The sequence below is a fragment of the Alligator mississippiensis genome, chromosome 6 (assembly GCF_030867095.1).
Source record: "Alligator mississippiensis isolate rAllMis1 chromosome 6, rAllMis1, whole genome shotgun sequence".
NCBI lineage: Eukaryota > Metazoa > Chordata > Crocodylia > Alligatoridae > Alligator > Alligator mississippiensis.
Window position 1 is genome coordinate 61,599,919 of NC_081829.1, and position 144,179 is coordinate 61,744,097.

A 144,179-nucleotide genomic window follows, 5' to 3' on the forward strand; every position below is an offset into this window, starting at 1 on the left:
TATTCACTTAGGCTAGGGGAGAGTTATATTTAAATCCCAGAATTATATTCTAGATATGAAACCGCAGTAATTCTTTATGTGGTAACTGGGTGGTTCTTTAAAAAGTGTGATCTGTCTCTCTGGAGGGGTGCCTTTGTTGAATGAAATCCCTTTTGAGATTTGTGAGGTAATGATTGTGAGTATTCTCCTCAGTGCAAATTTGGTGGTATTGGAGAGCTTGGCTGTAAATTACCACTTCTCACAAGACAATCACTCCCTCTCTGATTTCTCAGTTTTAATCCTCAAAGGGAATTTACAAAACATCTTTCATAGACAAGCCTACAAACTTCACTTCATAAATATAATGGATACAAAAAGTCATGAACTTAATATAGACATTGGATTTATGACACATTACAACCTACCTGACATCTGACATACCAGGTAGCCTATCTCAAGCTGGCCACTTGCATTCCTTCACACAGTTCCCTCTCTCTTCCTTCTCTCATATCTCTACCCATTGTCTTCCAAACTTGGAGACCACAGAACAGCAGCATTGTCTCACAATGCTTGAAGAAGGATGTTTGTGCCCAACGGCTTGCATAGAACTTTTTTTCCAATTATGCAGTTGGTCTAATAAAATATATCACATCTACACAAAGATATTTCTTCTTTGCCAAAGGTGCCCAGTGGTTGTCTGGGACATAAGAGTTTATATATATCACATATACATTTTAATGCTATCAGTCAATGTAACCATATTTACAACAAGATTAATTGTATTTTTTTTTTTGTCCATCCATACATTATACTGAGATGCTGGTCAGGCATATAACCAGCTATCAGTGATACCTGCTGGCAGCAGATGTTATTACTGCTTCCCATGGCAAGGTAGTCAAGGAAAGAGAGAAGTCCCTATTTTAGGATTAATGAAGGTGACCCCTGTACTACTGTCATTTACATATATTTGTTTTCCTTACAGATTTTTCCTTGGGTAACTTTATCCTGGATTTGATTACAACACTGAAAAGATATGATGTATTTAAACCCTCAATGCCTAACTGTCTTTGAAATCCCACTAAACTCTTGACCTCTCTGTTCCCTTGTTTCAATGAGCTTTACAGGTTAATTGGGTAAAGAAAACATTTTTTTTCCCCATTTTAATGCTGCCACTTTTTACTTTTATTGCATGTCCCACTATATTTGGATTATACAGTCTGATGGAAGGCTACACAGAAGTATTTGCCCAATTTACTTTCTCTTTAGTTTAGCTCATGACCAGAATGTCAATATGGGGGGTTACACACTGTTTTGGAAGGACAGAGTTGGAAGAAAAGTGGAGGTGGTAGTGTATTTTATAGCAAAAAAAATATACTTGTTTCCTAGTTCAAGGGGAAGAAGACAAAGCAGAAAGCATTTGGATGAAGATGAAAGGTGAAAGATGCAGCACCAATATAATAGTGGGAATTTGTTATAGGCCACCAAATCAGGAAGAGGAGGTGGATGAGGCATTCTTCAAGCAAGGGACAAACCTTTCCAAAAGCTATGGCATTGTACTGATGGGAGACTTCACTTTTCTGGACATCTGCTGGAAGAACAATGCAGCCAAACAAAATGCCAAGGCAGTTCCTAACTTATGTAGAGGGCAACTTTCTGTTCTAGAAATTGGAGGATACAACTGGGGATCATTTATCTTGGATCTTGCCCTGATGAGCAGGGAAAAAATGATGGAGGATGTGGAGGTGATGGGTAACTTTTGAGGAAGCAATCACAATACAATAGAATTCCAGATCCTGACACAAGGAAAGCATGAGGCCAGCAACATTAGGACACTAGCTTGCAAACAGGCAGATTTCATCTGACTCAAGGAACTAATAGGCATCATGGAGGTATAGATTAACATTAAAGGTGCCCAAGAGGACTAGGAGCTTCTATGGAGCACAGAATTGGAAGCCCAACAAGAAACTGTCCTGATAATATAGAAGCACAAGAAGAATGGCAATAGATGAATGTGGCTGTACAAGGAGCTTCTAAAATGCTTCAAATGAAAAAGGTCATTGGAGGAACAGGCAGGTCACCAAGGAAGAATGGGCTGGTAACCAAGGAAGCGTACCAGGAAACAGCAAAAACTAAAGTATCAAAATCAGGAAAGCAAGATAAAAGAATGAGTTGCAAATGGCAAGGGAGGCCAAGGACAACAAGAACAGGTTCTTTAAGAAAAAAAGGACCAAGGAAACAGTGGGTCCTCTGTAAACATGCCAGGGGAGCTCTTAACCAAAGATGCAAAGAAAGCAGAGCTACTTGACCTCAGTCTTCAAAAAAAAATTAAGCTGCAGCCAGACACCTGATTAGGATTATCTGGATAAGGACACTGGCAAGCTGAGGGAGGAAATAAGAGATGGTCAAAGAACTTTTTTTAGGTCTTAATGAATTTAAGTCAGCAGAGCCAGATGAACCAGGTCCCAGGGAATTATAGACTGGTTAGCCTTATCTGAATACCTAGGAAGTTACTGGAGCATATCCTAAGGAAAGCCATTTGCAAGTATTTGGAGGAAGAAAGGCTGATCACAAGCAGCCAGAATGGATTGATGAAAAACAAATTATAATAGGGCCTGGCCCTATTACTAGGGGTGCAGAGGAGACTGAATGGCCCCACATCCTAGAAACAATCCCCACCCCAGACCTGAAGGGACTCACCTGAGGCTGAGGATCCATGTCTGGGAGCACAATGAGCTTCCCAGCAAGGAAGCTTACCCAGGTGTAGGGAATGAGGAGGAGTCAGCCCATGTGAACTGGGTGGGGGGGAATAAAAAGGTACCGGAACTACACCAGCAGTATGGCAGAGAATGCAGTGGCTCTGCGCCTGGGGCCAGCCAAGGTCAAATGGTCACCAGGACCGGCCATGAACCAAGTTTCTCTTTTGTTTGGTTTTGTTTGTTTGTTTTGTTTTCATGGAAGCCATGCAGGCTTTCTTCAAAGTTTCTGAAAGATAAGACTGAGAAAACCTAGTAAGCTACAGACCTGAAGCTAGCAAGAAACCACTCTGAAAGATAGTGGCAGTTTGTTTGTTGAACTTTGTCTGTTTCTTTTGCATTTCCTATACACCTCATGGTGGCCTAGTAGCACTATGGACTAATACAGGCAAGGACCCTGAGCTATGAGTCCTTAGAGAAAGCCAGCAGGGAAAGCAAAAGTGGTCAGCTCGAGGTCCCTGACCAGACATACCTGCCCAAAAGATACTAGTAACAGAATATATAAATTCTGTCGAACAAACTTGATCTCTTTTGACAAAGTAACTACTTGTGTAGATGAGAGGAAGGCTGTGGATATAGTGCATCTGGACTTCAGCAAGGCTCTTTACAAGGTCTTGCATGGCCTTCTCTTGGGCACATACACACATGCAAGCATGTGCATTGGCCATGCCTCTTTCTGTCCCAGGCTGCTGCTGTTGCTGCTGCTGCTGCTGCTGCTGGTTGCTGCTAGTTTGGTCTCAGGAGCTTCTGGGGAGAAGGTGACCAGGCCCTTTCCTGCCTCTGGTTATTATTAGCTGCTGGCTTGGTTTCAGAGCTTTTGGAATAAGTTGGACACACCCCTTCCTGCCTTGGGCTGCCACTGTTACTGCTGTTGCTGCCCCCTCCCTGGGGGGGAGGGGGTCCTCTGCTGCAAGCTGCTGTCCCCTCTCAGGGAGGGGCCCACTGCACTGCCCCCCAGCTTCTGCACCCCTTTTCCAGCCTGCTGCCCAGCCTGTTGCCAAGCCATGGTTGGGGGACAGCCTGGGGAAGGAGCCTGCACTGCCTGTGGGACCCTCCTCCACCATCACTGCTGGAGCCTAAAGGAACCTTACCTACCCTAGCTGCTTTGGCAGGCCAACCCCCACCTTTACCTCCACTTTCACCAGAAGCACACCCTGAGTGGCTGAACTGGACGGCTCCTACCATCACTGCTGCTGTTGCTGTTGCTGCTGCTGCTGCTGCTACTGACGTTGTTTCTGCTGCTGCCCCTTCTCAGGAGAGAGGGAGATTTCCTGTTGCGCCACTTCACACCACACCTGCACTAGATTACTTCCTAACTGATTTACTGCTCCTACGCTCCCCGACAGCTACCTCACCACATCTGACCCCGATTTGTCCTCTTGATGACTGGTCTGCTGCTGAGTGACTGGCTGCAGGCGTGAGCGGCTTCTGAGCAGATCTTCCAAAAACAAAGTCCCTCCACTGCCACAACCATCTTTTACACCTGCCTCAGCAGCCTTCCCTGTCTGTTTTTTGCCCTTGTGTATTAAGTTCTGTGGTCCACTCCCCCTGACCTGTTGTTTGTTGTGTGGCTGAGTAAGCAAGCTCAAGTTTCCCCAGGCCTTGTGTGTGTGTTTTCCCCCTGCCTGCCACATTCTCAAAGCATAGACCTCCTGTCTTTGTCCTGTGAGGCTGTGGGGGTGGGGGGCATATGCCCCCACAGAGCTTCCTGCAGTCTCCACTATGGGGGTGGATCCCAGCCAAGCAACCAAGGGTATGCATGCCCCTGCAGCCTCCACTGTGGAGGCAGAGTCCACTCCTGGAGGAGGTTGGTTGGAGAAACTTGGAACCTCCATTGCAGGGGCAGGTGGGATTCTGGTAGGGAGCCAACAGGACCAAGGGGGTGCCCCTGGCCAGGCCTCACCTGGAGGGGTTCCCAAGACCCCTCTGCTGTCATTTGGGACCAAGGGCAAGGGAAGTGGGAAGGGCTCCTCTTCAGGCTCCTCCACAGCTGGGAGTGGGAAGGGCAAGGGCCCTGCCCCAAAGCCTAGACCACCAGCACCAGGGGACCAGGTTCACTACACCAGCCAGCACACCCACTCATACTGTCCCTGGCCCTAGCTCAGGCTGCACCAATGTGGCCCACTGGGGCGGGGGGGGGGGGGAGGGGGATTTCAGCTATGCACAGGCAGCTGTGGGGAGGCTCAAAGCCAGGGGGTCTTGGCATTCCACTGCCTGCCCTTCCAGTTCTGGCAGTGAGGCCCCCTTTCTGGCACTCACCCACAGGCATGGGGTGAAGTGCCAACTGCCCAACCAGGAGAACATGCACTTTGCGATTGAGACGTAGGTGTAGGCCCTGGCTCAGGTAGTGTGGGCACCCAAGATCATGGCAGCCTCCCGCTTTCATAGCAAGGGGATCTTTTTCCTTGCCTCAGAGCCTGCTGTACAAAATGTGGTGGAGAGGGTGCTCATGGTGGAGGGTGAATATGTTCCCCTCAAGCCTCTAGAAGATCTGAGGACCTGGGTGGTCCTCAGCTCCATCCCTCCCTAAATCTGTAATTGTGCCCTGCTCCCTCAGCTCCAAACCCTGGGGAGAGTTATTTTCCCAGTGGTGGCCCTCTCACTGGGGTGCTAAGACCCTGGCCTACACCACTTCATTGCCAGGTCATGATCCAGCTGATGCCAGGAGTGAAGCCGGGGTGATGTTAGATCACGGGGCCAGGAGTCTAGGGTCCTGGGACAGTGGACCCTGAGGGGATGGGCCAGGCCATAGCAAAGTGGACTAAGACCAGAGAACCTCAGTCCAAACAAGGAACTAAGGCCTGAAGCAAAACCCCTCTGCCCTCTAGGAGTAGCCTCCCTGTCCAATTATAACACCAAGCTGTGGCAGGGTGGGACCCTGAGAGGCCAGAGGGGATAAGCAAGGCAGGATCCAGGTGGCTTTTAAGGGGTGACTATGCTGCCCCAGGATAGGATGTGTTACATAGATAGATTTACCAGATTCTGTAAGATTAACTGGGAACTAAGGACAAACTCAATTACAGGCATATTACTAAGCTATCCTCTCTTCCCACCCCATGATAATTGGGCTATCAGTTAATGAACAGACCCTCCTTTGGGGAAGGTAAGGCCTAGTCAGTGGACTATATCCCATTTGAGTTGATGAAAGGACATGACTTCTGCATGGTAAGGAAGAAATCAAATATAAGGTATTGTCTCTTTCAAGAGTCAAATTTTTTACTATAGGGATGCACCATGCCTAAATGCAAAGTAGTACCTTGAGGATGGTCCTGGTCTAGGAAGGGCAATTAGTTAAAAATTTTAAAAAGATAGAGGTTGCCCTCTCCTGGGAAGCTGTCTCACAATCTGCAATATTTCTCTAGCACTCAGATAAAGGAAGGGGACAAAGGAAGAGGAAACCATGCCATGCAGTCTAGGTAGCAAACTTAGACATTGTTGTCCATCTTCAGTAATAACAAGTATTGGGTAGTCCACAGGCATGCATTTCCTACTTAGTCAGGATTATTTCCACAGTAATTCTGCCAAAGTAAGCAAAACAGGCCTGGACCTTAGTATGTTAAAATCTTGGGGACTGAAGTTAATTAGAGAATTTTTGTTTTTGTTTCTATTTTGTTTAAATCCTTTCCATTTGAGAATGGATTTTGAACAATATTTATTACCTCAAAAAAAAAAAAATCCCTCAGCAGCTAACCTCATTTTCTGGTTATTGTTCCATTAAGTTTAATGGAAGTAGCTGGGAAATTCTGTACCAGTATTTTAGGCATACTGTTTTTAGGCTTTAGAAATAGCAGCCTTAACACATTTGAAAATTATTTCACTGCTTCAAAGCAATGGGCACCCTTCAAAAGAGTCTTCATGCCTTCATGATTTCATTCATTTAGCATACTTACACATGCCATGGTTAATCCCCAAAGCTCTTTCATCAGGTGTTCTCTCTGAGACTAAATAATCACCTAGGTATCCAACATATAGAATAATAGGGCTGGAAGGGACATCTGGAGGTCATCTAATCCAGCTCCCTGCCTGAGGAAGAATTATTCCTATCCAAACCACCTAAGCAAATCCTTGTTTAACTCATTACTATAAGTGCACAGGTAACTGTATCGTGTAACCACAAAACATACTACCCTAACCTGCCACACATAAAGCAGGGGGAAAATGGTGATCAGCATCCTGCTACTGCAAGACAGGATCCCCTACTATAGAGTAAGGCAAAAGACCCCATAATCCATACCAATCTGACCATAGGGTAAAATTCTGTTCTGACCCTAAATGTGGTGATTGTTCAAAGCCTGAGCAGAGGAGCAAGACCCTTTATCCAGACACCTCTGAGTTTTCATCCCAGCAGGAGCACTGGCACACCCCAATCAAAATCCCCAGCCTTGGTTGCAGTCTACACCCAATGCTGCAACTTTAAGTCATTGATCCACATCTGGATCTCTGTAGGTAGAGAAAACAGATGTTCACCCTCATCGTTATGGTAGTTCTTCAGGCATTTGAAGATTGCTATGTGTCCCATCTTAAGTGCCCTTTCTGTAAGTTGAACATACTTATTTCCTTCAACCTCTCCTTCTATAGCTTGTCTTCCAAGACTTTTATCATTTTTGTCACCTGCCTCTGGACCCTATCTATCTTCTCCATGCCCCTTTTCAAATGTGGAGCCCAAAACTGCACACAGTATTAAATGATGCCTAACTAGTGCTGAGTAAAGAGACATTTGTATCTTGCACCTAATGCTTCTATTGATGTAGCCCAAAACTGCATTTACCTTTTGTGCAGCTGCATCACACTGTATACTTATACTGCATCTGTTGATCCACCAACACTCCTAGGTCTTTTTCCCTAGTGCTGCCATCCACCCAGTTGTCATCCATTTTGTATGTGTGTTTTTTAATTATTCTTTCCAAGGTGTGTAATGTCTCACATCTTTCAGCACTGAACATGTGAGCCCTTGAGTACTCAAACAGCCATGGCACTCAGGACAGGTCTCAGAGGACTGGAAAAGGGACAATGTGGTCCCTATTTTCAAGAAAGGGAGGAAGGAGGATCTGGGTAGCTATACACCAATTACTCTCACCTCTATGCTTGACTAATTTGTTTCTTTTTATGACCAGGTCACAAAATTCTTAGATGTAGGAGTCAAGCTTGATGTCATTTATTTGAATTTTAAAAAGGCCTTCGATATGGTGTCTCATCCCATTCTCATAAATAAACTAAGCAGCTGTGATGGAGATGCTTACAAGGTCAGGTGGGTGGTGAATTGGCTTAAGAGATGCACCCAGAGAGTGGTGGTGGATGGGTTGTGTGAAGGAGTAAACATGGATGCAGCGAAACCCCCCTAGAGAATGCCGCTTCTGGAGCCATTACCATATTAGGATGGAAGCTCTGGGATCGGAAAGAGAAGCAGAGATGGGAGCTGCAGCGAGAAAGAGAGTGGTGCAAAAAGAGAAAAAGAGGGAGAAAGAGGATTCCCAGGGGGTAAAAAAAACTTGCCCAAAGACTTCTCACAGCATCGGAGGGAGCTGAGCTCCAAGGAAGAGGGGTGGATTCCTGAGGAGACAAACCACAGGACACGTCTGACCACCGACCTGCATAGTAAACAAAGAAGAGAAGAAAGTGTATTTTGACCCACTCTCTCAGGCTTGGAGATGGCGTTTGATTGTCCTCCAAGAGAATTTGAGGCTTCACTCGCACTCAGGATAAAAGGTAAACCTTCATAGCAACTGAAAAAAAGGGGAGTATACAGCGGAGTTGAAGATAAAAGCTTGCAACAAAGAGAAAACAGATGAACAAGATAGAAAGAGACTTTGTTTACTGATACTAAGTTCTGTTCTGCCAAATTGATAGTTGTTGCATTAGAACATTATATAGGTAGAGTTACAAAGTTGATATTACTGATAAGGTTAAAGAAAGAAAAGAAAAAGGATACAAAAGGCAGCTTCTGCCTAAAAGTTAAGAAAAATTGTATAGAGTGATAAAAGATAAAAATAAAGATAAGTGTTACTCTGAATCAGACTGTGAATATATATGTTTGTGAGTGTGTGTGGATATTTCAGAAGGCGAGCAAAGTATTTCCACATAATAGCAGAACCCTTAATAGAGGAATAAAAAAACAAAAAAAGCCCCCAACCCTCCCCGCCCAAACCAGCAAAAAAACCAAACTATATATAATAACCCTCCCAACTAGTGACATTATAAATTAGAACATATAATAATAACATCATCCAAGATGTGGCAGGAGGGAAAGTCAGGGTAGCTACAGTTTGTTGGGAGATCATAAGAGGGTATGAAGAGGCATCTTAAGCGCAACCACCACAGGTTGGTATTGACCTGGAAAGATGTGGGCAGTGGGGTCCCCCAAGGTTCAGTCCTTGAACCAGTGCTGTTCAATATCTTCATCAGTGACCTGGATGAAAGCGAGGAGAGCACTCTTTCCAAATTCACGGACGATACCAAATAATGGGGCAAAACAAACATACTAGTGGTCAGGGAATGGATTTGGACAGGTTGGGAGAGTGTGCAGAGCAGAATAGGATGCAGTTTAACAAAGATAAGTGCAAGGTACTGTAGCAGAAAGCCCCCTTTTCCTCTTGCCTGCATTTGCTCTCCCCTCTTTGGATATGTTTCTCTTTTTCTACCTTTTCTTCCTTCTTCTCTCTTTCACTCTAAGATAAGGAATTGTGTTTTAAAATTTGTATCTGTGCATTTGTATCTCCCCTTGTAGTTTGGTATTTTTATCTATTTGTGTGCCATGGCATTTGTAGCTTATATTTTATACTCCTCACCTTTCAACTTTCAACTGAATATGTTTAGTTTCATAAGTAAATTATACATTGTAAGAATGTTAACAAGGGCAGGAATCAAACTGCCCTTCCCTGTATCAGGCTGGCCTCTGAAAGAGTGAGTGAATCAGTGATTGAATGTGTAACACAGTAGCAGGCAGCAATTATCACCTGGAAGCTGCAGATCAACCAACAGAAGAACTCAATAGAAGACAATGTAACAACCGGGAAATCTCTAAACGTCACTGATCAAGGGCTAGAAGCCCTGGCCTGAGTTAATCAAAGCCAGAGACCAACTTTTGGGCTGAATATCTCCAGATCGACCACTCCCAGAGCCCTATTCTAAATTCATCAACGGACTCCCAAACCTGCACGTACATGCGGACGACCCCTGGGGCTGACAGATGCTGTCCAGTAGCCACCAAGGGGGGGGGGGGAAAGTCCCACGAGGGTCAATGACCCCTGGATTGGGCAAACCTGAAAACTGGGGAGTCACCAAAGTCTGCCAGGGACAGATAAAAGGCAGTGAAAAGTGACCCTCAGTGGCGCCCTCTTGATCTCCAACTCGACCAGACCTGTGCAGCCAGAAGGACCAGCCGGTGACCCCCTTCTGGAAGATAACAGCACACTGAAAGAAGCCTCAACGACAGACTCCAGCGCTTGTAGGATAGGTATACCTGACTCTGTAGCCTGCTACTGTGTGTGTGTGTATGTGTGTACATGTGTGCATGTGTGTGTGGGGACCAGCCCCAAGGTTTATGATTACAGTGTTTCAATCCACCTAATAAACTAGAATTTTAAGGATCCCGAGTTGGACATCTGTAGCCAACAGTACTGCACATAGGGAGAAGGCATCTCCAACATACTTACAGACTAGGATATGACTTTCTAAGCAGCACAGCAGTAGAAAGGGATCTCGGAGTCATAGTTGACTTCAAGATGAACATGAGTCATCAATGTGATGAAGTGATCAGTAAAGCTAACTGCACTCTATCATGCATTAGCAGGTGTATCATGAACAGGTCTAGGGAGATGATACTTCCCCTCTATTTGCCATTGGTTGGTAAGGCCACAGCTCAAATACTGTGTTACTTTTGGGTGCTGCACTTCAGGAGGCATGTGGAAAACCTTGAGGGCCCAGAGGAGGGTTACTCGGATGGTTAGAGGACTGCAGGTAAGGTCCTATGAGGAGAGATTGAGGGACCTGGATCTCTTCTGCCTCCACAAGAGAAAACTGAGAGGCATGGGTGATGCATGGGGGGGGGGGCACGTGCCCTCCCTGAGAGCATGGGTGCCCCACCAACAGTGAGTGCTCCAGCTGGTAGGGGAGCATGGAGAGCACTAGTGCCCCCCCACCCTGAAATAGGCTCCGCCAGTGACACGTTGGTGGCCAAAGTGCGGCTCAGAAGTGCAGCTCAGCTCAGGGACTGGTTGCTGCCCCCCCCTCCCCCCCCCCCCCCGCTCTGATCATCAGCTGGGCCTCCCCCACCCAGACTTGGGTTTTAATTTGATAAGTCTAGCCTTAAGAAAACTATTCTGTTACTTCACTTCTGAACAGTGATTTTGCTTCTGTTAAACTTACTACAATTTACTAAAAAATGTTTGTATAGGTTTCTGGGGAGGGAGGGAAGAGGAAACCCAGCATTTTCAGGATCACTCCTGAAATTATTACTTTGTTGTTACTGAGGTGTCACTGCACTGGTAGCTAGTAATTAAACTAGAAACCATCATTTCCTTTTTATTTTTCACTTTTAGAAAGATTGTCTTTTAAAGTCCCAGATGTTAAACTTGTCAAGAATGATAAAAGCACAGGTCAAAAATATATAGTAAATGCAATTATTGTACCTGCCTTATTAAATTTTTTAGCTATATAGTACATTGTTTGTTTATAAGGCTAAATATCATTATTTCAGTCAACTGCATTTTTATTACTTTCTCCCTTGGTAACAGCTTAATTTACCATTGGACCAAACTGTCTTTTCCATGTTCATTCAAGATAAAGTAATATCTATTGTGCAGAATACATTAAAGGATATTAATTCCCATGGAAAGTTGACACTCTTCTTACCTTTGTTTAAACCACAGTCTGAATATACCTGTTTATCTGACTTAAAAAGTCAAAGCTGCTAAGAGAATGTTGATGTCCAAAGAACATTTCAAAATATGCTAATATATTATTGATTAGTTTATTATATGTGATATTTTGGCCTGTGTTTTCTTTTTGACAACCTTTATTTCACCTAAGCAGCACTGCGGTCCTCTGTAAAATTCTATCCAATGATCAACCATAACATTTTAGCTTCCCTTGTGTGCATGTGTATATATTGAAAGTGACTGTCAGTTGTGGTATGATGTTATTTTTATTACATTTTATTCAAGTATATAAGTTGATGTTAACATGTAATATAAATGTTTGGTGAAGCCATTAGTAAGAGCAGACCACTGAGTCGACATGGAGTTAATTTCTCTTTTTTTTTAACAGGATGCAACATAGCAATTTGACATTAATGGTATGCCAAGTTAGTGTTTAGATTTAAGTGTTAGTTAAAACTAGTGTTTTGAAGAATAAAAACCAATATTTGCAACATATATAATCTCAAATACCACAATCCCCAACAAGGGCAAGGCTTTAAACAAAGCTACTGTCAGTTTGGCAGCAGCTGAAAGAATGTTAAAATTCTCTCTCTGAAACTCAAGAGTAGATTCTTCAGTGTTCAGTGCTGGATGGAGAGAAGGACAGCCACTGGCAGCCATTACAACATCCCCCATTCTAGTGCAGAAATTATCATCCACTCTTAAGACATGTATCCTAGTTTTGGAGTGCTATTTTTTGGGGAATGGGTCTTCATATGATATGAACAAATATGGTATTGCATTTTTCTAGAAGGAAGATCTCTCTTTAGATCTATAAAAAAATATGTTTTTAATAGATTTAGCGCTTCCATAGCAGGTCCATATAATGGTGAGTGGTCTGTTATCCCTAGTGTACATGTAGTAAGATGGCTGAGTCCCAAAGAGATCCAATTATTTCCCTTCTGTGGGTGCAGACCTAGATATGGTGCACACCTGTGGCTGCCAAGACACTAGGGCTGTGTGAAACAGCATTGTTCCACTTTGACTTGCGTTTCAATGTTTTGACAGCACAGTGTTTCATTTCAAGTTTTGTGTCATTTTGAAAGAAATATTCTGTTTCATTTAATCAAACTTCTTTTGCTGTTTGGATGCCGGGTTGATGTTTTACCCATAGGCTATTGTGCAGCCGGCGCCGGGAAGATCAGTGCTGCCACTGGCCCCAGCCAGCAGCACCAGCCTCCTGTCATCCAGCAGGCATATTGGGGCCTTACACCCCCAGGAGCAGCCCAGCACAGCCCCCACAGACCTCCCAGGGGTGCGGGGGAGCCCCTAATCTGTCTGCTGGATGACAGGAGGCTGGTGCTGCTGGCTGGGGCCAGCAGCAACACTGATCTTCCCAGCACTGTGTTCAGCCAGTAACACCAGCCTCCTGTCATTCAGCAGGCAGATAAGGGGCTTTCCTGCACAACCAGGAGGGCTGTAGGGGCTTTGCCAGACTGCTTCCAGGGGTGTGGGCCCCTAATACGCCTTCCTCGGAGCACGCACCCAGTGCTGGGAAGATCGGTGCTGCTGCTGGCCCCAGCCGGCAGCACCAGCCTCCTGTCATCCGGCAGGCAGATCAGGGGTTCACCCCCACCCCAGAATGACTGCAGGAGCTATGCCAGACTGCTCCCAGGGGTGCAGGCCTCTGGTCTGCCTCCTGGATCACAGGAGGCTGGTGCTGCCACCTGGGAGCCTGTACCCAGCACTGGAAAGATTGTGGGTCCCCACACAAACTGATTTTCCCCAGGCCCCACACCAGAGCTGATTAGAGGAGGGTGCAGGGCAAGGGGAAAATCAGCTCGTGTGGGGACCTGCCCCTGGCCCGGGATCAGGGTGGTGGTGGGTCCCCATACAAGCTGATTTTCCCCAGGCCCTGCACCAGAGCTGATCGCAGGGTGGTGGTGGGTTCCCACAGAAGCTGATTTGCCCTGGGCCCAGCATTTTCCTCCAATTGCCTCTGGAGCGGGGCCTGGGGAAAATCAGCTCCCAGTGGCTCACAGCCCCATGGAACTGAGTCCGGTGGGGGGAATCAGAGAGCAGCACCAGGGCTGTTGGTATGCAAGGGGTGCGCTCCCTGCTTGGCTGAGCCACATGGGGCTGTGCAGGTACTTGGAGTGCAGCTCTGACTTTCCCCTGCCTCCCACCACTGGGCTGCTTCAAGATTCAAAGTGTTTCAAAACTTTCAAAATGTTTTGACTTGCCTAGTTTCGTTTTGAGGCTGTTTCAAAGCTGTTTGTTTCCTTTTGATTTCGCTGTTTTGAGTTTGAAACTAGTCGAAACAGCGTCAAAATGACACAGATGGTGAAGCTTTGCACAGCCCTACAAGACAGATGTTATAGAGTAAAAGTTTATTTGGAAGAAGGGCATGTTCCATTTTAGCTTGCATTTTCTGTTAAGAAGGATACCTTTTTCGTCACTGCTGTCAACCATGGTTTTGGAAATCTGAGAAGCTTCCTATAAACTCACTTCGTATAATACTACTGTATTCTCCTAGTCAGTAATCTATAGAAAATCTAGTTAAGTTATTGGATTTAGTTCTGCTATGCCAGCAAGCAACTATGTTCTGTAATAAAATAAAATTGTGTTTCTGCTACACAGTATACTATTATTGATCTGCCATCTCTCTTTAAGAGGATATTAAGCGTTTGTTTAAAATGGTAAAAGTGATCAATTAATCTGTGTATATGATATAAAAATATTATATTAAATCAGGAAATTCACAATTAGCTGATGGCTCAGGCCTGTGAGTCCTCTTGGAGGCTCCTTGAAGGACCAGTCATTTTTTTAAAGCACAGTGAGATTTGAAACTAAATACTTGGCATCTACACAAAACTAAAGCTAACTTTACTACATATTTGAACATAGTGCTTTTCTAATTGGATAACCATTCCTTTTCTTCCCTTTATACAGTCCTCAAAAATGGTGAAAGGAATGTGTGATGCCCAAGTATTTAAACTGAGCAAATAGTTAATATTTAAGGGGACTTTTCTAAATGTCATTTCATGTTATAGGCTAAATTGAGGATGCAGCTTGCAGAGTCAAATGGGGAAAGATCAGTGTTTATGGCTCCAGCTACTGGTGAGAGCAACAAGCAATAAAAGGAGGCAGAGAACTGGCATGGATCAACTATACACAAAATCCTTAGAAAGGCCTTTAAGATTCATGGGATTCCCTAGGAAGGCTCTTGTTTTGTTTCCCTTACACATTTGAAAGGCTCAGGTTATGAATTGCCCTCTCTATGACAATGTAAACCCATTCCCACCCCTATGGTTTAATACACAAGGGTAATCCTGTGATAGTAATCTATGCCGAAAATAAGGATGGGATGAACTGAGGAATCTATCGAACTGTTCATTAATCTCAATTTTGGCTGCTATCATAGTTAATTTATGCTAGGAGGAACAACAAATGGTTTCTTCTGAGAGTGATGGACCTAAGTAAATTCTGCTTTTATTTTAGTCAGTACACATTAAGGAGACTGCAAAAGACAATAAAACTCAAAAAAGCCTATAGTTTTAGGCTTGAATAACTGGAAACCCAAATTGTTCTAATTTTCAATTACTTATTTGTGTTTATAAATTTATCAAGGGAAAGAAGAGTGCACGTTGAACAAACCTGGTAAAACATAGGACTTACAGTCAGAAATCTGTGTTAAATGATAGTGTTATAGAATTGTAGAATACCAGCCTAAAGCTGATCTTTTCTATCCTGTTCTGTTTCAATTATGAATTTTAGTAGATGCAAGTGACGATTTCTCCAGGACTTCGAGTTTTTTTTTTATTTGAATTTCAAAAGAATGGCAGCTGGGCTCCTCTGTATCTTATCTCAGCCGCATATATCCTTTTCTCTAGAAAACTGTGGCTTCCTGTGTTCGATCCATGGTACCTTTCTGTTTCAAGTCTGTTTGTACTATGAAAATAACTTGTGCTAGCAAGAGGTGTCGATTACATGTTCTGTTGTATCTCTACTGAATAATGTTTAGCTTCAAGCAAAGACAAGGAGACACTGCATTCTGCACTGTTTGCAGGCAGGTTTTAAATCACCATCTCCCACTCTAAAATTATTGTAGCTGTCTGGTTCTGTCAAGGAAATCTTAGATTTTTTTATACTAATATTAAGTGAAAACAGAAGTCTTGATTTTTCTCTAGATGAATATGGGATGGCTGCGATCCTTTTGCTGTGTAGAGAGGGATATAGTTCTCAGTCCTTGACTCTCCATTTAAATTGCGTAGTGCTTTTCCTTCTCTTGTAGTGTGTTAATGGCCCAGAATAATGAAGAGCCAAGAGTGAGAGATACACTAATGCAATACAAACTTCAAGGTAGTAATTCCATCCAGGAAGAGCACACACCAACTGCTGAAACTTCCTTAGCCTGACAAAGGGTTTTTGAACTCGAAAACTTGCTTAATAACTATTCTCCAACTATTTGGGTTGGTCTAATAAAAGATATCAAATTTACCCAAGGAACCTTGTCTGCCTAAGGTAGTAATTAAACATAGGTTCACAAAACTTTTTAGTGAGAAAAGAGACAGAAGATTTCCTTATGTAGAAGTCTAGTTTGAAATCACTTTCCCAGATTAAAAGGGTAAAGTTCATCACATCATAGCTCTTGGCTGAGAAGTAGCAAATGGTGATATGGTCATGCATGTATTCTTTGAGCACTGTCTGGTAGAAGGGACACCAGAGAAATGTGGTTCTATCAAAATTGAAAATAGTTAGTGCTAAACAGGTGACAAGCAACTTCCTCAGCCTATGCCTATAAACCATTATGTTCTTTGCAGCAATTCATATTAGCCAGGCAGAAAAAAGGCCCAGGAGAGTTACTTTGGTAGAAGGATCACTAAATGAAAATTCTATGAGAGTTGTTATAACGCATGTCAAAAATTAATGAATATTTAGCTTTTTTACTAAAAAAAAACTACACAGGACGCATCTACACAAGACACTAACTATACAGTTGTTACTGTGCAGTCATTTACTACTTGTTTACACTTTAAATAAATACTAAATAACTGTGCAGTAACCCGAGTTACTATGCAGTAGCACCAATTAACTTCTTTTTTGTGATGCTACTCTGCAGTAGTGTTGCGTCATGGTCTTTGCCATACAATGCTAATGTGCAGTAGTAATGGACTACTGCACAGTCAGCATCTCATGTAGATGTGACCAGGCTGTCCAAAATCAACTAATTCACCCATACCCTTGTGTGAAGCAGGTGGGTATTTTCTTAGTGTGTAGTTGAGGCACAGAGTAGTCGTTTCAAGTTCGTTTTATAACTGAGTTTGGAATTTGGAACTTCCAGATTTTAGTTCTGTAGTCATCCCTCTATTAAGCTTTCTCAGACTAAAAAGCCTAGAAGTACAGGCCAAGGGAATAGAAAAGTTTGTAGATGATAGAAAAGACTCTGGGGAAAGTGATGACACAGGTATACCATGTTGCACATATTAAGAGCAAGACTCTGACTATTGCATGCAATAGTAAAGCTTGTATGATGGTCTCCATTAACATCCTGGATTTAAATTAATCTTAATTTGCAGAAGCTTTCTAGATTATTTTCTGTACAGATGCACTTTTTCTTAAGATAAAGTATTTCAGTATAACCGGAGGAAATATTTCTTTTCTAAAGGAGAAAGTATTTTAATAGATGGAGTTTCACATAAAAAGATAAAATTGGACATGGAAGACTCAAATGGATAACCAATTGTATAGTGTTCAAAACATTCAGTATGGAGGGAGACAAAGTATTTAATATGATTTTCACTTTGAGGTACTGTACTAAACAGTAGCTGCTTTTCAATTTGATTGCTTTTTAGACGTGTTGTAGGACTCTTGCAAGTAAATTATTTTGAAAAAGTATGTATCCTGTAAAAAGCGTAATTTTTTCTGAAGGATTGGTGGGAATTAAAATTTGGGGGGCTTTATATGTTTTGTAAATGTATTTATTTATGTATCTCTTAAGTTTCAGAAACAAGTGGGAGAGAATGTATCAAAAATCAAGTATTAAAAATACGTTTACTCCATTTCTAGTATCCAAGCTTTAGTGATTGTTTCCACCATTAGTTTAGCCTCAGTGCAGACTCATGAAGTGAAGACAAATATGCTCAAAGAAAAATGGAAAGCGAGTTGTTCCACTATAGTATCTGCCTAGTAGAACATTTTGTTAATCTTCAGTGTAAATAACTGCTGTACCTATGCGTCAGGCAGACAATGTAAGCTGTTGCTTATATAAGATGTCTTTGTGAATCAGTCAGTCTCCATGGTGTTATCCTGCCCCTTTTGACAGGCAGATACTTGTGTTTCTTAAATTTTTTAAGGCTTGATTCTTCCCTCATTCTTCCCACATGAATTCCATTGGCACCAATGAAGTTACTGCTTATTGATACTCCTGTAAATGAGATTTACAGCACAGAATTTTGAATCTCTGATCTTCTGAATGTATATGATGCTGCTTGATAAGAGATGAGACATGTATATGTGTTCGTAGCTTTCATGCATTCGCTTGAATTTTTATTTTTCATTTAATTAGAGTCATCAAAAAAACATTAAGCTAGGAATGAAAAGGATCAAACATTACCCATGTCATTTGACACTTCAAGAATCAATGGCTTCCAGTTACTAGAGATGAATACATGATGACCTCCAAAACTGATTTGGAAATACTGGAATAAAACTTTTAACAAAGTCACCATCTTACTTTCCCAATTCTTTTTCTTTCCATTGGTATACTGATTGTAGCAAAGTGCTGACAGTGCTGTTTCTTATTTGAGTATCTGACAATATTTGTAGAAATACAAAGTTTCCTAAGGTGGGGGTTAATGAACAGGGTAAAGGAAAAAGTCTGGAAGAATCAGTACTCTGTCTAACTGTAAAGCATCCACTTGTATATTCTCATTCATCTTGAGATTTATCACCTTTAAACATCTTTTCTGTTCTGTATTAGAGTTATTTTTATTTACATGCCCTGGATCTTGATGGTGGGTCCGATCCTCATTTACACTGCCCCTTAATTATTGGACTCTGTACAAACCCCATAGGACTCCACATGCTGTAAATATGGTGCACCTGCTCTAATGTTTTTGTGTTGCAAAGATTCTAGCATTAGATTTTTTTTTTTCCCCAAGGAGACTTGATTAATCTATCAAAACTTATGAGACTGAAAGAAAGTCTGTATGTCATAAATTATAATGCATGTCTCTAATCCCCAGACAGTTTATGACTCATTCCTTAGAATTTGCTAGTTTGCATGGTATTTGTTCACTTTGTGTTAACAGCATCCTTTCATATCTTGCACATTATTTTTTTTCTTCCCTTGCATACTTCACTAAGTTGACTCTCACAGTTGTCACTGATATGACATCTCTGCTTTCTAACTGGCATTTCACAAACCCCTAATAAACTCCCTGAATGCATCTGTCAAAGCAACATTCTTTGGACAATGACTTACTGCTCAAATTGTTACTAAATTAGCTCCTTTGTGCATTACCTCCTTCTTGCTATATCTCTTCTCTTTTCCCCCATGGCTTAATCAAAATCATTAGAGGGTAGTAAGGCTAGCAGTTATTTTTCAGTGAGACTAGTTGACTTGAAAAAATTGCCTTTCTTTGCAATGTGGTATTAAAGACTCCCTTTCTAGTGAGACTTGTTAAGCTTGCTTCACACCATGGACAGTCAAGTACAAGTTACCATGACCTCATCACTTTCTCTCCTGCCTGCCTTCCCTAGCAGTCAAGGTTCTTTGGGTAGATGTAATATCTTTTATTAGACCAACTGAGTAGTTGGAACAAAGTTCTTTGCAAGGTTTTGGGTACAAGCATCCTTCTTCAGGCATAGAGAGACTCTCTTATTTTTCTGAGATCTCCAGAGGAATGAAAGAAGCTAAAAGTGTAACAGGAGGTCAGTCAGAATGCAAATAGGTGGAAATTAGGAAAACAGTGGGTAGAGAAAGTGGGGGGAGGGAAGGTGGGGAAATGGGTGAAGGAGTACTAAAGGTAAGCAAGGGAGACTCAAAGTAAAAAGCTGGAAATTAGGAAAACAAAAGGGTAGTGAGGGAGGGGATGGGAGGAAGTGGAGCGTGGAATGTAAATGCTAAGTTCAGGAAGGTACCTGGTGAATCAGATGTCAGGCAGGTTGTAAAGTGTCATAAATCCAATGTCTATATTGAATCCATGATTTTTTGTATCCAGTAGATTTATGAAGTGAAGTTTTTAGGCTCATCTACGAAAGGTGATTTGTAAATTCCCTTTGAGGATTAGAACTGAGAGGTCAGAGAGGGAGTGATTGCCTTGTGTAAAGTGTGCACCCACAGATAATTGGATATTTTTGTCTTTGGATTTTTGGTGTGTTTTCATTCTGGTATGCAGTTGTTGTTTGGTTTCTCCTGAATATTTTCCATCGGGGCATTTAGTGCACTGGGTGAGATATAATACATTTCTGGAGGTGCAGCCGCAAGATCCAAGAATGGCATAGGCAGTGAGAACTTTTTTGGGGGGGGAGGGGCTGAGCATGCATGTGCATGCCCCCCCCCCCCCACCCCACAGGAAAATCTGCAGGGGAAAGGGCAGAGGGAGGGGGTAGGGCCATGGTGGGAAGTGGGGCTGGGGCTGTACTGAGCTGTTCCCAGTGGGGGAGGGGAGTGGTGGGTTGTGCATGGGCCGGGGTGGGTCATGGGGAAATCGGAGTCTGGTGTCTTCTTCAGGGGTGTGGGCAGGTGGTTCCCACTAATGCGTGCACCATGGGTGAGCCGGGGGGAAGGGAAGGTATGTTCCCCTCCAGCCTCCCTGACACTGCACTCCTGGATGAGACACTGGGCTCTGATTGTCCCATGACCTGGTCCAGCTGGGGTCCCATTCACAGTGAATGGGCCCTGGCTGGGCCGGCTTGTGGAACAAACAGAGCCCAGCAGCTCTTCCAGAGGCACAGCACTAGGGAGCCAAGGATGGGTACATGGATCCCTGAGCTTTGCATGGGGCAAGGGCAGACTGCAGCTGTGGGCTGGGTTCAGCCTCTGCTCCCTGCCTCTGTGCCTCACTGCTGCTGCTTTGAAAGTGATGTGGCATAGCACCATGTGCCAGACACACATGGCACAATACCATGCTGCTTCAAAGCAGCAGCAGTGAGGCATGGAGGCAGGGAGTAGGGGCTGAGCATAGCTTACAGCTGTAGCCCACCCTTGTACTGTGCAAAGATTGGTGGGCTATGTGCCTCCCATTGGCTCCCCAGTGCTTCACCTCTGGAGGAACTGCTGAGCTCCAACTGTCCCATGACCTGGCCCAGCCAGGGCCCTGGCTGGGCTGGGTCATGGGACAATCTCCACAGTGAAGGAGGTAGTGGGGGACAGTCTCAGGAAAAAAAGAAACTAGATTGAAATAAACTTACATGCCTTGTGGGCTGTCTGTGATCCTAGCTATGCAGGGTATCTCAGTGTGTGTTCCTCCCCTGCCCCTTCCACCCTGCTACAGCAGCCTGAGGCTGGGCTGCCCTGGGGCCATACGTGCTGCCTGTGTTTTGGGGGGCTGAGCCCTATTAGCCCCCCCCCTTCTACCGCCTATGAGGAATGATGGTGGTTTTGTTGTGGGGTGTGGTTATTGTGGGAGTGGTGGAGATGTATTAGCAGGTTTTGCATTTCTTGTCCTGGCATGGCCTGGATTCATTTGATGTGGTCTGGGTCATGGTGATTTTGCTTCTGGTGATTAGGTTAGACAGGTTTGGTGTTTGTTTAAAAGCTAGAATGGGTGGTTCTGAAAATATCTCTTTAAGAACTGTGTCTTCTTCTAGTATGGGTTACAATTGTTTGAGGATTTTCCATGTAGGTTCCAGGAAGGGATGGTATGTCATAACTAATGGTGTGTGAGTCATAAGGATTTTCTTTTTGTACTGCAGCAAATCTTTGCGTGGTATCCGGGTGGCTCTTTCAAAAGTACAATCTCTCTGTCTTGAGGAGTGCCCTTGGTGGGTGAAGGCTGTTTTGAGACTTGTAAAGTGGTGATCATGGGTATGTAAATTCAGTGGTATCAGAGAGCTTGGCTGTAAATTACAGCTTTCTTGGTGTGTTTAGGGTGATTGCTTGTTCTGTGTAGATATGTATGTTGGTCCATGGGTTTCTTGTATATGGTGGTTTGTATTGTACCATTTTGGATATTGATCATGGTGTCCAAAAAGGAAATGTTGGTGTTGGAGTAGTCAAGAGAGAGTCTGATGGAGGGGTGATGATTGATTTCCACCAAAAAATCAACAATCAGAGACTGCAGGGTTTTGGTCCAAATGAAGATGTCATCTATGTATCTCAGGTATAGCACGGGTTGGTGGTGTAGTACTTGAGAAATTCTTCTTCTAGGTGGGCCATAAAATGTTGGCATAATGTTGGGCCATTTTGGTGCTCATAGCTATGCTTGTTCTCTGGAGGAAGTATTGGTTGTTGAAACTGAAGTTGCATGTGAGGATGAAGTATATGAGTTTAGTGATATCCTGAGGTCTGTACTAGCAGTGACTCTTCATTTCAGAAAGAAAGTTTTTGTTGACATTAAGGAACCTTGAAGCCTGCTTTTACAGAGACTCAGTTTTATGCTAAAGATACTGTAGGCAATATTTATTCACCGACATGAGGGTCTGTTACTAAATGCATGGAAAAAATTAATCACCAGAATACTTTTTTGTCTTGTCACTGTTGTCTTGTCACTGTTGAACACCTTACTTGAGGAAGGCAGGGTAGAGTTGTGGCCTACAGACTAACTCAGAGTTGTCCAACTGGCAGACCATGGGCTGCACATGGCCCATAATGGGTTAATGTGCAGGCCCTAGGTCCTTATTCCTGGTGTTGCACTAACTTCAATAGTACCATCCTTCCCCTGGCTGCCAGAGGGGGCAGGGAAGTATGGCAGCATGGAGAACTGATGGTAGGTTCAGGACTGCCTTGGAATGAGACAGGGTCAGAGCTGTGTCCAGGACTGGTGATAGCTGTGTAATGCAGCAGTGGGGAAGAATGCCTGTTAGGGTTTGTTGGTGGGGGGAACTGTCCATGAGTTGTGTGCCTGGTGTGGTCCATGTAATCCTCACCAGTATGAGGCCCCTGCTGGTGTCACACTTGGGGACTTAAAAAATGGACTAACTGAATCTATGATACCTGGTGAAATGAAATTTAGCCCATGAAAACTTACACATCTTTGATTTAGTTGGTATATAAGGTGCAACTGTATCCTGCCTTCTTCCTGACTTCAGACTAACACAACTAACTACCTCTCTCACCCTACTTGCAGTGAAAGAATTCCTATATATTTTGTCCTTCAGATCTTAAAAGCTATATGTATACAGCTTTCCTGTAGTTATGTTAGCTCATAGTAATACCTCTATGCTTTTATAAATGTCTAAAATATTCTTGCTAACCAATCTCTAAGTTATTTTTCTAAAGTGTGTCCAAGGCTTTCAAAATCCTATAATTTGTAATGATAATCCAAGAAATTCAATATATATTGTATTTAACCAAATCTAAGAATACTTTGAATTTAAAGATGACCTCCACCAATAATTAGATTATATCTGTGAAACATTACAAATAGTTATAACATTATAATTGTAACAGGGTGCTACTAAATCCATTGAAGAAATGGCAAGGGAGACCTGTGCCAAGAGTAAAGAAGTGCTGGCCACTTGATGACATAATCAAATGGCATTTTTGCTTTGTGAGTCAATACACCTGTGAAGAATTAGGAATCTGACCCATGGCAGGTGATTACCTGTGAGCATAAAAATGGAGCTCCATGAGGTAACAACCCCTGGAAGGGGAGCCGTGAAAAAAGTGAGAGACTTGGTATTAGAAATGGGAGTCTCCCTGTGTGGAGGTACAGGCTTAGAGCAAACTCCATCATAGCAGGCAAAGAGGCTGCAGTGAAAGCACTGATTGCATACTTACCCATCTGGTTAGCTGGGACGATGCTGAATCGGTGAGCAGGGAGCAGCAACGCTGTAGAAAGAAAGAGAAAAGAGGCACATAAACAGGTGGGTCTGGCCGATCTAAAGACTGGTTAACTACATATGCTGCAAAGAGAGTGGCAGCTAGCCAAAGGCATGGCAGGATAGAGCCCAAACGGGGCAGGGAGCTCACTAGCAATGCCCATAACAATAATTATTAGAGGGTTTTCTTAAATTCTACCCCCAACTACTACTATGGCAGGGGTAAACCCTGCACCTTGCCTCCCTACCATTTATTCCCACCTGCACTCCCTGGTGCCTGCCCCCACCCCCTGCCACCATTTGCTCCCTGCTTGCTCCAGCCACAGTCTAGGCCAGTCTAGGTCCAGCCTCAGCTTAGCAGCACAATGATGGCAGCAGCAGGAACTCTGGCCCGGTCCCAACCCTGGGCCCACAATGAGGCTGCAGCCAGATCTGTAGCAGCTCCCTTTTTCCTGTGCAGTGTCCCCTTCACTCCCCCTGGGCTGCATGCCTCTCACTCTCCCTTATAACCCGCTCCCCAACACAACAAAGTCTCCTCCATGCTCCCTCTACTAAATGCCTCTTCTCCCATTGCATGAGCCACCGTGAACCATCCTGAGGCAGCAGTTCTGGCTTCAGCCTTGAGTCCTATTTGGGCTTGGAGCCAGAGCCACCTGCTTCAGGCCAGTACTCAAATCCAAAACAAGACTTCCCCCTCTACCCCATGTTGAATATGGAAAAAAAACCTCATCTTGGATTTGAGGAAATATGATAAATTGATCTTTTAAAACCAATTAGGGAGGGGGCACTTGGGGTGCTTAGACAGTAACACATAAGTATATTACAAATCAATAGTATCTCTTTAACAAAACATTTCACTGTCTTCTCTCTCTTGGATACCATTTACTGTCCCATTTTAATTACCAAGTACAGTCACTTCATTAGAAAAAAAAAAAAAAGAGAGTTCGAAAGTGATTTTACATATGGCTCTCTGGCATATTTAAAGGATATAAATTTAGCACCAAAAAAGCTTTTATATTTTATGACCATCGTGCTTCTTTTTTATTTAAAAAAACAAAAAACTTACACTCCTGGCTCAAATTAGCTCTAACGTTCTCAGCTCTAAAGCTTTTTCATTTGTGGATAGAATCAAGCATTGTCAGAGACTTGAATTAGAAATAGCAATGTTCAAAGTCAAAAACAGCAATTAGAAACAACATTTCTAACAACATGGAGGATGGGAGTCACCTCCAAGGAGGATTATTCTGCACTGGTCCGGTCCTGCAGGGAGCATACCAGGAAGGCCAAGGCTGCAACTGAACTCCAAGTAGGTTTGAGCAAAAAGGACAATAAAAAGTCCTTTTTCAGATATGTGGGGAGCCAGAGGAAAAACAGGGGCAACATTGGACCCCTGCTGAACCAGATGGGGCAACTGACAACTGACGCCCAGGAAAAAGCCAACCTATTAAATAGGTACTTTGTGTCGGTCTTTCATCAGTCCCATGGGACGCCCATGCCCGCTACGGGACAGGGAAGTCCGGGTGAGGGTGATCCCCTGCTCTCCATTAATGCTGACTTTCTGAAGGAACATCTTGAGAAGCTGGATACCTTCAAGTCAGCCAGCCCTGACAATCTTCACCCCAGGGTACTCAAGGAGCTGGCGAGCATCATAACCCAGCCTCTAGCACGGATCTTTGAAAACTCTTGGCGCTCTGGTGTAGTGCCTGAAGACTGGAAGAAGGCCAATGTGGTGCCTATCTTCAAGAAAGGGAGGAAAGTGGATCCAGCTAACTATAGGCCCATTAGCCTGACTTCTATCCCAGGGAAGATCTTAGAAATTTTATTAAAGAGGCCATCCTTAATGGACTGGCTGACGCCAACATCTTAAGGGATAGCCAGCATGAGTTTGTTGCGGGTAGGTCTTGCTTGACCAATCTCATTTCCTTCTACGACCAGGTGACCTATCACCTGGACAAGGGAGAAGAGATTGATGTCATATATCTTGACTTCAAAAAAGCCTTCAATCTGGTTTCCCATGATCACCTCTTGGAGAAACTGGCCAATTGTCACCTTGGGTCCTCCACGATCCACTGGCTGGAAAATTGGCTCCATGGTCGGACCCAGAGGGTAGTAATTGATGGAAGTCACTCATCATGGTGTCCTGTGGCCAGTGGGGTCCCCCAGGGATCTGTCCTTGGACCCATACTGTTCAACATCTTCGTTAATGATGTGGACACTGGAGTCAGAAGCGGACTGGCCAAGTTCGCTGATGACACCAAACTTTGGGGCAAAGCATCCACACCAGAAGACAGGCAGGTGATCCAGGCTGATCGGGACAGGCTCAGCAAGTGGGCGGACAAGAATCTGATGGTGTTCAACGCCGATAAATGCAAGGTTCTCCACCTTGGGAAAAAAACCCTGCAGCATCCTTATAGGCTCGGCAGTGCTATGTTGGCTAACACTATGGAAGAAAGAGACTTGGGGGTCATCATTGACCACAAGATGAACATGAGCCTGCAGTGCAATGCTGCAGCTAGTAAAGTGACCAAAACACTGGTTTGCATCCATAGATGCTTCTCAAGCAAATCCTGGGACGTCATTCTCCCCTTGTACTTGGCCTTAGTGAGGCTGCAGCTGGAGTACTGCATCCAGTTTTGGGCTCCACAATTCAAAAAGGATGTGGAGAAGCTTGAGAGAGTCCAGAGAAGAGCCACACGCATGATCAGAGGTCAGGGAAGCAGACCCTACGATGACAGGCTGAGAGCCCTGGGGCTCTTTAGCCTGGAAAAGCGTAGGTTCAGGGGTGATCTGATGGCCACCTATAAGTTTATCAGGGGTGACCACCAGTATCTGGGGGAACGTTTGTTCACCAGAGCGCCCCAAGGGATGACAACTAGGTCAAATGGTCATAAACTACTACAAGACCATTTCAGGCTGGACATAAGGAAGAATTTCTTTACTGTCCGAGCCCCCAAGGTCTGGAACAGCCTGCCACCGGAGGTGGTTCAAGCGCCTACATTGAATACCTTCAAGAGCAAACTGGATGCTCATCTTGCTGGGATCCTATGACCCCAGCTGACTTTCTGCCCTTTGGGCGGGGGGCTGGACTCGATGATCTTCCGAGGTCCCTTCCAGCCCTAATGTCTATGAAATGTATGAAATTTCATTTTGTCATAATATGGCCATGGATGGCAAAAATAAAAAGTTTGATTTGTCCAGTGCAGCAAGAGCTAAGTACACGTTTGAAAGCCATGTTATATAGTGTATAGCTGTTTTCTGAAATAAATTAATGTTCTTTTGGCAATAAGCAGAAGTTGGGGCTAGGAGTTAGAGGTATTTGTTCCTAGCCTACATTGTTGTACATGTATTGACTTGCAAACTACTTCAATTTTAAATCTTCCTGGCATATACAGTATACCATTCAAAAGAATAAAATAATAGAGAACTGAATTTTGTTTACCAATGTTTATCTAGTAACTTATCTTTTGCTGATTTTTTTTATTATCATCTTTAAAGTTATACCTCTAAGAGAGCATGTCCATATCGAATAGTCCTGTAATCTTCAATAATATCTGGCATGTCCTTTTTCACTGTGCCTTTGGTTTCTCAGTAAGTAGAACAAGCCTGGCTGTAAAATAAAACTTCCTTCCATTGATTAAGTCTGCATACTCCTTTAACAATATGCATATGTTTATGAATGACTTGAAGATTAGCAGAACTAACACACTGTTTAACTTAATACAGAAGTATCCAAAACAAAAACAGGCAAACAACAATATAATAAACGTCTATCCTGGAGTGCATATAGTTTTACACATTTCTCCCTCCATTGACAGGCAGCGGTGCCTGTCCGACTACCTGCCTAGTGCGCTGTGCTGCTCCACACTGCTCCACCTCCCCACTGATTTGCACCCTGTGCCCCTGCATTTCTGGGATGCTCATTTTAATTCTCACCAGCTGCCTGGGATTGGCCTCCAAAATCTGGGACTGTGGACATGCCTACACATGTCACTATGGTGACATTGTTACTGTGCCCTGATTTAATACTTCCTTTAGGAAGTCCTTTATAGAAGCTACTTTGTTGGGGTGTGCAAAGTAGGCCCTGTTCGATTTGGATTCAGTCTGAATCAGGGACAGTGATTTGATTAATTGATTTGGATCACTGTCCCTGATTCGATTCAGCCAATTCCAAATCTGAAGATTTGATGCCAATTCAGAGAATCAGTGATTCGGACACAGACACAGCTTTAAAAGTTTTTTTCTACATACCTCAAGGTAGCAGGCATGGCTTGTGAATGCTGCGATGCTGGGGTGGATGGAGGATCCCACAGGAGTGTGTGGGGGCCCTCCACATGCTCAGCAGCAAACCTGGAAGTGGACCAGAAGTACCCCTTCCATGCCTCCCCAGCTCAGTAATCAGCCACAGGGGGACCCCGGGTGCCCCCCACAGACACAGGAGGCACCAGTCACCGAGCCAGGAATCATGTGGGGGTGGGGGCCACCACATACTCCCTGGTGGACCCAGAAGTGGATTGGAAATGCTTCTGGTCCACTTCTGGGTCTGCTGCCAAGTGCTCTGGGGAGCCCCCTGTACTTCTGTGGGATGCTCCATGATCCCCAGAATTACAGCACTCACAAGCCCCTGCTACCTAGAGGTATGTAAACAAAATGTTTAAAGCTGCCTCTATGTCTGAATCACTGAATCTTTCTGAATCTCTCTGAATTGATTAGGAGGGTTCTGATTTTATTGAGAGAGATTAAACGGTCCTCTGATTCAATTCGGATTTGGAGATTCAGCCACTGAATTGGCCCGGATCTCTGCTGAATTGAGTCATGGACCGAAGCTGCACACAGCCCTGCTACTTTGACATAGCAGTGTGCTATACCAGGGGAGTACATAGCTATGACAAAGTTACGTAGCTGCTGGTCACGTATAGATACCCACAGATGCTACATTGCCATAGCTCACTGCTACAGTGATGTAGTATTAAATGTAGATGTGCCCTGTGTCAGCTAAACCAGGACATATGGTCACTCTACTTAGGCATATGAATTTCATTGCCATAAGCTTTTGCAATGTAGCTGTTGGCTACAAAGGGCCATCTCATGGGATCATAATAAATTCTAGTTTATTGGATGGGATATAAAGTTACCAATACAATCATAAATGCAAACTTTGAGTTATGCATGTTACTGGTCACCTTAGCACACACACACACACACACACATATGCACTCACTTATTCAAACCCATGTAGTATAGTGTGTAGTGGCTGCTGTAGTGATTGTGAGCATTGGTGTCAGTAAATCTACCTATCCAAGGCCCTGGAGTCTGCTGTTGATGTTCAGCGTCCTTCAAGGTGATGTCTTCTCCATAAGGGGGTCGCCTGCTTGTCCTTCTGTCTCAGTAGGTCAGGTGCTGGATGAGAGGGCGCCACTGAGGGTCATACTCCACTGCCTTTTATTCCTTTCTGGCAGACTTGTGTGATCCCCCAGCATGATCTTGGCTACCCAATCTGGAGGTTGCTGTCCCACATGGGTCTTGAGTAGTACCTGACAGCTGTTAGTCATAGGGGTCTCTGCCTGTTGGTACCTGAAGTTTCAAGAGGCCACCCTTGACTTATTGACTTAATGGCTGTATTGTCATGGGTTACAGGAATAGTCCATAGGTGAGTGCTCAGTTCCAGGAATCAGTTCTTTAGATTGATTAGCCTAAAATGGAGTTCCTTTGGCTAGCCTATTGTCAACTGGTGATCATCATTAACTCACAATCACTCAACAGATTTTATCACTTTACAATTACAATTTCAATGCAGTTTTAACAATGGTCCAGGGTGTAACTTCATTCTATAGGAAGTACATTCCTTAAGAATTTAAAAGTATAACATATATAAAATACAAAATGCTATGGTAAAGATGAGACAGATGAAATATGAAAATGCCTTGTGAGAAATATATAAAAATGCAATGTGAGGTAGTGAGGATCAAAGGCTACTGGGAACAGTAAGTGAGTTAGGTTAGCACAGGATAAATTTATAGACTTTACAGTGGATATTTTAGTTCTTTTGTTTTATTTAGTGACACTGAGCTTAATTGATAGGTAGAGGTAGTTTCTAGGTTTCTCATACAAACACTTCAGCTTTCTGGCTTGCTCTGAGTCTTGCCACACTCATGCAATGAGTGCGCTAGGTCTTTGCCAATACTGAGAAGGAAAAGAAATGCCCAGAAGGAGGAGGAGATTGGGAAACTAGCAGAGAGGGTGGGGACTGGAGCTGAGAGAGAGAGAGAGAGAGAGAATGAGGCTGGAATTTAAGATAGGGACAAGACTGGGATTCAGTAAAACATGACCCAACTCGGGGTTGCAAATGACAGTGGTTTTATTGAACAAGGGAGATGGTGACACAATATCAAATTGGTTCCCTTGTGCACGCACACATGCACGCACACGCATGCACACACACACACACACACACACACACACACACACACACGTACTCTGGCAGCAGGGGTTAGAGAGGCAAGGTGCAGGGAATAAAGTCCACTGAAGTCCAGGAGGAGAGAGAGAGAGAGAGAGAGATTCTAAATTGTAGGAGGAGGTGTGCAGGTAATATCTACCTATCCAGGCTGGAAAGGGGTCCTTGTCCAGTAGGTGTTGTCCAGAGAGGGGTCGCCGGCAGGGCCTCTGGGATGGATAGGTGGTGTGGCATGGTGCTGGTCCAGATGGAGAGGGCGTCCCACTGGGTCTGTCTTCACTGCCCCTTTTTATAGGGGCAGACCTTGTGTGACGCTAGTGACAGGAGGCATGCCCAGGCAAATATCAGCCCTTGGCATACTGAGCATGTGTGCTCCATGCAGGAATGTGCAGTTTCTGGTGTATGTAATGGTGAGAGTTGCTGATTCTGCAGGGTCTTTTGTCTTTCAAATGCTGGTCTTGTCTCTGTTCCTGGGTGAGGTCTGTGGTTCCTGGGTCAATCAATGAGAGGTGATGGCCCAGTCATTACAGGCCATTCAGTAGAGGCCTGCTACCATTGTATTTCAATCATTCCCAATCACACTCATTCATCTGGGAACCAATTTACATGGGAGGAATACGTGACTCATACAGTTGCAACACGGGATGCCCAGGCAGAGGACAGAAGATGGAGGCTTGACATATAAAATGGAAACTTGACATTACTTTGGTTCACTTACAAACACAGGCCTAAACCATACAATATCCATATGAAACAATAAAAATCAATATGGAAACAATAGTACAATATACAACAGTAAAAATCAATACAAACCTAATAATAATACAATATAAAACAGTGGATTTCCAAAACCAAAAACTTGCCACCAAAATAAAAATGTTTAAAGCTTATCCTATGTCTGAGCTCACTTATACTTATCTATAGAGAATAGAGAGTTAGAAATGGTTGGGGAAGGGGAGGGAATGCATTTTAAAATAAAAAAAAGAAAAAGAAAAAAACTGGGGGTTTTGCTACAGTTCACTTCCAATTTATTACTTAGTCTGTGCATGAGTAATCCTCAGTCATGGAGGATATTCTTTTGTCCTATAGATGAAGACTGTTAGGGTAATGATATGGATTTTGGATGTTGGGGTAATGATCTAGATTCTGGGGAGTGCTGCGTGTGCAGCTGAATAAAAGTTTTTTTCTTGCATCTCAGCAAAAGCTGCTGGTCACAAGGCTGGATATATATTAAAAGCAACTAACTTGGCTAATGCTTAGGTAAGTAGATTTTTAATAAAAGGAAAGGGTGCAAAGTGCATGATGTGTTGAGTAAAAATAGAATAGCCCACCAGGTAGTGTCAGGAGACACTATTTGGCCTTAGAGATGGTGTTGAAGTCAACAAGAAAACCAGAAAGAACCAGCGAGAAACAGCAAGTGACCGAAAGAAGATGGGGGTCAAAGTCTTACGCATGCATTCTTAGCACACAGGTATGTAAGTAAATTAAATGCATAGGCAATACCATGCTAAGAAAGCAAACAGTAAACAGAGGTGGAGCTTGAGATGGGAGGAACCGAAGAAGGGACATAGGCGGTGTGAATGTTAAATATGTATGAACCAAGGTGTATAAAATGTGAAAAGAACTAACGTTCAGGGCTGCTCCCCTGGTTTCATGGGCTGTGTGTCTGTGAGGGAGCTCGCCTGAAGCTGTCTCCATCCTGAGTAAAGCTGTTGCGAGCAATGTGTGCTGGTGTTTGCTCCATGCTTGCTCTGGCTAATGAGTACCAGGATCCATGAGCAATTGGACCGTCGTCTCCCTAGTCATTTGGCGTCTCATGGAATTGGGGTCTAACAAAGACAATTAAAGGTTTTTCTATATGAAGGAAAGTGCTCAGGTATGGGGGATAAAATCACGCTCAGCTTTTTTTTTTTTGATAATATCTAGAAACACTATTTTCCCATTTCAGTTTGTATTTTATTCACGTAGATCCTCTGTTGCAGTCTTGGAAGATTCAGAAATTTGCATAAAAGAACATGTTATAGCCAGACCAGAGAGAACACCAGTGTGAGCAAGGAGAAGGTCAAAACTAAGAGACTTGTATTTAGTTTGAGATGGTAGCAGGAGAGAAAGAATATTAGAAATAAAGAAAATTGGGAGAGAAAGAAAAGGTGTTAAAGAGGAAAATGGATCTCTGTTGTTTAGAAAACACTCAAGTGAATTCATTCATAAGCTCTGAAGACTGGCTTTGAAAGTTTGACTTCAAATCTGTTCAGTTCATTTTCAGAAAAGACTGTCAGAGCAGAAGGAAAAATACCATGTTAGAAGAAGAGGAAGATGAACTGAGTGGGGGGAAAAAAGATATCTAGAAGTTAGAAAAAGGATTTGTTTGTGGAAAATACTCCAAAAAATATAATAGAAGATTATCCAGTTATTCTGGAATACTTGATATGTGAAAAAGGACGGTAAAACTCAAAAGCAAATCTCTCAGATTCTCCAAAATAACAGCAACAATGAAAATGGGTTGTAAAGTAATTTGGAGAAGAAGAAAACACTAAAATGATAAACTTGTGTTATTCATATGCCTAATTGTGCACTACTATACTTCTGCATGTTAATAGTTGAATATTTACTACCAAATTGCATTCTGAAAGTTCATAAATATAAAATGAGGCAGAACTCAAAAGTCACTAGGCATTTCTGGTAATAAGCACTTGCTTAGCTTCAAGATTCCTCACCTTAGAAATTCACTCATAGACAGATAAGATTTTTATTGTCTTTCACTTTGTATTAGCAAGTACAGTGCATTGCATGAAATTATTGTGTGCCATGGTGATCTCCTTGTTAAAAATAGCACTATTTTAGTGCCTGTACTCTACAGCCAATCAGTTTTTGACTAAATTCAATCTTTACTCTTTGGTAGTACATGACATCCATTTGCCATTAAATCCAATGGATGCTTCTCTCTCCCTGCTGTTTTCCCTTTGTTGTTATGCCTGTGAAGACATTTGTTTCTGTTCATTAACAGCATACTTAAACATACAGTGTGTGGCATTGCTAGTTGTGACTGATTACATTTTACCTTGCCATAAATCAGTGATAGACTTTGTGACTGTGTGGACTTTAAATCAACATTGCCAAATCTATAGCTCATTGTGAATTATTAAAAAATATTCATTCTTTCAGATCATGTTCCATTACTGGTGCTATACTGTAAAGTAGTAGTTTAGGCTTTAAATAATTACTTTGTAATACACTTGTGTTTCTTCTTGCTTGAGGAAAGCATATGAAGTTTGCAAGCAAAAACAAGAGGAATCAGTTTTTACAATTAAATATTATGAAATTTTAATAGAACTGCAAAGTAGCATTGTGTATCTCCTCTGCATTTCATATGAACATTTGGGAAGTGCTTGAAGACCTTAAAGCCTTAAAATACTTCATTGATGCATATAAGTATTGGTATAGTAATATGGTTTTATAGAAAGTGTGCTGACCTGTGGGTACTTGATATTAGGCTGTGCGAAGCTTCACCGGCTGTTTTGTTTCAACACTGTTTCAAAATGAAACAGAGGTCTTCAAAACAGCCTCAAAACAGAATGAAGGCAGTTGAAATGTTTCAAAAGTTTTGAAAAATTTTGAATTTTGAAGCTGAAGCTGGGCTTTCCTGCAGGGAAACAGAAAGAAAGGAGAGGGAGGAGGAAGAGCAGGGAAGAGGGGGAAGGACTGCTCTTATATTGACTGTGTAGCTGGCCAGTGACTGTCATCCTTCCCTGAGGACTCTTCTGTGACATTCTGTACCTAGGAGGCTGATGAAGTGAAGGTCACAGGCCCAGCTATGAAAAGTGGTTTATAAATTCCCTCCCAGGTTCAGGCCTGAGAGACTGGAGACAGAGTGTATTTTTTGTGAGAAATGTGCCCCCACAGGTAGTTGAGTATTGTTGTCTTTGATAGATTCTGGTGTGCAGTTTGTGGGGGTACTGGAGATTGTTGGCAGGTTTTGTGTTTTTAGCTGTAGGAAGTTGGCTTCAGTTTTGGTGATGAGGTTAGGTTAGCAAGGTTCGGTGCTTGTTTGAATTTACAAACCACTTTTCAGAGCTGGGCCTATGAACTTCACTTCATCAACCTCCTAGGGCACTTGTCCATGTGACACCTCTCCTGTTTCACATTATACTTTTCCTGTGTCCACGTGACAAAAATTGCCATTAAGCTAGCTAAATAGCATCTGTGTATCCATGTTATCAGCTGATTTTATTGTTTTAGATTTTTTTTATCACGGTACTTTACAACACCTCCATCATGTTTTAGTTTTAGCTACTGAATTACTTCCATGAGGGTTATTTTTATAGTTTTAAATTTTTAACTTATGCCTCAAAACATGATTTTCCCTGCTTTCTAACTATTGCACCACCAGGTGGTGCTTGGGGGAGCTTTTGGGGGGCAGGGTTTCCCAAAATATGAGAAGCAGATCCCACAAAATTTGATGCATAGGCACTCACCCCAGTGGGGTGCGATAAGCGAGGTGAACGGAACCCACTCCCAAGTAAGGATTCCCTTTTGCAGTCAGTTCAACCCTCTGGTGCCCTGGGCAGTGGGCATGGGGGGACTGTCAGTTGACAGCCTTGCATAAACAGATCGGGCTTTGTGCCGGGCAAGACTCTGGTCAGAGATGTCCAGAAGAGTCCTACAGTGCCACAGAGGCATGGTGTGGGGTGGCCCAAGAAGGATTTCCAGCCATAATCCCAGCCCCAAACTGGTTCCTTATATGAGCCCACATACTTAGTAGAGTGGGCATGGTGGGGCTGTTAGTTGGCAGCCTGGCATGCACAAAACATGCTTTGGGCCAGGCAGGACTGTGGTCAGGGTTCTTTGAGACAGTCCTGCAGTGGCATGGACAAGAAGTTGAGGGTGAATCCTGCCCTGGCTGGCTACCAAACCATTGCCAAGCCTGGTCTTGCTCCAGTCTTTCTTGCTTTCCCCCCATCCCCCCTTTGCCACCATGCAGTCCATCAGGCTTTCCAATGGGGGTATTCACCAGGGGCTTCATGCCTCATTTGTCAGCTTTCCTGGGGTCTTGGTTTTAGGGTGACCTCACTGGTCACCCAGGCATTTCCCTCATGGCCAGGACAGCTCTTCTGGACACTGACCACAATAGCAGACCACGGTACTGTCTCCTCATCTCTCTAAACAAAACCATGTTGACCCAGGACTGACCCAGTTGCACCCAGCTCTTGAGTATAATGCACAGTGCATGGTGAGGGCTGTGATGACATGTTATATGTGGCCCTTGCACCCAGCTCTGGAGTGTCTCTCAGCCTTTCCCATACACTGTTATATGTAGTGGTGTAACAGGTCGCCCTCCCCAGCGCCTTCTTCTGGGTCATCCGTGCCTTACGTGGGGTGCCCTTGGAGTCCTCTTGGAACTCTGCTGTCCCACCCTAATCTCCTGCCATGTCTTGATGGAAATTAGTATGTAAGCAGGAGACTGATGATTATATTGGGTATGTTAGGGTCTCTCCTAGGATGATCTGACCCCTTTTTCTCTAGCTAGGTCTCTCCGTCCAAACCCACCAAACAGGGTTCGATTCTGAGGCTCTAGCTCTTCCTTCCAGTGCCTGGAGGCTCTTGGCCCCCTTTTCTGCTCCTTTATAAAGCACAGCACTCCCTGGCCCAGAGGCATATATGCTGGCCCCACAGCCAGGGGGGCCGTATGTTCAAAACCTGGGTGCAACCCCACCCATCCAAACAATAGAAAAAAATATATATATACTTGCATCCCGCAGGTGCTCCAGACCTCCCTGGCCTTTTTAAGATCATCCCAAAACTATGCCCTCACTGGCCCTCGGGCTCTCCGCAGCCCCGTCTCTTTCTGTGCCTCACTGGGGCCGGGGCTGTGCCCTTACTGGCACCACGGTCTGTGCCCCCAAAAGTTGCACCCTTACTGGTGAGGGGTCTGTGCCCCCAAAAAGCTGCGCCCTCACTGGTGCTGGGGATCCCACTCTGGAGTGGGTCCCCAAAAATGAGGCCTCCTCCGTCCCCTAACAGCCTCACCCAAACCTCCGGTCAGCTGACCATCTGTCCCAGTTCAGCAGTTAACCCCTTCCTCACCAGCCCTCTGTGCCCAGAAGGTTCTGGCCTTATAGGGGTGCACCTTCTTCCTTGTCACAGGGTTAGGGTTCCCTGTCACAAGCAGTTACACCCCAAGCTGGGTGCATCTCTGTCCTCTGCATGCACTGTTATATGTAGGCATTACACCCTAGAACTAGGGCCACCCCATACCATGCCTCTGGCACTGGTGACTTTCCTGGACACTCCTGGCCATGTGAGCTTGCCCAAAAAGAATTTTGAGGGCCACAGCCAAAAAGCTGTTAATGCAGACAAAGCAATTCAAAGGGGGTCTGGGTTTTTTGGTTGTAGAGTGTTAGTCTAAGGACATAGGCAGGTAAGGTTCTTTGAGTAGATGTGATATCCTTTAATAGAACAACTGAGTTGCTGGAAAAAAAGTTCTTGGCAAGCTTTTGGGCGTAGTCACCCTTCTTCAGGCATAGGGAGTCTCTGCTGTTCTGGGACTTCAAGAAATGAAAGAAGCTAAAAAGTGTGGCAGGATGTCAGTGAAAATGTAAATAGGGTTGGCAGAGAGTCATTAAAATGTAAATGGGGTTGGCCAGAGTCATTCAACTGGTTTTACAGGTTCAGTTGAGGAATCTTAAGGTAATGGTCTGAGGGAGGATGGTAAATGGTCCTCTCCAGTCCTACAGGAGGCACCCAGCTCTGGGGTATAACAGCTCCATATAACAGTGTATGGGGAGGACTGAGATACACCCCAGGGCTGGGTGCAACGGCCACATACAACAGTTTAGCACAGTCCACACAATACACTGTTATACGTGGCCATTACAACCCAGAGCTGGGTACACCACAGGACCCAAGCCTCTCCAAGAGTGAATGACTCTCCTTTCTCTGCAGTGGCCTGAGAGTTGTTGTATAAGCAACTGGGGTGGGGGGGACATAGGTGGTGCTCCCTGCCCTACCAGCCCTGCCTGTGTCCCTCAGTCTGAACCTGAAGCCCCCCTGCCCCACAACCTTGGTGGGGGTATTAGATCATGCTGGCCATTTGTGTTTTCTTCTCAGGGGGGAGGGGGAGTTGGAGTAGGCTAATCATGGGCCCCCAACACCGCATTGGGGCAGCTGTCCTGGGCAAGGGGATCCCTGGTAACCAAGGAATCTTGATGATCCTTGATAACAAGTGTTGACACTGGATTTGGATCCAGCACCTATACCTTTGTTCTGGGCAGGCACAACCCTCAGACTGACCACAACACCTACCAGTAGATAATAGGCAAATTTATTGATACAGATTAAGAACAGAAAAACAACAATACAATAAATCAAACAATTTTATATCTACCAATTCTAGGGCTGTCATCAGAGTCAAAGTACATCTGGTTAGGATACAGGCTCCACTCTGAGACTCTCCCTTAGGTGTCAGCAGTCTGGAGGTGAGATGCTGAGGCTCACAGGCCCCCTCCATTGGGGAGTGTAAGATGGGCTGCTGGTATGCCCTCAGTCCATGGTGACCTCAGGGACCCTTTCCAGGTGACAGGGGTGGTAGTGGGGACCCCTCTCAGGGAGCAAAACAGAGAGAGACAGGGAGGGACAGGATAAAGGGAGAGATGAGAGAGACCGAAAAGACAAAGGGAGGGATGGGAAGGACCCTTTGTTAATCTTAAGTCTCTGCTTTTGTATGCTCCTTCCCCCTTGATGACTCCAGATGACTTCATCTGTGGCTATCTCTGGTTGACTGTCTTTCTGGTCACACATCCACGTAGCCTTCTGGTCCTTGTCCTAATTTGGTCTGTTCCCCCAAAACTGGGACTTAGCCCCTCCCTTTTCTCTGAGGCCTTGTTGCTGGTATCACTTATCTTGTGTTATGGGACATACTTCTTTTGCTTCCCAGGCTGTGTGTCCTCGTTGTTCCAGACAACTTGTCTGCCTTGAAGGCCTATGGTTTCATGTTATGGCATGACCCCCTTCATTCTCAGGCTGTGTCCATCCATTGACCTTGTTGTGATAGACAGCCCATCTACTTTCAGGGCTATGAAAAGCTGTGTGTGTTTCCCAAGCTCTTTGAAAATCCAGTCAATCCTTGCTGCCTATCTTGACCCCTTCTAATGCATATTTCTATACCTATAAGCCAATTCCCAAAAAACCAGACCATTAAATACCATTTCTAAGCCAACAACAGCCACTGCCCAGCCACTGCAAAAATTCCTTACAGTTTGATATGATACAAAGGAAAAAAAGACACAGGATTCCTTCTGTGCTAACAGAGAGCCCCCTTCCCCCCAGCCATGGGGGAAGAAGTTGGCTGCAAAACTTTTTTTTATTTGTGAAGAGAATAATATTATATCACAAAGCTGTTATAGCTATCTAGCTATGTCTATGTCTATAACAATTTTGTGATATAATATTATTCTCTTCACAAATAAGATATAGATATTTCTATATCACAAAGTTCTTATATTATATCACAAATAAACCCCAGAGGAGGGTTTTTTGCCCCAGACAGAGCCCCAGAGAGGAAGCAAGAGGCAGAAAAACATTACATCACAACGTTTACTTTCAACCAACACTGGTTCAAACCTGCATGTAATCTTGGTCTAGATTTTTAGGGAAAGCCCTTTTTTTAGATTCCCCCCCCCCCCCTCCCCCAAGGAAGCTGCTCTATGCAGTGAAAGAACTGAGGGGTTTTACCACCCATTTTGCATCAGCATGAAGCAGGGTGGGGTGTGTGTGTTTTCAGATTTTGCAGGAGGAAGACATTAAGTCATATTTTCATTACAGCAGAAAGTAAGAAGCATAGGCAAGATGAAAGGAGGGAGGCTAGGCATCTATCCTATTCCCACCCACCACACTGGCAGACAGCAGACACCTTTTCATCCTGGACATTGAAACTGACTCCATTAAATTATATTTTAATTACAGCAGGAAGTGTGCTATGCTAGATGCAATGAAATATGAAAGCATGGATGTTGTAATGCTAAAGTCTGAAACCCTTAGCTGTGCACCTTCAGGGAAGGTGGAGGAAATACTATTTTGCTCCAGAATCCCCCCCCCCCCCCCCCCCCCCCCCCCCAGCCATGGGGAAGGTGTGTGGAAGGACTACTTTGCCTGAAAAGCCCAAAAGGGAAGAATACTACAACCAAGAAGCTTCCCAGTTTGAAATCCTACATCAACAGGACTGGCTGGTTTTATCAAGCCTTTTGCAAAAAAAAAACGTGGGTTCTATCTAAAAAGCCACCATGCCACAGGAAAGAAGCAGGGAGAGATGGAGGGCAGGTGGCAGTGTATGTGGATGTAGACGACACAAGTAAAGTTAAAAAAAATGGGGCTACATGAACAAAAACAAAGAAAAAGGGTGCTCATTCTGTGTGTGTGTGTGTGTGTGTGTGTGTGTGTGTGATGCCCTTGGTAGTGAAAAGCTGGCTGAAAAACGTTTTTGTGTGTAAAAAGAATAACATTATATCACAAATACTTTCAACCAACACTGTTCAAAACTGCATGTAGTCTTGGCCTTGGTTTTTAGGGAAAACCATTTTTTTTAACCCAAGAAAACAGGCTAGAAAAGGTGTTCTTAAAGAAGCTGCACTATAGTGAAGGGAGGCATGCGGGCCACCACCAACCAAGGGTGCTGAGAGGGAGCCACCAGTCATGGGGAAAGCATAATTACTTGGGATAATTACCTGGGCTACATTAAAAGACAAACAAAGAAAAAGGAACATTACATACATGATCCTTGAATGAGCTAATGAAGCATATTTCAGTAAGTAGCTGCTTGGACTAGGTTGACCAAGCTTTAGTTGCTGATGTATTTACAGAATATGAGGACTTGTCTACATCATGGCAGAGAGAGGTTAATGGTGAATTCCCACACACTTTTTTCAGTAAAAGGATATTAAGAGTAGTGAAGAGGCACCTGGCAGTGACATTGTCAGGATTTTTACTGGAGATGGAAGTGGTGTCAGGTGAGTGTCTGAGTCTTCTTTTCTGCCTGCTGTGCACAGCGGGAGCAGCATATAAAACATAGCATTCGGGAATTAGAAATAGGAGGGAGGGGGAAGTTAAGAACATAAGACTTTGTATTGTAAAACCACCGTCCAGTCATTCCAGCCCTGAAATGGTGGTACCCCTCCTGTATGCAAGTGAGGCTGGGGGCACGACGGGCAAGAAGCGGGGAAGGGTGTATCCCCCACCCCACCTCACCTCAAAACCTTGCCCTGTCACTTGAGGACTTCATGCTGTGGGATAGCATGCACCAACAGTCATGACAGTTAAACCCTATTTACATGAAAATTTTAGTAAACAATGCAAGCCACCCTCCCTCAGGGCACAGCCAAGTGTCTTATCTTTGCCTTGCTTGGGTGTCCTGTTTCAAGTGTCATAAAAGCGGTCTCATTCTGCAGGAGAATGCTGCACTGGCATCAGCAGCCAGCACTGCTCACAGGTCTTGAGGGGCCAAGTGTCCCACTGGGCTGAGTCCCATCCACCTCAAAAGTCTCTTCTTCATAGATATGCTGCACTGCACCAAATAGCAGCAGCAAGCATAGAACTGATCAAACTGGTTCCTGGTGGGCTGAGCCCCATTCTCAGTTCGTGGATACAGCATATGCACCCTGATCCTTGCTCCACTAATTTATAGACCCTCAGTGGGCAGCCCCTCCCCAGCCTCATTCTGGTGTCAACTCCCCCCCCCCCGGGCGCCCCGACAGTCTTGTGCCAGCGTGGAAAGCACAATGGGCTGCAAAAGCACATGAAAAGCACAGCTCCAAAAAAATGCCAAAGCAGAATTCTTCCCTGTGCAAAAAGTAGTGGGAAAAATATTGCTAGAGGCAGCTTTGTAATTGGGTACATGAGAGATGCAATGCTTGTGTACACTTGGGGAGCCCTGCAGGACTTTGCATGGAAAGTTTTGGAGCCAAAAAAAAAAAAAGTGCCTGAATGCCCCATGCTTGGGGGTTGCCTTTACAAAGAAAGAATTAATGCCTCAGTTCCCCGAGTGCCCCATGCAACTTGTATCCAGGAAAAGAGAGTGGCAGAAGTGCTGCAGCTGGGCGTTTCACATCCTATAGCTCCACCTGGCAGGAAGGTAGGACTGAAATGGCATGAGGGTAAAGTAGTTCTGACATGCACTCTAGCGCTTTTTACTAGTCATACCATAATAAGCCCTTACATTGTAAATCACATCCACATGACTCATTTAGCCACTTTAAACTAAGACAGAAAAATTAAACCAGGAAGATTTTTAGCAACTAAATGCTAAATACGTGTACAAGGGCCCTTAGGTAGTAGGTACAGAAACTCATGGACTCAATATAGACACTGACCATGGAATTCTGACACTACAACCTGCCAGACATCTGACTCCCCAGTTACCTCTTCACTTTTACCTGCACTGCTACATCCCCCTCCCCTCCATCCCTGTGTGTCCCACACCCTCTGATGACTCCATTTCCATTTTCATTGACTGGCTTTCTTGCCTGAATTGCATGCCAGCCTATGGCTTCTTTACTCTTCCTTCCATCCAGGAACAGATGCAGAAACACCAACTGCAGGTGCTTACTTAGACTGACAAGGGGTTTTTCAACCCAAAAGCTTGCTAAGATATATTTATCTATTAAGGGTTCTTTTTTTAATAATAAACATAAAAACAAAACTTAACCCATCATACACAAGTAACACATCATTTATAAATCCAACACAGAATCTGTACTTCTTCTATTCAATTCTTTATAAAAAAAAAAAGGCTCTGTAACAATTTGGTAGCCTGAGATGCTGCTGGCACTACTGTGTTGCTGCTCACTACGTTATTATTTTACCTGTTATCATCTAAAGTGGTGTACCAGGATGAGGCTGTAGGGGAGGAGACCTTATTGGGAAACACTACCATGTTGTGTAGATACTCCAGCACCAATGAGGGTGCCCTCTTAACACACACACACACACACACACACACACACACACACACACACACACAAATGAGGGCCTGCCTTAACATGCATGCTGGAGAAGAAGCTCCTGCAGGGCAGGACAGGAAAGAAAGGTTCTGTCATAGTTTGGCTGCCTGAGATGCTGCTTGCTCTTGCTACTGTGCTAGTGCTCACTGTTCACTAAGTTATTTTATACCTGTTGTCATTTAAAGTGGTGGACTGGGATAAGCCTCTAAGGGAAGAGGAGGCCTCATTGGGACACACTATCATGTCGTGTAGATGCCCTAGCACCAGTGAGGGTTCACCTTAACAGAGACACAGTCACCCATATCATGAGGTTTGCCCATCAGCGGCCTGAGGGGCAGTTTCCTAGAATTCCCTGCATCTATCTGCTTTAAAGCTGGTAGGCTTCCTGTTCTCATCAGGGGCTACCATCCCAGCAGTTTTCAACCCCCACCCCCTGTGCCTTTATACTTACAAGTGACACGAGTCTTGCTTTAAAAAAATGAGGTGCAGTTTTCCAGAACCCCCTCCACCTATCTCCTTGAATCTTGTCAAGCTTCATGGCCTAAGAAGGGGCTACCATCTCTGCAAGTTTGATCTGAATCAAGCAAGAAATGTCAAAATTACAGCCATTTTTGTGCTTCCCAGTTATAGCCTATGGGTGAAATGTTGAAACACCATTGAAACAACGAAACAGTTTCGATGAAATGAAATGGAACAGCAGTTTCAAAATGAAATGAAATGAAACTTGAAATGAAATATTGTTCCACTGAAATGTTGAAATGGAAGTCAAAACAGAACGGTGCCGTTTCGCACAGCCCTACTTGATATATGTACAAGCATAAGAGAGATCTAGGGTGGGAACCCAGGGCTCCATACTTCTTGGTTCCCTGCTTTTATCATTAGATTGCTGTCTCAGTTAAAAAGACATAGTTAACACATCAAAGAAAATGTACCTTGTTAATTAAATATGTATATTCATGATAGTTTATTAATTTAGAATAAACCTCCACAACCGCCGGTTATTTTTATCACTCGTACCACTTTTATATTCTTTTATACTCACTTTATATATTAAAATATAAATAAGGAGGATGAATGTATGACTAATTACCTTCTGTTTTAAATCCCAGCTCCTTCTGGCCTCTACCCACTGAACCCATTTTCAATGTTTTCACAGGTTGAAATAGCTGAATACTGTATACGTGTTTCATAAATAAGAATATTATGTATCACATAATAGAATTATTCTTTCTATTCCTGCAGGTTATTACAGTGGAAATTACTGTATCAGAATAATACATTTTCATATACTTGAGTTCCCTGAATATTAACATCCTGTTGAAGATCAGTATGTTGTATTTTCTTTTGAATACAAGCCATTAATTTTTAATTCCAACTTCTAAGGCTAATATTGCTTTGAGGTACTGTTGTTCCTTTGGCCATAATCACAAAAAGTCTTAAAGGAATGTACTTTTCAAAGTGTTCTTTGTTTAACTTTGTTATAATGGTTCTCAGATAATTGTCTGAAGTGAAGAATTAATGATTAGTTACATTTATAAAATCTCACTAATTAGAGTGAAAGAAATTCAGTAAAAGTTTGAACTCTTAAATAATCATTCCCACTGGGAACATGAAACTGCTAAGGAAGTAATGCATTTCACTTTCATACTTTTTGATATAGATCTTCATTTATAATACTTATTCTCACCATCTTTTAATTCCTATTCAGTTTATATGCACTCATTAAGTGTATTACATTGGTCTCTCCCAATGTAGTTTCATCTATAAGCAGATATTGCTTTGTAATAGTTCAAGGGTCATACTTTTCTTTTACCTATCCTCTGCTCTTCTTAGTGGACCTGTGCATACTGCAAGAGAAGCTATAGCTATATATGATGAGTTCAAAACTTCTGACATGGGATTTACTGTTTGATAGTTGTCTCTCCTGAACAGGTTTTTACTTAGGAAAGAAGTCCAATTTCTCTTGCAACACATTGAAGAAGGGCCTCATTACATATTGCAGTGCAAGCTGCTCATATAACGATTGGTATTAGTGCTAGCTCAAGTTTGGAGCAATCATACTTTAAGGCTAAAAACCTTTTCTGACTGCCCCCAACCTGTACAAATGTGACTTACCACTAGAGGGTGGGTGAGCCAGGGCAAGTTTCTATCCCAGCTCTAGGTAGGCATGTGTGAGATGGGTCATGGAGGAGAGAGAGGGGCAGTGGGAACATGAAGCCAGGAGGCAGAAAGTTAATAGGATAGGGGTGACTAATGAAATCGGAGGTGAAAGGAAATAGGGGTGAAGGAGAGTGGTGTAAAGAAGTTAGCTAGTGATTGAAAGATAAAAGGAAAAAATAAAAAGAAATAAAAAGGAAGTAAAATAAATTCTGGAATTATGGAGAACTGCAACTTAGGCAGGTCATCTGTGGGGAGTGGACACACAATAATGAAACAGGAGAAGGTTTGTACATATCAGAGATAAACCTGGCTGGGAGTGCCATAATTTAAAGCCACCTAAAATGTGGGTCCATTGTCTTTGGTCCTTGTGAGAGCCACTGTGGGTAAATGCTCTCAGAGGGACTTTGTGCCTCCACCTACTTTGAGCATGTTTTCTTTCTGCATTTTCAGCAGCTGGAGCATCAGGGGGAGTGGTTCCTGGACAAGGAAACGGGCTCACAAGTTTACCCCTTGAGGGCTAGATGTGGCCTGGAATTGCCAGTTTAACAGACCTGATATAGAGTATTAAGTGGACCGGTCCAATAGGCATGTCTTCCAACCTTAATCAGACAGCTCTAAAAAGAAATGAGTTGTGCTTTACCTTTTCCCCATGTTTCTGTTTCTTCATTGCAAGTCCAAGATCGGCCCTCATAAGGATTACTGAAACTAAGGAAATTGCAATATGTGCACTGCATAATTACCCAAGCAATCAAAGTGCTTGTGCAATGTCACAGTCTCAATCCTCAGAATAGGTGCTATTGATTTCTGTATCTGAAGAGGTCAAACTGGAAAAGGAATGTGCTACTCCGGCCTCCAGAGATGTTAGAAAACTTTAGCAAAAGGATGACAAAATGAAAGAGGCAGAAGCATGAGAAAATCAATTTGGTGGAGTTCTTGTTCTCACTTAGCCCATACAATGGACTGTATATGGATTTTAGCTGTATTATTTCAATTAACACTGAAAGTTGCTGTCCTTTCATATCTAAAGCTATTTGATTTGTCTGTAATAAGAGTGAACATTCACAAACCAGATTCTGCTTGCAGAATATGCCCAATACTATGTCAGTTGCTTTTCTAAGAGTATATTGATAGAATGTTCTTAGTACAGTAAGTCAACATATTAAGTGGAGGGGAAAAATAAATTAACAATAGTTTCAAAAATAGCATATTGTAAGGAAAAAGGTATAAAAAATGATTGCATACTTTCCAGTTCTATGGATTGTAATGATGTAAGATTGGATTGTAAGTTGCTGGTTAATGATTTCATTTTGCCTCTTGAATAGTAAGTAAATTCATTAATTGGTGCCATGCTTGCAGCAGATATATTCCTAGAAACTAGGGCTAGGTACATACATTACACTCAACATGCCTTAAATGCACAGAGAACACTTTATCACTGTAAAAAAAAAGATGTTCATGGTACTTACAGCACTTTTAAAAAAACGGCAGATCATTCTTTAAGGATGCAGACAGAAGTGACAATCTTTGTCCAGTCTGGCCACAGAAAGCAGCTTATACCTGTGACCACTAGCAAGTGCATGGCTGCAACCAGCTTAAAAAGTGGCCAATTGGGTGAAAATCTGACCCCTAGTTGCATGAGGTATCAGATGAAGATTTTTCAAAATGTAGCATCTTCTGTAATTTGTGTCTGTGGAGCTCCCACCTTGTTGACATTTTCAAAACAGGAAGGGAGGAAAAGAATGCAGGGAGGTCAGTCTTGTTTTTTTTTCAGCCTCTCCTGATGGGATGGGTGTATTGGATCCCTCCTGTGGTGGGGGGGCTCCAATTCACCCACCCCACCCTTCAGCACCATCTGGGGAGCCCCAAGAATGCATTCCTTCCACTGCCTTCCCCTGCTCCCATTTTGAAAACAGCAAGCGCTGGCAGAGAGCCTGGCTGTTGCTACAGGAACCCGGCTGCAGGCTCCCACCTGACAGTTAGATTTCTCTTCCTCCTGGAACCAAGAGTGAGCTTCTGTTTCGTCTGGAGTAATATTGTAACTCAGAATGCTTTGCAAAAATTATTCTGAGTTACAGTTGGGAGCTGCACTTCTGTCTGTACCTTAAGTTAACCCTCAATGTTGTGCTATCAGACTAAAGCGCTTTAGGTGAGAGCACTTTTTTGAATGTCTGTGCTACATCCATCAGACATTAAGCTAGGTTACATTTATAGACATCCCAGGGAACCCTCACAGAGCAGCATGCTTACTTCAGGCACAGCTTGTCTGCTCTCCTCATACTAGGCCGGCTCCACCCCTTTGGCTGTCACTGACCCTAGTCAGTGACAGGTTCAGATCCCGGCCAGTTGTGGGCCACAGACAGGCCAGGTAGAGGGTGAGGGGTGGGAAGGGGGGTTTCTGTCTCTACAGGTGCCCTGACCCAGTGGTGCACCACAGCCCAGCTGAGGAGCTGCTTTCCCTCAGTTGCAGCTAACAACAGTATCATGAGTTCCCTGCAAAGCTTTTCGCTGTGCTGAGTGCTCTGGCAAGAGGGCAGAAAAGGAAACCCCCCTGCCATGAAAAAACCTGGTCCAGCCCCCCCAAGACCTCATCAGGGGGGTCTGCATGGAAGGGGGGCTCTTGTTCCATCCCCTGCCACCAGAGTTCCCCATGCAGTGAAAGTTGGCACAGGGAACTCATGCTGCCACTTATGGCGGCAGCTACTGAAAAAGAGCCTCTCCCTTGGTTGGGTGGTCTGTATTAGACCCCACACCATTAAGTCCCTTTTCCCATGACTCCCCTGTATTCTGACCCAAAGCACTTCAGTCTGCCCCTCCTCTGACTCAATCCTCTTAGTTGAGGACATGTATCGCTCTTTGTTGTAGAGTGCCACACCCCTGCCTTTCCTCCCCATTCTATCTTGCCTGTATAGTCTGTAGCCCCTAATGTTTACTGCCCAGTCGTGGGATGAATCCCACCAGGTTTCTGTGAGCCCTACTATGTCCCAGTTTGTACTAGCTATCTGAAGGGCGAGTTCCTCCTACTTATTCCCCATAACATGAGCATTAGTGTAGAGGCATTTAAGGCCTTGTATTGGTGCATGCACCACCCCCTGGTTCTTAGGACTATCCAGACCCCTGTCACTTGCCTGTGTACTCATTGTGCACGTCACCTCTCTTGGCTGTCCTCATGTCCTCCTATGGCCCCACCCCCGGCAAAGCTAGTTTAAAGCACACCATACAAGATTAGCCAACCTGGAAGAAAAGACATGCTTGCCTTTAGGGGAGAGATGTAGCCTATCCCTCCCAAGCATCCCCCCTGCACGAAAGTGTGGGTTGTTGTCCAGGAACCTGATGCCTGCCTGGTAGCACCCACTCCATAGCCACCGGTTAATTTCCCAGCCTGTGTGTCTGCTTGCTGCTTTCCTGTGTCAGACACAGTGGGCCTTGAAATAACTGTCAAAAAACAGGCTTTTAGAAATCAATTAACCCTTGCTGTTGCCGTGGACCATTGTTCTAATGCATATCTACTTTATATACAAGCCAGTTCCCCAAAGAAAATCTCTAAATACCAGTTTCTAGCTATCACGGAGAGCCACCTGGCATGGAGGTTCGTTTTCCACCATCCCCAACAAGAGTTCCTAGTGCTGAGAAAAGTGGCACAGGGAACTGATCTTACTGCTGATGGCTGCATGTGGGGATCTCTGTGAGGGACCTCAAAACTTGTTGGCTAGGTCCTTGGGAGTCTTTGCCCTCACAGAGGCAGAGGAAGCTTTCTTCCCCCTTCCACCCCTCCCCTCCCAGCCACTGCTGACAGTCCCAGGCTCATAGGGCTGTGGGAGGCTTCTCTAGCAGCCTTCTTGAAGGTGTATTTGGCATGCCCCTCTGGCTGCTGGCTTTGCCTAGTGCAACATACATTTGTTCAGTTGGAATGCACTCTAACTTATAACACTTTACTTAAAGTGCTATAGACTCTTTCCATCAGGGGCTTTTTGAAGGGATGTTCTTAGCCTAGATGTCTCTAAAGAGAGCTTCATGTAAGGGAGAATAATAATTAACTAGTGAGAGAAAAAATTCTACCATAGGTAACATTTCAAACTATTTGGAACTACTCTACTTGAGACAAAGCAGATGACCTGAAATTTGACATTTACCTTTTTGCCCCCCTTGTTTGCAAATTGTTCAAAGAATCTGGATAATACTCCAACTAGTTTTAATTAGAAACTATTTGTACAAGTACTCCAAAAACAATTCTTGGTGTACAGATAATTGAGATGCCAGTTTTAAGCAACTCAGGCCATAGGGACTTATATGGTAAACATGCTTTATTAGGCACTCAAACCTGCAAACAGTACACACTGCTTTGCTCAGACTGCCTGAGCAGCAGCCTGGCCACCTCCATACCCTGCTGCAGGTGGGTTAATTGTTGCTGCTGAGTGACAACATAGAAGGACTAATTGGCATTATTGTCCTGCAATACTAATTAGGCCACCTATAGCACTACCTGGATGCTACTACTTTGCTTTAAGCTTAAGAAGCCAACTGTGTGGAACAGCACAGCATGTAGAAGGGTGCCATTGCTTGGTAGAGTAAGTTTGTGTGCACCTGGATTCTGTAGCACAGTATGAATTTGAGATTTTGTTTCTGTTACAGACCTGCTGTGCAAATTGTGAGTAAATCTAGGGCCCTATTCAGTCTGTAAGAAACAGGGATACAATTCTGAGCTCTGCGTTAAGGGTTATTAAATTCCACAGAATTTTGAAATTATGTAAGGGGATGGTGTATTTAAATTGAACAAGCAAACAAAACCCCTTAGTATCTGAATTGATTAGTTATTCTTCCACCAAGGTGGTTTAATCCAGACTTTTTGCATGGCATGGGGTGGGGATAAGTGACAGATCCACTGAGTTTGAACAGCATTTTGCTCTAGCATGATTAAGCTTCTACAGCCAGCATCATGCAGCTTCTGGAGCCAACAGGAGTGATGTGGTTAGTTGCTCTGTGTATCTTGGTTTATTACACCCTCTGCTGAGCCAGTAAAACTGCATGTTTTGATATCTGCCCAGATGTGGGAATTGAATTCCCCTGTGTTTTCCAGTTATAGAAACATTTGTGCTTTGTAAGTTTCTGCTGATGCACTGGGAGCACTGTGTGTTTTGTGGCCTTTATTTTCTTATATGCTACTTGTGGTGAGGTTTTGGGGAGAAAATCTCAAAATCTATGAATTTTAGCTTTATATAACCTTTAAGTTTGCCTGTTTTTTGTTCTAAGTGTTCTATCCTAAGGAGATGAGGATTCAAAATTGATACCTATGGGGAAAAGAAACAGATAAGGGACTGTGGTGGGGGAGGGGGGGGTGACTGATTGGGGGAAAGAGTCAGGAGGCCTGCTAATAACTCAGTCAGGATTGGGGTTGGAGGGGATAGCATAGCCCTGGGGATGGGGTGAATGGCAGGGCAGGTCCAGGACTGTGCTGCAAATACACGCAAGTATTTTCAAGATCAGATTAACCCCTTCATAGATCTTGATCTAAATTAATGTACCCACTCAGGTGAACTAACCTAGGTCAGGCACACCATTTTGGAGGTGATTTAAGCCAGTGGTTCTCAACCTTTTTTTTGTACCAGAACACATTTGTAAACATTAATGACCAGCATGGGCCCGGTGTCCCCTGCTCCCAGGTCCCAGTCCTCCAGGCTGTGGAGCAGGAGGGTGGGTATGTGGGGCGGGGGCAAGCAGCCTCTCACAATCTGGAATTCTGTAAGCCTGCAAGGGAAAACCATGGTTTCACATGTTTTCCTCCTTTAAAAGGGAATCCATTTTTAAAGGTTGATACATTTTTTAAGTTTGTTCATGACTCTTTCATATATTCTTGAGACCCACTTTTGGGTCACAACCCAAAGCTTGAGAAACACTGATTTTAAGCTGTCTGCACATCATACAATTGGACATTTAGACTGACCTAACCAGGTTTGGGTATCCCAAAAGAACAAAGAATTCTCTGCATTTTCTTTCTCTTCTCAACTCTTTTTAAAAGAAAAGCATATATTAATTCATCCTGCTCCAAGACATACTTGGAAATATATGTTAATATTTGATGATGCCATCTTTAAAACAGTGGGTCATAATACAAACCTTATCCCACTCTGCCAATATGCTAGTATAAACTACACCTTCTTGTCTGATGGTTAAAACTCAGGAGTTGAAAAAGCAATAAAAATGATGATAAAATACTATTAAACATATTGCACAAAGGGTTGGGTGGGGTGGGAAGAAAGAGATCACAATTAAAATCTAACCTCAGTCTCCCTGATATGTATTTCATATTTTCTGTTTCATATTCTGAACTATGTTCAGGAAAAGCCCTTTCATCAACATTGACTGTAGCAATCAATAGCTATAATTACACTGATATTAGCTGAAGCACAAGCTGAAGCGGTTGATGACCATTTGCATTTTCAGGTACAGAACAATATTATAATACTATTTATTAGTGCTGTGTGAAACAGCACCATTTTGTTTCGACTTTCATTTTGCCATTTCAAAGGGACAATGTTTTGTTTCATCATTTAGTTTCATGTCAAAGCACCGTTCCATTTAATTTCATCACAAATTGTTTCACTGTTTCGATAAGTTTCAATGTTTTGCCAATAGGCTATAATGGGGAATAATGAAAATGCCTATAACTTTGTCATTTCTTGCCTAATTAGGATGAAAATCACAGGGATGGTAGCCCCTTCTGAGGGCATGCATTCTGCCAAGTTTAGAAGATAACTGCAGAGGTTTCTGCTCAAGGTGCTAAGAGCAAAACTCATATCACTTGCCAGCAGTGGTAGCCTGCTCTCATCCTATGCACAGATCTGGGGGCCCACACCCCTAAAAGGGCGGTGGAGCTGTGCCAGGCTCCTCCTAGGGTTGTGGGCCCCTGAATTTGCATGCAGGATGACAGGAAGCTGCTGCTGCCGCCACCTGAGACCAGTGCTGGAAATAGCCCGTGCCCAACGCTGGGAAAACTGCTGCTGCCACTGGCCCCAGGCAGCAACAGCTACCTCCTGTCATCCTGTGCACAAATCTGGGGGCCCACGGTGTGCATTATGTCTCAGATAAGCTGGTGTGAAATATATTTCAGATAAGTGATAAGCCTCCATCTGAGACATGGGTAATTATTGCATCTATATTTTAGATCCAAAATGACCCTCACAAGTCTGTAATGTCATAAATTTTCATATTAACTGTTTAATCATTGAAAAATGTTACCTGGATCTCAACTTCAGGATGGTTTCCTAGGATTTCAAAAATGGCTTTGAAGCTTGCAAAAAGAAGATTATAGAAAAATCATTGTTAACCATATTTTTCCTTCTGTCACTTCATGCAAAAGTACTGTGCTTCAAGGATCTGGAGCAGGAGTTTGTTATGCCCATTTAAAAAAAAATCACCATAATTAATTGAATAGCAGTGGTAACATTACAAGAATTGGCCATTAGTGTGTATTTTTTTTTCAGATTTTTTAAAAGTTTGTTCCTAACTTATTTTGACCAACATTTTGGACCACAGTTCTATTCACTTTGCTCAAATCTCTGAGAAAACATTCACTCCTTTATATTTACAATGTGCCTTCCTCTTTGTTTTAATACTAAGTTACAGAAAGCAGTAAGGGCCTACCCATCATTTACACTAGATATGCTGGATCGGTCCCCTTCCAGACCCCTGCGTTGATATGGCGTCATGGAGGGCCACCTGGGCCCCTGCTGCCACGGCCCGGACAGCGCTCCAGCTCACCTGGGCCTGGCAAGGTGGCTTCTCTGGACACCACGTCAACCCCAGCATTGGAATAGCAGGCCGCATACATGTGCTGGTACATCCCCCTTCCCCCCACCCCCAACACCAGCCTGTACCTCACCCCCTGAAGCCAGGAAAAGAGAATGGCAGAAGTGCTGCAGCTGGATGTTTTACATCCTATAGCTCCACCTGGCAGGAAGGTAGGACTGAAATGGCATGAGGGTAAAAAAGTTCTGACATGCCCTCTAGTGCTTTTTACTAGTCATAGCATAATAAGCCCTTAAACTGTAAATCACATCCACATGACTCATTTAGCCAATTTAAACTAAGACAGAAAAATTAAACCAGGAAGATTTTTAGCAACTAAATGCTAAATACGTGTACAAGGGCCCTTAGGTAGTAGGTACAGAAACTCATAGACTCAATATAGACATTGACAGTGGCATTCTGATACTACAACCTGCCAGACATCTGACTCCCCAGTTACCTCTTCACTTTTACCTGCACTGCTTCATCCCCCCCTACACACACACCTAGCGTATCCCACTCCCCCTGATGACTCCATTTCCATTTTCACTGACTGGCTTTCTTGCCAACATTGCATGCCAGGCCAGCCTCTTGTTTCTTTACTATTCCTTCCATCCAGGACCAGAAGACACACCAACTGCAGGTACTTCTTCAGCCTGACAAAGGGTTTTTCAGTGCAAAAGCTGGCATCCCAGGCAGCTAACCTCAGCTTATTGGGAGCCTCACAACTGCACTGCAACCAGCAAGTCTCAGGACTGTCAAAGGCATGACAGGTCTGGGCTTTTCCTAGCCAGGACTCCGTGTGTGTGTGTGTGTGTGTGTGTGTGTGTGTGTGCGTGCGCGCGCATTAGCTGGATGTTATGGCGCCTCCTACCTGCCTTTCACCAGGGGATCATTGGTCCTGGCATTTACAGGGCTGCTGCACCACCAGCAATCCCACCAGGCCTCCCTACGCTGGCAGGGTGCAGTTTTAGTGGTCATGTCCAGGACCTGGGGCCTCCTCCTTCCCCACAGCCCCAGGCCATACCTTCAAGTATGTCTTGGCAGGGAGAGTGAGCTCAGCAGGGACATGTTCTTTCCCTGCTGGCTGGTGATGCAGTGAGTGCCCCCCTATCCCCTCTAGCCCCTCTCCCTCTCCTGCCAGAAGACCTGGGACCTGTCTTTCCAGCATGCTTCATATTAATGTTTTTTGTGCTGGAAAAGGTGTGTGTGTATTGTGTTCTTCTTCAGTCTGGTCTTGTTGTGAATCTGAATATTTGGCAGGCTGTCAGCGGCAAGTTCTTCTGTTCATGAGCACTGTTGATTTGTTGATTGTTCTGATTGATTATTGATTATTAATACCTAGCGATGTATATGTGGTAAGTTTGTGTTACTGTTGTGTTCTTGGGCTGTCAGTGACAAGTTCTTCTATTCGTGAGTGCTGTGTGATTTGTTGACTGTGGTATGATTGATTATTGATTATTAATACCTATATATATATATATCTATATATGATGTGTTCTGTTCTTATTTGATCTGGTCTGAATCTGAATGTCTGGCTGGCTGACTAGTTCTTTTGTTATTCTGTGTTATCTCTAGTCTGTATGTAAACTATTAAAACTAACTATAATAATGTTAATAACTAATGTAATAACTATACAATCTCTTCTATGAATATGTGATTTTTCTTCTTCTGTGTGTGTGAGTGTGTGTGTGCAATGTGTGCTTCCCTGCACACTGATGGATCACACTGCCAGGGAAAACACTGAGCCTTTTTTTTTTTTTTTTTTTTTTAAGTATTGCAGTAAAAAAAAGAGAACAAATATAAATTGAAAGAAATTACCTGGATAGGTATTAAGTAAAGAGATTCTAAGCTAAGCTAAGCTAAATCCTATCCAATCCTTTCTAAGATCAAAAAGGAGCAGGCAACTGACTGACTTTGAAGCAAGCCAGGCAGTCCAGTAACTTTCTGACACCATTGCTCACTCAGAATCAGCTCACAAAAGGCACAACAAGCCTGCAGACAGAGGCTTTTATGCTGTTTCTATGTTCCTCCCTGTAACAGGTAGCCACTCTGAGCCGACCTTAATGTGGCCCGCACACCTGTTCCTGGGGCAACCGCCCACCTACTCTCCTGCCACACCTTGTTCTTACTTGATTAACTGGTGTTAATTAGCGGGAGGCTGCCCTTGTACTGCCCCGCTGCTAGGGGGCTCTATCTGTGGCTCCGTTTCTTCCCCTACACCGCAGTCCACACCTCGCCGATGGAAAAGCCATTGTCTCAATTTTATCACTATTTGGCCCCTTCCCATTCTCCGTGGGCCTTCCTTCCTTTGACACACGCTCCCTCCCATGCTAGGGCTCCCCCCGGCCCTATCTCACTCTGTGCCCTCTTCTCCAGGGCCTTATCCACAATGCTGCCCCCTCTCTAGGGCCTTCTCAATGATGCTGCACCCTCTCTGGGCTCATCATGCCCACACTGGGCTTCCCAATAGTGTCGCCCTCTCCTGGGGCTCTCTGTGCCCACACTGGGGCTCCTTAATAATGCTTCCCCCTATCTGGGGCTCACTGTGCCCAACTTGGGCTTCCCAATAATGCTGCCCCCTATCTGGGGCTCACCGTGCCCACACTGGGGCTCCTTAATAATGCTGCCCCCTATCTGGAGCTCATCGTGCCCAACTTGGGCTTCCCGTTAATGCTGCCCCCTATCTGGAGCTCACCGTGCCCAACTTGGGCTTCCCGTTAATGCTGCCTCCTATCTGGGGTTCTCTGTGCCCACACTGGGGCTCCTTAGTAAGGCTGCCCCCTATCTGGGGTTCTCCACACCCGCTCTGGGGTTTCTCAACAGTGCCCCCTCTCTGGGGCTCGCCACGCCTGCACTGGGGCTTCTCAAATGCTCCTCTCTGGGGCTGGGGTCTATGTACCCCGTATGCTGCGCCCCTACTGGCACTGGGGTCCCCACGCTACTGTGGGTCCCCTATGAGGCTTCCTCCAACCCCTAATAGCCTTTCCCAAACCACCGGTGTAACAAACAACAAAACACAAGCCCCTGGGCTGTAACATAAATTGAAGCTGCCTGGCTAAAACATCAGTCTGGCCTACCAGGGAACACACCTTCCCTCAGCAGTGTCAAAACGCTGCTCCTGTAGTCAGGCCTCACCCTCCTTCCCTGAGAGAGTTCCTTCCCCTTGGACCACTGGCAGGGAACTCCCTCTGGCCTCCTGTCTGTGCTTTATATAGGAGTCAGGCCCTGCCCCTTTCCGTCAGCTGACCTGGTTTCCCTGGCAACCCACAGCTGGGCTCCTTAGTCATTGCTAGGGCTCCATCCCTAGCAGTTTCCCCTCTTCAGAAGCAGTGCACCTCAGTGCTCTATGACACTCCCCCAGACACTGTGATTGGAAGGGCAGTCAGAGACAAATCACCCTCACTGGCCAGCTAGAGATGTCAGTCCTTTCCCCCTTGCTCCCTCTCTCCCCTGTGCTCCCCCTCCCTCTTCTAAGTTTCTGTTTCCCCAAAAAGACTGCCCTCTGAATCACTGAATCTTTTCTGAATCTTTTCTGAATCAATTCAGAGGCTCTGAATCAATTCAGCAAGTTTTAAGCTTCTAGTGATTCAATTCAGATTTGGAGATTTGGCCTCCGAATTGGGCCAAATCTTCTCTGAATTGAATTGTGAACCAAAGCTTTGCACATCCCTAATAGCAGTCCCCTTTCTGTGGAGTCAGTTGGGATACCACATCATAGATTATGCTATCCAATTCCCAGAGGTCGTCCTGCTATGGTCCATGACAGGGCCCAAGATAGTCAAAGCACTGGTGAAGTGGGTATCCTGGATAGGGATTCCCCAGGAAATCCTAACATACCAGGGAAAAAGGTTCAAGTCTGTGGTCCTATGGGGGGGGGAGGGGGGCTGTAAGACACTGCAGACCAGACAACTTCGAATGATGGCGTACCATCCACAAACAGATGGCCTTGTGGAGCACTTTAATCCATGGAAAGTCTGAGCGGCTTCATTTCAAAGGTTGATGGACAGGGTCCTGACCCCCCACCAGGAATATGCATCTGCCTACATCGATAATGTACTCATCTTTTCAGAAGAATGGGGACAACACTGCCAACATTTGTGGGCTGTCCTGTCAGAACTACGCAAGGCGGGTCTGATGGCAAACCCAAAGAAATGCTCTCTTGGGAAAATCGAAACCCAGTACTTGGGGTTCATTGTGGGTCAAGGCAGAATATAGCCAGTAACCAATAAGGTTGATGCTCTGCAGAAATACATGCTTCCCAAGACCTTGAAACAACTGAGATCCTTCCTGGGGTTTGCCAACTACTGCCACCGGTTCATAAGAGATTTCACTCACCTAGCAAGCCCACTTATAGACCTAGCCAGGGAGAAGAAAAATCTGGTCAGATGGAATGACCAAGTAGTTCAGGCCTTTGAAGACATCAAATGTGCCTTATGCCAGGCACTGGTATTGTATACCCCAAGGTTGTTTCAGAAAACAACACTGGGGTATACACTGGTCTTCCTCCCCATTTACCTACAGACGATGCTTCAGGCACAGCCTTATTCCAAAAGAGCATGGGGAGGAAGGACCAGTGTCTTATGCAAGCAAGACGCTATCACCTGTAAAAACCCATTATTCCACTATTGAGCATGAGTGTTTAGCTATTCACTAGACGGTGGGACTATTTAGTATTATTTGCTGGGAAAATTATTTGTTTTAATAATTGATCGTGCCCCTCTCAAGTGGCTTCAGTCAGCTAAAACTGACAATGCATATTTAACAAGATGGTCTTTAGCCTTACAGCCTTTTGATTTTTCAGTGGAGCACTGAGCCAGCAGGGCTAATGTAGCTGCTGATTTCCTGTCATGACCTGAGGGATGAGGTGCTGCCACTCCTGACTTGACCCTGACAAATGCAACACAAAAAGGAATGCTCATCGTAGTTCTGTTCTTTATTTTCAGACCAGAGTGGGAAGATGAGTAACAGGGCAAGAACTGCCCTAGTCCTTTGATGTTACAAAGTTGCAAGTATGGGGAGAGTCAGGTCAGGGACAGAGCAAAGTTAATTACTGGAACAGCTTGCTGATAAGACCAGCTGATTGGGTGGAGGTAACCACGGCGACCAGTGAAGCAAGGAGGTGAGGAAGAGAGGGAAAACTCACCGGCTGAAAGAAGGTCCCATGGAGAAAGGATTCATTAGTTCTAGCAAGAAAGAAAAGACAGTGGGACTGGAGCAGAGATGACTGGCTCAGGGGAGTGGGCTGCACAGTGGTGGAGGGTGAAAGGAAGACCGCAAGCTGTGAGAATAGTTGGGGTTCTCCACAGCCTGTGGGGAATTTAATAATAAATCAATTTTCTTTTATCCTGTTTCTGGGGTGATTTACTACACCCTCTCTCACTGGGGAATTAACTTCTTATTCTTCCATCTTTCCAAAGCATGGCAAGAGAGCCCAAAGAAGAGAGATTTTGTTATTTACCCCCACCCGGTCACAGTCTGGATGGAACAATGTTGTTGTAGCAACAGCTCCAAAAATGCCATTCCTTTGCTCTACCTGAAATTATACTGTGCTGGAAGGCAGTATTAAAGTGACCTATGCTATTGAATTTGTTGGCCTTGTGCTTATATAATGTTTTCAAAGACTGTGAATTTTCCAACTATCATGATGAGTGAGTGCATCTACAAGAAACATTGACTGTGGAGTCACCTATTTAGCTCCACAGTAAACATCTTGGTGTCTACACATGCAGGACAGTTAGACTGGAGTAAACTAATAAACTTCACAGCAGGTTAGTACTTGTAAGTACAAGTCTTATCCTGCTCTGGAGTTTTTTTTTACTTTGCACCACCACACATGTAGATGGTAACCTAACTGGCTAGGGCATGAGTATGCTTTAGTGCAGGGGCTGCCTGCTGAATAACCCTGAACTGCAGCACCCTGGTACCCCAGCCAGCCCCTCTACAGCATACTGAGCTAGGTCGGAGCAGTCCCAGGCTGACAAGCTGACCACCCCCACTCCCCACACTCCTTGCCAGCCGGGACTACTCTGACACAGCTCAATGTGCTGCTATCCTGGGCACACATGTAAATGCAGTGCCCGGGAGCAATAAACTCTTGTGCAAAATGTGCCAGAGTTTATTGTATCACATTATTATGCATGTGTAGATGTGCCCAGTGTCAGAGTAATCATATGATCTAGAGTACAGTTAGAGCAGTCATATGAACAGATAAGCAAATGAACAGACATTCATTTCTGATTCCAGAAATGCAGCCACATGCCTGCAGGGGCCCAGGCCAGAAGGTGGGGGTGCTGGAGCATGCCTCCCTCTTCATCTGGAGGAGACAGCTTGGGCCAAGGCTAGCTCGCCCACCCTGCAAGGTGTGAGTTTGTGGGGAGAGGTGAAAAGCATTCTGGGATGCTGGGGGACTGTGAGTTAACTTGAATCTGGAGGGGATATGGGATATAAGTTTAATAAACTGATTTAACCTAAATCAGTTAGGTTTGGATGCTTGTACATGCCACAGCATTTAAGCATTTAATCCTCATTAACTTAATGAGCATTAACATTTTTTAACTTGTTTATTTTGGAGTGTTGGGTTTGTGTTTTCATGCACTGGGTTTTCAAATGAATTAAGCCTGATGTGCAATTCCCCATATTCCAGCAGGGGGAGCAAAATACCTACCTGGTTCAGATCACTTTTCCCCTGCTCCCAGCAGCTGAGTAAAGTAAAATCCCTGACATTTGGTCAGGGCATGGGGGGTGGGGGCAGAGGCTAGGGCTGTGACAGGGCAAGGGGTGGGTTCCGTCTGAGGGCAGCAGAGAACTCTGTGGCCAGCCAGGCAGCACAGGGGCCAGTGCCCATTCTCACAGGGGCTGAATGGCCAGGAGATCCTGCCCAGAGGGAAGGAGGGGGGAAGGGGGCTGTGGTCAGACTACCTAGTGCAGCACAGCAGCCCCAGCCTAGGGTGGGGGGTGCCACAAGCCTCCTCTACTCTTCCCTCCAGCCTGAGCTGGGGCCAGACACACTCTGCCACTACACTCCGGCTGGGTCAGGATGAGAACATTTGGGGCTCCTCTGGCAGGGATGGGGGGTGGGAGGCAGGGGGCTGTGGGGCAAGAGTGAGGGACACTGGCAGGGCTGGAGGGGCAGGGGCTGCAGATCAGGAGTAAGGGGCACCAGGGGTGAGCAGGGGGATGTGGGATAGGAGTACAAGGTACTGGCAGCACTAGGGGGCTGTGGGTCAGGAATGAGGGGCACCATCATGGACCAGGGGGGCAGGACACTGTAGTTTGAGAGTGAGGGGCAATGGCATGGTTGGGGTCAGTGGGTTGGGAGTGAGGTGCAGCAGCAGGGATGGGCAGGGGCTGTGGCTTGACACTGAGGGGCAACAGAATGGGCAAAGGCAGGGCACCAGCATGATACTGCCATCCCCACCATCGTTGTCCCCCCGAGTGACAGGACTACAGTTCCCACCATCTCCCAGCTGTCCAGGCTTGGTACAGGTTCCGTGGGGACCCCGATAGACCCACAGATCACTGCCTTATCTTGGGGACTCTGGGTGCATAGTGCCCTTTCTCCATCAATAAAGCTGCATGTTCCCTTTTCTGTCGGTCTGCCTGCTTGGTTAGAAAGGAGCAAAAGTGCCTGCCTCTGTGTGGAATGGGGGTGGAGGAAAGGGAAGAAAACCCCTCGGATTCTCTTGCTCCCAGGAGAACAAAGAGGAAGCTGGGCCTGAGAAAGTGTTAATTGCCCTCTTTGAAATGTAAAGGGTGCCCTCCCTGCTTTTCTTATCTTTTTCACTGCTTTCCCCTCCATGGCCACAGAAGTGAGGGGCTCCTGTTGCATTCTTTGCATTCTTTCTACATCTTCAAGGCCCATACTTAGAAGAATTCATAAAAAAATATTTTCTCTTATCATAAACAGGTTGTGACATTAGCCAGGTATTTGTTAAACCTAATACACAGTCTTTATCAAGGGCATATTCTCATTTACACAGTGCTATTAAACTGAAGTCATTGTTATACTGGTGTTTATAGTCATTTTATCTTCCTCTTTCCCATTGTTCAGGACAAGCATTTTGGGCCTGGAAGTTTGCCTAACATTTTCCCCAACTATAAGACTAATCCAGTAAGAGATATTACCAAACAAAGCTTTGCTTCAGATGTGCAAAAGGCAACTATGCATTTGACATTCCAATATTGTCACATTGAGAAATGGGTATTACCTGGCTATAGATAAAGTTAAGCTGAGGATTGGAAGAAATATTTGATCAAGATAGTGAGGTTCTGGAGAAGACTCCAGTAGAAGGGGCAAAAAATACAAATTCTTTTAGGGTACAATTTGATCCATTTATAATAGGGATCACCTGAAATTGTTTCTTACTTTAGGAACAGACTGGATTTGATGGCCAGACATTCCCTTCCTGTGTTGGACAAATAATTCTCCAGTCTTTAATGTCAATGCGGACTGAATCATACAGTAGCGGGCCTGCCTTGTGGCTGAATGCAGAGAGGAACTCTGTTGTACACCATGCCTATCAAATATTTGTGACTGTTCATGGGATCCAACCTTGTAAAAGGATTGAATTCTACATGTGGAATCAAAATCTGCTCAAATGCTTTACAACTGTTGTGAAGTTTTAGCTCTTCAATAGAAAGGTTATGTTGTTTTGCATCTGCAGTGCTCTGTGGTATGGTATTATTTCATTGTATGACCAATGTGATTTTCAACTTCCTAAAGGGGAGGAGGGAGAAATGATGAGCTCAGCTGGTCCAATTGGCCTGATATTTTTTTCAAGTTTCTGCAGTGCACCTACCTTGGAAAAGAGGAAGATGAAAATGTGGTACTACTTCAAGGTAGCATTACTCCCAGTGCCAGATTATGACATGCTGAGGCCCTACACTATGTCCAGTTTAAGAGGCCCCATATGATAAAAAATAATACTTTATTATTCACACGGAAAAGATACTGAAAATATATATATGAAAGCTTTATATTTGTATATATATAACTGTGGAGCCATATATACATACATTTTTGTCATATTAGAACAAAAATGTCCATATTTAGAGAATCATTTCCCCATATCTCCTTTATTTACCAACTGATTATTATATAATTTGATATTGAGTCCATTTTTTTCTTAGTTACAGGCCCCAAGCTATAGCTTAAGTAGTTTAAGCCTAAATCTGGCATTGATTGTAATATAGTACTAGTTTTAATCTAATGGCAGGAGAAAGGGTTGGTTCAGACAAGCAAAAGTTTGGATGGTCAGGAAAGACAGGATGGAACTCTGGGAACAGGTTTCTCCTGAAAGTTCTTGTGCTATTTGAACACATTCTTGCTTTTACTTATATCTGTCAAGCTAGAAATGTCATTAAGAAGAGTTTTTCTTTGATTTGTCTGCAGTTAATCTTCTGACTGTAAACAGTTGGATTTTATTAAGCAGAACTACATTTTGAGTGAAAATTGCATCTCTTAAAATTATGCTGTGACTTTTCCATACTCCTTCTTTTCAAGGGAGAGAGTCTGAAATAATCCAACATGGACATTTCCAGACTCTTAAGGTAACCCCCCCAAACTTAACTTTTACTTTTCTACAGCCACGATCAGAAGTGAGTCAACCACTTCTGATTGCCAGTCAGGAGCCCCTCACTTCTGTGGCCATGGAGGAGAGAGCAGTGAAAAAGCTAAGAAAATCAGGAAGGGCACCCTTTACATTTCAAAGAGGGCAATTAAAACCTTCTCAGGCTCAGCTCCCTCTTTGTTTTCCTGGGATCAAGAGAAGCTCAGGGGTTTTCTTTCCCTCTCCTTCCCTCCCCCTCCCCCCCAATTCTACACAGAAGCAGGCACTTTTGCTCCTTGCTAACCAAGCAGGCAGACTGACAGAAAAGGGAACATGCAGCTTTATTGATGGAGAAAGGGCACTATGCACTCAGAGTCCCCGATACAAGACAGTGATCCATGGGTCTGTCAGGGTCCCCATGGAAACTGTCCCAAGCAGGACAGCTGGGGGATTCTGGGAATTGTAGTCTTGGCACTCAGGGAGACAATGATGGTGGGGAGGGATCAGTGACATGCTGGTGCCCTGCCTTTGCCCATTCTGCTGACCTTCAATGCCAAGCCACAGCCCTCCCCACCCATCTCTGGTGCTGTGCCTCACTCCCAACCCACTGACCCCAGCCCTGCCAGTGCCCCTTACTCCCAAATCACAGTGCTCTGTCAGGCCATGATGGTGCCTCTTTCTCCTGACCCACAGCCCACTGGTGCTGGCAGTGCCTTGCACTCCCAACCCACAGCCCCCCACTCCCTCCCAGTGCCCCTCACTCCTGATCTGCTTCCCTGCCTCCAGCCCTGCTGATGGCCTGTACTCCAAACACACAGCTTCCTGCCCCCACCAGTCCTGCCAGAGAGGCCCCAGCTGTCCCTATCCTGACTGGGCTGGAGCGTGGTGGCTCTGTCTCAGGCAGGAGGCAGCATGTGTATGGCCCCAAGGCAGGCTGGAGTGAAGAGGAGGAGAGGCTTGTGGTGCTCCCCACCCTGGAATGGGGCTGCCCCATTGTACCAATTGAAAGTGCCATCTGGTGGACAAGGGGTGAAATACAAAAAGCCACAGCTCCATCTGGTGGGAAAAGAGGCTCATGATACATTTTTGTGTTTGCCCGCAATGAGTCCATAGATGCTCTGAGGTAATTGATGATGATGAGACTAAACCACATCCCAGGACCCTTACTTTAATGTGCTGAAAAGACTTTTAAAGTGGCAGGAAATCCCACTCATGCAAACAGAAATGCAGTTCCAGCGCCTATACATGCAGCCTCTGATACTACATCTATCCAGATGTATCTTAAACCATTTTTGGCAATTTTGAAAGCAATTTAAATTAAATCAGTTAAGTCTGGTGCAACACCCATCCAGATTTATCTTAAATAATTTTTTGCCATTTTGAAAGCAGTTTATGTGCACTGAATTTTATTTGCATTACCAATTTGAACTACTTTCTGATCACTTAAACTGGTTGTAATTTCTGTCCCTAGCCTAATAGAAGTGACCTGATTCATATTTGAGGAGAGTTGGGGATTTTAGGTGTTTGTTTGGCTAAGGGTATCTTTTAGGGGGGAAAAGATGCGCATAAAAGGCAAATCAAACATACACATCATTTCTAAATCTAACTTGCTGTTTCAATGTTCATATACACCTCCAGAGGAATGAAGAGCCACAGCATGGGTAATTGCAGTGATGAAAATGATTTTGATGAGTGTCTATTTCATCTCTTGATGTTCGTATTCCAAGGGTCCAACCCTTTTAGTGGCCTCTTGCTTTGTCAAGCAAAAATTATATTCTAGCACTTTGCTGTCATTTTGATAAATTAAATTTTAACTTTTGTGAGACTGGATGTGTGTCTTAATTTTGGAAAGAATATCAAAACTGAGTAGTTGCTTGGAGGTCTCAGAAAGGGTTCTGTTTGAGGAGTTTTACATCATTGACACCTTAAAGCTAAGGTCTGTCATCAGGAAGTAATAGCATTTGGTTTGGGACTTTTAAAAACGTAATTGGGCCTTGTTCAAGCACAGGGAGAGTGTCTTTTTCACACATACTGACTTGGCTAATGGGAGCCTGTCCCAGATTTTAAATTAATTTTGGAGGGCACTTTGCATTTGCTCCTAAACCTACTGAGGTTCTTACAAATAAAACAGGAATATGATCTAGATCTTGTACTATCTACTTACATAGTGGGTGCTTGCTCATGGGACTGGCTGCATAAGGAATTAGTTGGTAAACCTGGGTCAATACCTTTTTGGTGCCCACTAATTCATGTAGAGTTAATTAACAGTTTAAGAACATCAGGGTTCTGTTTGCTGATGAGTTCCAAATTTAAAAATAAAAACAGTTAACTGCCCTGCCCCTGCTTTCATTCAGTGTTTGTTCTGTAACTGTTTCTCAACATGGAACTTCCAGGACACACAAGTTACATTCAAGCTACTACACAGAAAAGAGACCCTAACTTTGGGCAATGATTTTGTGCTGTTTATGAGGAAATTAAAAGGGAGGAACAGATGCCCAGTTTTTGTAGTGATTCCAGGCAATACTCACATTACCAAAGTGAGATCTTTCTGTATGCAGGCTGAATAGAAACTGAGGTCTGACTTCTTATCCCTGGGGTAGAAACAGACATTGCCTTCTTGCCACCAGGAAATTTGTTATCGTGTCACAACATGAACAAATAGATGTTCAGACCTTATGTCATGCCACAATGTTATTTTATTGTGGTGAACATCTATTTGCTTTGTGGTGGGAGTCTGTGGATATGCCAGAGTCACTGCATTCACCAGCTGCCCTGTGCAGATGATCTGGGGGATTGAGGGATCCTATGCACCCTGAAAATTCCCAGACAGGATGAGATCCCTTAAGTCCCAGGAGAACACTTTGCACATTTTCCTGCCCATTGATGCTGAGGAACCACAAGTGATGTATGTTTCACACAATGAAATGGATCAGCTGTGCCGGGGCACATCCTAGCACAGTTGATCTGCTTCATTTAGTGATTTCTTTCTACCCTGTTAAAGCAATCTGAATCTGAAGTTGCCAACTACTTCAAGTCAGCAGAGTTACAGGAAACTTGTAGTGGTTTAATGGAGGGTAAAATTTAGCACTGACTGCAGGATATGTCTCCTGATGTCAACAAACGTTTTGCCAGCCTAGACCATAAATAGTTTTAGTTTAGAACTGAAGGATAAAATACTACACGTGTTTACTGAGGAAAAACTTTGTTGCTGTATGAAAAGAAAACTTTAATTTTGTGGTTTTACAATACCAAGTTGCCGAATTGTTTGTAGGTGTGGAATGCAATCTTAATGAGTACATCTTGCTCTGAATGACTGGCAAGTAACTTTGAAATAAGGAAGAGGTATGAGGAGCAAAATTACTATTCTGAATGACATCCTATCGTATGAGTTGAGCACATATTCAAATGTTCTGCATTAAAGGTGTCAAGAAGAAATTGGATGAATGTCAAGGTGTCTATGGGATTGCCAGATTCTTATTCTACTTATTTCAAATTTGGGAAGGATTTTCAAAAACAAAAAGGTGGAAGAGGGGGTGTTTGAAAATGATCATAGCTTTATTGGAAGGGGATCAAACAAATGAAAACAGACAGAAGTCTATCTCTCAGACTGCCTATTTATTTATAACTGCTTCCTTAATACAAGCTGTGAAAAGAACAAAACAGAATACAGCATTTTGGTATGAAGTGATGGGCCAATTGGACTTTAAGTAAGCATACCACTGACCACAGTGTACTGGTAGTGACTGGGAGCAGAGTCCATTTAGAATTTCCAAATATTCTATATGTTAGATTGTTCTAGTTTGCCACTATTTTCTTGATTCTGATCTTGCATCAGTGAAACTCCATTGATTTCAGCTGACCTCTTAGGGTGTGTGTAGATGAAACGGGGGCCCTAAATTGAAGCCGTGGGTTTTTAAACCCACGGCTTCAATTTAGTGCCCTTTAAACCCCCGTGTTGTGCATACACCCCACGCTTACCTGCCTCTCTGATGGTGGGGAGGGGAGGGCAAGCTGCTGGTGGGCAGAGCAGTCCCTGGGCTGCAGCGGGGAGCCTGGAACTTCCCCCCAGGGCAGTGGAGGCCTCCCCCCCCAGGTGACACCCATCCACAGGAACCCAGCTTGGGTGGTCCTAGGGGGCACCACAGCCATGGAGGGAAGCACCGGGACCCCACACAGCTCAGGCAGGCAGGCAGGCTCCGGGTGGGGACGAATATATCAGGCTCACCACTTTTCTTGGGTGGAGCTTGCCTTCCTGGGCAGCTGCCAGACTGCCTTCAGGGCTTCCTGCAGAGCCCCTGAGCTGCATGGAGCCCAGTACATCACTCCATTGATGTAGGGGTAGCAAACTAAAAGTTCTTGGAGGAGTTTTAGTTTGCTGCACCCCAAGTCATTTAAGGTCCATTACGACGCTGAATTTCCTACAGCAGCTGGAATTAATATGCAATATGCCGCCGATGCATGCAAACACTGACACCATTAAAGTGGTCCAAAAGCATTTAGCATGCTTTAAAGTGTCATTTGGTCCCTCGTTTGGTCTACACATGACCTTATAATCTGCTCTACATTTATGTGACCTTGCAACTGAGTCTGTCATTGATACAAAATCACACAACAGAAAATACCTTTAGGAACTAATATTTAAAAATACAAAAAAATGATTATTTATTAAAAGCAGTTTATATTGTGCTAATTATTCTTTTTTTTAATGGAACTAATATTTTATTTATGTATATTAGCAGTGAGGCATAAAAAGATTAGGAAAATGAAAAGAGACTAGTAAAGAATCCTTTTGTATGTAGGTGCTAAGGGTTCTATGAAAGCCTTACTACATACCTTTTGATAATAATAGATTGCTGTTCTCTTGGTTTCTAATTAGTTTAAAAAAAAAGACTGAGTATGCCCTCACAAACACTTCTAAAATTGTTTTCTGATTTTGAAATGTGCTATAAGGCTGTATCACTTTATAAAGAAACCACAGGCCCATCTGATCATATTTTATTTTAAATATACAATAGTAGAAAATTATTGATCCAGTTAATATTTACTAGTTTAGTTCTGCATTATTTCTTTGTCTGCTAAAAAATATTTTACATGTAAAGTGAAGCAATCCAGGGGGAAAAAAGTACAAAGGAATATGTTACCTAGTAAACATCTTCCTTCTAAAGATCAAAACGAGTGCTTCCTTATGTGTTTGTTCCCCCCCGCTCCATTTCTTCCTTTTCCTACTACAGCTAACAGAAAAACCTTCCATTATAAAAATATAGAAGAATATCTTCCCTCAAAAACTAGACTGACAGAAATACATGACCTGTGTACAATGCATCTAATGACTCCAATTTCTCTTGCATCATTAAACTGGTTCATTTCCACAAATGTCACCAGAGTTACTCCTGACTTAAAAATAAACTATCTGCTTTCCATTAGGCTTTCTTCCTCTTTCTTACGCCTCTCCCTACCCCCATCTTTCTGTATTAGTATCTCATTTTACCTGTGTTTTGCTCAATTTTTCTTTGAATTTTCAGTCTCACCATGTTGCACTTGAGAGGGTCAGATTTCTGGCATCCATACTATTCAAGTCACTTTAAAATAATGAGTTTGCACATCTATACTGATGGTTAATGGAATTTCATTCTGCCAGAGTCAACTCTTCTTTTCCAAGACCAGTGTCTGTGTACTGACTGCTTTTACATTATCTGTTTTGTATTACTGTGACATTCAGAGACCCCTGTCAAGGTCAAAGTCACATTGAGCCAGGGACTGTACAAACACATAAGAAAACATGGTAAGTAGTATAGTATGTGGTGTATCTGTTTATTAGGAGGCTTTTATTGTACTATGTCTACTATGACGCATAGCATGTCTACAATGTCAGTTAGACGCGGGAGCAGCGAGAGACACGCGGGTGAAAGCTCACTGCGCCCCCGCTCCCCCGAAGCCCCCCAGAAACCCTCCAGCAGCTGCAGAGCCCCCCGCTGACCCCCAGCACAGCCGGGGTAAGCGGGGCCCGTGGAGAGAGGGGGCTAACCCCTTAGTGTGTGTGTGGGAGGCGGCTGCTGAGTGGAGCCGGGCCGGGTCAAGCCCCGCCCAGGCCCCTACTTCGCCCAGCCCCCCAGGGAGCCACGCGACTGGAGCCGCGCGAACAGGCGGTGCAAACAGGCCCGCTTGTCTGCCGGCGCGTGAGTTAGCACGGAGTTTGTGCGGGAGGGTGTGCGGGAGGGCCCAAGACCCTGCCTGCGCACCCCCCAGGGTAGACAGCCCCAGCCGTAGCCAGCCTACCAGAGGCATGACACGGATGGGCACGCGCCGCACCCCGAGGGTCCCCTCGGGCTCCGCGGCCCCCCCCTCTGGCACCTCAGAGATGGCCACCCAGACGGAGCCCCTGGCTCTTGGCTGCGGGGGCTGCCTGTCCCTTTTTCAGGCTCTGGGGCCTGGGAGCATGGCGACCTCCCCTTGCGGGGTCTGCTCCCTTTTGGGGTCTCTGGTGCGCCAGCTGGAGGAGCTCCAGGCCACAGTCCAGAGACTGCGTGCCACCAGGGACTGCGAGCAGGAGATAGACTCCTACTGCCAGGCCCTTCTCCCCCGGGAGGCAGAGGGTAGATCGCAGTCTCCCTCCACGCCAAAGGAGGACTCTGGGACCTCCTGCTGTGTCCAGCCAGGGGCATGGACCAAGGTGGTCAAGGGCCCTAAGGTCTGCCGCACCAAGGCCTCTGCCCTGCCAGAACTGAGCAACAGGTACACACCTCTTGCTGCCCCAGCAGAGCCTGCTGAGTTGCCGCCCCCACAGGCAACATGGGCCCAACTGCAGCTCCCACCCCTGCTCTCCCCAAGACAAAACGTAAGGTGTTTGTTGTGGGAGACTCCCTCCTGAGGGGGACGGAGGGGCCAATCTGCCACCCCGACCCCTTAGCCCGGCAAGTCTGCTGCTTCCCAGGGGCCCACATCCGGGACATTGCGGAGAGGATCCCCAAGCTCCTCAAACCCACAGACCACTATCCCATGCTCCTTATTCATGTGGGCACCAATGACACGGATCGGAGCACTCCCAGCCAGGTCATGAGGCACTACAGGGATTTGGGAGCGGGGCTTAAGGGTCTGGGGGCACAGGTGGTGTTCTCATCGATCCTCCCAGTCTCAGGCTATGGGCTGAGAAGGGACAGGAGGATCTATGTGGTCAACCAAAGACTGCGGTGCTGGTGTCATCAGGAAGGCTTTGGTTTTCATGACCACAGCCCGCTCTTTGGTGAGAGAGGCAGCGAGCTGCTGGGAAGAGATGGTCTCCACCTCTCTCCCCTAGGGAGGAGGCTCTTCTCAGCCAGACTGGCTGACCTGCTCCACCGGGCTTTAAACTAAGCCCGTTGGGGGATGGGGGGGACTACCGCCACTGCTGGCCCGCTGAGCAATCCTTGCAAAGCCAGCGGATCACGGCACTCAAGGGAGCCCACCCCAGCCCCAGCCCTGGTAAAATCTGTGGGCAAGGAAGGAACCCCCAGGGGGCACTTGCCTGCCTGTACACTAATGCCAGGAGCCTTGGGAATAAGCAGGAGGAACTCATTCTCCTGCTCAGTGCAAACAATTACGATGTCATAGGGATCACGGAGACCTGGTGGGACTCCACCCATGACTGGACCACGGGTATAGATGGCTATACCCTGTACAGGAGGGATCGTGTAGAGAAAAGGGGCGGGGGTGTAGCTCTCTATGTTAAGGAAAGCTATGCGTCCCTGCAGGCCGATATTGGCGACCAGGGTGGACGGCTGGAGACCCTCTGGGTTAAAATCTGTGGGGAAGACAGCATGGGGGACACAATGGTGGGAGTCTATTACAGACCTCCTGAGCTTGACCAGGAGTTTGCCCGGGAACTGGCTGAGGCAGCTTGCCCCAGGACCATGGTTGTCATGGGTGACTTCAATTACCCAGACATCTCGTGGGAGGATCGCTCAGCAAAATCTGAGCGGTCACAGAGATTCCTCTCGTGCGTGGATGACCTCTACCTGACTCAAGAAGTCTATGGGCCAATGAGAGGCAAAGCGCTGCTCGACCTGGTACTGGCTACGGGGGATGACCTAGTCGGTGACCTAGTGATCGATGGGAAGCTGGGTGACAGCGACCACGAGCTGATCACCTTCACCATCCGCTGAAAAGCTGGCAAGTCAGTCAGCAACACGCAAGTCCTTGACTTCAGGAAAGCCGACTTTGACAAGCTCAGGAGGCTTGTCAGTGAGGCCCTAAGGGACTGTGACCACAGGGAGAGGGGAGTTCAAGAAGAGTGGTTGCTCCTCAAGGGAGCGATCCTCAATGCACAAACTAAGTCTATTCCATCTTGGAGGAAAGGCAGCAAGAGGGCACAGCAGCCCCCCTGGCTCTCCAAGGACCTAGCAGACCTCCTGAGGCTAAAAAGAAAGGCCTACAAAGGATGGAGGATGGGAGTCACCTCCAAGGAGGATTATTCTGCACTGGTCCGGTCCTGTAGGGAGCTGACCAGGAAAGCCAAGGCTGCAACTGAACTCCAGCTAGCTTTGAGCATCAAGGACAATAAAAAGTCCTTTTTCAGATACATGGGAAGCCGGAGGAAAAGCAGAGGCAACGTTGGACCCCTGCTGAACCAGATGGGGCAACTGACAACTGACGCCCAGGAAAAAGCCAACCTATTAAATAGGTACTTTGAGTCGGTCTTTCATCAGCCCCATGGGACGCCCATGCCCGCTACAGGGCCCGGAAGTCCGGGTGAGGGTGATCCCCTCCCCTCCATCAATGCTGACTTCGTGAAGGAACATGTTGAGAAGCTGGATACCTTCAAGTCAGCCAGCCCTGACAATCTTCACCCCAGGGTACTCAAGGAGCTGGAGAGCATCATAGCCCAGCCTCTAGCGTGGATCTTTGAAAACTCTTGGCGTTCTGGTGTAGTGCCCGAAGACTGGAAGAAGGCCAATGTGGTGCCTATCTTCAAGAAAGGGAGGAAAGTGGATCCGGCTAACTATAGGCCCATCAGTCTGACTTCTATCCCGGGGAAGATCTTAGAAAAGTTTATTAAAGAGGCCATCCTTAATGGACTGGCCGACACCAACATCTTAAGGGATAGCCAGCACGGGTTTGTTGCGGGTAGGTCTTGCTCGACCAATCTCATTTCCTTCTACGACCAGGTGACCTATCACCTGGACAAAGGAGATGAGATTGATGTCATATATCTTGACTTCAAAAAAGCCTTCAATCTGGTGTCCCATGATCGTCTCTTGGAGAAACTGGCCAATTGTCGCCTTGGGTCCCCCACGATCCACTGGCTGGAAAACTGGCTCCGGGGTCGGACCCAGAGGGTAGTAATTGATGGAAGTCACTCATCGTGGTGTCCTGTGACCAGTGGGGTCCCCCAGGGCTCTGTCCTTGGACCCATACTGTTCAACATCTTCATTAATGATGTGGACACTGGAGTCAGAAGTGGACTGGCCAAGTTCGCCGATGACACCAAACTTTGGGGCAAAGCATCCACACCAGAAGACAGGCGGATGATCCAGGCTGACCTGGACAGGCTCAGCAAGTGGGCGGACGAGAATCTGATGGTGTTCAACTCCGATAAATGCAAGGTTCTCCACCTTGGGAAAAAAAACCTGCAGCATCCTTATAGGCTCGGCAGTGCTATGTTGGCTAGCACTATGGAAGAAAGAGACTTGGGGGTCATCATTGACCACAAGATGAACATGAGCCTGCAATGCAATGCTGTGGCTAGTAAAGCGACCAAAACGCTGGCTTGCATCCATAGATGCTTCTCAAGCAAATCCCGGGACGTCATTCTCCCCCTGTACTCGGCCTTGGTGAGGCCGCAGCTGGAGTACTGCGTCCAGTTTTGGGCTCCACAATTCAAAAAGGGTGTGGAGAAGCTTGAGAGAGTCCAGAGAAGAGCCACAGGCATGATCAGAGGTCAGGGAAGCAGACCCTACGATGACAGGCTGAGAGCCCTGGGGCTCTTTAGCCTGGAAAAGCGCAGGCTCAGGGGTGATCTGATGGCCACCTACAAGTTTATCAGGGGTGACCACCAATATCTGGGGGAACGTTTGTTTACCAGAGCGCCCCAAGGGATGATGAGGTCGAATGGTCACAAACTACTACAAGATCGTTTCGGGCTGGACATAAGGAAGAATTTCTTTACTGTCCGAGCCCCCAAGGTCTGGAACAGCCTGCCACCGGAGGTTGTTCAAGCGCCTTCATTGAACACCTTCAAGATGAAACTGGATGCTTATCTTGCTGGGATCCTATGACCCCAGCTGACTTCCTGCCCTTTGGGCGGGGGGCTGGACTCGATGATCTTCCGAGGTCCCTTCCAGCCCTAATGTCTATGAAATCTATGAAATCTACTTTTGGCATGGGGTAGTAATAGTCTGGGATAAACTGATTGGAAATATTTATTTATTTAATTTAACATATTTAGGTCCATGGCCAAAGTAACTCAAAAGAGAACCTTTCTCACTCACCTGTAATATTTTTGAGTAGTAATGAGAATATAATCTCCAATATAAAAGAAGATTAATTTAAAATATGGAGAACTTTTGTAAACAGAATAAATAGCTTCTAGACTGAATGCCACAAGTACATTTACTTTTTAATTTTTTTTCCTTTCTGTAATAGCTGTATTATATTGTCATAAAGACAATCCAAGAAAAAATACTAGAATTAATATATCTCTAAATTTACTTTATTAGCACTTAAGTGGGCCATTATGAAAAAATGCAATCATTACTTACTATATTTTAAGATTATGAGAACCTTCTAAGATATTTGCAGATTGCTAATTTTGGATCTTGAGCAGCAGTGGAAAATGATATATTATGAATATAATGCTCTGATATACCAAAGCACGTAGAAATTATAAATATTAACATTCTAAAGAGTCAAAGATTATAGTTATAAGAAGTTGCTGTAATGCTTCCTTTGTCTTGATAAGAACTAAAAGAAATAAAGTTACTTTAAAGTAGTATAGGGATGGTCTTGAAGTATGGTATTAGATGACTTTTTGGGTACTTGATCTATTACTTCTTGATTTGGAAGATGTCATGTTTTTATTGCTCATGTATTCCCTGAAGTATGCAAAACTACTTCAAAAGTGCTGAATTGTATTAGTTAAAATGGATAGATGGAAGCTTGGGGAAGGTATGAGTAGTCCACTTTCCTTCCTACCAGACAAATAATTCTAGTGGGCACCCACCAATCCATTTGGCTAAATGAATGATTACATGCCACTTCTTTCTCCATGTGACTCTGGCCCATTTAATTCATAGGGTGAACGGTCATCACTGAGATAGACAATATTGTCTATCTCCATTTAATATGTGCCCCCATTCTTTGTTTAATGCACAGTATTCAAACCTTTAGCTGAACAAGAAGTATTTGTTCTGTTAGGCTAAGCACAGATAGTCAAAAAGCCCAAGGCTGAATTGATTCAATCTTCACAGGTTAGTCCAAGGTGCAGAGATTAAACTGAGAAACAACTGGACATATGTTCACTTTTTATTCAGGAAATGCAATGACATACCTGCAGTGGCTCAGGCCAGAAGTTGGGGGGTGCTAGAGCACAGTTCTCTGGCATGTAGCCAGTAGGGCAGTGCAAAACAGCACTGTTCCATTTTGACTTCAGTTTTGAGGTTTGGATGGAGCAGTGTTTTGTTTCTAAGTTCATTTCGAGTCAAAACAGCCTCACTGTTTCACTTCATCGAAACAGTGAGGTGGTTTCGACACTGTTTTGCAGTGGTTTTGCCGGACCATCAGGCTGGGGAAACAAACTTAGCCCAGCTTGGCTGACTTCCCATCCCCAATTCGATCATAGGGCTGGAGAGGGGAACTGAGCGATGAAGCTGAGTTCCTTTCCCCAGCCAATCACAGTGCTTGGGAGGGGAACTGAGCCCAGGCTCAGTTCCCTTCCCCTGTGATGTGATTGGCTTCCCACAGCCCCATGGTGGGAGACAGGGAGAGCCAGTTCTGTGCTCCCGGCTGCTGCTGGGACCACAGCCCTGTTTCTCCCCACCTCACTGCTGGCTGCTTCAAAACACAAAACATTAAAAACATTTCAAAACATTTCAACTAGCCTCATTTTGTTTTGAGCCGTTTTGAAGCCCTTTGTTTTGATTCAATTTCACTGTTTCAAGCTCAAAATGGTTTGAAACAGTGTCAAATCGAAACAGCTCGTGAAATTTCACACAACCCTAGTAGCCAGTTTGGGCTGTGTGGTCACTTCCTCTTCCTGCTGCCCCTGAGGTCACTGGGATTTGCAGTCCAAAATTACAGCAGAAGGACTCTGCAGGGTTGCTCAGCACTTCCATTTCCTGCTTCCAGGTCCACCTCAGATTTGTAGTCCACAGCCATAAGTAAGTTTTTAGCAGGGCAGGACAGCTCTGTACTCAGGGGAAGCTTAACCCCACTCCCTGGCCTCAGACCCCAGCTGGGGTTTCCCTCTGCCCCTGCAATCCCTCCCCCCCCCCTCCGCCGCCGCCCCCGCCCCCTCCAGCCCTTCTCTGCTGGAGCAGACAGCCCAGCCCAGCCCAGCCCATGGCTGGAAAGCATGCTGGGGAACTCTGATTTAACTTGAACCAGGAAGGGGTCTGGGACAGAAATGTCATAAACCAGTTTGACCCAGATCAGTTAATTCTGATACTATATTTAACCAGACTTATCTTAAACCAGTCACAGCCATTTTGAAACTGGTTTATGTGCACTGAGCTTCTGTTCCATTACAGGCTTAAGCCATTTTCTGATGACTTAAGCCAGCTTTTGCATAACTTCTGTCCCTAGCCTTAAAGTATCTTCAGTAACCCTGCTCACTATAGTTTCTTAGTGATTTGCAAACATTTGAAACTTTCATAATACCTTGACATTGAAGTGATAGAAGTTATGATTTAGGCATGTTTCTTAACAAAAGGCTGAGTAGACTGAGAATTTGGGAAATTGTCCCTGACTTAGAGAGCAGCAAGTTAGTTATTTAGAGAGAGAAAGGGTTTGCAGAAGTGGTCTAATGCTCCAAAGCTAAAGTTTGTTGCTCAGTTTTTCATTCATTGTAATGTCTGTATTTATTGAACCCAATGATCAGTACAGATGTGGTAGGAATATAATCCCTATTTTACAGATGAGAGTAAGGTCATAAATTAAGAAATTTTGGACATTAAATTTGAAGCACTTGCATCCAAGGAATAAGAGAATATAAATGTATTTTGGAATGATGATATAAGAAACATCTCAAGTTCTACAATTTTCACTGTAACCAACATAATTCCTTTGTGAGTAATTTAGTCAGAAGTTAAAATGTGTGAAATTCAGACAAAACTTTTTAAGACAGTAGAACCTGGATCATTTTTATCCAGGTTTGTTGCTCACTTGATATGCAGCTGGTTACTGTGGTTTTACTTCAAAGGGCATTGTTTTAGCAGTCAGCTGGAACATATATGTAGTCCTGTGAAGCTGATTGGAGAAGCAGTGTCCTTTAAAAAAAAATCTGTGGCATTATTTGGTGCCCCACAGTCATTTCGTGGGGCTCTATACATTCATGGCTAATTCATAAACCCTTATTTTGTAGTTGGGAGGCATAGGTTCTAATCATGTAAGTATACAAGTTTCACAGTATTAAGGTACTCAATTTTTTTTTAAATAAAGCACTTTGATATCTCAGTTAAATATAATCTCTCACAATTTGTGATGACTTGCATGGAAACTTACATAGAAATCAAAATACAGTAGCAGAAATCATTGGTGGGTGGTAGTTGTTTTTTTTCTCTTGAGGATTTACATTCATTCACTATTTGTTTTCTTCATAACTTTTCTTTTCCTTATGACTTTTCCTTATAACTTTTCTGATGATTATGTCATCAGAAAACTGGGTTTCATGGTGTAGAAATTTTGATGGGTGTTTCATTTTAAAGCTGTTTCAATTAATTTTGTGTTCAAAACAGTGAAATTGAAATGAAACAAAAGGCTTCAAAACAGTTGCAAACCAAGATGAGGGCACTTGAAACATTTCAAAAGCCAAACCAAGATGAGGGCACTTGAAACATTTCAAAAGCTTTGAAACATTTCTAGTTTCGAAGCCCAGGTTGCTTGCAGCTAAACAGAAACTAAGGAGAGGGAGCAGGAAGAGTGGGGAAGGACTCCTGTGATACTGACATCTAGCTCCCGGTTTGATTCCCCAGCTCTCTGATCACTTCCCCCAGCTCTGATCATGTCCGCAGCTCTTTCTGGGGGGTGTGGGCCCTCAATCTGCACACAGGGTTTCAGCAGGCTGCCACTGCAGGCTGGGACTAGAGGCAGTCACTTGGCACAGCCCACACCAAGAGCCAGGAAGACTGTGGTGCTGCTGTTGGCCCTAGCCTGCAGCAACAGCCTGATGAAACCCAACACACAGATCTGGGGGCCTGAACCCCCCACCCTGGAAGAGCTTGGGGGAATGATCAGAGAGCTGGGGAATCTAAATGGGGGCTGGGGAATGGAACTGGGGGCTGGAGAATTGAGTCAGGGGCTGGGAAACTGAGCCAGGAGCTGAGGAATCAAGGCAGGGCTGGGGAACTGAACAGGGAGCTGGGGAATTGAACCTGGGTCTGGGGAATGGAACTGGGAAATCAAACAGGGGGGCAGGATGACAGCAGGCTGCCCCTGCCAGATGGGGATGGTGGTGGCTCTGGGCTATTTCCCCAGACAGCAGCAGCAGCCTGCTGAAACCCCGCATGCAGGAGTGGGCCCCTGGATCTGCCTGTAGGATGCCAGCAGGCTGCTGTTGCCGGCAAGTGATACTAGTTTTGCTTTGAACAGTTTGAAGTGCAGTTTCACAACCCCCTCTCCCCCTGCACCTCTCTCCTTGAAACTGGGCAGACTTCATGCCCTCAGAAGGGGCTACTGTCCCTGCAATTTTCATCCAAATCAGGCAAGAAATTACAAAGTTATAGGCATCTGTGTGATTTTCCCATGATACTCTGTGTGTGAAATGTTGAAACGTGCCAAAACAGGGAAACAGTTTTGACTAAATGAAATGGAAGAGTGCCACGAAACAGTGAAATGAAACACTGTCCCTTTGAAATGGTGAAACAGAAGTCGAAATGAAATGGTGCTGTTTTGCACAGCCCTAATGTAGAGCTTCCACTGTTACCAAATATCCTAGCTCTTTTAGCTTTAATGGAGCTACGATGGTTTGAACCAGCTTAGGCTCTGGTTTCTGCATTATTTAAAATGCAAACTAAGTTGGGGAAATCATTCTGCTTATATAAACTATTGCTGCAATGTGTGTGCACGCTTCAGCTTTTGTACAAACCCCTCTGAATATTTCCTTTTAAAACTACCATGTTAGCTGTAGTCAAATATACTGTCATCTTTTCCCCCCTAAGATCTATCGTGTGTAGCTATCAGAAAAGCTTAGCTCCTAGAGGTAAGTGAAGCAGATGAATTAGTTAAATAGGGAAATTGTTCACCTGTCCTCTACTAATTCTGTTGGATGGCATTAATATTAGCAAACAGTGCTTCTCAAATGCATTGGTATAGAACTTAAACTGCTGCAAATATCCATAGATCTATTGAAGTCAGAGAAGCACTAGTTTATGTCTAAGGACCATTCCCATAACTTGTGCTGTGCTGCTTCTACTTAACACAGGGGAAAAAACAACAACTTTTTTCCCTCTTGCAGCAGGTACAAGTATTTAAATATATCACATTTCAGATTTCAAAGAATAATATATGCTCTTACTGGATTTCATTTATTAATGAATTTAATCATTTCATTTTTTAGTTTTTTTTAAAAGTGCAAGTAATGAGATTCAATAATACTTTTATAAGCTGGTAGTCATGTGATAAATTATATAGGGAAACATTCTTCATAAGTCATATTTAATTTCCATATACAGCTTAATCTTATTAATATTTATTTTTCATTTTTTTCTAATGTCTGATTGAGTAATAACTGTTTAAATGATGTTACTAGTCATATAAGATCCCTCTTGTTTTTCTTGTGGGGGTGGGAGGGCAGGGATGAAACCATAGCAATAAATCATGTTACAAGTTAGTAAGATTAATTTTTCAATCCTGAAGAATGAATTAAGAAACATCATTACTGCTGCTGATACTGATATAGGTAATATATCAGGATGGGATGAACACCTTGCCTTGAAACTGTGCTTTCAGTTTTAGATCCCAAACTTTGCAATTTTTTGTCTACACATTTGCTTTGATTTTTCACACAGAAGAATCAAGTACCTTGGCTTTGATGCTGACCTTCATGCTGCAGTCCCAATTAACCTGTATTATCCTATATCCTTCTCTTTTGTGTGTGTGTGGGTAGAATTACTAAAATGTGGAGTAAGTGTAAATGATTTAGAGGCATGTGCCCAAGTGTTCAGATGCCCAGGGACCATTCAGACTTTAGAACTATTACTTCAGCAGGTGCTAAAACTAATTTCAGTTGCATGAATGTAATTGTTAATGTTGGTTGATATTTTACTATTTATCAAAACATCTAAGAATAGAGAGGAAATATATTATGCAGAACAGTAGAATCTGTTGCAGATGACAGCTCATTCTAAGTAGATCTTTAATAGCACCTGATGGAACAGGATGGGAGAGTGGTAAATATAATTTCCCTAAAAGGTATTGGGCTTTCAGAAGTCTAAGAAATACTGACATGGTTTCAAAACTGAAAAAAAGTATAACACATGTAGATGATATATTGGACCTGGATGTTTTCAGTTTTGCATTATATAATTTCATGTCTTCAGTCTATTTCAGGAGTCACAAATTGTTTTTTAGGATTTTAGTCCTGGGGGGGGGGCACTTCCCTTTATCCTCATTCAGTAAAGTCCTTATGTCTGCCCTTAACTGAGCAAGAGTTGAAGTCAGGGGCCGTGCATACACAAAATGAGAGGCGTGTGTATGACACTAAAGTGGGCTAACTGCTTTTTTGCCACTTTAATGGTGTCAGTATTTGCATGCCTCAGTGGTGTATTGCACATTAATTCTAGTCACTGTAGGTGTAATGCACCTTCAATGAATTGGGGTGCAGCAAATTAAAACTCCTTTGAGGCATTTTAGGTTCCTTACCTTACAGCCATGGAGGGAAGCACCGGGGCTCTGTGCAGTTCTACAGTTCCGCAAGAAGCCCTGCAGGCAGCCTGGCAACAGCCCGGGAAAGGTCCCCCCAGGACCATCTGAACTGGGTGCCTGTGGTCAGGTGCCCACGTGGCGGGGGGCCACTGCTGCTGCAGAGGGAAGCAACAGCCACCTCTGCATTCCAGGGACCACTCCATCCGCCAGCAACTTGCCCTCCCCTCCCCTCTGGAGAGGCAGGTAAGGCATGTGCAAAAAACACAGGGGTTTAACCACCCTAAATTGAAGCAGTGTTTTTTAAAACCCTCCGCTTCAATTTAGGCCCCTGTTTCATCTACACATGCCTAGTGGGACATTATCAGTAGGAGATTTCTGGAGGAAACTGCAGTGAGCTATTCTTATCTTAAATCTGCCTTGTATTCCTATATTGCAAGTTTGTCCACAGCTAAACTACCTATGAAAAAGATATGAAATATAAATATGAAAAAGAACATATTTCCTCCTTCCCTCCTTATCCAGATATGCCCTTAATGCAGTAGCCTGCCTATGTATTTGTCCCATACATGCATACTTTCTATATCAGTGCTTTATTTAATTTGCAATTTTAATGCCCAGAGATCTGCTTTTACTTTATCAAGGAGACTTCTCATCTCTCTTCTCTTGGTCCCTGCTATCAAGCTGTTTTTATCCAGGACTGCCTGCTGTTTACATGGAGTATGAGTAGGCTGATTCTACATCAGAGCAATGTGGAGAATTCTGATCAAAATCAGCATCTTTATCTTCTTGTATTTGCCCTTCAAATCTGTATGGCATGATTGTTGCTGCATTTGTTGAAGGGCAGTTGGCTAAATGGTTTTGGTATGGTCTCAATTGGCAGAGCTATATTTTGATTTTCATTGTGAAGTTCCAGTGATTACTAAAGTAACAGTTCAAACAGAAGTATTTTTCCAGAGCTTTCTCTATCCTAAAGCAACATGATAGGACATATAAACCCTTTCTTGTACTCATCAGGTTACCTCAAGGGCTTGCTGTGCTTTGAAACCTTACACTTCTATAAAATGCATCAGTCATTTCAAGTTTTTGTACTAATGTAAATATTTATAAAAGCTTCTTCTTGGAAACCTTTAATGACAGTTATATATAATCTGCAGTATTATGTTCAGTTTTTTACTCTACATCGCAATAAGAAGAAAGTAATAGTTTTCAAGGTGTAAAGGAACTATTGAAATCTAGGAACTATTGAACTGAAGGGTCATACTCAGAGGATGGTGGTGGATGGGTCATATTTGACCTGGGGGGAAGTGGGTAGTGGAGTCCCCCAGGGCTCGGTCCTTGGGCCCGCACTGTTCAATTTCTTTATCAGCGATTTGGACGACGGGGTGAAAAGCAACCTGTTCAAATTTGTTGATGATATCAAACTTTGGGGTGAGGTGGGCACACTAGTAGGGAGGGAAAGACTGCAGAAAGACCTGGATAGGTTGCAAGGGTGGGCTAACAAAAACAGGATGCATTTCAATATTGACAAGTGCAGGGTCCTGCACTTGGGCAGTAGTAACCAGCAGCACATTTATAAGATGGGGAAACTCCCTTCTTGAGAGCACTGAGGCAGAAAGGGATCTTGGAGTCATCATTGACTCCAAGATGAACATGGGCCAACAATGCGAGGTCACGGTCGGCAGGGCTAACTGGACCCTATCGTGCATCCACAGGTGCATCTCAAGTAGGTCCAAGGAGGTGGTCCTCCCCCTCTACGCGACACTGGTCAGGCCACAGCTGGAGTACTGTGTCCAGTTCTTGGCACCCCACTTCAAGAGGGATGTGGACAACATTGAGAGGGTCCAAAGGAGGGCCACCCGCATGATCTGGGGACAGCAGGGCAGACCCTACAATGAGAGGCTACGGGACCTGAACCTGTTCAGCCTTCACAAGAGAAGGCTGAGGGGGGACCTTGTGACCATCTATAAACTCACTAGGGGGGACCAGAGGGTTTGAGGGAGACCTTGTTTCCCCTAGCGCCCCCCAGGATAACAAGGAATAACGGCCACAAGTTGTTGGAGAGTAGGTTTAGATTGGACATCTATAAGAACTACTTCACAGTTAGGGCGGCTAGGATCTGGAACCATCTTCTAAGGGAAGTGGTGCTGGCTCCTACCCTGTGGGTCGTTAAGAAGAGGCTTGATGCCTACCTGGCTGGGGTCATTTGAGCCCAGTTTTCCTCTTGCCCAGGCAGGGGCTCAGACTAGAAGATCTACAAGGTCCCTTCCGACCCTACTTCTTTGATTCTATGAATTGTTTATCACAGGTTAAAGAAGCTCACTCAATAACTTTGTGCCTTTGGCCCATATGATTGGTTTGAGTTCATCCCTGTCTCTCTGGGAACATCCAGTCTTCTCTAAAACTAGAGAACAAACCCTGCCCCTCTATCCTATTGCCGCAGTGGTTGATTATCCTTCCAATTAAGACTTTATATCTTATTTCTAGTTTGTTCTGGTTTTCATTTCCAATCCTTTGAGTCCATTATGAATGTTCCTGTTATATTAAAGTAAGCAGAGATGAGTTGATAGAGGGACTACAGCTATAGAAAGGCTTTTGAAGAAAAGAATAAAAACTTTGGCATTGTTCCTTGTTTTGGAAGAGCAGTAAATAAGATTTGATAGGATATCTATTTACAAAATAGCAAATAATACTGAGAAGTCTGAACCATCCTGCTTGTTCAACTTCTCATACTATTAGGGGCTGGGGACATTTAACAAAATAAAAATCCCTTTCAAAACAAAAGGATTTTTTTTTTCCTTTTTCCTGGGTGTGCAGTTGAATCTCTAGAGTTCTTTTTGTATTTAAACATCCCTGAGTGCATTTAAATGTTCAACTAGTGTGGCACAATAAAATCTGGTGCAGTTCATGCCAGGGTTAATGGCTCCCAGGTGCAGCATCTACATGTGCTTAGGACTGCAGCAGTTTCAGTTGGGATGGAGCAGCCCTGGCCTGGTAGCCAACTTGGGGCGGGGGACATCCCCAGGGTCTAGGTTGCAGTGATGAGTGGTGAAGGGGGTGGTTGGGGGATGAGAGTACCCAAAGAGTGAAGCTGTGTGGGTAGACAGCAGACAGGGGTCTGGTCCGCTACTGCTTGGGCTAACCAGGCACAATTTATGCCCAGGTCAATGTTTACATGTACATTTAGGTGTAGTTATTTTCACTCACAATTACTGTCTCTGACAGTATTATCTTATAGTAGTGAAAATTACTTTACTGCAGTCTAATACTGTCACACATGTAGACTGTGACTCTGACCTGCAGCAAATTAGTCTACTGTGCAATTAAGTACACTTGTACATGCAGTCACTAAGGCCTAGTTAGTGTCTAAAAATGTTACTTACATACATAAGAATAATGTCCAGAGTTATTTTATAGATGGAGGGAAAAATAAAATATTTTAGACTTGGAAGCATCATAAGCACAAATAATTTGTGAAGCTATGCAGGTTATTTTGCAGCTCCCATCTACAGGATTTCTTGCACCTTTCTGGAACAGGTAATACTCATGTCAGACAGTTGGATAACTGGTGTTACCTGATTAAAGCCATCCTATGCTTCTGGAATGGACTGTGGGTTTCACAGTAACATTTCGGTTTTAAATGTCTTTGTTATAAGAATGCTATATACATCAGTTTCCCTAACCAGCTTCTACATGGGGAAAGAAGGGTTAATAGAGTCTCTGCTAGGTCTCTTAGCTACCTACCGACCTCCAGCATCAACAAAGAATTGAATAGCCTATTTGAAACTTCAGCAAAGTAGGATTAGAGATAAAACCCAGGAGTCATCAAGGGAAGCAGACTGAGATAAACATCATTACAAATGGAGTAGCCTGAAAAGAAGTGTGTTGGCTTATGAGAAGGAGAGTCTGAGACTCAAAGTTGTATGGACTGGAAAGGGAACAGTTGAGATAACTGGGGAGAAGTGGGCATGCTAGAAGGGAGGAATAGGTTTCAATCGGACCTAGATAGGTTACAGGGGTGGGCGGATGAGAACAGGATGGGTTTCAACACTGACAAGTGCAAGGTACTGCACCTGGGAAGGAAGAACCAGCAGCATACCTAAAGACTGGGGAACTCCCTTCTCGTCAGTGCAGAGGCAGAAAAGGATCTTGGAGTCATTATTGATTCCAAAATGAACATGGGCTGCCAATGTGGGGACACGGTCAGGAAGGCCAACTGTACCTTGTCATGCATCCACAAATGCATCTCAAGCAGGTCCAAGGAGGTGATCTTCCCCCTCTAGGCGACACTGGTCAGGCCGCAGTTGGAGTACTGCATCCAGTTCTGGGCGCTGCACTTCAGGAGGGATGTGGACAACATGGAGAGGGTCCAGAGGAGGGTCACCCGCATGATCAGGGGTCAGCAGGGCAGGCCCTATGAGGAGAGGTTAAGGGACTTGAACCTGTTCAGCCTCCACAAGAGAAGGCTGAGGGGGGATCTAGTGGTCATTTCCAAACTAGTCAGGGGGGACCAGCAGGCATTAGGGGAGTCCCTGTTCCCCCAAGCACTCCCAGGAGTGACAAGAAATAATGGTCACAAGCTGGCAGAGGGTAGATTCAGGCTAGGTATCAGGAGGTGCTACTTCACAGTCAGGGTGGCTAGGATCTGGAACCAACTTCCAAGAGAAGTGATGCTGGCTCCTACCCTGGGGGTCTTTAAGAGGAGGCTAGATGAACACCTTGCCAGGGTCATTTGACCCCAATACTCTTTCCTGCCATGGCAGGGGGTTGGACTTGATGATCTGCTCAGTTTCTGACTATTATTCCCTTCTGACCCTACCAGCTATGAAACTAAGAAACTTTGGAGAGCTTACACCTGTGCAGGCTTGACTAGGAACAGAAGGACCACTTGAAAGGGGGCAAGGCCTGCTCAATCTCTGACTATTATTCCCAACTAAATGTTTTCACTGAAGAGAAAATGTCTGTTTTGCTGTTTGCAATTTTAGAGTGTACTTCACCCTATTAAGGCATAGAGTCCTTCTATTGAGGGTAGTTTTGAGGCAGGGCTACAGCCAGCCAGGGAGGATTATGGATAGAAAGACTCTGGTCTCAGAATTGGAAGAAGCTGGGAGCTCCCACAACTTGAGACACTACACCCGGTCTGGCTTCAGGTGGAATTCAGACCATATAAGGCTTAATGTCCTCCTCCTTGGGACTCTGTTACAGCATCTAATATGTTTAAACCCAATTATGTACTTTCCTTCAAAGTCTGATTGTTTTATGAGTGCAGAGGTGGCCTAAACATAAAAATGAAAATTATTTAAATGAGAGCTAATGGAATTAGCTAATGGAATTTCAGTATGAATTCATTTCTGGGGCTCTCTACCGAGATAAATATCCCACATTATAAATACTAGGAACTGTCAAACAGTTGAGTTAAATCTCAAAGGAGGAACAAAGTGGGTCTTTAATCTTTTGGCTAGATTTCTGTATATTTCAAAACCAATAAAGTAGCAGCCAGAAGCACACTGTAAAACAGCATAGACTCCAAAACAAGTGTGATATATTCCAGGCATGTCATATGTGGGCATTTAATGTGTATTAGCTCAACTTCAAGCTCATTAAGGCAGCATGTCTATACATGAATGCCCTTAACACACCTTAAAAATGGTGATTTTAGGGAAATTGGGCATTTATACACATACTGCAGTCTGCTCTTACACATCAGAAACCCGGCCTTGATTAATCATGCATGCTGAGAACACCAATTGATGCACCCAGTGCTGTGTTGCATGCATTTGTTAAAACAGTGAAATGCATGCGTGTGCTCATAAAATGGCGGCAGTGCACTTTGAAACTGAAAATTTGAAACTTTGATGTGTTAGATCAACTTAGTTCAAAAGCACACCACTGCCATTTTCTCAGATCTGACGCACATTTCACCATTTATACAAATGTACGCGGCATAGCACCAGGGGCTTTTAAAAGCACCTGGCACTACAGCATGTGTATGTGTACAGATGCCCATTGTGCCTAAATTTGATACCTGCATAAAGCAAGTATCAAATCTGGCATGATTAGTTAAAGTGCATTAACACACGTGTAGATGTGTTAATGCTCATTAACGCAAGGTGCTTTAGTGCTGGGCCTGCCCAGCCACTAGGCGGCAGGCCAGAGCCCAGCCCCAGATCTCCTGGCTGGCTGCCTCTTCTCCTTCTCCAGGGCTGAGCTGCTCTCTGTCAGCCCCTAGCTGCAGGCTATAAAAGCCTTTGTGCCTTGGGACAGAAAGCACAGGGATCCTGAAGGAGCCAGCATGGTCTGCAGGAGTTCTGCTTTCTATGGCAGCAAGGCCAGCATCTGCTCCCTGCTGCTTCTCAACCCCAACTCCATCTCTTTGCAGGCACCATGGTAAAGCACCTCTGCCACATAGCTTGCAGTCCCTGCCTGTGCCCCTGTCCTGGGCTGGTATCTCAGGGACAGCTGTGTGGGAGCCCAGAGAGCTGATACAAAGAGTATGTCCAGCACATTGTCCTTGTTGAGCCCTGGATATGTGCTCATGCACATCCCAAGCTCCTAGCCCCCCAGCTGGACCTGTGAGGAGGTGCACAACCTTATGGTGCTCTGGAGCAGGGCTGATATCCAGAGGCAGTTTACATGGGGCAGGTGCTTAAACACCCACATTTATGAGGTCATTTCATCTGGGATGCATGTGCAAGGCCACTCTCACATGGCACAGCAGTTCTGCATGAAGGCCAAGGTCTTACAGACACAGTGGGTGGCTGTGACTGACTTCAATCATTGGTCCAGTCATGCCCAGAAAACCAGGCCATTCATGTGGGAGCTAACCCATGTTTTGGTGCCCTGGGAGACAGGTCATACCCCTGTGAGCGCCACCAACAGGGGCGGCCTGCCCTCAGCTGCACCCTGCCCTGACACCGCAGGTGACGTGTCAATGGAGAAGGGAACCTTGGACCTTCAGCACCCCTCCCTGGCTGCTGCATCCACTGGCAGCTCAGTAACTGCCTTGTCCTTTGCCCAGCTCCACACCCCACTATGAGGAGTGGCTGGCCATGTGTGAAGAGGTGAAAAACACCTCTTTTCAACCCAGAGTTGTAGAGGGAAGCAACTTCCCTTCCCTTCCCTCAACAATGGACCAGAAGCCATCACAGGAGCCATGCTTTATTAGCAGCTGCTCCATCTGGTTTGGAGCTCCCCTAAGCTATGTCAGCATTTCTAGCCTGCCACTGAAACCAGAGGGAAGGCAGGACAGGCACAGGAAGGGAACACAAGACTTGGAGTATCAGAATGCTTGAGCAGAAACCCCAGGAGATGGGGAGAGGGCTGATTCTCAATCTGGGAGCTCAGAGGAGCTCCAATAACCCAGGATGATGCCATCAAGCCAGCAGTTGTGAAAGCTGCAAGGAAAGCCAGTAGGAAGCCATGCCAAGAGGGTAAGGTAGGCAAAGGAGAGCCAGCAACTGTCAAACAAGGTCTTCTGTTATATCTTCTATTTTACTTTCACTGTGGATGGTGGGGAATCTAGTAAACTGAGTAAACCAGCAGGTTTTCCAGGTGGCTACTTTTCCAGGTGTTTTTTTCCAGGTGGTTTACCAGCTTTTCCAGTAAACCAGCAACAGTCCAGAGGCGGAGGGACACTGGTCAAAAAATAGTACTCCATTACTTGAATGGAGCTGAGTTAATAAGGGCCGGTAAAAGGGCTCATTCCTCATGGGGAACTGACCTGTACCATAGAAGTATGGCAACCAACACCAAGGTGTTTGAAGCCAATATAAATGCCCAAGTTTGTAGGAGAAATCAGCCAGGGATTACCCTATGTTCCTTTATTTATTTATTTATTTGGTTTCTTTTATTTGATAGGGCTATAGCCTGCTGCCGTCAGGACTGAATTACGATGTTGCTGGAGATCTCATCCAGCAGTCACAATGGCCCTAGGGGCTGGAAGACTTACCTGAGTTAGAGTCTCCTTGCGTTGTATTGTTCTTCATTTCACTTCCATTTACCAAGCCTCAACAGAACTACCTTTGGGGCCAGCTTAGCCACCATAACCTTGAATCAGGAATGAGACAACTATGGGCCTAAAGGATCAAAGAAGAGAAAGAGAATGCCCATTGAGAGCCAAGGGCATAACTGATGCTTTAACAACTGGATGGTGCTTGGACAGGGTGTAGGGGAGGTAGAAGCCCCAAAGAAGAATTGGACCCAGCTCATTCAGGCCAACACATAGTTGACTAGATCACCCCCTGACAAAAAAATCTTCAACACCAAGATGTGGCAAATGAGAATCAGGTGACATTTGCTGAGTGTTTGAATTGGATGAGTCCACTTCCTTTATGACCCAGTCTCACTGGGTACAGGACCGCCAGGACCCATGGCCCTATCCTTTCCTGGGCCAATGCCTGTGGCTACCAGATCCTCCTGGGGGGGTGGGGGGGGGGGAAGACCCTGGTCAGACCTGGCCTACCGCACACCATAGTCCATGGACACTCGGTCCTGAACTGGGGAGGGCCCTGCCCTGCCCCTGTTCCCTATCCAGGCCACCCACACTCCCCTGGCCCCAGGTTCCTGTCCTCATAGCATGCAGAGAGGCAGGACACAGTTCAAAACTTTGAGCATCCCATGTCCCTGTAGCTGAGCAGGCACAGACCTCTTGCATGCTGAAGAAGGCACCAATGCTGGCAGCAATGTCCTTCATGGCATAAATAAACCCAGTTCCCTCAGCCCCTCTCATAAATCATGTGCCCTAGGCCCCTAAGCATTTTTGTTGCCCTCCACTGGACTCTCTCCAATTTTTCCACATTTTTTTTGTAGCGGGGGGCTGAAAACTGGACGCAGTACTCCAGATGTGGCCTCACCAGGACTGAATAGAGGGGAATAATAACTTTCTTTGACCTGCTGGTAATACTCCTACCAATGCAGTTGAGTATGCCATTAGCCTTGCTGGCAACAAGGGCACACTGTTGGCTCATATTCAGCTTGTTGTCCACTGTTACCCCCAGGTCCTTTTCTGGAGAGCTTCTGAATAATCTGTCAGTTCCCAGCCTGTACCGGTGCATGGGATTGTTCTGTTCTAAGTGCAGGACTCTACCTCCAGCATATATACTATTCCCTCCCCCACCCCCCACCCCGCAGCTTGCCATCTGCAGACTTGCTAAGGGTGTACTCTATGCCATCTTCCAGGTCATTAATGAAGATATTGAACAAAACTGGCTCCAGGACTGGCCCCTGGTGCATTCCACTTGATGCTGGCTGCAAACTAAATGTCACACCATTGACTACTACCTTCTGAGCTCAATGCTCCAGCCAGTTTTCTATCCCCCTGACAATCCATTCATTCAGCCCATACTTCCTTAGCTTGCCTTCAAGAATGTTGTGGGAGACCATCTCAAAAGCCTTACTAAAGGCAAGATATGCCACATCCACTTCCCTGTCCACATCACCAGAGCCAGTCATCTCATCATAGAAAGGTACACACAGATCTTGTTCACAGCAATGTGGGAAGCTTGCAAGTTGAGCAAGGAATTCAATCCAATTCTTCTGATTCAAAAAACTCAATGCTAACTTTGTCTCAGGATTTCATAAAGACTTTACCTTTATCTCCACAGTTTCTCCAAATAGAAATCTTTAATTTAAAAAGTTTCCATACACATACATGCACATGGAAAGGATTCATGGTTTCAATTAACCACAGAAATTTTAAACATTAATTTGTGCACAGTTTGGTCTTGCCAATCTCCTAAAGGTTGCATAGATTTTCCTGATTTACAGGGGTGTAGGTTGTAGTCATGTTGGTCTAAGGCCATAGGCAGAAAAGATTCTTTGGGTGAATCTGATATCTTTAATTAGACCAAGTTAAATAGTTGGAAAACATTTTTTAATCAAGCTTTTGGGTTTAAAAATCCTTCATCAGGCTCAGGAAGTTTCAGCATTTGGCGTGTGCTCTTCCTGGATGGAATGAAGAGTAAAGAAGCCAGAGGCTGGGCTGGTATGAATACTGACTGCCTGTTAGGACTGTGCGAGTCAGCAGGTATTCAGTCCAGCTTTGGATCCAGCCACTTTGGATGGCTATGATCTGATCCGGAGCTCTGGATTGGTTTGCCACTTCAATTCAGCCAATGTGGCTTCGGAACCCCTTCAAAGATCCAGCTATAGGCTATAATGGGGGATCAGTGAAATATCTATAACTTTATATATCCAATTTGGGTGCAACTTGCAGACCTGGTAGCCTCTGTTGAGAGCACAAAGTCTGCCAGGTTTCAAGAAGATAGGTGCAGGGGTTTGGGGGAAACTGCACCCCAAATTTGTGAAAGCAAAACTCCTGTCATGTCTTTGTGTTACACCACAGGGGGGTGAAAACTGCAGGGGTGGTAGCCCCTAGTCAGGCCACAAAGCATGCCAAGCTTCAAGAAGATTGGTGCATTGGTTTGGGGGAACTGTGCCCCAAATTCCTGAAAGCAAAGCTCCTGTCATGTCCAGCTGTTACACCACAGGGGGGTGAAAACTGCAGGAGTGATAGACCCCAGTGAGGACACAAAGTATGCCAAGTTTCAAGAAGATTGGTGCAGGGGTTTGTGGGGAACTGCACCTTAAGCTGATGACAGGCAAAACCCACGACACAAATGAGCCTGTGTATGTTAAGGTGCAGCGGGCTGAAAACTGCAGGGGTGGTGGCCCCTGCTCAGGCAACAAAGCCTGCCAAGCTTCAAGAAGATCGGTGCAGGGGCTTGGAGGGGAACTTCACTTCAAGCTGCTAACAGGCCAAACTCATGATGTAGGTGGGTGCTTGGGTGACTGCATCTGTCTTGGGGCCCAAGGGGGTGAAATCAAGAGCAGGCCTGGGTGCTGGGCCCTGCCAAGCCATGAAGCCTGCCAGCTCTGTGTGTTTCGCTGGGGGAGTCAGTTGTCTGGGGTGCTGCACCTCAAACTGCTGGCAGGTAAAACTTGTGATGTGGGTGGGTGACATTGTGTGCGTGTTAAGGTGCTCCCTTCCTGGTTCTGGGGCCTCTGCACAACATGGCAGTGTGCCCCAATGAGGCCGCCTCCTCCTCCCCTACAGCCTCATGCCCAGTCCTCCACTTTATGTGACAACAGGTAAAATAACTTAGCTGACTCAACACCAGTAGCATCAGCAGCAGCATCAAAGGTAACCAAACAGAACTGTCACAGAGCCTGTCTTTTTATAAAGGAATTGACAGCAAGAAGTAAAGATGATGTGTTGAGTTGTGTTGGACATATGATGTTACTCATGGTATGTGATGGCTTATCTAGGAGGCTGATGAAGTGCAGTGCATAGGCCCAGCTCTGAAAAGTGGTTTGTACATTCAGACAAGAACCTAACCTCATCACCAGAACTGAATCCAACTTCCTAGAGCTCAAAATGCAAAACCTGCCAACAATCTCCAGTACCCCCACAAACCGCACACCAGAATCTATTAAAGACAACAAAACCCAACTACTTGTGGGGGCACATTCCTCATGAAAAAGACACTCTGCCTCCAGTCTCTCAGGCCTTATCCATAGAGGGAACAAATTACAATGCAAACCACTTCGGATAGATTGACTAAGCCCGTGCTTCAATCTGGGCATGCCACTTCTAACGCCGAAGCGTCCAAAGCAGCACCGGATCCGAATCATGATCTGAAGACTCGCAGAGCCCTACTGCCTATCTTGTATGCATACCAGCCCAGCCTCTGGCTTCTTTACTTTTCATTCCATCCAGGAAGAGCACACACCAACTGCTGAAACTTCCTTAGCCTGACGAAGGGTTTTTGAACTCAAAAGCTTGCTTAATAATTATTTTCCAACTATTTGGGTTGGGCTAATAAAAGATATCAGATTCACCCAAGGAACCTAGTTTGCCTCTGACTTAAATACTTTTTCTCACCCAATATATCAGAAAGAGAAAATGGAAGTATTTTCTATTTGTTGCACTGTGAATATCAGTAAGCAGAATTTTATAAATATCTGGAAAACTGTTGACAAGACATATCCACTGTAATTAATCTCTTGTGGTCTGGTTATAGTGGAAGCTTCAATAAGGTGTATTTTCAGCTAGGCAGGAAAATTTCATATATTGCATATGTCAAGCTATTCCAAGCTGAAAGAGAGCATGTTGGATGAGCTTGTGTTATCATATATTATTAACTCATCATTAGATTAGTTATTTGCTATTCTCGAACAGCAGGAAGTATGTTTGAGTAGTGTACATAGTAAATTTGATACAATCAAAATTCATTGTTTTTTGAAGATAAGCAAAAAAATGCTAAGTACATTAAGTAAAATGTAACTTCTCTACCTGCAGACTATTTGTTTGTAGATCACTATTTCCTTGAATGTATTAAACCCTTTTCAAAATAATTCTATAATCACAACTAATGAAAAACTTGGGATGTTTTTCAGGTATCTAAAGCTTTAGTTAAGTTTTAGAGTCAGGGTTTTTTTGTTTTTTTGTTTGTTTGTTTGTTTGTTTGAATAAGTATACAAGCTCAATGAGGTAAAAGCACTGTTTGTATCCTAATCTTTAAAATGATTTTCAAATTGAAGGCTTGCCAATAGAATGAATTTATGTATCTGACAAAGAAGAGATGTGCACATGGGAGAAGTTTAATTTAGTAAAAATAGTCAAATGCATATTCAGAGAAATATTTTGGCAATAATTGCCAAATTCTAACTTTCTGTTAAGCTTACACTTCCCCTAACATACATTAGCTATTGCACCCTCCCATCTATCTCTGGAGTTAGCATACAAATAAAACTTCAACAAACTATTAACAACTTTAGTACTGAATAAAGTATTTGCAATGTAAAATGATAGTGAATATTTGTGTGTCTAATTCTGTAGCTTCATGACCTAAAATACAGTTAGGGCAAATGAGTGGTTCTCAACCTTTAGACACAAGGTATCCCTCAATAATTTTTGTGAATTGAGCAGCAACCTATTAAAAAATAATTAATGTATGTTTTTACCTCCTTGCAAAGGGGCCAGGCAGTTGAGATAGGGGAGCAACAGCCAGGACGGGATGAACTTATGTCTTTACTTGCCTACTTTGCTCTCCATACCTCATGGTATTCTTACAAAGTTTTCACAGCACACCAAGATGCCCTGGTACCCTGGTGGAGAATCACTGCAGGAAATTATTTAGCTATCTTAACTAATCATTCTAGAAAGCTCTTGCATTTTTATTACATCTATTATTTTGATCTAGAAGAAAACATCAATCCTTTAAAGTATTGTAAATAGTGCCAAATACTAGGGCTGTTAGAAGCTTCAAGTGCTTATTTGATTTGGAGGAGATTTGACTCAATTCAGTGGCAGAATCTCTGAATCTGAATCAAATCAGGAGACCAATGGAAAGGTCTGAATGGATTTGAAGATCTCTGAATTGATTCAGAAAAGATTTGGAGAGCTTCAGAGATTCGGGCAGTCCCTGCTCACTGCTGCAAGGAGCTAGACCTGGACTTTGTGCTGGTAAGTAGGGGGCAGAGGAAGGGACAATGGAGGAGGGGGACCTTGGGGAGACCCCCACTGGGACCCATCCCTTTCCTGCTCCCCCAGCCCCCCATAGTGCCTCCTGACCCCCCCCCCCGCTCTTCTGGCTCCCCCACCCATGGCTGCCCCACCCAGCCCCAGCTTCCAGTTCTTTAAAAATAAAAAGCCCTGCACTTACCAGATGCTGCAGTGGCCATTGTGGCTTCTGGGGGCTCATGGCAGAGCCACCCATGCAGCATAGGGCAGTGGGGGACAGCAGGAATTGCCCTCCCATCTGGCAGGAGCTGGTGAGTTTGGGGCTTTTTAGTTATTTTTTTTTAAGAGCCAGGAGCTGGGGCCAGGTGGGGCAGCCATGGGGCGGGGGATTGGGAGAGCAGGTGGGGGCCAGGGGGCTCATGGCAGAGCCTCCCACACAGTGTGGGGGAGCAGGGGGGGGTGGAGATCGCCACCTCTGCCTGCCACCAGCCAGTGAGTAAGCACTTTTTTTTTTTAATGAGACGAGAGCTAGGAGAGTGGGTGGTGTATGGGTGCTCATGACAGAGCTCCCCTTGCAGTGTGGTGCAGTAGGGAGCAGCAGGGATCCCCCCCCCCCCCAACACACACACACACCTGGCAGGATCCAGTGAGTTCAGGTCTTTTTTTTTTATTATTTAAGAGTGGGGAGCTAGAATCAGGCAGGGAAGCCATTGATGGGGCTGGGAGAGCGGGCATGGGATGGGGCCTGTCCGATTCAGAGATTCATCTGATTTGGCAGCTGCCAATTGATTCGGGACTGTGATTCAAATTACCAAATTGAATCCCTGCTCCCCAAATTGGCCAAATCCAAAGTAAATACTAACTGTTTCACACAAGCCTACTAAATACTTTTTCTTACTTTAACACAGTGATGAGCATCTAATAAATGTATATTTCAAATAATGATATATGTATTGTGTCTTTGGCACTATGAAATGTCCGAAGAACCATTAAGTGTATGAGAATATTAAATCAAGTTACTAAACATAGAAAAATACTTCAATAACTTAGTTGTAGAATGCAGTTTGATTAGTTGTTTTACTGTGAATATATAATGTTGCCTTCTGGCTAAATTGATAACAACACATAATGATTACTATTAAAGTCAAAAGAAGCCTTGGAGTGTTTTTATTTGTAACTTATTTGTTTCTTGGTTGCAAATATATGCCTTAAAAAATGGAAAGTATCTATCTTTATGTGTATATATTTCTCATAGAATTAATCAATCTTTGGCCATTGGTTTGTCTATGTGAGAGTAAGTTTGATGGATTTTTTTCATTTCTGTGTTTTGACCACTGACTCTGAGACTGAGTTGTGATATAAGCAGCTGTGGGTGGTCTAACATGGTAAAAGCCAGATAGTCAAAGGAGTTTAATAGGAATTGTTTAATTTTATCTGAATAATTTTATTATGGAAAGTTTCTGCTCGTGTTTCTGCTCATATAGAACTTCCAGGCCAATACATTTTTTGTGGGGAAAATCTAAGAGAAACAATTGTTGTTTCCATCTATAGAACTGTAGGTGTAATGTATTGATTGCATAGTTGACCTGGCATAAAACACACAGTTTGCAGTGTGTTATGTATCCATTTAAATAATTGTATGTCTACACCATCCCCTTCGGAAAACTGCAATTTTTGCATTTGGTCTCTTGTGGGTCAGGTGTTCTGGAAGATTATTTTTACTATAATACAAATAGGGATTTTTTTCCTGACCAGAAATAGAGCATCCTAATCTAGTTATGGAAATTGGCCCATAGGGAAAATGGAGGTATCAGTTTCCTGAATAACAAGTTCCTTGAACCACAGCATCTCAATGAAAAATACAGCCTAACGTTGAAGGTGACTATATAGAATATTTTTGATCATTTAACAGTGTGGGGGTGAGGTGGTTATTTCAGGAATGTTTCATATACAACAGGGTATGTTTTGTTTTGACACTCTTCAAATAGCTTTTATGGGATTTTTATTCCTGAGAAATCTTCAAAATTTCACCCTTTTCATCCTGGTCCAATATGAAACCAAACTCTTTTTTTTTCCCAAAAGAAGTAAATTTAAATCATCTCTAGGCTTCTAAAGGTGCATAATTTAGTAACATTGCAGTATCTACCTTGCTTAAGTGCTCTTGAAACACCTCCTTGAGTTTTTCTGCATCTCTAAATATTGCTGAAAATTTGTATGTGATTCCCTTCTCTGGGTCATTAAAGAATTAAGCTGATGGATTTGAAAGAAGGCTCTGTCCAATCTTCCTACAGTAGAATAATTATGTCTTAAATGTAACATCTCGAGTTAAAATCAGGAAAGAACAAGTGTTGTTTAGTGAGCTATATAGGAACAACTGTTTGAGCAACATTTTGTATAAGAAAGTGTTAAATGCAAGTTCTATACTGTAGCTAAAGAGAAGGATTAAAGCTGTTAAATAACTTCTCTTAAATTTGAGGAAAAGGTTGACACAAAAAATGACTGCTGCTGTTTGTAGTCTGTAAATTACCTTTCATGTATTACAGTTCCAGTTACTAATTCTGGCTTACCATTGCACGGGAATTGTTGCAGAAAGGAGAATCCTCCTTTGGAATATACTTTTTTTCTGAAGCATACAAGTCTTCTCACTCATTTTAAGATATGTTCCTTCTGTCCCAAACAGTGACCTTTAAACATGCTGTGGAAATGGAAGTAAGAACAGTAGGAGATTCTTGGATCATCTCTTACAAGCAGGGATCCTGGTTTTCTGTTTCCCATGGAAAAATGGAGAAAACCACAGATCCCCTGTTTTTATCAGAGAAAACACAGATTTCCCTTTTTAGCAGAGAAATCTGTGGATTCTCTGCTTTTGCAAACAGCTCTTGCAGGATGGAACAAGCCTGTGAGAGTTGATTGCAGAAAGGGTGGGAAATCCCCAGCCCTACCCAGAGAGGGAGGGAGAGGGAGAAGGGTGGGGCCTGAGCCTCTGAGTCTGCCAAGGCTGGGCTCAGGCTCAGGGTCACCCTTTGCCCCTGGATCCTAGAGGTGAGTGGGGCTTGGGGGCTGTGAGGCAGGGCTGGGGAAGGTGGCTGGGGTCTGAGGGAATGGGGGGTGCTGCCAGCCCCAGGTGGCACACCACAACCAGGTGCATGGCCGGGGGGTGAGGGCAGGGGTGCCCCTCTGTGGGGACTTTGTGGGCAAGCAATGTGGGGTATAAATGCCACCCGGCTGGATGCCTAGGGGAGGGGGAGGGGAAGGCTCACATGTGGGCGGCTGCATACCTCTGTGGCTGGCTCTGCAGTGGTGGTGATGAATGGTGGCTGGGGGGGGGGCAGGCAGGGCTCACATGTGGCGGCCACTGCTGCTTACCTATGGAGCCATGCCAGCAGACCATGCTGTCACCGCCATGAGATCCCAACCTGGCTTCTGAGCAGCTCTGCACCCTGTGGTGTGTCCTGTCAGCAGGGGCAGTGCTGGGGGGGGGGGGGGGGGGCTGGGGTTATAGCCACTCCAAAATTCCTTGTAGCCACCCTTCCCAGCAGTGCCACTGGGACCACAGCCTGCTCCATACAGACAATGACAGCTGGTGCAGCTGCTGCCTGCCAGTGCTGCCGAAGCCAGTCTCCACGGAAACCTTGGCCCTGCACTAACACAACGTAGGATTATTGGTAATGGTGGGATTCTTATGGCACCAAAGAAAATGTTAGAAATATACGACTGGAAAAGTACAGGCTCAGGGGTGACCTGGTGGCTGCCTATAAGTACATAAGGGGTGTGCATCAGGATCTGGGGGAATGTCTGTTCACCAGAGCGCCCCAAGGGATAACAAGGACCAACTGTCATAAGCTCCTCCAAGACTGTTTTAGACTGGACATAAGTAAAAACTTCTTTACTGTACAAGCCCCCAAGGCCTGGAACAGACTCCCTCCAGAAGTGGTGCAGGCACTTTCTCTGGACTCATTCAAGAAGTGTTTGGATGCTTATCTTGCTGGGACCCATTGACACTAGCTGACTTCCTGCCCCTGGGGTGGGGGGCTGGACTTGATGATCTTTAAGGTCTCTTCCAGCCCTAATGTCTATGAAATCTGTGACTGAAAAAATGAGACTATGGCAGCTGTGTAACTTTGTCTGTCTTCATGGCAATTTTGATGTGTAAATCTCTGGTATTGTAATATTAAAATCCCTTTCCACTCAGTATAAGTTTGCATATTTGGACTCTTTTGATTTGAGTTTTTTCATTTGTTTATACTGCATCTGTAGTGAATAGTATTTTGTGCATGTTCTTTTCTTAGCTGTACATAACTATTGTATATTTATGTTTTGGCTTAAAATTTCAAGCAAGCTATACTGTTGTCACCTGGGTGTATTTAATTTCATTACGTACATCAGTAGCAATGGCTCCAGTCTTTAATGTTTCAAAAGGGAGAATATAAGATACAAGTTGCTTGTACATTGCAATAACAAGCTACTAGCAAATTACTCCTAGGGTAAGTATTAATAACTCACTAATGACAAGATGAATCCAGTGAAGATGCATCAATAATATGGAGTATAAAAAAAGGCAGCAGACAATGCTTCTTATTTAGTAGAGGTAGCCCAGGCAGGAGCCCTTGACAGTGTAAAGAGCCCAGAAGGGTTTTGAAGAGCACTACCTTTTTAATACTATTTTTGCAATCAGTTTTTCAAGTTTCAGCATGCTTACAGGAGTTTCTTCCTCACAGAGATGAGAACTCATCTACAGAGGAGGTCCTGTGCACTGAAAATGTTTAGATTTATTCTATCTAGAGAAAAGAATTTCCCCATCAGGGATTTTTCAAATTATTCCCAGGCTTCATTTTCCCCTTAGTCTGCTCCATGTTGCCAATGGAGGCACAGGGAGAGGTTTGATTCTCTGCTGCATCCATCTCCTCTGAGTCCTTCCAATTTTGTAAAAGCTTTTTTTTAAATGGAAGTGCTTGTGTTTATGCACTGCATGTTTAATACAGATCAAACCTTTGGGCGCACTTTTTGATGCATTCATAAATATACAACTTATTGAGATTTGAAATAAACTGAATATAAAAACAGCAGCACTTATGTATCAATTAAACATTTAATTCTTCTTGGATCTCTGCCAATTTGTCAATTTGTTTTGTTTTGTTTTGTTTTGTTTTGGTATTAAGGCTAGCTTTACATTTAATAGATACTTGAGGAGAGGTATATAGAAAAATCCTGCAAAATCTATCTTTGACCTGAAATAAATCCATGGTGGCTTTACAGCATGTGAGTGAAAGTGGGGAAAAAACTAAGAATTATTGGTTTGAGCAGCTATAGACATGATCTCCCCCATGAATCCCTACCAATGCGTCTTTCAGACACTCAATCAATCCTTAGTTCCTTCTTGTAAAGAAAGGAACAGTTGTACCCATTTTGGTGTACATGACAGGCACAACACTACAGCCTACATAAGAGCACTGACTTTCGGTTACTATTATTACCCTTTCAGCAGTTTGAATTGAGGTAAAAAGTGTTTGTGTTAAATTGCTTCCAGTATTGTTTCTTACTTGGCATGTAAGCTCTTGAATAAGCATTTGAGTAATCCTCACCATATCTGGCAAAGCATTTAATAACCGGGCACATCTCCATGAGATATTTGCTGCATGTTGACTAATTAGTGCACAGTAAAATGTCACTGTCTACACATTGATTGTAGAGATTGTGAAGCTTCAGTCGCCAATTCAATTCAATGAAGATTCGGACCAATTTAGAGGCTATATCATCGATTCTGAATCAAATTGGGAGACCAAAAAAACTCTCTGAATTGATTCAGATTCTCCAAGTCAATTTTGAAAAGATTCAGAAAAGATTCAGAGATTCCAGGGGAACAGAAACTGAGAAGAGGAAGGGGGAGTGGTGGGGGGAGGGGGAGGGAAGGGAAATGACATCTGTACTTGGCCAGTGACTGTGATCTTTCCCTGAATTCCCTTCTAATCACAGTGCTCTGGGGGAGGGACACAGAAACAGAACATAAGCCTCTGGTTGCACACTTTCTGTCCCTTTTGTGAGCTGTTTCTGCCTGAGCCCTGGGAAGGCCCCCTGTTACAGGCTACCATCCCTGCTGTTTTCATCCCTCTTTGCCTTAATACACATACAAAGTCACACATGCCACAAGTTTTGTTTCAGAAGCTTGAGGTTCAGTTTCCCAGAAGCCCTTGCACCTATCTCCTTGAAATCTAGCAGGCTTCATGGCCTCAGAAGGGGATACCATGCCTGCTGTATTCATCCCGCTGCACCTTAACACACACACAAAGTCACACATGTCATGAGTTTTGCTTTGAACAGTTTGAGGTTCAGTTTCTCAGAATTCCTTCCACCTATCTCCTTGAAATTTGGCAGGCCTCATTACCTCAGAAGGGCTAATATTCCTGCTGTTCCAATCTAAATATGCCTTAACACACACAGCTTGAGTTTTGCTTTCAGCAGTTTGAGGTGCAGTTTCCCAGAAACACTTGTACATATATCCTTAAACCTTGGCAGACTTCATTACCTCAGGTGGGGCTACCATCCCTGCTATTTTCATCCAAATCTGCCCAAAAATGACAATTTTATAGCTATTTCAGTGATTCTCCATTATAGTCTATGGCCAAATCACCAAATCTCTCTGAATCAGCACAGAATCTTCCAAAGCCAACTTGGCTGAATTGATTCGGGACAGTGAACTGAATCTCTGAATCAAATTACTGTCCTCTGAGTCAACTGAATCTGAATCCAAATTGAATACTTCCCTATTCACACAGTTCTAATTGAAGGCTAGAAAATGGTATTTAGAGGTTTGCTTTTGGGAAGTTGCTTGTAGGTAAAATAGATATTGAATTAGAGCAATGGTCCAGGGCAATGGCAAGGTTTAATTGATTTCTAAAAGCCTGTTTGTGAAAGTTTCTTTAAGGCCCAGTGTGTCTGACACAGGCAAGCAGCAAGTGGATACACAGGATGGGAAACTGTAGACATGTACCACACTGTTCCATAACGTAAGATAAGGTACCACCAGGTCATAATGCCCAACTGCAGGGCCCTTGGGATTTCTAGTTTTGGTACATGGACCAAATTAGGAGAAGACCAGTAAAGCCCAAATTAGGATGTGTGCAGGTGGTGGGTTTTTGAAACAATGGAATATGCTGACAGGACAAAACATGGACAGTATGATGACCACAGAGAGACCAATCAGTGGTGCCCAAAGATGAAGTGTCATCACAAAGGGGAAAAGATACAAAAGGAGGGATTTCAGAGAAACAAAGAGGGGAACTCGAGGCCACTATGGACAGAGGGCACACAACCAGCCCATCTCACCCACCCCACCAGGGAGGTAGGGGCAGGCCTCGGCCTCCAACCTCCAGGCTGCTGACATGTGACATTCAAGAGAGAACCTCAGAGTGAAGCTCATGTACTGGCCAGGCATACCTTCCCTCTTTGGTGACAGCCCTGGGACTGGTAGATATACACCGCTATCACTGTGTATCAATAAAATTCACCTATTATTGAATGGAGAGGTCATGGTCAATCTGAGGAGTTTGGATCCACACAGAACAACATATCTAGGTCATAAATGCAGTACCAACATACATGTGGTGATATTAGGAAGGAGTAAACTAATTCTACCATAGGATTGTACTGCTAGACACAGGTACTACCCTATGGCCAAGTCATTTATCTCACCACAACAGACATGTAGATGCTCATGGGAGCTGTCTGGGGCATGAGGGTACTTCAGTACAGAGGCTTCCAGCTTGCTAGACACCACCCTTGTACCCCAGTCAGCCCCTCGGCAGCACACTGAGCCAGGATGGAGCAGTGCCAGGCTGGCAGGCTGACCCCCAGGGCCTCCTACCAGCCAGGGCTGCACTGTCCCAGCTCAATGTACTATTGTCCTGGGTGCACATGGTAACATGGTGCTCAGGAGCAATAAACATTGGTGCAAACTGTGCCAGTTTATTCAGCCACTAATTACTTGTCATGCACCCACTAGTTATAGGTCAATGGGGCATTCTAGGACTACTTCCTGAATGTAAAAGGAAGCTTGAAAACTGCTAAGTTGTTATGTGATCATAACAACTTAAATTTGTTTTTTGATTTCAGGAACTGAATAACTCCAATATCTGTTTCCCATCAAGATTATAAAAAACAAAAGCAAGAGGATACTGAGTATCCCTTGCAATGCCCTTTCATTGAATGTCAAGGTTATGATCTGGACATGGATGGTCACTGTAGGACTTGTGTTACCAAATTTGCCCATTACTTTGGGGGTGTGCTCATTTATTAGGGATAGTTTCTAGAGTCTTGGTGATTCTGTCAATGTACTGCTTGTGTTACTATACGGAGCTGTATTTCTCCCTTCTGCAAGCCCTCACCCCCAGTGGAGCTATCTTGCAGGACTCAATCTCAATGGGACTGGGTTCCTCCAGTCACCAAATCAGTCATACACACAAACACACACAAATTAACGTGACACGCCTGACCTGGCCGGGCTGATCAGCATGGACAAGCTGACACCCTCATATGCCAAGAATCAGTTCATAAGAGCAACAATAAAATGCAGTCAAACACAAGCACACGGGTGAACAGAATCCCTCTGAATCCGGCTGGGTGTCCAGCTGACACCCTCATGGGCCAGCATTCAGTTCATAAGGGCACGTCTGAGTCAAACTGGGTCAATCAGCCTGTACAAGCTGAGCCCCTTATGTGTTTCAAACTCAGCACATCCCAATCTTTGGCCTCTTGATGAGCAGACCCCACAATCATTTTGGGGTTCACAGGGATCTTTAGCTTAGGTAAAAGAAGCGTTGCTGCAGAGCACGGGAGGAAAGAGAAGCAGAGAAGGAAAAATATACCCAATTACTACCAGTTTGACTATAAAAGTTATTTATTGCTAAGCATATGAAATATATAATAGTACTAGTAGTAATAGACATGCAAAAGAAAAACACAAACAATGACAATACTACCCTGGTTTCCCTGGTAAGTATTTGGGGAAACTTAGCTCAAGCTTAACTAATACAGTTCAGGGTCAGAAGTTTATGCCTAGAAAGAAGAGAGAGAGAACGCTGGGATCTCACCGAGTCCACGGTACCCAGGCTGCAAAGCTGACAGGCACAGTCCGTAGCACAATCCTTGAAGAGAGAGATGATCTGTTCTTCCAGCGTCCCAAGAATGACAGGGGATGGTGTCAGCCCAGGAGTTTTCTTCTTCTTTCCTTTTCCTCTCCTTCTCCTTTCCTCCTCCTTCTTCTTCTTGAAGCACACACACTTTTTACAGATTTTTATACCCTCAGTTCAGCTGCTTCGAAGCACCTTAATTGTGTAAATCATTGTCTTTTCTATTGACAAGGGGTTATCTGGTTTGGAACATCTCAGGAAACTGATTGATAGTCAGGAAACACTTAAGATTAGGGAGTAACCCAAATACTTGGGAGCCAGCTTGAAATTCCTATGGATGGCAGATATACTGATGGGATATCTCATGGTTTCTTCAGGAACAATAGATAGCTTGCAGCATCAGGATTTTGGATTTTTACTTGTTGCGCACAAGCCTCAGCTTAGCATGACTTTTCCAGATTTTACTATAGTCTTCTAACAGACTTAAAGCAATTATTGGGGTGCTCATAACCTTTTGTGGAGAGGACTCCCACCAGTTGTCTCAGGAAAGGTATGACAACACCTGTGATTAGGGCTCCAATGGGCTGGGCGTTGTGATGAACCCTTAACCATTGTTCAAATGTTGCCCATACCCCCTCTGACTCGGTCTCTTGCCTCAGCATTCACTAACCCGGCAACCGAGTTTTAGTCAATCAAGTTTAAATAGGCCTCCCATAGTGGGACCGGGGAATGTACGGCCCAAGATGCCTATTAAACTTAGAGCTGTGTGTGTGTGTCGGGGGGGGGGAGGGGAGTCCAGATTAGAACTGGTCTGATAAACGCTGAGCTGGGTGTGTGTGAACATGGATTGATTAACATTTGAAGCACAGATTCCCCATCATGCAGTGCTCCCCTGCTTCTCTGGTCCCAGAATTCACTGCAGTCTCTGCTTCAGGCTTTCTGTTCTCCATCTCTCATGTAAATGAATGGTCATCTAGTTCCATCTCGGATGTAAATGAGACCTAGGGCAGTTGGTTCACTCTTGCCACCCTTATCTTGAGGGTCTTAGGTGTGTCTCTCACTGCATCTTAATCAGTTTCGTTTAGATAGAGGAGGGGAGGGGGGGGGTGAGTCAGACAGACTGCATCCTGTGCCAGGGTTGCCTAAGAATACAGAGCTGAGGCGTAACACTTGCCCCTAGAGACTCAAAAGCTAGAGTGATCAAGGATAAGGAGCAGATAAAAGTGAGGAGCCAGAATCAGGTTCTGGTGCTAGGAGCAAGGAGTTGAGGAAGGAAAGCTGGAATTGGAAGCAAAGATCAGCAGGTAGGAACCAGGAAATGAGGAATCAACAGGTAGGAGCAAGGATCCAAAAGCCTAGGTATGGACAGTAAATCCCCATCAATAAGTAGTCACCCAGCGACACATTCAATCAATGAATGGTGTGATAACTTTGTAGCTTATTCCTCTTTTTATCCCACAAACTATGTGTAATAACTTCATAGCGAAGGTAATCCAGGCCAGGATCAAGCCCACCGATTATTACCCCATGGTCCTAATCCATGTGGGTACTAATGATGCGGCCAGGAGAACCCCCGATCACTTGATGGCGGACTACTGTGCTCTGGGCGGCGTGCTGAAGGAGTTCGGTGCCCAGGTGGTTTTCTCTTCCATCCTACCAGTGACCGGACGAGGAAGATGGCAGGAGAACTGCATCAGAGAGACCAACTGGCGGCTTCGGCAGTGGTGTCTCGAGGCAGGCTTCGGCTTCCTGGACCATGACCCGCACATCACGACGAGGGACATGCTCAGCTGGGATGGGCTTCACCTGTCCCCCAAAGGTAAGCGTGTGTTTTCTTCTAGGTTGGCAGATCTCCTCCGGCGGGTCTTAAACTAGGCTCGTCGGGGGGAGGGGAGTACGAGGGCAGGGGAAGCTGTGGACCACCAAACCATGTGGCACCCACAAGGACAGCCCAGCCTGAAGAAGGAGAACATTGGGAACCTGAAAGCCATGGGGAGGCCAGCACAACAGAACAGGTAAGGAACAAGAAGGTAAGAAACAATGGGCCCCATGGGACTGGGAGCAGGGGGGCAGCAAAGGCGCCAGTCGCAGGGCTCAAGTGCCTATATACTAATGCTAGGAGCATGGGGAACAAGCAGGATGAACTAGCGCTCCTGCTTGCACTAAACACCTATGACTTAGTGGGGCTAACAGAGACCTGGTGGGATTCATCCCATGACTGGGCGGTACATATTGAGGGCTATAGATTGTACAGAAAGGACAGGTCGGGGAAGAAAGGGGGGGGGGTTGCACTTTATGTCAGTGAGCAATATACATCAACCCTCATCAAGACAGAATCCGAGGCTGAGGAAGTAGAAGGATTGTGGGTTAGGCTACATGGGGGGCAAGGAGAAAGGGATTTGGTGGTAGGGGTCTGTTACAGACCCCCACACCAAGGGGAAGAAATAGATGCGGGGCTCCTGAGGCAACTCTCGGAGACCATAAAAGCTAAAGAGGCGGTAGTCATGGGGGACCTAAACTACCCGGACATCTGCTGGGAGACGCAGACAGCAAGGTCCCATCGCTCACGCGGGTTTCTAACTTGTGTACAGGACCTCCACCTGACACAGGAGGTGTATGGTCCCACTAGGGGGAATGCCATACTGGATTTGGTATTGGCAACGGGAGATGACATGATAGGGGACCTCCAAATCGGTAGCTATCTGGGAGACAGTGATCACCTTATGATTGAATTCAACATAAGACGGCGAGTGGGTAAGGTAACTAGTAGGGTGAAAGTGCTAGACTTTAGGAAAGCTGATCTCACTGCACTCAGGCGATTAGTCAAGGAAGCACTGCAGAGTAGGAGTTTTGATGGGATGGGTGCCCAAGAAGGGTGGCTGTGCCTAAAGGAAACGATCCTTTGGGCACAAAGCAAGACGATCCCCGAGCGAGGCAAAAGAGGGAAAGGGGCCAGGAGGCTTCCCTGGCTGACCAGAGAAATCCAGGGCAGCCTAAGGGCCAAAAGAGGAGCACATAAAAAGTGGAAACAGGGTGAGATCACTAAAGATGAATATACCTCCTCTGCTCGTGCTTGTAGGGAGGCAGTTAGGCGGGCCAAAGCTACCATGGAGCTGAGGATGGCAACCCAAGTAAAGGACAAGAAATTGTTTTTTAGATACATAGGGAGTAAAAGGAAGGCCCAGGGAGGAATAGGACCCCTGCTAAATGGGCAGAAGCAATTGGTGACAGATAGAGGGGACAAGGCTGAACTCCTCAACGAGTTCTTTGCCTCAGTGTTCCTAAGCGAGGGGCACGACAAGTCTCTCACTGGGGTTGTAGAGAGGCAGCAGCAAGGCGCCAGACTTCCATGCGTAGATCCTGAGGTGGTGCAGAGTCACTTGGAAGAACTGGATGCCTTTAAGTCGGCAGGCCCGGATGGGCTCCATCCCAGGGTGCTGAAGGCACTGGCCGACATCATTGCAGAGCCACTGGCGGGAATATTCGAATGCTCGTGGCGCACAGGCCAAGTCCCGGAGGACTGGAAAAGGGCTAACGTGGTCCCCATTTTCAAAAAGGGGAGGAAGGAGGACCCGGGCAACTATAGGCCGGTCAGTCTCACCTCCATCCTTGGTAAAGTCTTTGAAAAAATTATCAAGGCTCACATTTGTGAGAGCCCGGCAGGACAAATTATGCTGAGGGGAAACCAGCATGGGTTTGTGGCGGGCAGATCGTGCCTGACCAACCTAGTCTCTTTCTATGACCAGGTTACGAAACGCCTGGACACAGGAGGAGGGGTGGATGTCGTATACCTGGACTTCAGGAAGGCCTTCGATACGGTATCCCACCCCATACTGGTGAACAAATTAAGAGGCTGTGATGTGGATGACTGCACAGTCCGGTGGGTGGCGAATTGGCTAGAGGGTCGCACCCAAAGAGTCGTGGTAGATGGGTCAGTCTCGACCTGGAAGGGTGTGGACAGTGGGGTCCCGCAGGGTTCGGTCCTTGGACCGATACTCTTTAATGTCTTCATCAGCGACTTGGACGTGGGAGTGAAATGTACTCTGTCCAAGTTTGCAGATGACACAAAGCTATGGGGAGAAGTGGATACGCCGGAGGGCAGGGAACAGCTGCAGGCAGACCTGGATAGGCTGGACAAGTGGGCAGAAAACAACAGGATGCAGTTCAACAAGGAGAAATGCAAAGTGCTGCACCTAGGGAGGAAAAATGTCCAGCACACCTACAGCCTGGGGAATGACCTGCTGGGTGGCACAGAGGTGGAAAGGGATCTTGGAGTCCTAGTGGACTCCAAGTTGAACATGAGCCGGCAGTGTGACAAAGCCATCAGAAAAGCCAATGGCACTTTATCGTGCATCAGCAGATGCATGACAAATAGGTCCAGGGAGGTGATACTTCCCCTCTATAGGGCGCTGGTCAGACCGCAGTTGGAGTACTGCGTGCAATTCTGGGTGCCACACTTCAAGAAGGATGCGGATAACCTGGAGAGGGTCCAGAGAAGGGCAACTCGTATGGTCAAGGGCCTGCAGACCAAGCCCTACGAGGAGAGACTAGAGAAACTGGACCTTTTCAGCCTCCGCAAGAGAAGGTTGAGGGGCGACCTTGTGGCTGCCTATAAGTTCATCACGGGGGCACAGAAGGGAATTGGTGAGTATTTATTCACCAAGGCGCCCCCGGGGGTTACAAGAAACAATGGCCACAAGCTGGCAGAGAGCAGATTTAGACTGGACATTAGGAAGAACTTCTTCACAGTTCGAGTGGCCAGGGTCTGGAACGGGCTCCCAAGGGAGGTGGTGCTCTCCCCTACCCTGGGGGTCTTCAAGAGGAGGTTAGATGAGTATCTAGCTGGGGTCATCTAGACCCAGCACTCTTTCCTGCTTATGCAGGGGGTCGGACTTGATGATCTATTGAGGTCCCTTCCGACCCTAACATCTATGATTCTATAGCTGTTCCCTAGCACACCATTAATTGCATGTCTGGCTAGGGGCCCTGTGGCTGGGAGCTCCATCAGCTGATCAGAACTCCCAGCTCGGGTGGCTCATGTGCACCCCTAAGCCTAGGAGCTCCCAGTTGACACTGCCTCCCACCCCCCACCCCTATTGCTGGGAGCCCCCATCAGCTGGCAGGTCTCCCAGCTGTGGGTTCACCCCATACACCCTGACAGCTATGAGACCACAGCTGATGCCATCTCCCAGCCATGGGAGAGGGAGGTTCCAGGCACCCCCACCACTGGGGAACTGCAGCTAATGTGATCCCTGCAACTGGGAGACTTCAAGTGCTGAATTCTCCCAACCTTGGGGGAGTCCACACACCCTTATGACTGGAAGACAACAGTTGATGTGGTCTTTCTGCCATAGGAACCCTTGGGGTACCCACCTGGCTGTGAATTTGGGTATGCTTAGGGGGATCCCATTTGTAGGAGCATATGGCGTGTTCCTGTAGCTGTGAGTCCTGTCAGCTGACCTGGGCTTCCAGCCAGGGGAGCTTGCTTCTTCCCTGTGCAGGGGGAGTCTGGTATTTGGCTCACCCTGTGCTGGCCATAAGGTACAATGGGATCTAATATGCAATCCACACAATTGCTTCTCCTGCCATGCACATGTGGCATGGCAAGAGGTATGACTGTTTGGATCACATATTAGATCCCATTGCACCTTTGCCTGCACATGTAGAGGGGGTGCTAAGGCATCAAACCTGTTGAATAGCCTGTTGGGCATGGAAAGGTTTGGTGCTTATTATAAGCAAGCAACCATGCTCCTGCAGTTAACAAGGGCCAACTGGGGTCAATTAGGCTGGTGGCTGCATGGACTGCTTTGGTAATTAGGTCAGCAGGGTCTAACACCTGCTGCTTGCCTTTATTCCTAATATTGAATTCTTAATTGCACTTTTACTGTGAAACAGTTTCAAAACCAGAGGAAATAGGTAGAAGTAGCAACCATCAGTTCTTAAAAAGAAATTGCCTGGAGCTTTTTTAATGGATTATTACGTGAAAAACAGTTCATCAGAAAAAAGCGTGTGAGACTTGAGAACCCTGAACTTGTTGAATAATCAATTAAAGCAAAGTAAAGCATAGCAGCCACTGTTCTAGATGATAAAAAACACTTCTTGCAGTTTGTTTTAACTCTACTTTAAATAGAAAGTTTTTTTTTTAAATAAAACATAGTATATAAACTACATTGAAATGCATGACTGTAGTTTATTACAGAAATGCTGTCATTTTTAATGCTTATTACAGAATAGCTGTTACATAGAAACTTTTGGTGAAAGCATTGTAACCAAATAATCACTATGCTAGCTATGTGCCAAATAAATATTACAGCTAACACTTGGTGAATAGCTAACTTCTGGTAGCCAAGATAAAAAGCAGTGGAAGAATATTGCAGATTGAAGAGAACTGGACATTTTGGGGGTCTCTTGCAGAAAGGAACATGGGGGTGAGAGAGGGAGAGAAGGAAAAAAGATGGAATGTAATATGACACAGTAGTAAACCTTAAATAAGATGCTTATTTTCAGGTATTTGTAAGAAAATCAAAGCAAAATAAGGACACCATACACAAAACTGCCGGTAATTCCCTTTTATCCAATATCCTTGTAGCCAGGAAATATGCCCAAGGCTCAGGTTCTTCCTAACATTTCAAAGTGTATCCCCCATCACTTCCATGAGGCCTAGCTAAAAAGAAAGTGGAAGGAAAAGTTTCAATCTTTCCCATTAATTGTATTTCATTTTGTATAAATCATTAAATTCCTGTTGAAACAGGGACTGGATTTCAGGTGTCCTGCTTCCTTGTTGAGTGTCCTTATAAGACCAGAGGATTCCTTTCCCTTATTGAATATTTTAGTATGTGCACAAGTAAGATGGTTGCCAAGAGAAGTTGAGAGCCTAAAATCAGAATACTCCATAGCTTAGAATCAGGCAGATAGGAGAATCAAATTCAAACCCATTATCTTCTTTTTTTTTCCCTTCTTTTTTTTTTCTTTTTGAAGCGGGTGAGGATGGGATGAAGGAATATGCCATTCTGAGGTGTCTCACTCCATCTTGTAAAAAGAGGAGGGGCAATGGAAGAGATCAACCTTCCTTTCCATCCCCAGAATTCTTGCACCCTGGTGGTTCAGACACAATCCAAGAAGGTAGAGGGTATGAGATCAAATCCTTAAAGCACAAAAGGGCATTTGAATCTGGGTCTGCAATATCTTTGGCAATCTGATAAAATGGGACTGTAGCTGCTGCCTTCCTCATCTTTGTGTATATAGTTCCTGGGTTATTTTTTCCAGCTGAAAAGATTTCACCTGGATATGCAGTTTTTAGATTATGTGACCCAAAGTAAAATTTAGAGCATTTACTATTTGGCAGGGAAATAAAAAATGTCTAGCTCTGATTAAAACTACAATATGAAGTCTTGCCCTTAGAATATTGACCTGCTTCATCATCTTCCTTCTCCTTTGCTGTTCTTTTTGTTGTTCTGTGAAAGTTATAATGAGAAAGTTAGTTTAAACTTTGTTCTGAATATGCTGAGGTCTGGGATTACTCTGATAACCATCAGTGAGTTTGATGGTCTGAGCTCATCTGCTGATGATATATTGACTCTTGTCACTTCCTGCATTTAATGATGAGTTTCATAGTTCCTAAAGACCTTAAGTGTTTAGCAAGACTGTTAGTACAAGGAAAAAAAATCCAGGATAGCATGTGTAATTTACTTGGTAAGTGGAACTTAACTAGGACTGAAACTTGACCTAGTATTTAAAAGAGAGCCAGTAAACTACCAGCATTGATGGGATGTGCTCACAGAAACCAAATCAAAGTAAGCTTCTGCAGAATCACTTATACCACTGCTAACTCATGCCTGCTTCCTTTGCTATGCACAGGCGTATGGTGTACACCTTAATAGGAGAAGGCATTCCATTCATTGTTTTCCATGCCTATTGTCTGCCATTTTAGAGGGTTGAGAAGGTCCTCAATTCAGGCCCTTCCAAAGGAAATTGAAATTACTCAGCCAACACTCTGCAAATCATAGCATCTTTTTTTAAAATAAAGATTTATTCTAAATGAAGGGAAAATATTAAAAGGAAAAGAAATTCCTGTTATGTCTCAGTGGAACACATTTTTAAAGCCTAGAGAGGTAAGCTCCTCAAAGCGTAGTTACAGAGAACAAAGAGGAGAAAGGATTGAATCTCTTCATAACAACTCCACATCTGATAAGAACCTTCTTACTGTGCTAAGAAATCCCCCTGAGTTTCCCCTGGATTTCCTTATCACCTCCCATCATGATTTCCCAAATAGTTTTCTGAAAATAAAATACCTCTGGTACAACTTTTATAATAAATATTTGAAAAAGCAAAACACAAGTGCCATTCATATCATCAATGTACAAACTGTGTACAGTTACCTTCTGAGACCTTGCTTAATTTAAATCAGGGTTGTCCACATTCTAAGAAGCCAAGGGCCACATCCCACATGAGTACCTGGCCCTAGGGCTACATCCCATGTGAGTCATAAGCCATGCCACCCTATCCACATGAAGGGGGCAGGAAGCAGAAGCTGGAGGAGGGAATAGTCTTTGTATTTAGGATTGATAGCACTCTCCAAATTATAGCTAGGACACAGGTCAGTAAGTGGAATCTCTGTAGATAATAACTAGGATGAACCCTGGCATCCCCACCTAGGATTGGGGTAGGAAGGCTCCCAGCAGTGTGGCTAGGTTTGGTGTGAGAGGGCTTCTTTTGCTTGATGGTTGTTTAGGCAGCTAGGGATCTCCCAGCTGAGCTTAATAATGGGGACCGGGAACTTTCCAAACCAGTTCCAGTAGTCACACTGTTCAAAGTCACCTGTCTGGGGCTACTGCAGCAACCTAAATTAGGGTTAGGGTTAGAAAATGGGAAAATTAGAACTGTCTTCATGCTTGCGATTCTCAGGATTCTCAGCATTACAGTTAAGTAGATAGGATAGTCCAGGCTAATAATAACTAGAGCGTATTATGGGGGCTCCCCACCTAAGGCTGGGTTGGGAGGCCTGCAGTGGTGGCATCAGACTTAGGGGTGTTAGTGTTTTAGGGCTGTTTTTGAAGGTAGGGATCTCTTGGTTGGTTATAGAGATGCAGTTTGGGGTAAAACTGACATCATGAGTAAGCTGGTGGGAAGATGACAGGATGAAAAAGAATGCACAGAGGTTCAATCTGGTTAGTTTTTAGTTCTTTTGCTACTAAAACCAAGTTTTGGAACAGGGGTGAAGGGTGGGGGTGAAGGTCGGGGAAGACTCATTTTCCCAGTTGCACAAGACTGCATTGTGGATATTGTCTTTGCCTGAGCCTTTTCCCTTGGTTGTGTGTTCAGAAAAGTACATTTGCTATAGTAGCATCTCAGAATTGAACGAACCCTCTCATCCAAGCCCTCACCTTTTCCCATCTTAAATTCTGTACCCTTAAGCTACGTTACACTTTCCATGATCCTGTCACTAATATGCTATTCTAAACCCTAATCCCTTCAGTTCCTGCTGTGATCCTCCTCTAGCACCTTGCTTCTGTCCTTACTTGTAAGGCTTTTGATAATAGTCACACTGTGATACCTACTTCCCTCTTTGTTGCCAGGTTCAGACCACCAGTCAGCTCACTTATAAGCATCTTTGCACTTCTTCTGCATTAGTTCTTGTGCACGGGAAACATTTTTCAGTACAGCTTTGCAGCCACTTCCAGTTCTTCCTTAAAATGTATCTTTGTCATGTTACCAGTCTAAGCCAGGCTGCTGACAATGAGTATGCTGGTGATGAGCTCTGTTGGTCCCTATTGGCTTTTCTTTTTCTTCCTACTCCTCTCATCTCCCTCATTCTTGCCTTTTCCCCAGTTCCTACACTTATTTAACAAGTTACAGTGTGCATCAATCATCATTAAATTTGTTTGTTTATATTCCCTTTCCTGTTTCTTATATTTTTTGGCATGTCTCAGGCTGAAGGCACTCTAGGACTGAACTTCTCCTTATAATAAGTATAGCTGCCCATAAAATAAAGCCTGAATCCTGGTCCTTAAAGGGAGAAATAATACACAATTCTTTGACTGCAGTTCATAAAAGTGGTGCTCCCTATGGAAGGAGATGTTTTGAGTGCATCCTATGGACTGAGCTTTGGTCTGGAACTTGAGGGAGTGTGACTGATTGTGAAGGAATGGATTGATAGAAAAGTTTTGTAGTAATTGACCTTTTGCAAATATAAGTGATAGTAGCGTAATGATATCCATAGCTTACAGTACCTATACACATACTGGGTGTCTGCTCTGATGTAAGCTAATTAGCATACATCAGAGCAGATGATTAATCGAGTCTGCTGGAGTGTATTAATTAACATGCTCCAGCAGTCTCCATGTCACATGTATTTAGCATCCTCATGCTTCAAAATGGCAGTGGGGGTGTTGGAACTATAGCTTGTTGAACAAGCTTTAGTTCATGCACACCCTCCCCCCCCACACACTTTTGAAGTGCGGGATGCTGAATACATGTGATGCTGGGGGTGCATGAATTAAAGTGAGTCCCCACGCCGGAGCATGTATATAGATGCATTTACTGATTAAGCAGCTAAAATGAATTACTGTATTTACTTGCATATAAGATGATCCTGAATATATGATGACCCCTCAGTAATTAGATTCTACATATAGAAAATGCATTCATTTGTTATAATTTTCCAGGTATCTAAGAATCTAAGTATTGGATGGCTGTCCTGAATTTCTCCCCACCTCCCCAACCCACTACAGGAGGTTAAGTAATGGGGCGGGGGGGGGGGGGGAGTCAGGTATCCCCCTCCTTCTCTGCCTAATTTGTAGTTTGTGATTGAATTAAGTTTTAGCAATATGTAATGCAAGGCCAGAACATGATAACTTAAATGGCTTGGCATTTGAATAGGTTATGTTAAGATCAAGTAATAATAGATTTATATTGATAGTAATATGGTTAGTGTATGTGTATATACATGTGTGTGTGTGTGCACACATATGTGTACATATATATAATATGTAATCATTTATATATGTAATTAAGCTATGAATTTTTTTATAGTATGTTAATGAGAGTAGTATGATTGATTGAATGACTGAGGAGTGTATGGAATGCTTAGTGTGCCTGTGTAAGCAAGAGGAGGTTTCCTAAGGCACTGAATATGCAAATTACCAGACAATGAACTGGTTAATGGATGGTTGAAGAACCAATCTGTGACCAGATACAGAGGATATAGGCTAAGCAACAGGATAAAGGATGAATTCTGCATGTCCTGCAATTTAGCCTAAACAACTTTCAAGGCTGGAAGACTGACTTTTATTACAGGAGTGACCTCAAGCTGAGATAATGAAAAGAATGATGAGAAACAACATCTGTATGGAGAAGTGCGGATGGAAAAATACCTTGACTTCGAACAAAGACTTGAATAAAAGTGGGATGCAGCAATGTCAGAGTGGAGGAATCTACACTCTGCAACCTTCTGGAGCACAGGCATCCCTGCTACCGCCACCATCACCCTCAATGAGCCTGGGCTGGCCACCCAGCGCTAACTTTGAGCAAGCAAGCTGGTAACTATAACATCTCCGTACAGTGTGTTTGTCTGTGTGAATGATGAGTGTGTTTATCTTTGTGTTTGTCTCTGTGAAGTCTTTGTATGTTTTTGTTCTATGTAATCAATAAACGCAGGACTTTGCCTTATCCCCCCGCTTCATAAGGTCTTGCTTGTGATTTGAGATATTGGCAATTTGTGTAACAAATCTACTTCTTCTCCCTGCAGCCTTCCTCCCCCCTCTGCCATCTGCACCCCCACCCACAGCTCTCCACAGCCTGTGTCCCACTGCAGTTTTTGCCTCTTCCGCTCCCCCCCTCAGCCCTTATACTGTCAGATGCTGCTTAGGCTGCTCCATCCCAGAGCACAGCACTTGGAAGTTTAGCCTTTGCCTGGCCATGCAGCAGTGTCTGTGCTGCTGACTGGCCAGGCAAACAATTTAGATGTGTCGGTGCTGTAGATTGGCTGGGAGTGGGAAAGAATTTCCATGTTCTCCAAACCCAAAAGAGACACCAGCCAAAGCGGAGCTGTGCCTGGCAGGGGAGGGAAGTGGGGGGGAGTAGCTGCAGAGGGGAAGTAGAGCAGGGGCAGGAGGCTGCTGTGAGTTTGACTCTGGAGCTCACCCATGCTGAGGGACAGCGTTAGAGCTGCAGCAGCAGCCTGCTCCCCTCTCCACTTCATATATGAATGTAAGATGAAGGGTTTTTTTTCCCCATGCTAATTGGGAAAGGGTGAGGGGACATCATCTTATATTTAATTAAATATGGTAATTCTAACCTAGTATTTTTTCCCAGAAACTTTGAATTCAATGTACACAATTATCTTTGCTCAGACATTAGGTAGTAAGCGAGCACGCACACTTAATTTCACTTTTCTTTATAAAATTGTGGTTATTTATGTGTATATGAGGAGACTTAAAAATCTCTGGGCATGCACAATTTTAATAGAATAATATATTTGGAAGATATCTTTATTGCAGCGGACACTTTTAATACTTAAGATATTACGATATTCCTGTTTCTGTTTTATTTACAGTGCCTCACTTAAAATTATTCCTTCCTTTTGGTTTTCCAAGAGCAAGGAGGTTTCCTCTTTATGGTATGAATTATATTTCTGTTCTCTGGTAATGAAGCTTAATCTCTCACATGTGGAAACTTTGAAATCATTATGTATTTTAAAAGCTAATTAACATTGTATTGTATTTAGCTTGCTTTAATTTTTAGTTGGATTTAGTCTCTTTATTTTGTTCTGTGCACTTAAAAGCTTATGAAAAGGGCTTAAGAATTGGAAGGTGAAGTTATTCTCAAACTTTTACTGACCTTATCTTTCTAATTTAGTATATTACACCTCAGATTTGATAGTATTACTTAACTGTCTGAGAGTTGTACTGTTGAATAATGTCCTGCTGTTTTCCCTCAGGCAGTAATTAGTAGGTCTGTGCAAATAGGGAACTAATAGATTCTATGGCAGCGAGCAGCCCCCACAGACTCTTGAAGACGATGAGACTCGATGGGCCCTAAGCCATACAGGCAGTCCCCCCCCGGTGAAACTTACCTCCAGGAGAAGAGCAGGAGTCAGAGCCAGAGCCGGAGCCAGAACTGTGGCCGTGGCCGTGTGAGCCAGTGTTATGCCAGCTGTTTAATCATCTGTTCCCAGGGCAGGGAAAAGCTGAGCCAGTTGTAGTGGCAGGAACAGCTGCTGCAGGAAGATTTAAAAGCCCTACAGGAACCCGGCTGGAGAGGAGAGAAGGAGGAGCACACCGGCAGGGAACACATCTCACCTTGTGAAGCTCTGGTGGCCAGGAGAAGCATTGTAGCCGGCTCAGGGCCGGAATTAGACTGGGAGGGAGGAACCTGTCCATTCCCACCCACCTCCACCATCTAATGTATAGGAGATTCATTGGAGGCATTCCTCCCAGACGTGAGGAGGAGGATACTAGAACAAAACAAAGGAAAAGAGAGGAGACCAAAGCCTAACTCGGCCACAGTCCAGGCTGAGATTCCATCTGCCATAATAGCTAAACTAGCCTGTAGGAATTGCTGCCAATGCTGGTTCCCTGGGAAAATCAGTGCTTACCAGGCTTGACTGGAGAATGCAGGCTGCACCAATCAGTTGGTGAGTGGACAGGGTGTAGGGGAGGTGGAGCCCCACGAAACATCGCATCAAAACTGTGAGTACTAAAGTCCTTGGAGTCCCTGGGAGGATCTCCACTGAACCCCTTCTTTCATTCAATAACATCAAGATGTAGCAGGTGAGTTGAGGGGAGGGGCCCCACACCGGATGGACAGTACAGCACCTGATGTACCCCCCACCTTAGGTACTTCCACAGATTCAGATTCTGATCTGGCTGATTCAGATGCCAGAGATTAGACTTGGAGATCTGAATCGTTTTCCTGATTCAATTCGGCTGAATCACTTTGGAAGACTCAGAGCCAATTCAGACATTCGGCCATAGAGTATAATGGGGAATCAGTGAAATATAACTTTGTTGTTTGGATGATTCAGATGAAACTTGTAAAGGTGGTAGCTGCTTCTGAGAGCATGGCACATGCCAATTTTCAAGGTGATAGGTGCAGAGGTTTCTGGGAAACTGCACCTCAAAGTCCTGAAAGCAAAACTCACGTAACGTTTGTGTGTTAAGCCACAGTGGGGTGAAAACTGCAGGAATGGTATCTCTTGCTGAGGCTTCAAAGCCTGCCAAGCTTCAATGACATAATTGCAGGGGTTTGGGGGAAACTATACCTCAAGCTGTGGACAAGCAAAACTTGAAACATGCGTGACACTGTGTGTGTTTTAAGGCACAGCAGGGTGAAAGCTGAAGCCCTGTTATCCCCTTCTGCAGCCACAAAGTCTGTCAGGTGTCAAGGAGATAGGTGCAGGGGCTTCTGGGTTCTGGGGCCCTGTACCTCTAGCTGCTGACAGGCAAAACTCGTGTCATGGGTGCTTGTGCAACTGTGTCTGTCTTGGGGCCCAGGGTGGTGAGGAGAAACTACTGCAGGCCTGGCTGCTAGGCCCTGCTGCAGCCACGAAGCCTGCCAGCTGTTAAGGAGATAGGTGCAGGGGGGTTCTGGGGCCCTGCACCCCTAGCTGCTGACAGACAAAACTCATGGCATGGGTGCTTGTGCAACTGACTGTCTCTGTCTTGGAGCATAAGCAGTTCCCTGCTCTGTACTGATTCTTTTCTCTCCTTAGTCTGTGGTTTTGTAGGTGTTAATGCTTGTTCATTAACTCATTATCTAGTAGCTAGATACTGTATATTGAGCTGGTCCCTGAGTGAATCATGATTAAGTAACACAGTAGCTTAGCAGCCAGGCCTGCAGTAGTTTCTTTCCCCCTTCCCCCCCACCCCCATGCCCCAAGGCAGACAGTAGCACAAGCACCCATGTCATGAGTTTTGCCTGTCAGCAGCTAGAGGTGCAGGGCCCCAGAACCCAGAACCCCCTGCACATATCTCCTTGACAGCTGTAGGATTCATGGCCTCAGCAGGGCCTATCAAGCCTGTAGCTTTCACCCTGCTGCGCCTTAACACACAGTGTCACCCATGTCACGAGTTTTGCTTGTCCGCAGCTTGAGGTGCAGTTTCCCCCAACCCCCTGAATCTATCTCCTCTAAACTTGGAAGGCTTTGTGGCCTCAGCAGGGGCTAGCACCCCTGCAGTTTTCACCCCACTGTGGCTTAACACACACGTGTGGCATGAGTTTTGCTTTCAGAACTTTGAGGTGTAGTTTCCCAGAAACCTCTGCAGCTAGCATCTTGAAGCTTGGTACACATCATGCTCTCACCAGAGGCTACCATTTTTATATGTTTCACCCAAGTCAGCAAAAAGACAACTAAGTTACATATATTTCATTGATTTCCCATTATACTCTATGGCCGGATCTCCGACTCGGCTCTGAATCTTCCGAAGCAATTCAGAAAGCCTAAAGCTTCCAGCAATTTGATTTGGATTTGTAGATTCAACCTCTGAATCATCTGAATCATCTCCAAATTCGAATCATGATCCGAAGCTTTGCACAGCCGTAGGAATCAGTATGAGAAAGAGGCATTAATAATGAAAAAGATTATTACTGTTGTGATGTTTCTACAAGCTAACTCTTTGGGCTGGACTTGTATCATATCAATACATGCCAGCTGTCTCTCAAACTTTAACATGTGCAAAGCAAATTGGAACAATTGTTAGTTATTTTGTTCTGTCTACATAAAAGTTATTCTATAATAATATGTGTTAATGAAATGATTTTCGCAAATGAAACAATATATGCAAGTTAACACCTATAATATTTTTAGTAATCTAGCACAAATGCAAAGTATAGTTGTTTATCAAAATTAATTGTAAGAAGATACAAAAATAAGGAATTGGAAATAGGTATGGACACAACCAGTTTTTTTTTTTTTTTTCCTGTTTTGGGTTTTGTTTTTTGTTCTGTTTCTTAAAAAATTTGTTTGAAGCAGTGAAAGACAGCAGAAAGCAATGCAATTATTAAACTAATCTACAATAGATAGGTCACATTTGTCTTTTTAAGATTTTGCTTAAAAAATATTGCATTTTTCATATGCATTATTTTTTTTTAATTTTCCTAAACCTCTCCAATATCACTTCTGTCTAATTTGAAGAAATGTCCAAATAAGCACTTTCTTATCCAAACTTGATTATAGTCAGACCTTGCAAAATTCAGTTGACCACAACATCCAGGTCTAGTGAAACTAATAGAGAAATGAGTGTTAGCACACTGATGATCACAGAAACAAAACCACTTCAGTCTTTGCCCTTAAAGGACTTTCACATAGGAGGAGAGGTAAAAGATAGAATTGTACACTATCTTGCAAGATTAGTGTGTCCATGGAATTTGTTTTGCCTATTTATTTTAAAGTTTATTCTTTGAGATACAATTTCAGAAGGTCTTCAACTAGACTGAATGGTTAAACCCCAGCAAACGGGTAGTAATGAAAAAATAATGGCTGACTGACATTCCATTGAGTTGAAGGCCAGAAGGAACCACCAGATTACCTAGTCTGGCCACTTTCTGTATACCACAGATTGTTAATTTTTTTTCTCTGATGTCTTTTAATGACTTTAAAGAATTTCATATTTTAGGCTGTAGCTCATTTTTGTGGGCTTGTGCATTCTGTTTTTTTCTACATCCTTTTTGAAATGTGAAAACTGGAAATGGCCATAGCAATCTACTTGTAGTATTCTCAATGCTGTATAGAGAGGCAAGGCCATTTCCTTACTTATATTCCCCTTTTTATATATTCAAAGATCATATTAGCTCTTTTTGCCATTGTGTTTTTGTTGAGGCATCTATGTAGGACTTTGCTGTGGCTGGAGGTCCTGAGTTGTGAGCTTGAGACTGTAAGGTTGCCAGTTTAAGGCTCTGTGTCCTTACTCTAAGTTCTTCTCAAAGGCATTAATTATCTAGACAGATGACATATTTATCACTGTAAAGGCATAGACTTCTGGATCAGTGTCTGTATTACCATTTTCTGTTGCACTGACAAATGAGTCAGCAAACTAAAAATAAGCAGCGCTCATGGACTTCCTTACCATACAAAGTAATGAGAACACCTAGTGCTCGTTGAAGATGAGCCACCACAACCAGATCATTGTGAGTACATTGTGCCCCTGAGCAGCCATTTCAGAGGCGATCATGACTGTTATCAGTCCTGCATCAGAAGACAGAAAGCATTAAGTAATTCCTATGATACAAATTAAGTCTTGAGTACTCAGAGGCTGAATTGTACTTGCTCTGAGGAGCGGTTGCAAATTTGGGCTGGTGATCACTCCGTAGAGCCCTAAGCCCTTGCTGACATCTGCTCTTCCACCTCTAAGGATAAGCATTTCTCAACAACATCTGCTACAAATGTTGATCTGTTACAAATCTGTTGCAAGCCATTCTTTGCAATGCATATTAAACCTATTTCCACTTACCATATATAATTAATCTCAACTAAATTTTCCAATTTGAGATATGTATTTCATTCTTAGGTGGGGGGCAGTTTCACTTCTCATTGTTCCTGTTTTCCCAAGTCAAATTTCCTTATTTTGGTTGCCCCACGTCTGGCCCATATCCAGACTAAATATCTCCAGACTTCTTTTTCTTTGCCAAGAATGAATCTCAATCAAAGACACCATCATGTCATCTCTTGTTGCTGAGTTGCAGCTTTATAGCACGGTTGAAACCAAGGTTAAATTCGCCAGCATGAAGACTCATGCTAAGTAAAGTTAAGAGAAGGAAAACCCAGGCCCAGAGGCCTTTGGGTCCCCAACAAAGGGGGAAGCAATATGAAGGGAGAATGTAATAACCTATTTTCCCTGAGCAAGAAGCTGCCCTGGGATAAGTTTCAGACACAGAACATTAGACAGAGAACAACATTAATATTCAATATTAATGCTGGTGCAGTTTTGTCCCTGCCTTTTGCTAAGATCATTCTATACTGATTTAAAAATAAGTTATATCATTTGCTTTGTGTTGACATCAAGGTAAATATGTCATGCATTCAAATTCAGTCTCCCAATATTTATCTGTAACCTTCATTCTTGTTACCCAAATAGATCACTTTTGTCTCTAGCACATTTTGTATAAAAGCTTTTTATATAAATCTGTATTAAAGCACATTTTGTGTGAGTATGATAACTTCAATACAGATTATTCTAGCAAAAACCCCCTGTCTTCATTGTTTCTTACCCCACCAGTCTCTGTCTCTCTTGCAAAGAATTCAGTTAAAACTATATACTCATCAAGTTTATTGAGTTAAAAAAAATTCAAATAGCCTTGGAGCTCACTAGAAATGCACCCCTCTAGTTGATATCTCCTCATTAACAGCTTCATTTTAAGATCTGCCAGTGAGCCAATTCTTAATCTATTTGAGCCCTCTTAATTCCATAAACTACAAGATTTTTAATCAAATTGTCATATGGTAATAAGTCACCTCCCTTTGAGAATTATAATTATAAAATAGCAACACAGTTGCCTTTATCAAATAGACATGTATTTTAGCTTTAAAGGCCAACAGACTTGCTTGAAAAGATATATATTCTGTGAAATCATACTGACTGGTGTTAATTAGTATCCTGAGTTAACTGTTTTATTTTATCTAGGATCAACATCAAGCTAACCAGTCTATAGCTTCCTGGATTATCCTTGTTTAAATATTGAAACTGTACTGGCAATCTCTAATCTTTTGACATTTGCAATTCACTAATAGTGATTCACTAATATGAACTTTAGAGAGCTCCTAACCAAGTTCCACCGTGTCTTGCAAGTTACCTTGTCCATTCCTATTGTTGAATAATGTTTTGATTCACATGTTCTTTTGTTACAGATGAGACATGTACTATATCATTGCCAGTGTCATATGGGATCATTCCTTACAAATACTGAAATATAATACTTTCTGCCTTTTCTGCATTGTTGTTTGCACTTGCATTTTACAGCAGACCTATACAAATGGAAGCTTACCGTGGTTCCAGATCCGATATAACAAAGTCATCTTAATTTCTTTGAACTTTATTGCATAGTGATATTTCATTAATTTCTTTGGCTTCCACTATCACAGTTTCTAAAAAATTCTAGACAAGCATTTATCTAACCTGTTCTTCAATAGTTCCAAGGGTGAATATTCCACAACCTCTCTGGGTAGCCTGTTCTAGTACATAGCCACTCTCATAGCAAGAAAGTTCTTCCTAATAGCCAACCTAAATGTCTTTTGATGCAATTTTAAGTAAAACATATTTCCACACGTTATATAACCACCCTTCAGGTATGTCACAGGCCAGCTGGGCACTGTGAGTAAATCACTTTAGTTGTAGGCTGACTGAGTGCTGCAACTGTATCAGTCACTGGGCTGTTTGGTTCAGGATCGAGGAGGTGGAGTTGGGAGTAAAGCAAAGACAATTTTCACTTATAACAGTACGAATGAATTTTACTTATAACAAAAAATAACAACAAAAATATGTTTAAGCAACAAAAAATATAGTTTACACATATAACAGTTAATAAAAAAGGTTAAACTAATAAATAGACAGCATAACAATAAAAGTTAAAAATTGGCAGTGATAATAAAACAGACAGACAAATTAACAAAGAGTTCCCACTTGGTTAGCAGCTTATTGATAGTCCCTCAGTGTCAGATACATGTCAAGTTGATCCAGCGAAGTCAGGCATCCCTGATCCACGCTGTCAGAGGGAAATTCCGGGGAAGTTCCATCAGTGTGGATCTGGTCCTCGCTCACGCTGGGAGTAAGGGATCCGGGGGCATGGGACAGCAATGACCATTCTGTTCCATCCTTCCTACTGGTCACTTAATGTGTGTGTTCTTTTATATCCTGTTCTATGCTAATCTGTTGGCTTTTGAGTCACTTACAATCTTACCCTACAGCTGTTACCTTATGGGGTTAAAAGGTGTTAGAAATTATTATAATAGGTTACTGCCTAAGCTTGGGTTTACCCAATAAGCAAATCATACCACATCATTTTGGGGTCTGAGATTAGCATTTTTCTTGCCCAAGTCCAACCTACTTAAATTTTTTTAAAGATGTGTCAATTATACCTTGTGGTTAGGTTTGTCAATGTTCTTGAAATTTGAGCAAAAATGTATTAAATCAGCTAAGTCTGCAGTTTTATTTTTTAGTTCTGCTTTTTGAAATTCACATCAGTTTTATGATCGGTACAAACAGTTAAATATAATATTACAGTTATACTCCTGACAGACAGGAAGCATCTGCAGGAAACTGTTTCATAAGCTTTATTTTAGCCAATATTTATTATGTGCCTTTACCAGATACTCTCAAAAAGCAGATTCCCTTTTTGCTATAAGTTGCTCATGAACCCTTTTGGTTCTGGCCATCACACAGGTATTTGATGACTATCACTCTTCACTGCCCATCCCCCCAAAGTCTCATGTTCTTCAGGCTAAATAATGCCAGTTCTTTCAGCTGTCTCTTGTAAGTCATGTTTTCTAGACCTGTAATCATTTTGTTTGCTCTCACCTGGATTTGTTCTAATTTGTACATATCTTGCTTGAAGTGTAATGCTCAAAACTGGACACAATACTCCAAGTGAGGATTCACAAGTGCAGAATAGGTTGGGAGGATAAATTTGATCCTTTTGAACATCAGTCAATGTTCAAAATTGAACATAAGGATGAGAGGCTGGGGTATGTCCTAGCAAGTTAACCATACAGACAAGCTACCTTGTTATGTGTTGTGCATATCATATCACAGAGGGACTCGAGGTAATTTGCATATAATACAATGTCTACATTTTTCTAGCAATTGAATGATGATAAAGCTGTTTTCTACCTCTCAATTCAAGTCAGTCTGTGCCAGGTTTGTTTTCTCTGTTCCTCCAGCCAAACAGCAAATATAAGAGAGAAAACAGAAATTTCTTTTTTTATTACCATTTTCTGAATCCTATTATAAACCAGTCAGTGGTTTTTGTCTATGGTAATTCAGTTTCCTGAATTAGCATTTGCCAATTGCACTTATTTTCATGGGGTTTCCAGTAAGAAAAATCTGTTCATGACGGTCCTTTTTTAAATTCTACTCTTGTCAAGCTTAAGTTTGCCACAATGGCTGAGTTTAAAAAAAAATATGCATCTTTTTTATGGGAGGTAACAATTATGATAAACCTGTGGAAAACATGTCATTCCATCAGTGTATAAAACTAGAAAGAAATGGGTAAAACTACACTAAGCATGCAAGAAGTATATCCACCAGTTCACATTACAGGGTTGAATCTACTTCTGTGTTCCAAGATGTACTTGCACCACACAACCATGGGGATATGAAACTGGGATAGCTTCCATATAGTTAGCAACTGTTTCCCTGGTTCTTTTGTTTCTCTCCATAATTTCTTATAGATGTCATCTTGTTTCTAATTAAATTGTTTGCTTCCTTATTTCATGAAAGGAAAAAAAAATGCTGTGAAAGAGGAGGGTATATTTTGACAGCAGTAATGATCAGACATTCCTCTGGATAAAGGAAAATAATAATATAAAATCTGTATTTGAATGTACATATTGTATTGTGCAGTTTCCTTGACTCTTCTTTCTCTGTTTATTGGTTAAAAACTCCAGGACATCTACATAATTGAAAAGGGTAGGACTCACTGTTGCACCCATAGCTACAGCTGTTTGTGATGACAGTAGCTCTATGACAACACTCTTGGGAGAAAGACAACAATGAATGTCTTCCCTCCTCACCAGGAAAATATGTCTGGTATAGTTGAAAGGAGGCTGGCACTCTCAACAAAATTCTCCTGGACTGCACTCACAAAACTCCAGAAGACAGACATCTAAGAAATGGGAAGAAAACCTTACTTCTGAAAAGACTTAGAGGTGGGGGGAAATCCTGTTACTGAATGTAGTAGAATAGCTAATGGAGAGATGGAAAGGCAATGAAGAAACATGTAGTATCTCCCAGTAGAGAATAGGGACCAGGTGCATAGCAACAAAGTTCACAATGTTCTTTTGTTTAAAAGCTAAATCCAACTATTTAATTGCCCTGACTTTAATGAATAATTGGGGTCAGGTGAAAAAAGGCCACTACATGCTAAAAGTATTTGTGCTTCCTCCAAATAACGAATAACTCTGCTGATGCCTCAGGAACCACAGAAGGGAAATTCAGACTCTTAGAAAGCAGACTAAGAAAAGGTTAGGAAAAGTTCCCATCTTCATTTCTCATGCCTCTAGAAATGGTCTTAGCCAAGCAGAGAGAAATTTGTGAAAAGGGCAATTAAGTTTAATGGCTGTATCAGAACAAAAAGTTAAATGACTTGATAAAAATGGTAAAATTCAAATGAAGGTTCAAATGTACTGTTGCTTATTCTTTCTGTGTGCAAAAGCTTGTCTGCCATCTCTCCCAACTACATAGTTGGTCTAATAAAAAATGATGCTAAACAAATACTGCTTTTAACCTTTCTTGGGAGATACCATCTTTGCATGGAGATTGCCAAGGAAGCATGTAGATCACAGCTGTCCAGCTTGATCTGGGTGATGCTGGCAGCAGCAGCTGGAGCAGCGGGGAGAGTATTTTCCAGACCATAAATCTGGGTACCACAGCTTAACCCCTCAGTGACTGCATGTGGATTACCATTTGAACAATCTGGATGCAGATGTAAATAATATTTTTCCTGATAGCCTTGCATAAGGAGCATAGATATGAATAGTTGAATGATAGTAGATATTCAGAGAAACCAAAAGGAGATTCAATATACTTTCTCCCCGCCACCCAAGCATTGTATCAGGCTACAAAACAGAGATCCCTTTCTGCTATGATTTCTGATTTGTCTAGATTGAAGAAGTAAGTTTTACATTTAGCAAGGAGATTTGTGCTCATCATAAACTTCTCTGGAAAGGAGTTTCACAATCTTAGGCCAACTTTTAAAAAAGCTCTGAATCTTGCTTGCAAGAGTTTCACCTTTTAGGTTGACAGTTTTATAGTGTCTGAGGAATGTAACTGTCTAGATTATCATCAGTGGGAGACAGGTGGCCTCTTGAGTAACTTAGACCAATTTGATGACGAGCTTCTCTTTCAATGCTAAAGTTCTGGCTTCAGAATCTTAATTTAAAAATGTAACCTTTAAATGTCATGGAGGAATAATAAATATGGTATAAATAAGCTCTTGTTTAAAAAGTGTATGTACAATTATAATTACATTAATGATATTGCTAAGGTCTTAATATTGTAGTATCCACATGAAGCTGGCTACTTTCAGTCAAACCCCTTTGTGTGATGGCTTGTTGGCATTATTATTTAGCACACAATTCTAGTTGATTTTTCTGTAACCTGCTTTGGCTTATTCACTTAGATCATAATTCTATCTTTAATCTCATCAGAGCTGTATTCTAGAATTAATAGAGTCAAGTCACACTACATTGATTATTGGTGCTAAATTCTGCAGTGGAGTTTCTAGTAATATTTCTGTTAGTGCTCTTCAATTGCTTGGTCTTCTACTGAAAAACAAATATGGTATCACCAGGCAACTAAATTTTTCTGAAATATGAGGTTATTTTTTACTGTTGCTCTTGTTTGTTTATTTGTTTGCTTGTCTGAAATACAGTGTAAAAGTATTCCTGAATCCCAGTAGTGGGAAAAAACATTACCCCTCATTACCAGGGGAAATGGATATTTATTCATTTCTACCTGGAGTCATGTATCACATCTGCCTTTAGGCATGTGGTTAAATTCCTAATGATCTGCAGTTCTGTGAAAATACCTGTTCTGGCAATAAAAAAGTGTTCAAAAAGAAGGCATTCTTCAAACTATGTTTTCATACTTCTCAAATGTTTTATGTCTTATTTATAAATACTTTTAGTGCAGGAGTTACTTTCCAAAGTGATTGGGATGCCCTTTTCCATTCCAGTGCCTGCATTATGTCTACAGTGCTGTTTTGATTATTTTTAATATTTTTTAAAGTCCAGTCCTTTGTGAAAACTCAGTAAAATGTTATACAACTCAACCAGCAGAATTTAATATCATAATGGCTTCTATAATAGCCATATTGTAGTCTTAACTTGCAATAATTCCTCATCCCTTGTGCATTTAGAGTTGGGATAGGAATGGATAGAAATATAGGACTGGAAGGGATATCCAAAGTCATTGTGTTTAGTTTCCTATTGCAGGCAACAGCATCTCAGATTCCTTCTCAAACTAATCAGACTCCACCTTAAATTTAGTTAAGTAGTTTGTCCTGTTATAAATGGAAAACTGTTCCATTATTTCATTCCTTTGAAACTTGAAACCTTTTCTAATTACTACCCTTAAGTTATGGCTTATACCCATTTGTCAGTATGCCAACATTGTCCTTTACTTAAATAGCTTTTATTCCTCTCTGCCGCTTTCTGTTTATAAAGAGCAGAGACATTTCCTCTCTGACTTCATGAGAATGCCAGAGTGTCAAAAATGGTACTAAAATCAAGCTATATCATATGTACTGCTAGGCAGTCACTCCATCAAAAGTGATATTGATATAAGGCTGACTAGTGTGGAATCCCTTGAGCTCTTCTCTTCCTTTCACCCAATCAACATTTTTTTTATTTTTTTAAATCAGGGTTTCCCCCTTTCCATTCCTTTGGGATCCTACCTATGTTTTCTCAGTTCTCAAATACAGAATCTAACTGGTCAGACTATTTGTTTAGCTTCTTAGGCTATGTTTACTAGGGGTGTATGAAATGAGCCGTATTCAATTCAGATTCAGCCTGAATCGGGGATACTGATTCGATTAATTGATTCAGATCATTGTCCCCAGTTTGATTCAGCTGAATCCAAATCTGAAGATTCAAAGATGATTTGGAGAATCAGCAATTCAGCCATAGACACAGGTTTAAAAGTTTTTTCCACATACCTTGAAGTACCAGGCATACCTTGTGAATGTTGATATTCTGGGGTGGATGGAGCATCCCACAGGAGCATGAAGGGGCCATCCGAGTGCCCAGTGGCAAACCCAGAAGTGGACGGGAAGTAGTTCCGGTCCACTTCTGGGTCTGCCTCTGAGCATGCAGGGAGCCCCCCTTCACCTCCCTCCTGCTGAAGCAATTGACTGTGGGAGGACCCTGGGAACCCTGCCAGACCCAGGAGGCACCAGTCACCAAGCCAGGGAGACATGGGGGTGGGGGGGAAATGTGCTCCCTGGTAGACCCAGAAGTGGACCAGAAGTGGACCAGAAGTGCCTCTGATCCTCTTCCGGGTCTGCTGCCAAACACTCTGGGGACCCCGCCATGCTCCTGTGGGGCGCTCCATCTGCCCCAGCATGTCAGCATTCACAAGCCACCTAGTACCTTGAGGTATGTAAAAAAACAACATTTAAAGTGGTGTGTATGTCTGAATTGTCAAATCTTACTGGGCACGTCCACACATGCAAGCATGTGCTCTTGCAGCAGCTCAAATAGAAGTGGTGCAAATTTGAGCCGGGGCCTTTGTCTCTATGCACATGCTCAGACATGCACTTTGTTGTGGAGCAAATTGTGCCACTTGGGGCAAAATAACCTGCCTGGCTCCTCCTGGATCTGCAGCCAGGGGGAACTAGAGCCCAGGGCCAGCACCTGTGCTGTCCCCAACAGTATAAAAAACTACCCTGTCCTGGCCCCATCCATTAAAAAAGCTCCATATATATATATATGGAGAGAGAGAGAGAGAGAAGGCGATCAGTTGGGCAATGCTTTATTGGTATATTTACAATGTTAAAGCAATGTGGAAGCCAACCAGTGTCTCTATTATCATGATAAAATAAATTCTAAATACCTATATGGGTTGATGTGTACTTTTGGTTTTCTTTGCACATGATGGGTGTGTGATGGCGGGATGTGGTATTTGGAGGAAGGGGGTGGGAAGGGGTGTGAGGAAAGGCAGGTGTGTGTGTGTGTGTGTGTGTGGAGGGAGTGTGGGTACATGGGCAATTGCTGTGGGGGCTGTGGGTGTGGGGGACCTTGTGTGGGGGATGCTCAGGAGGGGTGGGTCCCCAGATCCCCACAGAGTGCAGCCCCACCACACAGCACCTGGAATGCCCCCCACCACAGGGCTCCAGCTCCTTGCTGGAGGGCCACAGCCCCTATCCCCCACTGGGCCCCAGCCCCCCTGCCCAGGGTTCCAGGCACCCTAGATGGCCACAGCCCCCCTTGCTCAGGTTTCCAGCTGCCCCTGGAAGGCCCCAGCCTCCCTGCCCAGGATCCCAGGCACCCTGAAGGGCCCCAGCCCTCCTGCCCAGGGTCCCAGCTCCCCCTGGAGGGTCACAGCCCCCCCCGTCCACTGCCCATAACTTACCTTAAGCAGGAGCACAGGGGGTCGGGCACTCTGAGCCATAGCAGCAAGAACCAGCGTGGCACACGGGGACTGCACACCTGGCCCAGCCAGCCAGCCCTGGGGACCTTCTGCCACCCAGCTGAGCCAGGCCCTTGCTGGCATGATCTGGCGTGGCACGTGGGGACTGCATGCTGGGCCCAGCCAGGTCCTAGGGCCTCTCTGCTGCTGGGCTGGGCCCTTGGTGGCAGGTCCTGCTACCCTCAGGGCCCCTCTGCTGCTTGACCAGGCTAGGCCCTTGGTGGCAGGACCCGGCATAGTCCTGCCAACCTCAGGGCCCCTGTGACACTCGTCTGGGCCAGGCCCTGGTTGGCAGGAGCAGCCCCAGGGCTGGCAGGACCCAGCACATGTGGCGCGTGGTCCCTGAACTCTGCACTGGGTCCTGCTGCCCCAGGCCCGGCCCAGAGCAGCAACACCCAGCTAGGCAGGGATTGGGGGAGCTGGGGGAGTGGGCGAGGCTGGTGGGGGTCCCCTCCCATGGTCCCCTCCCCCCTCCTCCAGCCCCCCCCAACTCCTTACTCACCATCACTGGAGCCCTGGTGCTGAACATGTGGCCTGAGCCAGAGCATCTCCCTGGAGGACCCAGTCTCCAGTTGCCTTAGGGAAAGGTCCAGCATGGTTTCCTGCCCAGCTTTTTTTTTGTTTCATTTTTTTAGACCCCTGGATATCTAGGGGTCTAATTTTCTCCCTGAGCTGCAAACTTACAGCACGGAGAGCATTTTTTCATTCCTGCAAGTGCCTCTTGCCCCACCTCAAATGGGTTTGAGGCAGGGCAAGAGGTACGTGTGCGCTTGTCTGGACACACCCTCTATGTCTATTGTCGAATCTTTCTGAATCTCTCCAAATCAATTTGGAAGGTTCTGATTCAATTTGGAGTGATAAAAGGGTTTCCTGATTCAATTTGGATTCAGAGATTTGGCCACCAAATTGGGCCGAATCTCTGCCGAATTTAATCAGGGGCCAAAGTTTTCACAGCAGTAATGTTTACCAACATGAACTGAAAAGCTGATCCTGACCAAGACCTGTTGCAAATAGCAGCACAGGCATATTAGTATGTAATCCCCCCTTTCCTTTTTAAACTTCCTGGGTATGTTAGTCTTTGTGAAGTGCCATGCTAAAATGCCTAGATTGTTTTTGTGCTTGACCTATCTTGGGAGTCTCTGTACAGCACAGCAAGCCTAGTTTTATTGGCAAGAGCTGCCTGTAACTTGCATTTGAAATAGGGTTGTACATGTGGTTTTAAGGTAGGAGTGTGTGTGTTTAAGATAGGGGTATCTGTATGCCTGTGTATGTTTAAGGTAGGTGCATGTGTGTGCTACGTGTGTGTGTATTTAAATTGGGCCACCTTTTAAGGCAAGTTAGAGGAATCGGGAATTAACTTCATTTGATTTCCTTTGCTATCTTGACATCTTTACTTTTTTTGTTCTTTTGCTTGTGGGGGAAGTAGAGAAAGAAGAATTAATTGATCTGTCTCTTAAATAAGAAAAAGCATATCCTCCCACCCCCATCAATAAATTTAGTGTTTTGCATTATTTGTGGGGGGAAAAGAAAAATAAACCCCCGTCTTTACTCTCCCCAAAAAGCTTGACATTTTATACTGTAGTTAGCAGTTAGAGGAAATGGTTTGTCTTGAGGCCAGGTGGGGGATCATTTTATTGTATAAGCATCAGCAGAGGAGCACTGTGTGGGTTTTATGGAAAAAGATAATGTTATGATCATTATCCAATGGCTAAAATTAGAGTATGCCTCAATCCTCCTTAATTTTAAGATGCCCAATTGACTATCTGACTCTTTTTTCAAATAGCTTCAGGATTTTATACTTCTATATTGGAAATTTTGGCATTTCCAGTTTTGCCACAGGAACCAATTAATTACATTGGGCAAGATTAATTAGAATTCACCTTTAATATATGTTACTTTCAAGTTGGCATTAGCAAATATATATATCATGCAGACTGTTGGAGCTATTATTTTAATTAGCATCGTTTGAAAATTAGTTTGTGATGCTTTCCTTGTACTTTAACCCCATGTATTCTGTTTTCCAGTGCTTGTTCAATCATTAAATTCTTTTCCCACTCTCTCTCCTAAGTGAAAATAAGATGTGCTAAGATGCAACTTGAACTTCTGAACCCATGTTTGAAAAGATTTGAAATGAGATAAAAAATCTTGTATCCTTTGTTGCAAGCTAGGATTGCCTTGATTTTTCTAGATAGAGATTAATCTTATTGGTACATGTTCTAACTGATTAAAGTACAAGAGAAAATGTGATAGAATAAGTTCCAAATGCTTCCTGAAATTTCCAGAATTTGGATAGCTGCTGTTTATTCACTACTGAAAAAAAACTTTTGACTTGATTACCACTGCAGTAGATTAAATCAGGGCCTGATAGTGTAGTTGCAAGTCTCCTCAAGTACTGTGCTGTTGCAATTATAAGCTGACCCCACATTTTCAGCTTCAGGTTCCCCCCCCCCCCCCGCATATAAGTCAATAAAAACAGATAAAGCCCTTAAACTGCTATTACCCTTTCAAAATCCCACAGGAGAATCAAATAGTGAAGGAAAGGACCCAAAGTTAAAGGAACTAAGAATACTAAATAATAAATGCACCCAAATATTTCTGACTTGATATTTTATTATGTGCACCAGGATCCAGGATTGCAAGAATGGGAGAGTGGCCATACCCCCTTTGGCTCTGTGATGCATACACGGTAAGAAGAGCTCATTGTGCATGTGCTACACAACCTCAAGGGGTGCAGCTACATACCCCCACTGTGATCCCAAATGTTAGTGAACTCTTAGAGCTCACTGGCATGTCAGTTCAACTCCTGCCATAGTTTCTTGTGTGCGTAAACTCTATCAGCTCACTGGCATAGGGTCTTCCTGGAGTCACTGCTTTCAGTTCTGGAGCCTGGAGTTTGCTCTTATCATTCCTGCTCCTCTGAATTCCGCATCAGAGGAAAGGAGGGAATGATCAGCAGTTGCACACAGGCCTTGAGCTCCATGAAGGCAGGAGCTGAACTTTATTGCCACTGCCACGTGCCCCCTCCTTTCCCCAGCTGCTGAACTCAGGGGAGGGGAAGAGAAAACAGCAGCAGGCTCCAGAGCTGCTTGAAATCAAAGATTCTGGGCAGACCCTAAGTTGACCAGATGATGGCTTTTAGAGCTCTGCACACGTACAGAACTCTCATGAGGACTTCTGTTAACATGCTAGGGAGCTCTGAGAGCTCACTGTGCATGTAGTGCGCAGCCAGGGAGTGTGGTACATCTGCGCCACTGCACCTGATCTTGGTCCAGCCCTAGGGGGATATTACTTGCCTGCTGCAGCTGTTTAAGTGCAAGGAAATAGGACCATCCAAAACATTTTTATTTCTTGCCTTGTCCTTTTTCAAATCCATCTCAAAACTTACTGCAACATAACATATGGATTTTAGACTGAAAAGAAGTCTGAGAAACAGAAAGATGAGAATTATGAAAAAAAAAAATCATGGACTACCTTCATGTTGGGATAAATTTATATTGCTAGATACCTGCTGCAAAGGGTCAGGGAAAGACATTCAAGTGGAGACTTGTCCATGCAATTCTTCCAACTTCTGTTCCCCAGAGAAAAACTGCAAAATATGGTAAGATAATGAAGACTGCTGCTTGGAGGAAGGATTTGGGAGGAGAATTCTACAAAAAGGGTATTCTACTGAATGATAGACTCTAGTAAGTTACTTGGGGTAATAACAGCATTCTAGAATTCAAGCTGGAAAGTTTTGAGAATAAGATCTTTAAGGTAGAAACTGGGGGGAGATTTGTAATGGTCTCCTATTCATGAACTGGAGAGGCAAGTAAGAAGGGGTATGGTAAAGGAACACCAATAGGAAGGAGAATGGATAAAAAAAAGATAAGGGAATAGTAATTCTGGTGGGAGCAGTACTCTGATAAAAGAAATTTAGTGGAAGGGAGTAGATCTATTCCAAGTAGGAATTTGGATGGGGTTAAACAGAAACACCTTATAAATTCAATTTTGAAAAACTGTAAGGGAAATCTTTTCTTTTCAAATGTGTGGCCAAAACTGTATTTTTCACAATCTGAATCTTACTATTTCAAATTGGAGAAAAAGTGGAAATACAGGATAAAAAGTATACACATATTCTTAACTCAACTTTTTTCTATATGCTAGATACATGGAAGGGGAAGAGCTAATGATGGGAGAAGGGTTTCCCTGAAAAACAAAAATGGGTAAATGTTGATACCAGACCTAGGATTGACCCTTGGGTAACTCCACTTGATACCTTCTCCCACCCAACTCAACACTGATTCATTAAGGACTACTTTTTCCATTTCCGAAACCTGTTCATATCATAGGGTGCATTTACACATGATGCTACATCGCCGTAGTGATGCACTACAGTGGCATCCACAGATATCTACCTATGACCAGCAGCTATTTCACTGTAGTGGCGCACTCCTCCATTATAGCACATGACTACAGTGAAGTAGTCACTAAAAATAACCATGTGCCATGTGTACAACACAGTATGAGTGGTTACTGCAATGTGCTTTAGTGTTTCCAAACGGAAGTACTAAAGCATGGCACAGTAACAACATCTCCATAGGGCAACGTGTAGATGTGCCCATAGAGTCATAATTAGGCTTGCTTCCTGTTGTGCTCTGCCTGAATTTCAGGAAAACTGACCATAACTTGGGGTGATAAAAGTACTTTGTACATGGCTTGATACTTGGACAGTGCTTTAAAATACCATTATTGATCATTCAGTTTCAAGGATTCATTTGATGCACTTAAGATCAATTTCTGTTCCCTTCCAGAAGATAAGGGGAAAAGAAAAGGGGAGGAAGGGAGCACAAGAAAGCAATGTTAATTCAAATTGTGATATCATGCTGGTGTTGCATTAGTGCATAGTGTCATTGAGTTACGTTGATGATGCTCCTACATCAAATGATGACAAATATATGACAAACATTGCTAAGCAATATGGGTCTGTTATTCTCTTATATATGGCTATTAAATAATTATTATTATTGCCACAGTTGGCACACGGTATTCACTGACACAAGTGCCCTGTATTCTGTCTGTCAAGAAAGGTCAAGGAAAACATTCAAACCAAGTTTATTATCTAAACAATAACAATTTAATAGGATCATAGGAAAGTAGAGCTGGAAGGGATATCTAGCCCACTCCCTGCTCAAGGCAGGATTGTCCCTGACTAAACTATTCCTACCAAGTATTTATCTGACCTGCTCTTGAAAACTTACAAGGGTAGAGATTCCACAACTTCTTTAGGTAGCCTGTTTCAATGCTTGACCACTTTCATTGTCAGAAAGTTCCTTCTAATCTCCAGCCTAAACTTGCCCTGCTGCAACTTGGGGAGCAGCCTAAACTTCCCCTGTTGCTCCTAGTGTTGTCCCTTACAGCCATGGCCACAAAAAAGGCCACTTCCATTCTCTCTATAATCACCATTCAGTTATTTGAAGACTGTAACCAAATCCTCCCTTAGTTTTCTCTTCTCCAGACTAAATAACTCTAGTCTTTCTGCCCTTACTCATAAGTCTTATTTCCTGGACCCTAAACATTTTTTTTTTTACTCTGTGCTGGACTCCTTCCACACTGTCTACATCTGTCTTGAAGTGCGGGGCTCAAAACAGGACACAGTACTCTAGGTGAGGCCTCACCAGTGATGAATAGAGCAGCAGAATTTCTTTTTTTGTTTTGAAAGTGACACACCTATTAATACAACACAGCATACTGTTGCCATTTTTTTCCCAACAGGAACACACTGTTGGCTCATATTCAGTTTATGGTCTACTGTAACCCCCTCTTTCCTGAGCTAGTTAATAGGAATTTTGTGGGAGATAGTGTCATAAGCCTTTGCAAAACTCATGGTAAAACATATCAACTGCTCTCCCTCATTTCACAACTTTATTTAACTTCATAGTGATAGGTGGAGTTTTGCAAGTTTTTGTTGAGTAATAATGCAGTCACAAAGAAAGGCCAGTTCCTGGTTTGTTTAAAAATGGTATTCTGGCCATGTTGAAATTTAAGTTCCAACATTTTTTCATAGATTTCATAGACATTAGGGCTGGAAGGGACCTCGGAAGATCATCGAGTCCAGCCCCCTGCCCAAAGGGCAGGAAGTCAGCTGGGGTCATAGGATCCCAGCAAGATAAGCATTTTGTCATTCTAAATCAGTAGTCTGACTTCTAGTAGGTAGCCAAGTGACTTATTTAGACATCAAAGTGTCTGGCCACAAAAGTAATTTGTTATCTAATTCATTCATAAGTCTAATATTCTTTAACATTATGACATAAACATTTAAAACTTTATGATGATACAACCTTTTTAGCATGAATTTCAATAACTATAGCTCTGCTATAGTCAAAGTTGTGAACCTATTTCTGTTTAAAGGTCAACTCTTATATGCTCATTCAGAATGCTTTGAAATGCAGTGCATCTCATGGTTGTACAGGGTTGAAATAAGGACCCCATTTTTGGGTCACTAGGAAAGAGGCCTGTAAAGAGAGCTCTGTGTTCCACTATATTTTCCTTTATAAATTAGGTTAGTTTTCCACTACTTCATTTCAGTCAGAAAGACAGATGGGTATAAGGTATTCTGTGAACACCATTCCCTGAATCTACAAGGTTTGAAGGTATAGTTTAGATAAGCATCCAAAGGTGACATTGTTACGTTTCAGCTGTGTGTTCTTGGGAACCCTGGCACAGGATGCAGTCTGTCTGACTCACCCCCCCTCCCTCCCCTTCTCTACATAAATGAAACTGATTAAGATGCAGTGAGAGACACACCTAAGACCCACCAGATAAGGGTGACAAGAGTGAAACAACTGCCCTAGGTCTCATTTGCATCCGAGATGGAACCTGATGACCATTCATTTACATGAGAGATGGAGAACAGAAAGCCTGAAGCAGAGACTGCAGTGAATTCTGGGATCAGAGAAGCAGGGGAGCACTGCATGATGGGGAATCTGTGCTCCAAATGCTAATCAACCCATGTTCACACACACCCAGCTCAGCATTTATCAGACCAGTTCTAATCTGGATTTACAAGGACTTCCCCACCCCCCCCAGACACACACACCTCTAAGTTTAACAGGCATCTCAGGCCGTACATTCTCCGGTCCCACTATGGGAGGCCTATTTGAACTTGATTGACTAAAACTCGGTTGCCGGGTTAGGGAATGCTGAGGCAAGAGACCGGGTCAGTGGGGGTATGGGCAACATTTGAACAATGGTTAAGGGTTCATCACAACGTCCAGCCCGTTGGAGCCCTAATCACAGGTGTTGTTATACTTTTCCCGAGATGACTGGTGGGAGTCCTCTCCACAAAATGTTATGAGCACCCCAATAATTATCTTAAGTCTGTTAAAAGACTATAGTAAGATCTGGAAAAGTCATGCTAAGCTGAGGCTTGTGCACAACAAGTAAAAATCCAAAATCCTGATGCTGCAAGCTATCTATTGTTCCTGAAGAAACCATGAGCTATCCCATCAGTATATCTGCTATCCATAGGAATTTCAAGCTGGCTCCCAAGTATTTGGTTACTCCCTAATATTATGTGTTTCCTGATTATCAATCAGTTTCTTGAGATGTTCCAATCCAGATAACCCCTTGTCAATAGAAAAGACAATGATTTACACAATTAAGGTGCTTCGAAGCAGCTGAACTGAGGGTATAAAAATCTGTAAAAAGTGTGTGTGCTTCAAGAAGAAGAAGGAGGAGGAAAGGAGAAGGAGAGGAAAAGGAAAGAAGAAGAAAACTCCTGGGCTGACACCATCCCCTGTTGTTTTTGGGACGCTGGAAGAACAGATCATCTCCCTTCAAGGACTGTGCCTGTCAGCTTTGCAGCCCGAGTACCTTGGACTGGTGAGATCCCAGCGCGCTCTCTCTCTCTTTTCACTCTAGGCATAAATTTCTGAACCTGAACTGTATCAGTTAAGCTTGAGCTAAGTTTCCCAAATACTTAGTGAAACCAGGGTAGTACTGTAATTGTTTGTGTTTGTTTTTCTTTTGCATGTCTATTACTACTAGTACCATTATATATTTGATATGCTTAGCAATAAATAACTTTTATAGTCAAACTGGTAGTAATTGGGTATATTTTTCCTTCTCTGCTTCTCTTTCCTTCTGTGCTCTGCAGCAGTGCTTCTTTTACCTAAGCTAAAGATCCCTGTGAAGCCCAAAAATACTGTGGGGTCTGCTCATCCAGAGGCCAAAGATTGTGATGTGCTGAGTTTGAAACACATAAGGGGATCAGCTTGTACAGGCTGATTGACCCAGTTTGACTCAGACGTGCCCTTATGAACTGAATGCTGGCCCATGAGGGTGTCAGCTGGACACCCAGCCGGATTCAGAGGGATTCTGTTTACCTGTGTGCTTGTGTCTGACTGCAGTTTATTGTTGCTCTTATGAACTGATTCTTGGCATACGAGGGTGTCAGCCTGTCCATGCTGATCAGCCCAGCCAGGTCAGGTGTGTCACGTTAATTTGCCTGTGTTTGTGTGTATGACTGATTTGGTGACTGGAGGAACCCAGTCCCATTGAAACTGAGTCCTGCAAGATAGCTCCACTGGGGGTGAGGGCTTGCAGAAGGGAGAGATACAGTTCCGTATAGTAACACAAGCGGCACATTGGCAGAGTTACCAAGACCCTAGAAACTATCCCTAATAAATTAGCGCACCACAAAGTAATGGGCAAATCTGGTAACAACATGCTGATTCAAACACAGCAGGGCTGGAGATTGGGCAACTTCTTTTCCTGATGAATTTACATTACTTCTCAAGCCAGAAGCATGACTGGAGCAGCCTTTTTCCTGGTAATTGGCCATTGCAGCATCTCTTATTTGAGACGCTGAAGTGTGGTTGCACTCAAATGTGAAAATAAACTTGAAATGAAAGTTAATCTCTCCTTTTCAAACACTGAGAAAGTAGCCATGTGGTTCATGCTGTGGTTCAAAATAGGGGTTAAAATGAGTTGATCAATTCTGTCTTTAACAAATTAGTATGGAGAGAAAAATAATTGCAAGAACAATCTTAGCATGGAGAGAATAGCTATAAGGAAACAGATGTGAGCTCTACTTTGAAACAGAGTGACTTGTGTTTTATGTTCAAGACCAGGTTTCAGTTGCTTCATTCTTTTAAGTCTTTCTTTCCACTACAAACACAGAATCCTTATTTTGTTTTCTTCATGTTGTCTGAGAACAGATGGGTATACATTAAGGTCACTGGATAAATACTCCTAATTTCCAGCTGTTTTTAGGAAATAGAGGTTGGTAGTCCCAAATCTGATCATTTTGTGAAGTATCTCTGCTGAATTTGTTGTTCTGGAAAAGTGTTTCAGGCCTCCCTTGGTTTTCCTGGTCATTATCACTTTGAGTTGAAAATATAAGAATGAACTTTTCTGAAGTAACCAGTATTTCCAAGTAAACTGTTTTTCTGTACTTCAGCACTCTTCAGATACCATTGGATAATGCTCTCCTCTTTGTGATGGATAACCAATGGTTGTGTTGCTTTGTATATTCTTCAGTCCATACAGCCATTTATGACTGGCAATATTTTTTTTCAAAGTGGGGGACCTCTTGTGTTTTGAGTTGCATATGACTTTTAAAAAAGGGGTGAACTTATATCTGCTGACCTCAGTTGACCTAGAGCAGATTGGAAGGTTGGATTTTTACAGAATATTTTAATGGTAAGGCAGGCAGAGGTATCATAGCTGATCATAGACAAAAGAATGCCCAGATCTTAAATTAAAGAAAGAAGCAGCAAAACCCTTTGGAGTAACTGTCTCCTGTTCTGTATTACTGCAGGAAGATAAGATTAAAGATACATGTCAATGAATTAAGAATTCTAATTGCAATGTCTAACAGTAGAAACATCATGAGGGAAAAAACAGACACATCCACTGCTATCTGAGAGATTAATGTTACTTTGAAAAGAGTACACTACACACAGATCTTTTATCAAGCTGTTGGTTTAAACAGGGTGCAGTATACCTGCACAAGAGATGTTTCCTTATGGTAGACTCCCTACAGGTATTCCTAACATCTTTTTAAAAGGACTGAGGATTTGGTGTGTGTATGTTTGTATATGAAAACATCCAAAGATAGAGATGATTAAAAACTCTGCCTTGTTATCAAACTGTTTTAAACTAGAGGTGTCAGGAAAGGCTACTACTATAGCCTGTCTGAAGACTATTTCTTCAACAGCTTTTTAAAACAGATTAGGACAAATTCTAAGTACAATGACACAAATGTCACTGGTGATCAGTGCTGACCAGAAGGTGAAGCTGCTGAGGATAAAGAGGCAAGGTAAGAGCAAAGGAAAATTTTAACACTTGCTCAAAACCTAAACAATTAGATTTGAATTCTTATTTTTGTTGGGTCTTTTATTGAATCAGATTAAATGGATCTAATATGCAGTTATTTTAGCAGCAGAAAGTGGACTACAAAATATAACTTTCAAATAGTTTTTCATTATACAATTTTGCTCCTTCTGTCAAATACCGTTATCGCCTTTATTTTATTATTCCACGTGAAATTTATATTAGTGTGATTAATAATACGTAACCCCCCCCAAATGACACACATTCCATAATTAATCAGTATATTTCAATATTGTTAAGAGATGCCTATGAATAGTTTCCATTTTTCCCCACCTCCCTTGCCCCCCCCCGCACACACACTTTTTAAAGCTCATTTTGGTAGAAAAACACCAAATTCTTGCTCCAGTAGAATTGAGAAGCCTACCATTTAGTAGTAAATAATGTGGAAACTTTTGTTATATATTTATGGTTGTTCCTATATTTGAGTGTATGTCAAATATAACTACTCAGGTAGTATCTTGACATTATTTTAGAAGATCAGGGTCTATCCCAGCTGCAGCTATAAAGCCATTTTTCTTGCAGAGTGAAACATTCTATCTTAGTGGTGTGTGCAGTTATGTACCGGTGGTTAGACATTCTTAGTAGAAGGCCCTCACTTGTGAAACCTTCTTGATCTAAAGAACCAGAGGTATTCATCCTCTAGAGAGATCCAGGAGTGCAAGGTTCAGTACTTATCCTAAGTCTTCAGTGGTACTGTGCACAGGCACAGTATCATGCACAGGCACAGGCACTAGAATCCAAGCTAGTAGATTCTGTTGCAGATGTATTCCATAAAGGAATGTAAATCCCCTTAACTTCCAGTGATTATTGGTTTCCTAAAACCTGCCTTGATTTATATATTCAAAACAGCATAGCTGGGATTAGAACAATCACACTTCAATTAAAAGTACCATTGCAAAAATACAATGTACTGATTCAATAGTGTTTGAAAAGTTGTGTTTGTCTTTCTCTGCTGTATTTAATGTATTACATAAAAGGATAACATTAATTTATAAATCTTTAAAGATCAAGCTAAGACTATAGAAAAATGAATTCAGGAAGTGGTGTTTTAAAAGGCATGCAACCTGCTTTTGCTCATTGTTGTAAGTGATGTCGTGTTCAACCAAGAATTCAGTATATCAAGGAAAGGTGAAGGGGTGATCTGCTTATTATGTAACGTAGTGGGGTGACTGACAACAGTATAACAAGATCCAGTGACTAGAAACCGAAGTTAGACAAATGCAGCCTTGAAATAAAATACAATTTCCTAGCTGTGAAAGTAATTAAACTGAACCAGATTACTGGGGGAGGTAGTAGAATCACTAGTACTTGGGAGCCTCTTTTTAAGATAAAGTTAGATAATGTCTGGACAGATTTTTTTTTTAAATTCCAGCTTCTGGAAGAAATGATGTAGCTTCTGTTTGCAATTTTTATGGTGATCCCATTAATAGACTTCAAGGCCTCCCATTCATCTCCCTCCTTCACTGGCCCTGAGGAGAATATGATTAGTAGCGTTGCCTTCAGTACCTTTATAATAATTACAACTCTGTATTAAGACAATGTCTATAATGAAGTCTCATGCCTTTGGGTTTAGGTTGGTCACCTACCAAAGACAGGAGGGATTCTTATTTTCCCCTGATGCATTATTGTCCACATGTGTGTTTTAGGTGGTTTTGGCTCTCTGTGAAGCAGCAGTAAATCGACAGACTGTAAACAAAATGCTAGATAGGTAGGCCTGTACTCAGTGTAATTCAGAGTGTTGACCCTAGGATTCCTTGTACCAGAGGCCCCCAAGGATTGACATGGCCCCTTGTCCAATTTGGTATCAAGTGAACTTTTAATAGTAATCTCTAAGCTATAAAAAGTATTCTTCCTTGCAATACATCCTGGGAAGTGGTTCCTTCAGGCGTTACAGCACTGACCTTTGGTGGTACCAGCCTCAGATCCTCTGCTGGGTGTGTGGGATGTTAGTTTCTGGATTCCTCACTGTTTGAACAAGAATTCCAAAGCTGCTCCTGTTTCCCCAGAGTGGCAACAGAAACACACACTGTCTCTTTGTAAACCACTTTTGTAACTTTCTCATCGCAAACTGTCTGATCCTCAAGTTTCTAACCTCATCTTTTTTAGATAAGGTACTCCAATTCTATTCCGTTTTTGGTCCCCTTTCCTTTTAAGGAAACTACAGTACAAGGTTAACTCACTGTACCAATCACAGCATTCACTTTTAGCAGTGCCTGATAAGGCATTATGTGCAATTTAATTGCTTAGGGCCAGGAAGACCTAAAGTTATGCTAAGGGCCTTTGCCTACTACACAGAGAATTGGTGAGCTTTGCTTACATGCTCAAAGTCAAACATTTGCAATTCCCCTTGTACTGTACATTGCAAAATACATCCATCGTGGGGAAAATTGGTGAGACCCTCTTTAGCCTGCTCAGTGGGGATATGGTGGTAGCTATGCTGGGTATATCACTGAGATCAAGGGGAGAGCAAAACACTTTATTCAAGCAACCAGGCTGGAGTCAGTATGGCAGTTGGGACTCAAGGGGGAGTGTTGTGAGATGATTCTCTGCAAACATGGTCAGGGTCTGGGAGACTGAAACAAACTGTCCTATTGTAAACACTGACTGATCAGGGCTATGTGAACGCTCTTGCTGGTAGAGGTAAAAAACCAACCAACCAAACTAACAAAAACTCCCCAAACTCTTTCCAGCATCACAGGAACTGAAGGAGTTTGAGAAGAAATTAGGAAGACTTTTTTCTCAGCCAGAGGTATGTGTCTTGCTCTGAGCACCGACTCTCAGGAAGAAGTGATACTAGCATGTTAGATCTATCCAGACAAGGTGGATTCAATGTACTGCTAAATCATAACATGAGGAATATCAGTGATGGTGAAGCTGGTTAGCAGCGTATCCACTTCCAAGGAGTAATTTAATGTATATATGTATATATTTTGATTTTTAACATTTTTCCTTGTAAGGTATTTATTTGTTGTTTGTTGTTATAGTAAGAATATAATTTGGATACTTTTTAATTCATTATTATTCATGGAGGGGACACACACACACACACACACACACACACAAGAACTCTGCCTTTAATAGAAAGGCATAGTTTACATACAGAAATGATGAACCCAGGGAGTGATGCATTTGGCCTTACATAGCCCTTTCTGGTGAAACAGGTCCAACTGCTTTTGCCAGAGAAGAAGGGGAGTAACTTCATGGGCATGCTTGGTGACAAAGCAACAGCGACTGTATGCTTGATGAAGATGAGGGATGGAGATACAAGGTTAAACAAGGGAAAAGGAATTTTAGTATAAGTTTCTTTGGTTTCTATTCACAAGGTTTTGTACTTGAACTGCTGCCTTGAATTTGATATGAGAGCAAATTCAACTATGGAATGATAATTTAAGATTAAATTAAACTTGCATTTTATGTTAAACAGTCACAATTCACATATTTCTTATAAGTTTCATATATAACCATAAATTAAAGTAAACCCAAGTTTGGTTAATGTACTTCCATTTATGTATTTACCTTCACTTATTAAAGCCTGATTAGGGTGTGGAAGGATGAATGTTAATAATTGTTACTAAGAAGAACCCAGCAAAGAGTGGCAGCCAGGAAAGCAAGGCTTTGGCAATTTTTACAAGAGCCAAAGATCAAATGAAGGGAAAAAGACAATTTGGTTTTTCAGCATCCTCCCAACAAGGGGCAAAATGGATGAGTCACCATAATAAATGATAAATTAACAGACAATTTGCTTTGGAGAACAACACATCCCAACTGGCAGTTGTGAGGCCAAAGAAGTTGTGATGTGTTTTCACTTGAGAGAAGGGAAATTTACAGTGTTTCCCCAGTTTGTGATACTGGCATATTAGTGATACAAGGAGAGAGAAGTGTAAATTATGTATCTAGAAGAGGCTGTCCCACCTAGAATGATAATACAGGTAAAAGCCCAATTATGTTACTGTGTTCTTTGCCTAAATATCCATCCTTTCACACAATCAGATGCTTTCTCTGTTCTCTGCACAGTATCTTGGTTCCAGTAGATTAGAAATTGGAGGCTGTGGGAAGGGCAGGAGCTATATATATTTATAACTCTTGCAATTAAATTACTGTAGGTATACCATTAATTATGCATGAAAATCAGTAAGAACCAGGAAATTCAATTTCTGTATTCAGTTCTTAATGTGTCAGTTTTTAATATAAATCCTATATATTCTTGTAAAAATTGGTAAGATTATATCAGTGGCTAAGCCAGAAAAAAAGTTCCAATTTTCATTTTTATTTCTAGATAATGAACAAGACATTAACAGTCTCATGATTTGGCTGTTGTGGATGCCAAAACAAAGGCTGCACTGTGGTTGGGAAAAGAAGCCAAAGTCCTTAGCTGCTTCTGGAGATTAAATTAGCCTCCCTAACAATGGGGTAACGGGCAGGCTATACAGGAGAGGAAAGTGAATGCTGCATCCAATTAAAAGGTGACAATGTGGAATACATTTTTTTGAGAACCACAGGAAAAATATACTATAGAAGTATATTGCTAATGAAGAGGCTCATCTTTAGAGCACAATTTAGCCCATACTTTAAGCAACTGTCTTTATTAGAAAAGTTGAATGTGAGAAGCCAGCAATTGTCTGTTGCTTATAAATAAGGGTGAATCTGCAGGCTTGCTGTCAAGATTGCTTTCAACAATTATTGTTACATTCAGGAATGAATTCAGCTAAAAATGGAAAACAGGAGTTTGTAAGCTGTTTTGCACTGTGTAAACATGGCGACTGGATGAATAGTGTTGTTGTAGGTAAGAACCTCTTGAGGAGATGCCTTCTGCAAATATTGCAAATTTGCTATAGTGTAGGCATATCTATATGTGCATTTATGCCGGCATATGTTTATGACACATTAAGTTACTGCACAGTAAGCGGGAATAAGCTGGTGTCTAAAGTTAGTCCGAAGTCAGTCCATACACACAGTGTTAATGTGCAGTAAGATGTCTACACATGCGTTATTGAGCAGTAACTAATTGGGCATAAATTTTATACCTGTATGATGCAGGTATCAAATTTACGCTCAAGTAAGCATAAGTCACTATATTTACTGCACAGTACAGGTGTGCACATCTAGATGTGTGCACGTATTGCACAGCTATTTCAGTTAGTACACAGTAAATGCACACGTAGATGTACCCTACCCTGTACTCATCATTTGGGTCCTTTGTAGAAAAAGGAAATATATCTAACTATACATAAGTACAGGTTTGTGTAAATTTCAAAGTTCATTACTAATACTTTGATAAAAACTAAATTTTTATGTGAGATTTGGAATTTTTCTGAATTAGTTCATTGTAGCCTTCATTACAGTTAGTTGGTAAAAGCAAAGTAAACCTTAATTTCACAATTTTTTATACCAATGTTTATTTTTAGAGCATAATGTTCCCTTTTAGAGCTGAATGCAAAATGTTTTAATTTTTGTTTGTTTCCTCCTTTAGTAATGCCTCCTCTGATCATCCCTAATTTTTCTAAGGAGCCTACATAATCTAGAATATCTATTATCTCTGAAAGTCTAATTGGAATGGTGAGGATGTTGAAACTGTAACAAAGACATCCTTTATCCAAAATGGGAGTCACTGAACTGAAATAGCTACAAAAAAAAAAAAAAAATGTTTTACCATCCAACTCTGCTTACTGTTTGCTTTCTTGAGTCTTCTGGAGAGTCTTCTGGGGATGCTAATGTTATCATATTTTCCAGTTATGTCAATAATGAGGGTTTTTTTAGGCTAGACAGGGCCTAAATTAATAAACATTAAAAAAGAACAAAAAAAAAATCAAACGAAATATTTCAGGAGATTTATGTATGCCACAAAAACTCCAGCATGTTTTTTGTTTTTTGTTTTCTTTTTGGCCACCTTTAAAAGAGAAAGTAAGAGGATGGGTTTTAATACTGACAAGTACAGTGTATTGCACCTGGGGAGGAAGAACCTGCAGCTTACCTACAGGCTGGGGAATTCCCTTCTTGTCAGCACAGAGGCAGAAAAGGATCTTGGTGTCATTATTGATGCCAAAATGAACATGGGCCACCAATGTGAGGACACAATCAGGAAGGCTAACCGCACCTTGTCATACATCCACAGATGCATCATGAGCAGGTCCAAAGAGGTCAGCCTCCCCCTCTATGCGACACTGGTCAGGCCGCAGTTGGAGTACTGTGTCCAGTTCTGGGCGTCGCACTTCAGGAGGGAAGTGGCCAGCATCGAGAATGTCCAGAGGAGGGCCACTCTCATGATCAGGGGGCAACTACAAAGCCAGGCCCTACAAACAGAGGCTACAGGACCTGAACCTATT

The 144,179-nt window shown here is 43.7% G+C and overlaps 2 long non-coding RNA genes across 2 annotated transcripts; one reads left to right on the forward strand and one right to left on the reverse strand.

The window, feature by feature from the left end:
- Positions 1-13,501: 13,501 nt before the first annotated feature.
- On the reverse strand, positions 13,502-30,691 carry LOC109282405 (uncharacterized). The gene is made up of 4 exons (XR_002089371.2): positions 30,169-30,691; positions 27,077-27,182; positions 23,535-23,585; positions 13,502-18,014 (listed from the first exon to the last, which is right to left on the reverse strand). It is a non-coding gene; the product is annotated as an uncharacterized LOC109282405 (long non-coding RNA).
- Positions 30,692-31,615: 924 nt separating this feature from the next.
- Positions 31,616-113,692, forward strand: LOC132251181 (uncharacterized). Its single transcript, XR_009463058.1, has 3 exons — positions 31,616-31,902; positions 102,807-102,965; positions 112,442-113,692. It is a non-coding gene; the product is annotated as an uncharacterized LOC132251181 (long non-coding RNA).
- Positions 113,693-144,179: the final 30,487 nt, after the last annotated feature.